A 144,179-nucleotide genomic window follows, 5' to 3' on the forward strand; every position below is an offset into this window, starting at 1 on the left:
TGGGACAAATATGTCCCTTGGTCCTGAAAGGGTTAAAGCATACAGAACCTTTTGTAAATACTAGGGGAATTCTCCATGTGCTGAGTTGGTCATGCGATTCCCCTCTTCACTAGTTAAATTTGACATCACATGTCTAAAGCTAAAGAGCATGCCAAACAAGTCAGGACCCCAGAAAATGGAAAGACTTCAGTGCTCTTGTCTAATTGTTCTGCTCATCCAGCTGCCAAAATACTAACAACCCAAACAAGCTTTTTTTTTTTTTTAATTACACTTCAATTGACACTTTAGTCACTGGCTGGTTCTTCTGGCTGCTTTTTTCTCATTTCCTAAACTGCTGCAGCTTTGTTGTGGATCTAGTAGACTGCTCATGTAGCTGCTAAAATACTGTAAACCTATTCTTTGTCCCAGCAATGCCTTGCTTTTTTCAGCCAATAGATCAAGGTATTATATGGAACATGATTATCAAAGAAGTTATAAAGAAGCCTCAGAAAATATTTCAGCACTAGTGCTTAGAGTCAAAACTCAAACTCCAAAAATACGAGTTACATAGCATAATTTATGGCCTTCTACCCTTGTCAACTCTACTATAGCTGTACCTAAATAAGAATAAGAAAAAAAACAAACTATGAGAAAGAATTTATACAAACAGCTTAACTTCAGAGGATACATCCAATTTGTATGCTCATGACAATGCTAAACAATTTATACCTGTGTAGTAAGTACTAGGCTGTTTCATAAAGCGTTTTCAACTGGGTGAAGTCAAAGATTAAAGACAAAGTAAATTAAACTACTATGTTTAAATCTATAAACAATATATTCAGTCACCACACAGCTGAAGTCTACATTTTTTGTATTAGGTTTTGAACTAGTACAATACTTTAACATTGAGGGACAGTAGAATGCAAGTACAGTACAGAGATAAAACAGCATTTCAGAGTCCAATTACAACATAATTTTGTATCATCACTAACGGAATGATATTAGGCAGATTGTTCCTTCTGTAAACTGGTAGCACAAAATCGCATTGAAATATAAAACGAATATGCTGGAAAAAGCAGAACTAATACAACAGAAAAAGACAAAACTATTCAGTTGAGCTAAAATATAAATAGTGCAGCACTAGAAGACATGTCAGAATTATTCTTGATTTTTTTTTTTTTCATTGCGATGGCTTTACAAAATCTTTTTATGGTTCCAGATTTGTCACAGGCAGAGGATGTAAAACATTACAGCTTACAAAGTATCACTAATATCCTCAGCCATGCAAAATGCTATAATGCAGCATTTAATCTATTCCGGGTTTCAAAAGAGGCTCGCGCATGGCAATGTGAAAGCTGATGCATAAAAAGCAGCCCACATCTGGCTAAGTTCTTGTAGCATCAAAATGCTTTAGCTCATTTACACCTCAGGGATTGCATGATCCATCAGATTCTTCATAATGCTGGAAGCCATCCTAAAATTTGAAGAAAAATATAGTATTCAACAAGTATCACATTCCAAAATGCTATTTAAAATCCAATATGAGCACATCACTTGAAAAGTACTTTTGAAAAATTATTGCATTATAAAAAGTTCCTTACTTGTGGAACCAGTTGCTATTTCAAAAGTATTGTTTTACCCCAAGTCATTCTTGGGTTTGCTGTAGTGTTTAGTTCTGCTTACTGAATATTAATGGAGTGGGCTGTACTGCAACTGTATACGGCTATGTTACTTTGATTATTTGCAATATTTAGGGGGAAGGGATTATCAAAGAGGGTATCATTAAGACAGGTTATTTTAACACAGATCCCGTTTTATACAATGAGATCTAGGGGTAGAGCTGCAATCATTGGGAACGAGTGGATTTTTTTTTTTTTTTTTAAGCTATTACCAGCATTATTCCTGGATATTCAATGCTAGGCCATGTAGACACCAGCACTGAATATCTGGATTTATGTGGCTCTCTCTCTTATGCGGTTAAGTGCAATATTCAAGAAAGCCTAGGAAAGGCACGTGAGATCTGTTAGAGAAAGGAAGAGATAATGGTTACTGCAGATGGGCCATTTGGCCTTTATCTGCCATCATGTTTCTATATTCAGCATTAAACTGCTTAAGTGACACCACAAAGACAGGATGACTTTATACATTCCATGCTGATATTCAGCACTTAACCACAACCATGCTAACGCTGCTCCTGGATGGCCCATAAAATAGCCACCTTTCACTTTAGCGGTCTGGAAATATTCAGTGACACTAACCAGTTAAGTCTCGTAGAAAATGAGCAAATAGATCTGTATAACCGATTTAACAAGTCAGGAGTCATTTCTGCCCTGTCAAATCGCAACCCCTTAGTTACTTATAACTCAGGCTAACAGTAAAATAACCTACGATAGCCTGTTTTGATAACTTCCTCCCTTAATTTGGTTTTCTGTGAGCATATTTAAAAAGGTCAGAGCATACAATTTTCTGTTACATTTCACTGTAAGCATAAGAGAAGGTAGGCACTATTAATGCATTTCCGTTTGTATAGTACTATACATCCTAGATGTGCATTTCCTAAAGCTAATAAAATTCCAATTAAAAAATTAGAAATAAAATACTTTTTATCCCCCAGTGGCTTAGCATCTTTCCTCTGTCTTCTCCAGAAAACGCATCACTTTCCTGGATCCCCCCCCCCACACACACACACCATCATCCACAATATTCTCTCCCTCTATCCTTCCCCTGTGCTATCCAGCATCTCCCTGGACCTCTCTTCTCCAGATTATAATCCAATGTCCCATACCTTCCCACTTTGAATTCCAATTACAATCGGGGCTTTTCAGAAACATATGTATCTCTGCAAGATATGGACTGCAATTCAGTACTGACTCAGTTTTTAAAAGCTATTCACAAACAGCAAAAAGCTTTAAAATATATTCAACTCTCTTCGCATGTGCCATTATCTTCCTTACAATTGAAGGTTGAAAAGACAAATCCATCAATTTTTATATTTAAGATACCCCAAACTCCCAAGGGGAGTTTGTCTTATAAAAATTGTATATTTCTGTAACAAAGGCAACAGGGAACATAAATCCACCAGGGGATATGGAGTTGGAAAACCCCATTTTCTACAAATTTTGGCCAAATCCACACACTAGCTTTTCCTGGGGAAACGAGGATCCATGGAATAACAATTATAAAATTTGGTGTAGTTCTTTTGGAGGAACATCTAATTCCCTTAATCTCTTCATATTACTTTGAAGTAAAATTTATCTCCTTACCTTGATAAAGCAGAGTTATTTAACGTAACAGGTGTTATCTGGGGATAGAAGATATCATCATATGTAGGTGACATCATCCACAAAGCTTGGTATGGACAATGGTAAAAAGTTGATTGCCACTAAATTTTTAGAAACTTCACAACTGCCCGCACCATGCATGTACGAGTGCCTTCCCGCCCAAAGTCAGTTTGCGGTACCTCAGTTCCTTAAGCAAGCTAAGAAGGTGGGAGAGTGGGGAGGTGGGAGAGTTACAAGAATATCTGCCTGCTGACCCCAGATAACACCTGTTACGGTAAGCAACTGTGCTTTACCCTTGGACAAGTAGGCAGCATATTCGCACATGTGGGACTCCTTAGCTTACTGAAATGGGATGGAGGGAGAGTTGACCATTAAAAAGAAAAAATTCTGTAATACCATTGGCTGAAACGACCATTTCATTTGGAATAGGATTCTAGACAGTAGTGAGATGTGAATGTATGAATTGAGAACCAAGTAGCTGCTTTGCAAATTTCATCAATGGGAGTGGACTTAAAGCTACTGATGCTGCCATAGCTTGGATCTTGTGAGCTGTAAAACATCCCTTGAGCTGCAGCATAGCCTGAGCATGGAAGAAGGAAATACAGGCTGCTAACCATGTGGAAATAGTTCTCTTGGTTACAGGCCAGCCCAATCTGTTAGGATCATAAGAACATAAGAATTGCCACTGCTGAGTCAGACCAGTGGTCCATCATGCCCAGCAGTCCGCTCACGCGGTGGCCCTCTGGTCTAAGACCAGTACCCTAACCGAGACTAGCCCTACCAGTGCACGTTCTTGTTCAACAGAAACTTGTCTAACTGTATCTTGAATCCCTGGAGGGTGTTTTCCCCTATAAGAGCCTCTGGAAGGGCGTTCCAGCTTTCTACCACTCTCTGGGTGAAGAAGAACTTCCTTACGTTTGTACGGAATCTATCCCCTTTTAACTTTAGAGAGTGCCCTCTTGTTCTCCCAACCTTGGAGAGGATGAGCAACCTGTCCTTATCTACTAAGTCTATCCCCTTTAGTACCTTGAATGTTTCGATCATATCCCCTCTCAATCTCCTCTGTTCGAGAGAGAAGAGGCCCAGTTTCTCTAATCTTTCGCTGTATGGAAGCTCCTCCAGCCCCTTAACCATCTTAGTCGCTCTTCTCTGGACCCTTTCGAGTACCGTATTTTCTCGCATATAACGCGCGCGTTATACGTGGTTTTTACGTACCGCGCATACCCTTGCAAGTTATACGCGTGAGCGTGTTATACAAATTTTTTTTTACATAGTTCCCCCCCTCCCCGATTCACCCCCCCCCCGGCAGGACCGCTCGCACCCCCACCCCGAAGGACCGCTCGCACGCACTCCCACCCGCACCCCCACCCTGAAGGACCGCTCGCACCCCCACAGCCTCCTGACCCCCCCCCCCAATCATGTAGAAGCTCCTACCGATGTCCTGCTGCTTCCTCTTGGCGGTCCCGACACCCGACACGATCGGGGCAAGAGGGAGCTCAAGCCCTCTTGCCCCCCCCGATTCCCCGACACGATTGGGGCAAAAGGGAGCCCAAGCCCTTTTGCCCCGACTCCCCGACAATATCGGGCCAGGAGGGAGCCCAAGTCCTCCTGGCCCTGGCGACCCCCCCCCCCCCCCCCGCTAGTTGTTCGGGCCAGGAGGGAGCCCAAACCCTCCTGGCCACGGCGACCCCCTACCCCCACCCCGCACTACATTACGGGCAGGAGGGATCCCAGGCCCTCCTGCCCTCGACGCAAACCCCCCCCCCCCAACATCCGCCCCCCCCCCCAAGAACCTCCGACCGCCCCCCAGCCGACCCGCGACCCCCCTGGCCGACCCCCACGACACCCCCACCCCCCTTCCCCGTACCTTTGTGTAGTTGGCCGGACAGACGGGAGTCAAACTCGCCTGTCCGGCAGGCAGCCAACAACGGAATGAGGCCGGATTGGCCAATCCGTCCCAAAGCTCCGCCTACTGGTGGGGCCTAAGGCGCCTGGGCCAATCAGAATAGGCCCGGGAGCCTTAGGTCCCACCTGGGGGCGGGGCCTGAGGCACAGGGGCCCAACCCGACTATGTGCCCAAGGTCCATGTGCCGCGACATGTGCCTGACCATGTGCCGCGACTTAGCCTATGTTTTAGATTTCAGCCCCTTATGTGATTGACACCTCCTGGTGTAGAGCTATATCTCCAGGATGAGAATGAGGCTTTGGGAAAAAAATCTAGAAGCACAATGGATTGATTCAGGTGAAATTGCTTGACTACTTTTAGAAGGAATTTAGGATGGGCCCTGAGAATCACCTTGTCATGATGAAATACTGTGAACAGTGGGTCGAAAACCAATGCCCGACATTCACTCACTCGACAAGCAGAAGTGAAAGAGATAAAGACCACCACTTTCCAAGTGAGAAACTTATGATAAGTAGATGCCAGTGGTTCAAGTGGCAGCTTCACCAGACTGGTGAGGACTACATTAAGATCCCAGACAACTGGAGGTGGCTTGTGTAGAGGTTTAGAGTTGAAAAGGCCTTTCATAAACCGGAAAACAAGCGGATGAGCAGCCAGAGATTTATTGTTGACAGGAGCATGGAAAGAACTAATAGCACTGAGGTTAACTCTGATCGAAGTAGTCGTCTTAAGTCCAGAACTTAAATGGAAAATGGAGAAGATAGTCCAATACTGAAGGAAAAGAGGAGGAGGAAGAATCTTGGTCATGGAGATTACACCACAAATTGAAGTGTGTCCACTTATGTTGATAGCATTGCTGAGTAAGTGGTTTTCTGAAAGCAGCTATAATGGCTTGTATAGAGTCCCTTTCCCTTTCCCGGAGGTCTGGCATCTTTCCTTTTAGCCCGAGATTTGGCCCTCTGTTCCTTCCATCCTGGCTTCCCGGTCTCGCATTAAAGCAGCCTGCAGAGGATTGCCGGTCAGCTGTAGAAGTCAGACCAAGAGGTACCAAGCTGTTAGGTGCAGAGATTGCAGATTGGAATATAAAAGAGATCCTTGATTCTGAGTGAGCAGAGATGGAAAGATCTGTAAAGGGATTAGATCCTTGTCACTCAGCTAAGTAGAAGGTTGTCTGGGCTACTGAGGAACTATGAGGATCATGGTGCCTATGCGGATCAGTGACTGAAATAAGGTGCCGCCACTGACAGTACTTTTTGAAACCGCTTGAAGGTTTAGACAAGGATGGAAAGATCTTGGCAGCGAGGTCAAAAGACTCGATGCTGAGAATGAAAATACTGCCAAAGTGGAAAAGATACAAAAAAAAGACAAAAATATATATTTTTAAATTTATATAAACTAAAGAACACTAAATAAGAAAGAAAAAGGCATAGGGCAAAAAATTTGGAAAAGACGTTGATGGGAAGGCAACACGCTTTGGTCAAAGTCTATAAAAATAGCACCTCTTCGCTCTTTGGAAAACGAAGAACCAAGGTATCAAGAGCCGGGCAGGCACTCGTGCTTGCAGTGTGGGCAGTCACGATTCATTTTTACCAATGTCCATACCGGGCTCCATGGATGATGTCACCCACATGTGAGAATATGCTGTCTGTCTAAGGATAATATTTTTTCCAGGAGATAGGTGTATCATTCTAGGCAAGCGGGTTATCTCCCCATGGCCGCAAGCTATCCACAGAAGGAATCCACTCCAGATTTTTTTCTATGTTCCTCCTACTTCACTGTGAGCTCTACTGTCACCTGCAGTTAGTACCCAAGCATGCTAGAGCTCCAATCGATTATGTGAAGAAGGACGAAGAGGGGACACCCCAACAATACAACTGTTCTACTTTAACGAACACTGTAACATGTAATGAACTAGCAATAGCCAACAGAAGCATCAAAACAGCTGAAGATGAAAAATATATCAGACAATATCCTTCAGGGCTTAAAGGGCTGACTGGCATCCAAGATACAACTTAGAGAAGCATATACAGAATGAAACAGTAGGCAGGCACAGGACAGGGCGGGAGTCTAGAATGGCATACCTATCTACTGGAAAATATATCATCAAGGTAAGGACAATCTTTTTCCAGTGCATTAGGTGTGTCATTCTAGGCAAACGGGACATACAAAAGCAGTCCCAGTAATCTAGGGCAAGCTGACAGCACTGGCCCTTAACATGGAGTAACCAAAGGCAGAGTATTCCTTTTGCAACAATGTTCACCGTGTAAAACTTTGCAAAAGTGTGTAGCATGGACCAAGTTGCTGCTGTAAAAATGTCATCTGGAGGGACTGCACTAGCTGCAGCCCACGATGAAGCTACACTTCTAGTCAAATGTGTCTCAACAGACACAGGGAACTGTATCCCATAGACAATGTAGACTGACGAAATGGCCTTACGGATCCAACTGGATATCGTGGCCTTGGAAGCAGGCACACCTCACTAAGATGAATGAATCAGCACAAACAGATGGTCAGAGAGCCTAAACTCGAACCATTTGCCTCACGTTCAACTTGAAAAAAATGTGGTCGTTTCTTAGAACCTGTAGGTTGGATACAGGCAAACTGAACTCCTAATTCACATGAAATGCTGACACCACCTTTGGCAGAGCGGAAGGAACAGTATGCAGGGAGACTCCAATCTCCGCAATTCTGAGGAAAGACATCTGACAAAAAAGAGCCTGGAGCTCTGAAAAGCACCGCGCTGATGACACTGCTACCAGAAAACCACCCTAAGCATCTAAGTCCAAGAGGGACGCTTATTCCAAAGGCTCAAACGGAGCCTTGGTGAGGCCTCCGAGAACCACATTGAGGTCCAACAAAGGGAAAAGTGTTTTGATAGGTTGTCAAATTCAAAAGCAACCTTCAGAAATCTTGCGATGTCTGGAACAAGAGAGTCCAGTGACTTGGACTCAAAGTGAAGCCACAGAGACACCACTGTCAAGGCCCACTTGAAGAAAGGCCAACATTACCGAAATCAGAGTAGAGAACAGCTCTGCATGTTCTTGTGTGCACCAATACTGGAAAGTCCTCCATGCCTTAGCACAGGTAGAGACTGTAATCGCCTTCTTAAACTGAATGCTTACAGCATGGCTGAATATCCTTTGCACTCTAACACTTCGCGTTCAATAGCCATGCCGTAAGAACAAACAATCCAGATCTGCCATGCATATAAATATAAAACTTTTCTGGATAGAACTTTCGCATACCAAGCAAACAAAACAACAACACTGGCTAGACAACTACATTAATAAAGCTAGACTGACCTACAATGCTTTTAGAAAACTCATAAAAACTGCCTTATTCGACAAATAAATCACCTAAACAGAATCTTCTCCAAACACTTCTTTTCTTTTCTCCTTCCCAATATACCCCCCTCCCCTCCACCCACCTCTGAAATCCTAATCTAACCCCTCCCCCCCCCTCACCTCTGAAATCCTAATCAAACCGTATTTTGCAATTCGGGACATGTCTTCTAATATGTCTCCCTGAAATCTCTTAAACTATATATTGTAATTTTCAATGTATTTTTTTGTTAATTCACAACCTTTTTCCTAACAGGTCCTCTCGAAAATGTCTTAGCGCACTGTGCACTATATACTGTATACTTTTGCATTCTTAAAGTTTGATGTACTCTGTATCTCCTCGGACTATATGCATATTGTAATTCGCTGAATGTCCAGTCACAAGATTGTTGCAGTATAGAAACATAGAAATTGACGGCAGAAAAAGGCCATAGCCCATCGAGTCTGCCCATACCAATGACCCACTCCCTGATTCTTACTCACCTGTAGATCCCACATGAATATCCCATTTTCTCTTAAAATCTGACACGCTGTTGGCCTCAATCACCTGCTGAGGCAGCTCGTTCCAATGATCGACCACCCTTTCGGTGAAGAAGTACTTCCTAGCATCACCTTGAAATTTCCCTCCCCTGATTTTCAGCGAGTGTCCTCTGGTTACCGAGGGCCCTGTAAGACTGAAGATATCATCTTTCACCTCTATATGCACCGTGATATACTTAAAGGTCTCAATCATGTCCCCCCTCTCTCTTCGCTCCTCCATTGAGTACATCCGCAGTTTTTTTAACCTTTCTTCATACGTGAGATCCCTGAGCCCCAAGACCATCCTGGTAGCCATTTGCTGAACCGACTCAATTCTCAACACATCTTTCCGGTAGTGTGGTCTCCAGAATTGAACACAATACAGAATTGAACACAATATAGAAAAATAAAGTTATTATTAGACAGTGAGCAAGCAGGTCTGGATACATCTGCAACCTGAGCCCGAGGCCTGTGCAAAGACACAGCAGATCTGCAGGCTATAGCCTGCGAGGCTAATCTGGAACCAGCGGAATGACTCTTCCTTGATGAGCCACAATTCATCGAATGACTCAGCCTATCAGGAAGGAAAGACATACAACAGGTGGTCTTGTGGCCACAGTTGGACTAGAGTATATAGACCTTCACTTTGAGCTTCAACTGAAGAAACAGTCTGCCTTCTTGTTTCTCCCAGTCACCATGAGGTTGAACTGGTGACGACAATGTACAATGGTGTACAATGGTCTGAAACACTGTTGGAGACAGCATCCATTCACCCGGATCCAAGGTCTATCTGCTGAAAAAAAAAAAAAAAAACTGCTTGAACACTGCCAGCAACATGCACCGCTGAAAGCAGCTGAAGATGACGCTCTGCCCAGCGGAGGCTTAGGCGGGCTTCCAAACCTAGAAATGCACCCTCAAAGCTTCCCTGACAAATGCCATATGCCACCACTGTGGCAATGATGGAGAAGACTCTGACCGCTTGTCCTTCTAGAGTCTTCTGCAACCACAGCAGAGCCTAACAAATGGCCTGCAGGTTCATCTGGTTGACTGACTTATTTCCTCTGTGAAGGCGTCCAAAGCCATTGAAATCTGTTAGCAGCTACAATGGGCTCCCTCAATCCTGGAAATTGGCATCTGTTACATTCACCCAAGAAGCCATCCACAGAGGCATGTTTCTGGAGAAAGGCTGAGGAAGCCATCACCTCATGCTGGCTCAGGCCTCAACCATCCAAAGTGAACCTGTCTGTAGCACATCTGTCTGTGGAGACCAGCATGAGAGCAATGTGTGTTGGAAATGTCACATGTGAGCTCTCGTCCAAAGCACATCTACTGTTAGAGCCATGGATCCCAGGTCGACGGAGCAGATCTGTGCAGGAGACAGGAAATCAGAGCACAACTTCCGCATGTATGACTCTGGAAGACAGATGGGGCCAGATTCCCAGATTCCAGGGATTAATTCAGCATCAAATCACTCTTTCTGAATTCATAATCCAACCTAGATCCTCCAGGACTCGGATCACTTGAGTCACTGTGTGTTGCCCCTTGGAGAGCTAGGGGGCTCAGATCAGCCAGTCGACCAGATAGGGATGCACTTGCAGACCCTGCCTATGCAAGCAAGCTACCACCATCACTTAAGTGACGTGCGAAGAGCTGTTGCCAGGTCAAATGGCAGAGTTGAAAATTGATCATGATTTTCCAGAACATGAATCCTGAGAAATCTCCTGTGGTCTGGAAAACAGGAATATATGCAAGTATGCCTCTGTCAGATCTAGAGGCTAGGAACTCTCCCAGGGCTCCCGCCACTATGACTGATTAAACTGCTTCCTTGCGAAAGTGCTGCATTCACTTGAGAAAAGTCCAGGATGGTTCTCTAATGGTCAGAGCCTTTCTTTGGCACGACAAAGTATATGGAGTATCTATCTGCCTGAACCCGTGTTTGGACAGCACCGGCTCAATGGCCTGAATATCAAGCAACCTTCTCATAGTGGCCAGAACTATGGCTGCCCCACTGGAGAGTCCACAAACCAATCCATCAGAGGTCAGGCAAATTCCAGCTTGTATCCGGACCAAATGATGTCCAGAACCCACTGGTCAGACGAAATCTGAATCCAGGCCTGCAGAACACAGAGTCTGCCTTGATGTATAAAAAGGGACCTTTCGGCCTGACACCATTGCAACTTCTTGGTAGAAGAGCTCAGGAAGCGGAGGACTGGATCCCGAGACCTCTGCCTATATCTCTAGTAGAATCTCTGACATGGAACTGGAATACTGGTGAGTGCCTGGAGCCATGAAAATTAGAGCACCCTGAGCTTCTAAGGCAGGGGTGTCAAAGTCCCTCCTCGAGGGCCGGAATCCAGTCGGGTTTTCAGGATTTCCCCAATGAATATGCCTGAGATCTATTTGCATGCACTGCTTTCAATACATATTCATTGGGGAAATCCTGAAAACCCGACTGGATTGTGGCCCTTGAGGACCGACTTTGACACCTGTGCTCTAAGGTTCTGGATCTACTAACAGCCAGGGTATTGGGGTGATGGTCCACCACAGAATTCATGAGATCCGCCAGGTGTTTAGCAAATAACTGCCCCTTAAAAGGTAGTCTGGAAATTGAAGCTTTAGAGGTGGAATCGCCAGCCCATTGTTTGCTCCAGAGCATTCTATGAGTAGAAATGAAATAACCTGACGCTTTAGGCTGCATGCCAAAGGCTGCTGTAGAGGCAGCTATGACTCCCAAGGCCACTGCCTTAAGTCTCCTGAGAACTACATCCCCACAGTCTTGCACATATTTGAGCACCACTCCGTCTGTGCTCGAAAGGGAGGTGTGCTTTGTGACCTGAGCAACAAAGGAATCCACTCTGGGCTGATTAATAAGTTGCCAACACTCCTCTGCCATAGAACACAGATGGGACATGGCTCTTACTACTTGAGTCCCACCGGAGAATCCCACTGCTCTGAAATCAGGATGTTAATGGCAGGATGCCAGGGAAAGGCAGCGGACCAAGGTCTCGCTTCACACATGAAAGGAGTAAGTAGAATGAGCTGGCTGAGTGCCTAAATCAAACTCATGCCGAGACTCCAAAATAAGCTCAGAACTGTGGGATGGCTCTAAAGCCCAGACAGGATTCATAGAGCTGATGTACATTCCCAGGTCCCCAGCCATAGGAAGAGCATCCCCTATAAATAAGGGATCTGCATCTCCTGGAGAGAGGTCCTCTAAGAACTGAACAGCGGCAGACTAGGAAGACCAAGTGCCCTGTGAGGCAACGCCATGAGGAGACAAGTCATAGGAGCCGGAAGACTGCAGAAGAAGCACAATTCTCATGAAAGGCTTTCTACAAACATTTTAGAAAGTCCAAGAAGATCTCTGGCCCATAGAGTTTGGAGTCACCCTCAGATGACTTTAGCTTGCGCTACACAGGCTATGGGGCATCCATGTTCTGACGTGCAGAACGGACCAATTCCAAGCCCCGAAAATAGAAAAAGCCACCCCAATAGGCTGGCCACCCTTTTAGACACCTGTCTGATCAGAGGAGAGGCTAAGCTGGTCATTCCTGCCTCTTCGGTCCGTGCCACAAAACCTCTCCAGAGGTGCCAAATTTGCGCATTACTGGCAAGGATTTGTGGTAGCAGAGCCCAAGGACTCCATCCCAACTAGTTTTGAGGAAAAAATTGCAGTTTTGGAAGTGCAGGGAAGTTCTGGAAAAAAAAAATTGCTAAAAATCCAAGATGGCCGCTGTTAAGAAATTCACGTCTAAAAATGCTAACGCACATTAACCAAAACAAAAAACAACTAAATTAGGATTTTCTAGGTGGGGGGAAGGGGGACACAAGGAAACATGCAGAAACTCCTGAAAACCTGAAATTTAGACCTCCCCTGACCTCATAGGCTGTAATAGCCTTATTCACTGTGCTGAACAAGTGCTGCAACCTGCCTCAGCTCTTTACAGTAGCTGGAAAGGAGAAGAATCACTACCTCAAGCTGAGAATGCCTCTTCAACGCTGATCTTCAGGCTGCTAGCCAGGCATGGAGCCTGACCGTAACCCCACACCCTTAGACTGATGGATGTGCGTACAGAAGAATGAAGGTGAAAAATGCAGCCGGACACCCTGTGAGACACCGCTGAGCCTTTTAAGAGTGCCCCACAGCCTGCGCTCAAACCCCTACTAAGCAGTAGGTGAGCAATAAATGTGAGGATGGCCCACAAGCTCAATACTTGTACAGGCTGGCTAACAGGTACCACCAGAGACTGGCCTGTCAGCTGCAGGCTGGAGTCTGCTTTTTCTCTATACAGGCAGAACCAAAACCAAGGTGAAAGATAAGAGCACAGAAAACTCTGAATAAAGGTCGAACACACCAAAGAAAATAAGAGAGCAGAATAGAAACACTCCTTCTGGCTCGCATATAGAAGGGAAAATTGCAGGTTGCAGTAGAGCTCACAGTGAATTAGGAGAGAGACAGAAAAAATCCCAAGTGGATTCTTTCTGAAGATGGCTTGCGGCCATGGGGAGATAACCTGCTTGTGATAAACAGATTAGAATAAATGCCCAAAAAATAGGCAAAGAAGGTTTTAATAACTGGCATTTTGATGTTACACAGCCTGAAAAACGCCTATTTTCAGTATTTAATAAATGCTCAGAGATTTGGAGCCCTTCCCTTCCTTCAGTACTCACCACCCAATCCATGTTGGGACCCTCTGAGACCTTTTGAGATAGGTTTTTGTTTGGGTTATTTTTCAAGAAAAAAAAGAATCAAACTATTCATATATTATAAGCAAGAAATTTATTAAGAAAATCATAAAAAACTATCGTACATATATGCGGTGATTGGGTGGTGAGTCGTCAAAAGGGATTTTATCCCCAGAAGGGCTCAGTCTCTGAGCATATGTTAAATACTGAAAATAGGCATTTTTCAAGCGTTTTATTTCTTGTTTGGGAATCATTTAAGTATGGTTACATTTTCTTTTGATTCCTGCTAATTACAACAGATATTCCCTGGCACCTATATTGTTTATCTTGATGTTAAAGCCAGGAATAGCCAACTACCGTGTTTCCCCGAAAATAAGACCTATCCCTAAAATAAGCCCTAGCACGATTTTCAGGCTAGGTCTTAATATAAGCCCTACCACCAAACTAAGTTCTAGTCCCGGGATTCACCGGCAGTTTCCCTTCCTGCCCATCCCTTGTGCACAGGACCATTGAGAGAGCACCCCCTCCCCCCAGCCAAATCCCCATCCTTCCCTCCCTCCCATCGGAACCAGGCCACGAGCCCTACTTACCTCCCTAAACAGCATCAGGCCGACAGCACTCTAACAGGCTGCTTTGGCCTTGTCCTCCCGTGAACTCTGCCGCATTACTGATGACATCATCAGTAACGCAGCAGGGTGAATTCACGAGCGGATGAGGCCAAAGCAGCTTGTTAAGAGTGCTGACGGTCCAATGCTGCTTAAGGAGGTAAGTGCAGCTAGGTTCCGATAGGAGGGAGGGAAAGATGGGGATTCGGCTGCGGGTGCTCGGGGGTGCTTGCTCAAGGGTCCTGCTGCACAAGGGATAGGAGGGAAGGGAAGCTGGGCAAGGGTCCTACTGCACGAAGGAGGGGAGGAAAGATGCTGCACATGTGGGGGAGAGAAAGGAAAGAGGAAGAATTGGGGTGAAGGAGAGGAAGGGAAAGATGATCATGTACATACCCCGAAAATAAGATCTAGTGCCTTTTTTGGGGCCTAAAATTAATATAAGACACTGTCTTATTTTCAGGGAAACACGGTAGTTTCAAGAGTGCTGCAAACAGACCTGGGTTTCACAGTAGCCAAAACATGTAGATTACCCTCATCTTTTGACTCATCTGCAACCTTCAAGGATTGGAGCTGGGCTTTTCTACTTTAAGAAAACAAACTGCAATAATATCTCAAATAATAGGCACTAGTTCACTATCTTGTATTGTCCCTGCTACTTCCACTACAGCATACCTTTTTATCATGTGGTCATAGATGTAGGAAGGCATAATTGTAATGGTCACCACACCTCCAGTTGTTGCCAGAATGTCAGCAATTTGAGAGTCCTGTTATGAGGAAGAAATAAATTCTCATTTTTCTTAGTCAGTTGCTTTGCATCATTAAAATAATCATTTCTCTCAGAGGCGTAAATATTTTTAAATAACTGATATTAGTCAAAAATGTTTAGGATCCAAGAAACACTAGTCACTCAATTTTCAAACTATCATTTTGTTTAAGTCTCTATGGCCCTCTTTTATCAAGCTGTGGTAGTGAGTGCCGTACGATAAATACACCGAAGCTCATTTGATCCCTATGGGCATCAGTGCATTTACCAAGTCGGCCACAATATTTGGCTTTTAGTCATCAGATGCTTTGATTTTAGGATTTTTATCCATCAATATCGTTTTAGAATTCCAAATGACTATTGTATTAAGAAAACCAGAATTTCTTTTCCTAAGACATATGCTTATATTTTAGTGATAGATTTTTGAACTGTAGTTCAACCACCACCTCTAATGCTCAATTACATTAGTACTAGAAATGGATTAGAAACTTATTTTCCCTTCAGTCTATCATCTATGGGACTAAGCTGTACAAGGTGCTAATTTTTCTAGCATTAAATCTCAGGTGCCAATTTCTGGACCATTCTTATAGCTTAGCTAGATCTTCCTCATGCTATCCATACCAGCAGGGATGTCTACCCTATTTACAGAGTTTTGTATCTTCTGCAAGAGGCAAATCTTACCTGAAAGCCCTTCTGCAAAATCACTCACAAAGAGTTTGAAAAGACCCGGGCCAAGGACCGATCCCTGGAATATACCCCGGTAACATTCTTTTCCTCTAAGTAAACTTCATTTTACCAATACCTAGTACAGTTTCAAGTTTATTAGTGCTTGATCTACCACCTATTGAAGACTAAAAAGTGTACAATAATTTTAAACAAATGGGGTAGAGAAGTAATAATAGAAGGGGACTGTAAAAAGGAAATGAAGAGGCATATACAATAAGTAGGAAAAAGGAGAAGGGAAAGGGGAAGAGCTATCATCTTAAAATCAGAAGTCAGAATCTTTGGGGTACAGTTAAGAGGCAGCCCCTGAAGGTTGCTTGAATTTGTGAGTTGGGGGGAGAAATCAATGCGAGTCTTATCTGTAACAACTACACTGTCTTCATAGATTAATATGCCAAGTCTTGTCACAGTGGTTCACAACATAACATAAATCTGGATCACTGCAATGTACTTTATATTGGTGTGCGACTACAAAGAGTTTGCACTAGCTCCAATTGATTCAGAATGCCGCAACATGCCTCATTCCTGAAAACCCTTCACAAGCTACAGGGCTAAATTTAAACCTATGCCCAATCTTCAAGGGCCTTAAAGGACATGGGCCAGAGTACTTGAAAGAAACACCTCAAAGGTCACAAAGGCCCTCCCAAGGAATATCTCTATCACATCCTCTACAAAAGAAATGATATGATGTGATATCCAGCAGTGAACTTTCTCTGGAATAACCCCAAGGGGGGCTTCTCTACTCTCTCTACTTCAAAAAGAAAGCATCAACTAGCTAGCTAGTCATACAAAAGGACTAAACAATGGCTACTATGGTGGTCAAAAAACCCCACAAAAAACAAGTTTATGGGACATGATCTCTACAAGTCTATTTGTTCTATGTCTGGCTGTGTTACAGCTGAAAATAGACTTGTTTGCCTGATGATTCATTATGCATTGTTCAATGATGACAGGTAACTAATGTCATTTTTCCACAGTACATACAAAATGTTTTGTTATGTGTGAATGCTGAACTGTAGCCTTACATTCAGTCAATATTCATCAGTGTGGCTTTGGAGCAAAATGGATAAGTTATCTGTGCTGAGCAACAAGGTGAAGGAGGAGCTATTTCTGCTCCTCATTCTTTGTGAGACTTGAATTATACTAATAATTATAAATTTCTATGGTGCTACCAGTCAATACTGCTGCATTAAGACATAACATAAGAAGAGCCATAGTTTGTCAGACCAATGGTCCATCTAGCCCAGAATCCTGTTTCCACAGTGGTCAATCCAGGTCACAAATACCTGGCAAAAATCCAACTACACTTTTCCCTCTGAATCTGCAGTTTCAGTATCCGGATTCGGTTATTTGCAATTATTTTATTTTTTTTTAAGAGCAATTTTAATTTTTTGGGCTATTTTTAAGCCCTCTGAGACTCCCCAGAACCTTACCTGGTGGTCTAGTGGGCTTTCGGAGCAGGAGCAATCTTCCTACGCTCCTGCCCCGTGCAGATCATCTATAGCAAATGGCTGCCGTGAGCTCCCGCAGTCTCTCGAGGGAGCTCAGGGCAGCCATTTCCTATGAGTGATCTACACGGGGCAGGAGTGTAGGAAGATTGCTCCTGCCCCGAAAGCCCACTAGACCACCAGGTAAGGTTCTGGGGAGTCTCAGAGGGCTATATAGTTTGTGAAAACTGGTATGACTTAAGAATACAGACTGCTAAGAATTTAAGTCATTATAGTCATGAAAGACGGAAGATATATGCATCTGTCTCCGGACAAACATGACTAAGGGCTCCTTTTACTAAGGTGCGCTAGCGTTTTTAGTGCGCGCTGCCCCCCGCGCTATGTGTAAAAACTAACGCCAGCTCAATGGTAGCGTTAGCATCTAGCGTGCGGGACAATGCAGCGCGCGCTAAAACCGCTAGCACAGCTTAGTAAAAGGAGCCCTTAGTCACGTGAAACAGCCTTTCCAGAAGCAGCTTTTTTTTTTTTTTTAATTCTTTATTCATTTATAATTTACAAGTGTACAATAAATAACAAACATGTAAGATACAGCATCACTTGAAAATCAGCAATCTTTCAACAAGAAAATTTAATCCTCCCCCCTCCCATATCACTTTTCCAACAAAATAGATATACCACATAAATATAATATCTTATCATTAGAATATATTGTTAATAAAAACCCACCCCCCATACCACAATAAAAAATTAAAACTTGGGAAAATTATTCTTTATAATCTAATATAATAAAATGCAAGGCCGCGCATGCGCACTAAAAAAATCGTGTTCCCTGATCCTGTCGCAGAAACACGAGTGCGCATGTGCGCGTTTTACGTCACCACCTACTCTCCACCTCGCGCTGATCTGTCGCGTTGTGGCACATGTGCTAGATGGCGAGGAGTGAGGAGTTGGTACTTAGGGGAAGGAGAGCAGGCCCAGGAGAGCGAAAAAAAGAGGCGATCGCGAGCTTTTCCCGCCCCTCTCCACCTTCGGGAAGGGATCGGGACTTTGGAGAACCGCATTGTCTGCTGCCCACCCCTTCCCGACGTCTTCCTATTTACCAGTGCACCTTGCAGTCAGTCTTCCCGATCGGCTCCAGAAGCCCGCTCCGCTCCTCCAACAGCACAAGGCCCCGAGCCCGAGTCGGTGACGAAACAACCAAAATTAACACTTCCGGGGTAGGCAGATAGCGCGGTAAGGGTGAGCCGCACCTGCGTCAGAGAAGGCTTCCGACGCAGGCGGCGGTCGTTAGAGGAGCCGCTGGGAGACGGACAGAATGCGCGAAGGGGATAGGGCACAAAAAGACTACGCCCCTAAGTTTTTAAAGTCATGAAATGCCGTCGGCCATAAAGTATGCAAGCGGCATACTTCACGACCAACGGCTTTTCAACCCCCCCCAGCACCGCCGCCGCTGAACATTTGAAAACCCTCCACTCCCACCAGCATTGCCGGCTGCGGTTAAGGCCTGGCTTCTTCGGGCAGCAGCAGTGTTTAAAATTCACTGCTGTTGCCGGCTTCAGCCCTTCCTCTCTGGCGGGTCCTGCCTACTTCCTGTTTTCATGAACACAGGACCCGCCAGAGAGGAAGGGCTAAAGCCATGGCTTGCAGATATGTGAAGACAATGCTGAAGTGAAAAAGATATAAAAAAAATAGTTTGTCCAAGGGTATGAGTTGAGAGATAGAGAGAGAGAGAGAGAGAGAACTAGGAGGAATTACTAATCCAAGCAAGTAGAGAGAGGGAGACAGACAATGAATGGAAGTGTGGGGGAGAGGAGGGACAGCTGCTGAATGGAAATCTGAGGGATAGGGGGAGCAGACTTGGAAGGAAATGGGGAGGAGAAAGAAAAAAAGGCACATGTGAGGGAAAAGAATAGAGTTAGAAATAAAGATAGACAGACAGGGGGCCAGGGAGAAAGACCGAAAGAATTACAGACAGCGTCCAAGGAGAGAAAGAAAAAAAAAAAAAGACAGACATTACTCTAACACCCATTAATGTAACAGGCTGACGGGGGTAACAAGAAGGGAGCCCTACTGCTGGACAGGGGAAGAGAGGAACAGGTGCTGCTGGGCAGGGGGGAGGTAAAATGAAGGGAGAAGGGCTGGACAGTCAAGGAAAGAGACACAGAAAGAAAGACAGACAGCAGGAGGAAGAGAGACAGAAAGAAAGCAGCCAAGAAGAGAAAATGAATAAAAGAAACACAAAGACACACATCTATTCTAGCACCCGTTAATGTAACAGGCCTAAAGACTAGTAACTTATAAATGGCCCCCACACATCCAATAACCAAGTTCATTTTTTATTACAAAGGGTGTTAGAAAATCATGGATTAAACTAACTAGACACAATTCATTAACTCAATTCTGATTTGGACTCATGACACGAAAATTGACCAGTCTCAACATTTTGATCCTTGACTTTAGTCATGTTTTTCCAGAGATTGACTTTTTTTAAACTCCAATTGCAAAGACCTACATTCTAGTTCCTGAAAAGTACAGTTGTGCAGTCTTACCTTTAATCCAATGACATTCTGGCCATTAATTTCACAGATGTTGTGTTCAGTGAGAAGTCCATTTCTAGCAGCAGAACTGTCTTTAACAATTGACGTTATCTTTCCATTTTTGAAAATGAAGCCAACATGTCCTGTGCTATCTTTATGGAGGGTGATGGTACGCTCAAAAGGTCTGTAGGTAACAAGTTTAAAACAGATATCCTGTACGTATATTTAATGAGAAAGGCAATTTAAGAGCAATTTTATTGCCCTTCCTCACATTTTTCTTTTTATTTATAGAATTTTAGAAATAATCAAAACATTCAACATCTTAAACAGAAATAAGTAAACAAATAAGTAAGAAAATAAGAGTAGTTAAAATGAACTCCACCAACAGAAGAAATCAAATTTCCTACTCGGGTCCACAATATAAAGAGAGACGTGACTAGATCAGAAAAGCTAGGGGACTTGTATATATGACATACAATACTACAATAGTAGAAGGTCCATATCCAAATTATAAGGATTAAGATTAACAGTCACATCTATATTATATTATCCTGTCACAAACTACATTATGACAATCCAAAAATACACAAAGTTGAATGGGATCAAAAGCACAGTTACTTACCGTAACAGGTGTTATCCAGGGACAGCAGGCAGATATTCTCACATTGGGTGACGTCATCTACGGAGCCCCAGCGCGGACAGCTTTTCAAGCAAACTTGATTGAAGTTTCAAGTTTGCTATGCTGCACCACGCATGTGCATGCCTTCTTGCCCACTAGAGGGCGCATCCCCACCTCGTGGTCCTCAGTTCCATAGCCAGCAAAGAAGCCATCCCCGGGGAGGAGGGCAGGTTGTGAGAATATCTGCCTGCTGTCCCTGGATAACACCTGTTACGGTAAGTAACTGTGCTTTATCCCAGGACAAGCAGGCAGCATATTCTCACATGTGGGTGACCTCCAAGCCAACCAAAAAAGGGCAGGTGGGAGGATGGCAATTTAGGAAAACAGATTACGCAAAACCGACTGGCCAAACCGGCCGTTGCTTCTAGACAACGTATCCAGACAGTAGTGGGAGGTGAAAGTATGAACCGAAGACCAAGTGGCAGCCTTGCAGATGTCCTCCACCGGAGTAGACCGGAGGAAAGCGACAGAAGCTGCTATCGCTCGGACTTTATGTCCCGTGACCCGACCATGCAGCGTGAGACCAGCCTGAGCGTAGCAAAAAGAAATACAAGCAGCCAACCAGTTGGACAAGGTGCGCTTGGAAACCGGACGTCCCAACCAATTAGGGTCGAAGGACAAAAATAATTGAGGAACCTTCCGATGAGACTGAGTGCGTTGAAGATAAAAAGCCAACGCCCTCTTACAGTCAAGCGTGTGAAGCGCCACCTCGCCAGGATGCGAGTGGGGCTTCGGAAAGAACACCGGAAGAACAATGGACTGTTTGAGGTGGAAATCAGACACAACCTTCGGCAAAAATTTTGGATGGGTGCGAAAAACCACTTTGTCATGATGAAACACAGTAAAAGGTGGGTCCGCAACCAAAGCCTGCAACTCACTAACCCGCTTAGCTGAGGTGAGTGCAATCAGAAAAATCACCTTCCAAGTAAGAAACTTAAGATGAGATTTGTCAATAGGCTCAAAAGGAGGCTTCATCAGCTGAGCCAAAACCACATTAAGATCCCAAACTACAGGAGGTTTCAGAGGGGGATGAACATTCACCAGACCCTGCATGAAACGAGTCACCAGAGGATGAAGAGAGAGAGACCGACCCTCAAGATGCCGATGGAAAGCAGCAACAGCACTAAGATACACTCGAATGGAAGTAGTCTTCAGCCCAGACTTGGACAAATGCAACAAATATTCCAGAACCGAAGACACCGGAGCCGAACTTGGATCCAGATGGTGCGAGGAACACCAGGATGAAAATCTGGTCCACTTCTGGGAATAACAAAGCCGAGTCGAGACCTTGCGCGAGGCTTCCAAAATCTCCCTGACAGACTGAGAAACAGAAACCGAAGTCAAGGGGAAAGGAACCAAGCCGTCAGATGTAAGGACTGAAGATTGGGATGCAACAGCGAACCCCGACTCTGAGACAGCAGAGAGGGAAAGACCGGCAGAAGCAGAGGCTCCCTGACACTGAGTTGAAGGAGCAGGGAGAACCAGTGCTGACGAGGCCAACGAGGCGCAATGAGAATCATAGTGGCTCTGGACGATTTGAGATGAACCAACGTCCTCAAGATCAGAGGGAAAGGAGGAAACGCATAAAGGAACCTCCCTCCCCAGTCGAGAAGAAAGGCATCGGCCTCGAGACGGTCCGGGGAGTACATCCAATAACAATATAGGGGCAGTTTGTGAGTCTCCGGGGAGGCAAACAGATCCACCTGAGGGGTCCCCCAGCGGTCGAAGACCTCATGCAGAACTTGGGAGTTTAACGACCACTCGTGCGGCTGTAGAAGACGACTGAGTTTGTCGGTCAGACAATTCTTCTCTCCCTGAATGTAAACTGCCCGCAGGAAGATGTTCTGGGAGACCGCCCATTCCCAAAGGCGCAGGGCTTCCCGGCACAGGAACCAAGAGCCCGTCCCCCCTTGCTTGTTCACATAGTACATTGCCACTTGGTTGTCCGTCCGCACGAGGACTACCTGATCGTGCAGCAGGTGGCAGAACGCTCGAGCTGCCAGAAAAATGGCACAAAGCTCCAACACATTGATGTGACAAAGACGGTCCTCCACTGACCATAGACCTTGAGTCCGCAAACCATCGAGATGAGCCCCCCACGCGTACTCCGAAGAGTCCGTGGTCAGGACCTTGCGATGCGGAGGGACGAGAAAGAGCAAACCCCCGGAAAGATTGGAAGAGTTGGTCCACCAACGGAGCGAGCGTCTCAAGGAAGGAGTCACTGCTACAGGAAAGGAGAGCGGGTCCCGATCCTGACGCCACTGGGAGGCCAAGGTCCACTGAGGCAGCCTCAGGTGCAAGCGGGCGAACGGTGTGACATGCACCGTCGACGCCATATGGCCGAGTAGAACCATAAGACGCTGTGCCGACATCGAAGTCTGCAGCGAAATCTGGGAACTCAGGCGCAGCAGGGTCTCCAACCGCGGAGGCGGGAGAAACGCCCGTAGGCGAACCGTGTCCAGCACGGCCCCGATAAACTGAAGGGATTGAGCCGGGCACAACTGAGACTTGGGAAAGTTCACTTCGAACCCCAGACGTTGAAGGAAGATGATAGTCTGTCGGGTCGCTGAGATATCCCCCTCCCTGGAAGAGGCCTTGATCAGCCAATCGTCCAGGTAGGGAAAGACCTGCAGACCCTGAGACCGCAGGGCCGCTGCGACAACTACCATTCACTTCGTGAAGACTCGAGGGGACGAAGCCAGCCCAAAGGGGAGGACCCAATACTGAAGGTGCAACTCTCCCACCTGGAATCGAAGAAACTTGCGGAAGGCGGGATGCACCGGAACATGGGTGTAAGCCTCCTTCAGGTCTAGGGAGCACATCCAGTCCCCTGCTTCCAACAGCGGGTACAGGACCGGAAGCGACAACATACGGAACTTCTCTCGGACCAGGAACTTGTTGGGCTTCCGGAGGTCCAAAATGGGGCACAAGTCCCCGGTCTTCTTTGGGACCAAAAAATAACGGGAGTAAACCCCCCGACCCCGTTGTGTGGGGGGTACCGGCTCCACCGCCTGAAGTCTCAACAAGGCCCTGGCTTCCGAGAGGAGGAGAGGGAGCTGGTGTCGATTGGAAGGAGCCGCATCTGGCGGGTTTTCTGGTGGCGGTGTCAAGAAGTTGAGAGAGTAGCCCTCTGAGATGACACGGAGTACCCAAGCGTCTGAAGTTATCCGAGCCCAGACTGAATGAAGGGCTCGCAATCGGCCCCCGATGGGAAGCGGGCTCGGCGTCAGTGCGGAGGGGGCCAGCCCCCATCCGCGCAGCACGTCAAAAAGACGGCGCGGGCTTAGACGCCCCTTGCGCCTGAGGCTTCTGGTTGGGCGCTCTGCTCTGCTGAGGGGGACGCCGAGGTGGAGGCCTGGAAAACGCCAGCGTTGACTTCTGTGGGTAGCGGCATGGTGGCGGTCTGAACGGTTTCGGAGTTGCTACCCGGGGTTTGGGACGGACCAAAGAGGCGATGGAGCGCTCATGTTCCGACAGGCGTTTGGTCGCCGCCTCAAGAGATTCATCAGAGCCTACACATGGCAAATTGGCCAGGCGCTCCTGCAAGTTCGGGTCCATATCAACCGTGCGGAGCCACACGAGAGGGCGCATGGCCACCGCAAATGCAGCGACCCGGGAGGACAACTCAAAGGCGTCGTAAACAGCATGGAAAAGGTACAGACGCAGTTGAGACAAGGAGTCCATAAACTTGCCAAAGTCCCGTTTATGGGAATCCGGCATGACCCCGTGATAACGGGGCATCGCCTTCACCATGTGCTGCAAATAGGATGAAAAGGTGAAGGCATAATTAAGGACCCTGGTTGCCATCATCGAGTTGTGGTAGAGGCGACGACCAAACTTGTCCAGGGTCCGTCCCTCCCGCCCAGGCGGGACCGCTGCAGACCCGAGAAGGCTGCGATTTTTTCAACGCCGACTCGACCAACAAAGATTGGTGGGACAACTGCGCCTTCTCGAACCCCTTACAGGGTATGGTATGGACCGTATGGTATTTCGACTCCATTTTGGAAGGAACCGCCGTGACGGTCAGAGGGGAGTCCAAGTTCTTCAGAAACGTCTAGTGAAGCACCTTGTTCAAAGGCAGACGCGGAGACTCTCGCGGAGGAGAAGGCAGATCCTGTTCCTCCAAAAATTCCTTAGTGTATTGAGAGCCCGACAAAAGGTCGAGATCCAATGCCCTCCCCATGTCCAAAACAAATTTCGAAAAGGATGAGGGCCTGGAAGGCGGGGAAGGAGAGCGAGAGGCCCGCTCCGCCAAAAAGGAAGGAGAAGCCTCACGGGAATACCGGTGTCTATCAGTGCCAGACTCCGAGCCCCAGGAAGCCACACCCAAGGACTTGGTTGGGGTTGGAGACCTCCGATGCCCCGAGGACCCCCTGAGGGAAGTCCCCGGGGTACGAGGCACCGAGGCAAGCTCCCTCCCCTTCGGCGAGGGGTTCCTCGATAACCCACCCTCGGAAGAACGGAAAAGCCTTGGATTATCGAGGCGGAGCTCCGAGACGCGCAGGGTCTCCGTCCGGGTCGGCGAGGAGAACCCCGAAGACGTTTGGACTTCCTCGCCCGACGCTTCGCCCGAGGCCGACCCGAGGGCGATGAGCCCCGGGAGGACCTCGACGAGGAGGAGGTGGAGGAAATCCGGCAAACCCTACGCACCTTGTCCCGAGGCCGCACACTCCGCTCAGGCTGGTCTACTACCGAGGTCGAGGGCAAGGACGGGTTCGAGGCCGGGACTACCCCGGGGGTCGAGGCCGGGGCCGAGACTGGGGCCACTGAGACCGAGGCCGTCGAGGCCGAAGCCAGCTGCAGATGCGCGAGGGTACCGGACAGCTCCGAGGCAATAAGCACCCGGAGCAAGTCCTGGAACACAGGCACGGCAAACATGGACGGTAAGTCCGGGGCCATGGGGTGCTCCCTCGAGGGTGACCTCGGTCTCGAGTATTCCCGCGGGGCACCCGCGTTCGACGCTCGGGGCAGGGCCGAATACGACCCACCCTCCCCCGTCGAAGAGCCCAAGGATGGCTTCTTGGATGATCCTGGAACAGAAGAAAGAAGTGAGGACTTACCCACCGTCGACTTCGGGGTCAAGGACGCCGGCTTCGACGAGGAAGGTTGACGCGGCGAGGTCGAGGGAGTCGAGGCCAGGGCCGAAGCCGAGGCCGACGTCGAGGCCTTCCCCGCCGCGGGGTCCACAGCAAAGAGCTCAGCCATTCGAGCGCAACAGCGGCGGAGAGCTCTCGGCTGAAAAGTAGAGCACCGAGTGCAGGAGTCAATTGGATGCTCGGGACCCAGGCAAAGCAAGCACCACCGGTGGGGATCGGTTATGGAAAGCAACCGATCACACCGGGTGCATTTTTTAAAGCCCGTCAAGGGACGGGACATGAATCAAAAAACCGGCCGGGAACGAACGAGGTCCCGCGGCCGCGGCTCCCGGGAGCCCCCTGCATCCGAACGAAAAAATATTATTTATTTATTTATTTTTTTTTTTGCACAAAACGCACACGCGAATCGAAGAAAATAAGAAATAAAGCACAGCGACCGAGAAAAAACAATCAGTCGCGGTGGCAGAAGGCCAAAATGCACGGAGCACAAAACGAACAGGGCTTCTGGCTCCGTGGAAAAAACAGAACTGAGGACCACGAGGTGGGGATGCGCCCTCTAGTGGGCAAGAAGGCATACTCATGCGTGGTGCAGCATAGCAAACTTGAAACTTCAATCAAGTCTGCTTGAAAAGCTGTCCGCGCTGGGGCTCCGTAGATGACGTCACCCACATGTGAGAATATGCTGCCTGCTTGTCCTGGGATAAGAAGGCATACCGTTTATATTGGTATCTGATCAAGCATTTAAATGGAAACTATAAAAGAAAGTGCATAGGACCAAAACCTTTTGGCACATAGCAGCAATACTTTTTCCTCCAATTCAGCCAGGATTTACAGATATAGGAAAAACTCAAAATTCTTTGTATAAAAAAAATTTAATGTCTGACGAAAAAAGTTCTCTTTGCAAGATCGCTATCAAAGGAAAATACAAAAGTCGAAAGAAGTGTCACTCCAACTCTTCACCATCTGAATTTTCCAATAGTTTGTCTAGATATACAAGGTCTGTTCAAAAGGTTTCATGACGGTTTGAATTGCATGCCAATGGGAAGTTCTTTTGAGTTGAGCTAGGCGGCATTGAGTAGAAGGAGCCCTAAGTCACGAGAAACAGCCTTTCCAGAAGCAGCTTAAAAATAATCAAGTTCATTTTTATTACAAAGGATGATAGAAAATCATGGATTAAACTAACTAGACACAATTCATTAACTCAATTCTGATTTGGACTCATGACACAAAAATTGACCAGTCTCAACATTTTGATCCTTGACTTTAGATATGTTTTTCCAGAGATGGACTTTTTTTAAACTCCAATTGCAAAGACCTACATTTTAGTTCCTGAAAAGTACAGTTGTGCAGTAGCTTGAAACCTCACAATTAACCTCCTTTTTCCCTGTTTGTTGACATCGTTTTCGTCTCTTGAGCTACAGCAGTTTTTGTGAAAGTGTGTTTTCGTAATCGGCTACAGCGTGGTTCTATTTTAAATTGGATAACACTGCTACAGAAACTTTTGAAATGTTGAAAGTGGCTTATGAGGAACATGTCATGAGTCGTGGAAGGTGTTTTGAATGGTATTCATGCTTCAAAAGTGGTCGTGAATCAGTGGAAGATGATTCTCGAATTGGAAGACCATCAACGTCAATTGATGATGATCATGTTGATCAAGTGAGGGTTCTTGTGCGCACTAATCGGTGATTAACTGTTAAGAGAATTAGCAGAGGAATGCAACATCTCCATTGGTTCATGCCACAACATTCTAACAGAGAAGTTGGGGATGTCTCGTATTGTGTCAAAGTTTGTTCCACGGTTGATGACCAACGAACAGAGGAACAACCACATCATGATCTGTCAGAATCTTCTTGAGCAGGCAAATGAAGGCGAAACATTTCTTGATAACGTGATAACTGGTAATGAGACATGGGTCTACGATTATGATATGGAAACCAAAGCTCAACTGTCTCAATGGAGAACCAAAATATCGCCAAGACCGAAAAAAGCTTGGCAAGTTCTGTCGAACATCAAAATGATGTTTTTATTTTTTTATACAGTTGTTGCATTGTTCACTATGAATTTCTGCCACAAGGACAAACTTTCAACCAAAATTACTATCTGAAAGTGTTGAAACGATTCCATGAGAAAATCAGGAGGAAGCAACCCAAACTTTGGAGGGAGTAAGTTGTGGTTCCTGAATCACAACAACATGCCCGCTCATGCTGTTGTCAAAATTCACAAATTTTGTGCAAAAAAACACAATGACAAGTTCTTCTCAAGCCACCTTACTCTTCTGTCTTGGCCCCTGCTAACTTCTTTTTGTTTCCTAAACTTAAATCCACTCTGAAAAGGAAAGCGATTCAACACCATTGAAGATAAAGCAACATTTGATGCAGCAACTTTTGGAAATTCCTGAAGATGTGTTTACGAACTGTTTCGAGAAGTGGAAACAAAGTTGGGAACAGTATATACATAGAGAAGGGGAGTACTTTGAAGGAGACCCAATGGAATAAGTTGTTTAATAAATTTTTCTTCAATGCATCCTGGAACTTTTTAAACAGACCTCGTATCTAGACTATCTAGTGTCTTCACCTGGCGCAGGAGAGCTTCCCCTGCCAGGAGACTGCCCTCCAATGGGCAAATAAAAGGTTTTACCTCATGTCCTGTGATGCGAACACCTTTAGCCATTCTTAAGGGCATGTTTACAGTACAAAAGGAAAAGTACATATCTAGTATTATTATTACATTTTCTTATTTTGTGCATACTTCTTAAGCAAAACTCAATTTTCAGAAAGCATGTTCAAAGCAAAGGTATTTACATACTTTCCAATGCAATAGGTGTTATTCTGGACCAGGAGTAGGCAATTCTGGTCCTTGAGAGCCACAGGCAGGTCAAGTTTTATATGTATAAGATGGATTTGCATACACTACCTCCTTGAGATGCAAATCTATCACATGCATATTTATTGTAGAAATCCTGAAAAACCTGACCTGCTTATGGCTCTCGAGGACCAGAATTGCCTACTCCTGGTCCTTCACCAGAAGCTCTATTGCGACCTGCAGTTTTTCCCTTCTGCACATGAGCTGGAAGGGAAGAGAGGCTAAACTTGCCGTTGCCGCCTTCCCCATCTAAGCCATGCTCTTAAAAAACTAAATTTGCATAATCCTGGTAAGAATCCACATGAGGAAAGCCCAAGGACTCCATCCCAATAAGTTGATAGCAAAATTTGCAGTTTTGGAGAAGCAGGGAGCTTTAGAAAAAAAAAAAAATACTAAAACTTCAATATGGCCACCATCAAGAAATTTGCACCAAAATTGCAATTGTTTTTACACTTAAACTAAAACTAAAATTTTACAATTTTTCAGGAGGGGGAATATGCAGAAACACTTAAAACCCCACTTTTCTATCCTCCCCGATTCACCTCACAGGCTGCGACAGCTTGTACTCACTGTGACCTGTCTGAAGATCTGTGCTGTAGCCTATTTCAGCTTTCTCACAGTAGCTGGAAGAGAGAATCACTGCCTCAATGCTGAGAATGCTTCTGCCAAGCTGATCTTTGGGATACCAGTCAGACCTTATGCCTGAATGCACCTCCATCCCTGTGGGCAAATAGATGTGCACCGGGATGGGCAGAGGCAAGAAGACAGAGCCGGCACCCTGCGAGACACCGCCGAGTCTCCTAAGGTTTTTTTTTAGTCTAACAGCCTGCGCTCGACTCCTGCTTAAGAGTAGGTGAGCCACTTTAGGGACAACCCTGAACTCCAAAGAAAATTATACAGGCTGGCTAACAGATACTGAGCGGGATCGATCTTTCAGCTACAGATCGAAGTCTGTGTGTTCTCAAAGCAGGTGAAGCTGAAAAAACACTCCATGCATCAAAAACCTTGAAAAAGGGACTAAAAATACACCAAATAAAATAAAATGGAGAGAGCAGAAGACATACTCCTGAAGGCATGCGTTCAAAAGGAAAGAACTATAGATGGAGCTAAGGATCCCAGTGAAGTAAAGAAGAGACAAAATATAAAATCTGGAATGGATTCCTTGTGTAGATGCATGCGGCTATAGGGATATTATCCATCTGTCTAGAACAGGGGTGTCAAAGTCCCTCCTCGAGGGCCGCAATCCAGTTGGGTTTTCTGGATTTCCCCAATGAATATGCATGAGATCTATTAGCATACAATGAAAGCAGTGCATGCAAATAGATCTCATGCACATTCATTGGGGAAATCCTGAAAACCCGACTGGATTGCGGCCCTCGAGGCCCCCTGGTCTAGAATGTCTCACCTATTGCACTGGAATAATGCATTATTTCAATTGCTGTTTACATTTGTGTGTTAATCATGTTAAATAGTGATCAATCAACAACATTAATGAAAACCTTAACTAATTTCTTATACTACAGGAACATTCAAGTTAATGTAATGCTTACCTATCACGAATAACCATTGAAATTCTCTCTCCTGGTGTCTGCTTGAGAACTTTGTGGGATTTATCAGAGCTCCACCCAGCACAATTTTCTTCATTAATCTGCAAAATTTGATCTCCAAACTTTAACCCCACTAATGATGCAGGAGAGTTGGCCTGAACCAGTTGCACAAATACTCCCTAAATGAAATAAACATTCATCTTAGAGGTGCCATAAACACTATTTATTAATGCAGTAGACTACAATCATTAGTGCACATGACTATGCAACAGAAGAAGGAAAAAAAAAAAAAAAATTAGGTTCTTTATCTTGCTAATATCTTTCCTAGTAGACAGGTGTCATTCTGGACAGCAGGGTATTCTCTCCATGCTCACAAGCCATGCAGAAGAAATCCATTCCAGGTTTTCAACTCTTCCTCCAGGGGGCTCTGCTGCCCCCTTCAGTTTGTATCAATCAGGCAATAGCCCTATATAGGAACACATAAGAAGGAGGGGTAAGGGAAAACTCCCCAATCTATAAATCTGTTCACTTAAAATGTTTAATTATATTTACAGAGCAATCGAAACACCAAAATAACCATATCTATCATAAACAATTATGGAACTCAAATATATCCCCAATGTGTTACAGCAACAGATTATGCTTCATACCCTTAAGGTACCCTTAATATCAAAATCTCAGTTTTGACTTGAACTTCCTGACTGAGGGCCGGATTCTCAAAACTCACAGGTAAAATCCAGCAGATCGATGTAGTGGCCATAGTGGGAGCGATTTTTCTTTTACAGGCAATTTTCAGCATAAAAGAATTCAAGTTATATGCATGATATTTGGGTGAAGACTCGCCAGTAAAAGGGGGGGAGGGGCACTGTGTCTGGCGCTTGCTCAGAAGAGTAATCGGCTAGGTACAGCCCCCCCTCCTGTCAAGGCTGCTATCCCTGACCTGATCAACTGAGCCGCAGGTCTCCCCGAGTCCTGCCAGCTCAGTTGATTGACAGGCAGGGAGAGCAGAAGAAAGAGGTATCCCCCCTCCCCCAAAGCCCACCCATGCCTGCCATTGCCTGACCCCCTCCTGTCTCAGTCACCAGTCTCCAGACCCGCCCAAACCCCCATCATACCACTGTGCTTTGGCAGGAGGAATGCCCATTCCCTCCTGCTGGCAGGCTGCTGAGGTCACCCAACAATCACCTGCATCCCTCCCTCTCCATACCGTAAAGATGAAGGACGGCAGGAGGGATGCCTCTTCAAAATAATGGGCCTTCCCTTCCCAGTGCATTTTGGGATGCACTGGGAAGGGGAAGGCCCACCGTTTTGAAGAGGCAGGCCTTTTGGTCAGAGGGAGTGGGCATCCCTCCTGCCGTCCTTCATCCTTAAGGTATGGAGGGCGGGGAGGGAGAGGTTTGTTGGGGCACCCGGTGGCCTGCCGGCAGGAGGGAGTGGGCCATCCTCCTGCTATCCATCTTTAAGATACTGTGGGGGGGAGGCTGGCTGTTGGGGAGGGACCCGGCTGCAAGAGGGGAGTGGGTATCCCTCCTGCCGGCCCTGGGATGAGGGGCAACGAATGGTCCTACAGGATAGCACAGTTACTTACCGTAACAGGTGTTATCCAGGGACAGCAGGCAGATATTCTCACATGTGGTGACGTCATCTACGGAGCCCCTGCGCGGACAGCTTTTCAAGCAAACTTGATTGAAGTTTCAAGTTTGCTACACTGCACCACGCATGTGCATGCCTTCTCGCCCACTAGGGGGCGCATCCCACCTCGTGGTCCTCAGTTCCAAAACTAGCAAAGAAGCCATCCCCGGGGAGGCGGGCGGGGTTGTGAGAATATCTGCCTGCTGTCCCTGGATAACACCTGTTACGGTAAGTAACTGTGCTTTATCCCAGGACAAGCAGGCAGCATATTCTCACATGTGGGTTACCTCCAAGCCAACCAAAAAAGGGCAGGTGGGAGGATGGCAATTTAGGAAAACAGATTACGTAACACCGACTGGCCAAAACGGCCGTCGCTTCTGGACAAAGCATCCAGACAGTAGTGGGAGGTGAACATATGAACCGAAGACCAAGTGGCAGCTTTACATATGTCCTCCACAGGAGTAGATCGGAGGAAAGCAACCGAAGCTGCCATCGCCCGGACCTTATGCCCCGTGACTCGACCCGGGAGCGTAAGACCATCCTGAGCGTAGCAAAAAGAAATACAAGCAGCCAACCAGTTGGACAAGGTGCGCTTGGAAACTAGGTGTCCTAAACGATTAGGGATCAAAGGACAAAAACAATTGAGGAACCTTCCGATGAGACTGGTACGTTGAAGATAAAATGCCAACGCCCCTCTTACAGTCAAGCGTGTGGAGCGCCGTCTCGCCAGGATGGTGAGTGGGGCTTAGGAAAGAACACAGGAAGGACAATGGACTGATTGAGGTGGAAATCAGACACAACTTTAGGTAAAAATTTAGGATGGGTGCGAGAACCACCTTGTCATGATGAAAACACAGTGAAAGAGGCGGGTCCGCAACCAAAGCTTGCAGCTCACTAATTCCGTCGAGCAGATGTGATGGCATATCAGGAAATACCCACTTCCAAGTAGAAATTTCAGGAGAGACTTGTCGATAGCTCAAAGGGAGGTTTCATCAGTATGAGCTAAGACAACATTCAAAATCCCAAACGACGGGAGGAGGCTTCAGAGGGGACAAACATTGATTAGACCTTCATGAAATGTGTCACCAGAGGATGAAGCGAAAGAGAACGCCGTCCAAGTGACGATGGAAAGCAGAAATGCACTGAGATGCACCCGAACAGATGTCATCTTCAGGCCGGAATTAGACAGATGTAACAAGTAGTCCAGCACCGAAGACACCGGGACCGAATCCGGATCCAGATGACGCGAGGAGCACCTGGAGGAAAACCGGTCCATTTCTGGAATAACAAAGCCTGGTCGAGACCTTGTGCGAGGCTTCCAAAACTTCTCTCACCCGACTGAGAAACTGGACCGAAGTCAAGGGGAAAGGAACCAAGCGGTCAGGTGTAAGGACTGAAGATTGGGATGCAACAGCGAACCCCGACTCTGAGATAGCAGAGAGGGAATACACAGGTAGAAGCAGAGGCTCCCTGACACTGAGTTGAAGAAGCAGGGAAACCAGTGTAGACGAGGCCACCGAGGCGCAATGAGAATCATAGTGGCTCTGGATGATTTGAGACGAACCAACGTCCTCATAGATCAGGGGAAAGGAGGAAACGCGTATAAAGGAACCTCCCTCCCCAGTCGAGAAGAAAGGCAATCCGCTTCCAGACGGTCCAGGGAGTACATCACGAGAACAATACAGGGGAAGTTTGCGAGTCCTCCGGGAGGCAAACAGATCCACTGCGGAGTACCCCAGCGGTGGAAGACCTCGCGCAAGACTCTGGAGTTGAGTGACCACTCGTGCGGCTGGAGAAGCCGACTGAGTTTGTCTGCCAAGCAGGTTCTGTTCTCCCTGGATATAGACCGCCTGTAGGAAGATGTTCTGGGAGATCACCCATTCCCAAAGGGCAGAGCTTCCCGGCAAAGGGACCAGAGAGCCTGTCCCACCTTGCTTGTTCACATAATACATGGCCACCTGGTTGTCCGTTCGCACGAGGACTACCTGATACGCGGAGTAGTGTGGCAGAAAGCTCGAGCCGCTAGAAAGATGGCACGAAGCTCCAACACATTGATGTGACAGCGTCGGTCCTCCGCCGACCACAGGCCCTGGGTTCGCAGGACCGTCGAGATGGGCCCCCCACGCGTACTCCGAGGAGTCCGTGGTCAGAACCTTGCGATGTGGAGGGGACGAGAAAGAGCAAACCCCCGGGAAGATTCGAAGAGTCGGTCCACCAACGGAGCGATCGTCTCAAATGAAGGAGTCACCGCTATGAGACAAGAGACAGGATCGCAATCCTGGCGCCACTGAGAGGCCAGAGTCCACTGAGTGAATTCTCAGGTGCAGTCTGGCGAACGGAGTGACGTGGACCGTAGACACCATGATGGCCCAGAAGCATCATCATGCGCTGAGCCGACACAACCGGTAGCCGAGAAATCAGACGGCTCAACCGAACTAAAGCCTCCAACCGAGGAGGAGGGAGGAACGAACGAAGGCGAACAATGTCCAGCACTGCGCCTATAAATTGAAGTGATTGGGTTGGGCACAACTGTGACTTGGGAAAGTTCACTTCGAACCCCAGTCGCTGAAGGAAGATGATAGACTGTCAGGTCGCTGAGATAACCCCCTCCCTGGTAGGGGCCTTGATCAGTCCAATCGTCCAGGTATGGGAAGACCTGAAGACCCCGAGTACCTCAGGGCTGCAGCGACTACCACCATACACTTCGTGAAGACTCGAGTGGACGAAGCCAGGCCGAAGGGGAGGACCCGGTACTGTAGGTGTAGCTCGCCCACTCTGGAACCGTAAGAATTTGCGGAAGGTGGATGCACCGAACATGGGTATACGCTTCCTTTGGGTCCAGGGAGCACATCCAGTCCCCTTCCTCCAAGAGAGGATACAAATACCGGAAGTGACAACAATCCGGAACTTCTCCCGACCAGGAACTTGTTGAGCTTTCTGAGGTCTAGAATGGGGCGCAAGTCCCCGGTCTTTTTTGGGACTAAAAAGTAACGGGAATAAAACCCCCGCCCCCGCTGATCTGGGGGTACAGGTTCCACCGCCCGAAGCCTCAACAAGGCCCTGGCCTCGGCCATGAGGATGGGGAGCTGGGTCCGATTGCATGGGCAAGCCCCCGGTGACTGTTCCGGCGGCGCAGACCAAAAGTTGAGAGAGTAACCCTCGGATACGGTCCGGAGCACCCAAGCGTCGGATGTTATCTCGGTCCAAGCCGCATAAAAGGACCGGAGTCGACCCCCTATGGGAAGGGGGTCCGGCGCGATCGCGGAGGAGGGCCGGCCCCATCCGCATAACCCGTCAAAAGGACGGCGCTGGCTTGGACGGACCCTGCGCCGGAGGTTTCGTTTGTCCCCCTCTACCCTGTTGAGGTGGACGCCGTGGCGGAGGCCTAGAAAAGGCCGGTGTCGACTTCTGAGGGTAACACCTCGGAGGAGGCCGGAAGGGTTTCTGCGGCGTGACCCGAGGTTTCGGACGGACCAACGAGGCCAACGAGCGTTCCTGCTCGGACAACCGTTTGGTCGCCGCCTCTAGGGATTCATCGAATAACTCGGACCCCACGCAAGGTAAATCCGCTAGGCGTTCTTGCAGGTTTGGATCCATATCGAGGGTGCGCAGCCACGCTAGTCGGCGCATAGCTACAGCAAATGCAGACACCCTCGACACCAGCTCAAACGCGTCGTGCACAGCGTGAAAGAGGTACAGGCGTAATTGAGACAGGTTGGACATAAACCTGGCGAATCCTTCCCTACGGGAATCTGGCAGATCTTCGTAATACTGCGGGAGGTCTTTCACCATGCCCCGTAAATAGGATAAGAATGTAAAGGCATAATTGAGTACCCTGGTTGCCATAAGGGAATTCGAATAGAGGCGATGACCAAACTTGTCCAGGGTCCGACCCTCCCTGCTGGGCGGGACCGCCGCAGAAACCCGGGAGGGTTGTGTCTTTTTGAGCGCAGACTCGACCAGTAAAGACTGGTGGGAGAGTTGAGCCTTCTCGAATCCCTTGGGTGGTATCGTCCTATACTTGGACTCCATCTTAGACGGAACCGCTGTGACTGTAAGAGGTGAAGTCAGGTTCTTAAGCAAGGTCTGATGAAGGACCTTATTCAAGGGCAGCCGAGGGGTTTCCCTTGGGGGAGTGGGAAGGTCCTGCTCCTCGAGGAACTCTTTTGTGTATTGAGATCCAGACATGAGGTCCAGACCCAAGGCACGTGCCATGTCCTGCACGAAGCTGGAGAAGGAGGACGGTCTGGCGGGCGGCGAGGGGGTTCTCGACCTCTCCGCCGAACAGAAGGGGGAAGCCTCGTGGGAATATCGTGGTTCCCTAACGGACCCTGAGTCCCAAGAGGCCAGATCCAATAGCCTCGAGGGGGTCGGGGAACGTCTCCGTCTCGAAGAACCCCTGGGAGAGGTCCCAGGCGTCCGAGGGACCGAGGCACGCCCCCTCCTCCTCGGCGAGGAGTCATGCGAACCCCCTCTCGCGGGGGAACGGAGAAGCCTCGGGTTATCGAGGCGGAGCTCCGAGACCCGCAAGGCCTCGCCCCCGAGCGGCGAGGAGTGACCACGTCGAGGAGAGCTTCGCGAGCGCTTAGGCTTCCTCGGGCGACGCCTCGCCCGAGGCCGGCCCGAGGCGAGGAGCCCCGGGAGGACCTCGAGGAAGAGGAGGAAGAGATCCGTCTCACCCTGCGCACCTTGTCCCGGGGCCTTACGCTGCTCTCAGGCGGGGCCCCCGAAGCCGAAGTCGAGGGCAAGGTCGGGGCCGAGGTCGGTGCTGCCCCGGTATCCGAGACCGAGGGAGTCGAGACCGAGGTCGGCGCCCCCGAAGCCAAAGCAGTCGAGGTCGAGGCCTGCTGCAGGTGTTCGAGGGCCCCAGACAGCTCCGAGGCAATCAATGCTCGGAGCAAGTCCTGGAACGCTGGGATCCCGACCATGGTAGGCAGGTCCGAGGCCGGGGGATGCTCCCTGGAGGGCGACCTCGGTCTCGAGTATTCCCTCGGGGCATTAGTGGCCGGAGTCCTGGGCGGGACCGAGGACGACCCACCCGCCGTTGAGGAGCCCGAAGATGGCTTCTTCGTAGACCCTGGAGTCGGGGATGGAAAAGAGGACTTACCCGAGGCAGGTTTGGTCGCAGGAGTAGGCTTCGATGTCGAGGGACGCGGCGAAGCCGAGGCTCCCGAGGCCGAGGTCAAGGCCGGGGCCAAAGCCGAGGCCGACGTCGAGGCCATCCCGGGCGCGGAGTCAACCGCGAAGAGCTCCGCCATCCTAGCATGGCGTCGACGGAGTGCTCTGGCCTGAAAGGTGGAGCACCGATCGCAGGAGTCAGTCGGATGCTCGGGTCCAAGGCAGAGCAAGCACCACCGGTGTGGGTCAGTGATGGAAAGTAACCGCTCACACCGGGTGCACTTCTTGAAACCCGTCAAGGGACGGGACATGAAAACCGAACCGAACGAACAAGGAGGCCGGGTCGCGGCTCACGGGAGCCCCCGGAGCCGAACGGAGAAAAAAAACTTTTTTTTTTTTTTTTGATTTAAAGTACAAAACAAAAGAAAAGCGAAATCGAGTACCACGACCGATTAAAATACACCGGACGTGGCGACAGAAGGCAAAATAGCAGAGCTCAAATTCCACAGGGCTTCTGGCTCCGCGGAAAAAACTGAACTGAGGACCACGAGGTGGGATGCGCCCCTAGTGGGCGAGAAGGCATGCACATGCGTGGTGCAGTGTAGCAAACTTGAAACTTCAATCAAGTTTGCTTGAAAAGCTGTCCGCGCTGGGGCTCCGTAGATGACGTCACCCACATGTGAGAATATGCTGCCTGCTTGTCCTGGGATAAGAGAGGGATCAGTGGGAGGGACCCTGATGGAAAATTCTGCCCACAAAAGTACAATGTTAAAGAATCACCCAAAAAGTTCAGAGAATCGCCAGAGTGCTCATTTTAATATTAATGACCTCATTGTACTACCATTTTAAATATTAATGACCACGTTGTACTACATTTGTATAGTACAAATCGGAGCCTGCTAGGAAGCACGGAAAAGAGCACAGTGAGCTGTTCTGAGAATAGACGAGTAAAATACTCGAATGCTAAACCGACTAGGACTGGTTTAGTGTCCATCATAAAATGCACAGTGAATTTTGAGAATCTGGCCCTGAGACAGTAGACAGGCAGAGTAAATACCAACAGGGCAGGGTTCCAGAATGGCAACCATCTACTAGAAAAGATATTAGCAAGGTAAGAACCTAACCTTTTTCTAGTGCAATAGGTACGTCATTCTTAACAGTACAGACGTACAAAAGCAGTCCCAGAAATCTAGGGCGAGATTGCACCTGCTCTTAACAAGGAGGACCCAAAGACAATGTCCTCCTGTGCTGCCACGTCTACTCTGTAGAACGTGGGAAAACAAGTATGCAGAGTAGACCAGGTTGCTATCCTACAAATCCCTCTGGGCAAAATCACTCGAGCTTCTGCCCACAAAGAAGCCATGCTGAAATCTTCTCGATCAATTTCAAAATGTGCATGGTGCCTCCTTGCAAGGAGAGATTCAGCGCATTTAACTTTTCAAAAATATCACACAAGTATGCTGGTTTCATCAAAAACTATATCTCTACCAAGTTTTTGGCATACTTGTATGTTTCTTCAAGAAAAATGTAGAGTTCTTGTCATAATTGAACTATACGGACCAACATATTGCCACAAGAAAGCTAGTGAGTGACAGTAGTATAACAAAGACATGTATCCAGCTCCCATATCGTCGCACAATTTTTTTGAAAAATCTTGCTTTTACTGGTTGAGTTTTTATAAAGTTTATCACATCTACCACGTGTTTTAGGACCAAATTCAATGTAGGACTCAAATGCTTTGATACGAGTACTTCTCTATGTATTATGAAATGGTCTACATTGCAGCCAGAGACCTCTTTTGAATAAGTGTTTGTAATCCTCCATAATGGCCTGACATCAAACAACCACCATCCATACAGACCCCAATACACTTTGTCCACTCTAAATTATTTTCAGTCATAAATATATTTAGGATCAAACAAGTTCTGAGCCTTTGCACTTGCAGTTGTTTTTTGTTTTGTTTTTACAAAAAAGTTCTTCCACAATGGCATTTCCATCTACAAAACGTATATAACAAATCAAATATGCATCCTTATTATCCGTGTTCTCATCCAACTGCAAGCCAAATTCCTTCTTTTAGTTTTTCAATCAATTGTTCATTGAGATCTTCTGACATATGTTGAATTCTCCGACTGATAGTATTATTAGATAAAGGTACATTTGAAAGTACTTTCCCTGCAGATTCGTAGATCATAATGTTCACATCTATAACAGCAGGTAGAATCCATTGTTCCCCAATGGTATGGGGTTTTTTACACATAGCAACTCTATATGCAACCTTGTATGAGGCTAGCAGAGCATTGTTTGGTATTGACAAATGCTGAAAAAAAATATACCTTGCTATTCTTTTAATTTTCTGGTAAAGAAGTCACAAGTTTAATTAATCGATTGTGAATGATTAGTTTCTAAACAACGCTTCAGTTTACTTGTAAATATACAATCTGGCAACAAAATTTTCAAACATACTACACATTGCCGTCTTTGACTTCACATCAACAAATATTAATGGAGAAGAAAGTCCAAACAGATAGACATATTTACGATATTTTCTCTTTTTTGCACACCCCGCTACTTGTTTGTGGTGCATGCTCTTCATTTTGTGCTTGTCGTATGCTTATTAGTCATAAAATAGAGAACAAACTGATTATCAAGTAAATTTAATTTACCAGACCTCAAACACCCAAGGCATTACTTGTAAAATTTTTCATGCCCTTGCTGGGGTGGTGTATTCATCATTGGTCTTGGTAAAATGACATGTGCAAAATTAAATTATTTTTAATGCATTATTTAACTGGCTCAGTATAAATATAAAGTGCTTATGGTTATATAAAGTGATTATGGTTCTATAAAGGAAGGCTTGCCCGACCGTTTCACACTTTCTTTCATCAGGGGCCTCATAACGAGCACCAAAGTCTGCCTGTGCTCGTTATGAGGTTTCATAAATATTTTTGAATTGGTGCATATCTATAAGGAGGCATAGCCCCCGATGAAACAAAGTGTAAAACGGTCAGGCAAGCTGTCGGGCATTAAAGATAAGTGCCTTCCTTTTATAGCATCATAAGCACTTTATATTTATACTGAGGCTGTTAAATAATGCATTAAAAATAATTTAATTTGCATACGTCATTTTACCAAGACCAATGATGAATGAATGCACCACCCCAGCAAGAGCATGAAAAATTTTACGAGTAATGCCTTGGGTGTTTGAGGTCTGGTAAATTAAATTTACTTGATAAATCAGTTTGTTCTGTATTTTATGATTAATTAGTTTATTTGAACAAATCTGCAATTTTCCTCATTCTAATTGATTTGTCGTATGCTTATTAAAATTCAATAAAAATTTGTCCATTTTTAGAGCTCTGAATCAACAAATTTTAAAATTATGTTGATCAGAACTTGACACACAAAAAGCACAGTTACTTACCGTTAACAGGTGTTATCCAGGGACAGCAGGTAGATATTCTCACATGTGGGCGATGTCATCCATGGAGCCCCGGTATGGAAGGTCCCATGTGCATCGCCACTTTAAAATATTTAGAAAGTTTGAGACTGACCAAACAGGCGTGAGTGCCTTCTTCCCGATGTAGGTGCGCAGCTCCTCAGTTCAGTTAGCCAGCTAAGAAGCCAACCAGGGGAGGTGGGTGGATTGTGAGAATATCTGCCTGCTGTCCCTGGATAACACCTGTTACAGTAAAGCACAGTTACTTACCGTAACAGGTGTTATCCAGGGACAGCAGGCATATATTCTCACATGTGGGTGACGTCATCTACGGAGCCCCGATGCGGAAGCATTTTCAAGCAAACTTGATTGAAGATTTAAGTTTGCTCTGCTGCTCCACGCATGCGTGCCTTCCTGCTCCACTAGGGGGTGCATCCCCTCGTGGTCTCCAGTTCACTTAACTAGCCAAAGAGCCAACCTCGGGGAGGTGGGTGGGTTGTGAGAATATATGCCTGCTGTCCCTGGATAACACCTGTTACGGTAAGTAACTGTGCTTTATCCCAGGACAAGCAGGCATGATATTCTCACATGTGGGTGACCTCCAAGCTTACTGAAGAGGGATGGAGGGAAGTTGGCAATTTAGGCAAATAGATTTCGCAATACCGATTGGCCGAACCGGCCATCGCTTCTGGACAGGGAGTCCAGACAGTAGTGGGAGGTGAAGGTATGAACCGAAGACCACGTGGCAGCCTTGCAGATTTCCTCAATAGGTGTGGACCTGAGGAAGGCTACGGAGGCTGCCATCGCTCGGACTTTGTGTCCCGTTACTCGGCCATGCAGCGCGAGACCAGTCTGAGCGTAGCAAAAGGAGATGCAATCGGCCAACCAGTTGGACAAGGTGCGTTTGGAAACTGGGTGGCCTAACCGGTTTGGGTCGAAGGACAGAAACAGTTGTGGGACTTTCCGGTGTGGCTGAGTGCGTTGGAGGTAAAAGGCCAACGCTCTTTTGCAGTCAAGAGTGTGGAGCGCCACTTCTCCGGGGTGAGAGTGGGGCTTGGGGAAAAACACGGGTAAGATGATGGACTGATTTAGATGGACATCAGACACTACTTTAGGTAGAAACTTTGGATGGGTGCGGAGTACCACCTTGTCGTGATGGAATACCGTGAAGGGTGGGTCCGCTACCAGCGCTTGCAGCTCACTAACCCGCCGTGCGGACGTGAGCGCGAGTAAGAAAATTACCTTCCAAGTGAGGAATTTTGGATGGCATTTGTCTAGTGGCTCAAATGGAGGTTTCATTAATTGAGCCAGAACCACGTTTAGGTCCCAAACCACCGGGGGAGGTTTGAGAGGGGGGTGGACGTTTAGCAGACCCTTCATGAAGCGAGTCACTAAGGGATGGAGCGAGAGGGCTTTCCCTTCCAGGGGCTGATGAAAGGCCGCAATCGCACTGAGGTGTACTCGAATGGAGTTGGTCTTTAGGCCGGAATGAGATAGTTGAAGTAGATAGTCAAGGACCAGGGGGACGGGGACCGACACCGGGTCCTGGCTGTGGGAGGAGCACCAGGTTGAGAATCTGGTCCACTTTTGGGAGTAGCAGGTTCTCGTCGAGGTTTTTCTAGAGGCCTCCAATATCTCCTTAACTGATTGAGACACGGGGAGAGCAGTCAGGGGGAGAGAAACCAAGCATTCAGATGAAGAGACTGAAGATTGGGATGTAACAATGAACCCTGACCCTGTGACAGTAGAGAGGGAAACAGAGGCAGAGGCAGTGGATCTCTGACACTGAGTTGAAGTAGCAGGGAAAACCACGGCTGGCGTGGCCAGCGAGGGGCAATCAGGATCAGGGTGGCTTGTACTGTTTTCAGGTGGACAAGCGTCCGCAGTATCAGAGGAAACGGCGGGAACGCGTACAAGAACCTTCCCTCCCAGTTGAGGAGGAAGGCGTCGGCCTCGAGCCGGTCCGGGGAGTATATCCGGGAGCAGAAGAGAGGCAGCTTGTGATTGTGAGGGGACGCGAACAGGTCTATTTGAGGCGTCCCCCACCGTTCGAACACTCCTCGTAGGGTCTGAGAGTGTAGTGACCACTCGTGTGGCTGGAGGAGGCGGCTGAGTCTGTCCGCCAGGCAGTTTTGTTCTCCTTGTATGTACACCGCCCGAAGGAAGGTGCTGTTGGAGATTGCCCATTTCCAGAGACGCAGGGCTTCCCGACAAAGGGGCCAAGACCCTGTGCCCCCTTGTTTGTTTACGTAGTACATCGCTACCTGGTTGTCGGTTCGGATGAGAACCACTCGGTCGCGAAGTAGATGTTGGAAGGCTACAGCTGCGAGGTAGATGGCCCGAAGTTCTAGCACGTTGATGTGGCAGCGACGGTCTTGTGCTGACCACATTCCCTGGGTGCGTAGGCCGTCCAGATGGGCTCCCCAGGCGTACTCCGACGAGTCCGTGGTGAGTACCTTGCTGTGGGGTGGGGTGAGGAAGAGCAAACCTTTGGAAAGATTTGAAGAGTCGGCCCACCAGCGGAGCGATCGTTGCAATGAAGGAGTCACTGTCACGGGGTGGTCGATCGGGTCCCGGTCTTGACGCCATTGAGACGCCAGGGTCCATTGAGGGATTCTCAGATGGAGGTGGGCGAAGGGTGTGACATGGACGGTGGAGGCCATGTGGCCCAGGAGGGTCATCATCTGTCGAGCTGATACCGAGGTCAGCCGAGAGATCCTTCGGCTCAGACTTACTAACGCCTCCAGGCGCGGAGGGGGGAGGAAGGAACGGAGGCGAACCGTGTCCAGCGTGGCCCCGATGAACTGTAGGGACTGCGAGGGGCGTAGTTGAGATTTTGGGAAGTTTATTTCGAACCCCAGACTTTGTAGGTAGGTAATAGTCTGTTGGGTCGCTGAGATAGCCCCTTCCTTGGACGGGGCTTTGATTAGCCAGTCGTCCAGGTAGGGGAATACCTGGAGGCCCTGGGAACGTAAGGTTGCTGCTACCATCACGAGGCACTTGGTGAAGACCCGAGGTGACGATGCTAGTCCGAAGGGGAGGACTCGGTATTGTAGGTGCCAGTCCCCTACTTGGAAACGCAAAAACTTGCGGTGAGTGGGGTGCACTGGGACATGTGTGTATGCCTCCTTGAGATCGAGGGAGCAGAGCCAGTCGCCCTCGTCGATCAGGGGGTAGAGTGTCGGTAGTGAGAGCATCCGAAACTTTTCCCGTACCAGGAATTTGTTGAGGCGTCTCAAGTCTAGTATTGGGCGTAGGTCTCCCGTTTTTTTCGGTACCAGGAAGTAACGGGAGTAGAAGCCCTTCCCCCGTTGGTCGGGGGGGACCTTCTCCACTGCTCTCAGGCGAAGCAGGTCTCGAGCTTCGGAGAGGAGTAGAGGTAGCTGAGTCCGGTTGGGAGGGCAATTCCTTGGGGGATTGTCCGGGGGAATGGCCCGAAAGTTGAGAGAGTACCCTGATGAGATCACGCCAAGGACCCATGCGTCCGATGTGAGTTGTTCCCAGTGAGGGTAAAAGGCTTTGAGTCGACCTCCGATAGGGAGGCGGCCTGGGACTATGGCGGAGGGGGCCCGCCCCCTTCCGCTTGTCCCGTCAAAAGGACGGGGATGGTTTGGTGGTCGCGGGCGGTTGAGACTTGGGCATGGCCCTGTGGTGGGCTTGCGGACGTCTGGGTGGGGGCCGTGAGAAGGCAGGGGTGGACTTTTGTGGGTAGCGGCGCGGAGGGGCCCTGTATGGCCTGGACGTTGGCGGTTTGGGCTTTTGCCGGACAAGGGAGGCAAACGAGCGTTCATGTTCGGAGAGGCGTTTTGTCGCCGCCTCGATAGTGTCATCGAACAATTCTTTCCCCACGCAGGGGAGGTTCGCCAACCGGTCCTGTAAGTTGGGGTCCATGTCGACCAGGCGCAGCCAAGCTAGTCGGCGCATGGCGATAGCGAAGGCTGCTTCTCTGGAGGAGAGCTCGAAGCCATCGTAGGCCGCGTGGAATAGATGAAGGCGCAGGTTGGAGAGGGACTCTAAGAGCAAGCCGAACGTTCCCTGCCGGGAGGCCGGTAGATCAGTCTCAAAGGCTCTCAATAGTCCAATGAGGTGTTTGAGGTATGATGTGAAGGTGAAAGTGTAGCTTTGCACCCTAGAGGCCATCATTGCGTTTTGGTATAGTCTCCTGCCGAACTTGTCCAGGGTTCGGCCTTCTCGGCCTGGGGGGACCGCTGCTGAGAACCGGGACGGGTGAGCCTTTTTCAAGGAGGATTCCACTAGCAGCGATTGGTGGGAGAGCTGTGGTTGCTCGAATCCCGGGTAAGGTACTGTGCGGTACTTGGCCTCCATTTTGGAGGGTACGGCCGTGACCATGTAGGGGGTCTCCAGGTTCCTGAAGAAGGCCTGTTGGAGTACCGGGTTAGGTGGTAAGCGAAGGGACTCTCTGGGCAGTGATGGCATATCCAGCTCCGCCAGGTACTCCTTCGAGTATCTGGAGTCGGACTGGAGGTCTAAGTCCAATGCGTGGCCCATGTCTTGGACAAAGCGAGTGAAGGATGGGCGAGATGTCCCCGGGGCCCCGTGCGGGGTCGGGGAACGAGACCTTCGTCGGGTGGAGAAGGATAAGGAGGCTTCCCTCGAGTATCGAGGTTCATGTTCTGATCCATGCTCCGAGGTTGGGGAAGCACTGCGAGAGTGTTCCGGGGTTGTCGATCTTCGGCGTCTCGAGGAGCCCCTCGGAGACGATGCCGGGGTTAGGGGTACCGATCGATGTCGGATCGGTGACCTCGATCCCGACTCCCTCGGAGAATACGTCCGAGGGGGAGTTCGGAGGATGCGCGGGTTGGAGAGTGATAACTCAGCCACCCTTAGTGGTCCTGTACGAGGTGTGGGAGAACGGCCCCGTAGAGTTGGTGAACCTCGGGCCTTCTTGGAGGTACGGCGGTTCGAGGTTTCTGTCGTTCTAGCTCGACGTTTTGCCCCTCGGCGGTCCGCGGAGGGGGAACGTCTCGGGCGTCTCGGCGAGGAGTCCGAGGAGGATGGGTTGCGGCGAGGATTGCGCACCTTTCCTCGAGGTTGTTCGGTGCGAGGCTCAGGCTGGTCTGGCACATTCGAGGTCAAGGCCGATTGAAACTGGGCCATTGCAGTGGACAGCTCCGACGTGATCATCGCTCGGAGTAAGTCCTGGAAGACGGGCACGGACAGCATCGAAGGCATGTCCACTGTCTCGGTGCCCTCCACCTGGGGCGACCTCGTATCAGAGTATTCCCTTGTGGTGGAGGCACGGCCCGAAGGCTTGGAGGGCTTAGACGGGGCTGTAAGCATGGGGCTTCCGCCATGCGTCGCCGTTGTCCCCGAGGCTGGCTTCTTCGCTGTTACAGGACCTGAAGGGGGAAGAGGGGACTTACCCGGAGCCGAGGCTTTCTGTTGTCCCGAGGACTTCGGGGTCGAGTCTCGAGGTGATGCCGAGGTATCCGGGGCCGAGGTCAAGGCCGGGGCCGACCTCGAGGCCGAGGTGGAGGGTTGGTCCGGGGTGAAGAGATCCGCCATGCGGGCTTTTCTTCGGCGGAGGGCCCGGTTTTGGAAAATAGCGCACTGGGGGCAGGAGTCGGTTGGATGAGCCGCCCCCAGACAGAGGATGCACCGGCGATGCGGATCTGTGAGAGAAAGAAGCCGCTCGCACCGGGTGCACTTTTTAAAGCCGGTCAAAGGCCGGGACATTAAATCGAAAGTAGCCGCGGCTCGACTAGCCACGCGGCCACGGGGACCCGGAAGCCTCCGGGTCGTTGAAAACGAAGCAGGAATCAAGTAAAAAGGTAAGGAATTCGCGCACAGCGACTTAATCGTGAAAAAACAAGAAAAAATCGCGGTGCTAGAAGGCAGTTGGGGCAGAGCCTGAAAAACACGGCTTCTAGGCTCGCGGAAAATTTTGAACTGGAGACCACGAGGGGATGCACCCCCTAGTGGAGCAGGAAGGCACGCATGCGTGGAGCAGCAGAGCAAACTTAAATCTTCAATCAAGTTTGCTTGAAAATGCTTCCGCATCGGGGCTCCGTAGATGACGTCACCCACATGTGAGAATATCATGCCTGCTTGTCCTGGGATAAGTAACTGCTTTATCCTAGGACAAGGAGGCAGCATATTCTCACGTGAGTGACCTCCAAGCTAACCAGAATGGAATGGTGGGAGTGTTGGCCTTTTAGGAAAATAAATTTTGTAATACACTTTGGCCGAAGCACCCATCCCGTCTGGAAAAAGATTCCAGACAGTAATGTGAGGTAAGGTATGAACCGAGGGCCAAGTAGCAGCTTTGCAGATTTCATCAATAGGAGTAGAACGAAGAAAAGCTACAGAAGCTGCCATAGCCTGAACTTTATGGGCTGTGATCCAACTCTGCAGGTGCAGCCAAGTCTGAGCATAACAGAATGATATGCAGGAAGCCAACCAGTTGGAAATTGTTCTCTTCGAAACAGGATGCCCCAACTTGTTAGGATCAAAAGAGACAAAAAGTTGTGGAGATGATCTGTGTGATTTAGTCCTTTGCAAATAGAAAGCTAATGCTCGTTTGGAGTCCAAAGTATGAAGAGCAGTTTCTCCAGGATGTGAATGAGGTTTGGGAAAAAATACTGGAAGTACAATCGATTGAGGTGAAATTCAGTTAACAAACCTTGGTAATAACTTTGGATGAGTGTGAAGCACAACTTCTGTCGTGATGGAACACTGTAAATGGTGGATCTGCTACCAATGCTTGAAGCTCACTGACTCTTCTGGCAGAAGTGAGAGAGATGAGAAAGACTACTTTCCAAGTAAGGAATTTAAGATGAGCCTTAGACATTGGTTCAAATGGAAGCTTCATCAACTTAGTAAGAACCACAATGAGATCCCATACTACTGGTGGTGGCTTAAGAGGTGGTTTGATATTGAAAAGTCCTTTCATAAATCTGGAAATGAGAGGATGAGCAGTAAGAGGTTTACCATCCACTGGCTTATGAAAGGCAGTGATAGCGCTGAGATGGACTCTAATAGATGTAGACTTGAGTCCAGAGTCAGATAAATGGAGGAGATAATCCAAAATCAGGGAAACAAAGATGGATTGCAGGTCTTCATGATGAAGACACCAAGCAGGGAAAAAAAAAAAAAAAAAAGGTGTGTCCACTTTTGTTGATAACACTGCTGAGTGGCTGGATTTCTAGAAGCTTTCAATATAAGTCTGACAGGCTGAGAGAGATAAAGATCAGCTGGACTCAGCCCGAGAGGTACCAGCTCTCAGGTGTAACAACTGAAGGTTGGGAAGCAGAAGACAACCTTGACTCTGCGTGAGAAAAGATGGAAACATTTGTAGAGCTATTGGCTCCTTTATACTGAATTGAAGTAGAAAGGAGAACCATGATTGTCTGGGCCACCAAGGAGCTATCAGAATCATGATGGCAGACTCCTGCTTGAGATTGACAAATGTTTTGAGGACAAGAGGAAAGGGTGCCACAGATTACATTGCCTTTACTTTCGGTGTTGTAGACGTCGAAGGATGCGGAGAGTGGTCTCCTTCCATTGTGGCACCGAAAAACTGTTTCTGTTGAAGAAGTCGACTTTTTAAGGTGCGTTTTTTTCAGAGAGGAGCATCGCGAACAAGAATCAATGTGGTGGTCCGGCCAAGTGGTTGCACTAGCTGGATAGTGGCAATATGTGACCAGATATCTGGAGAGAGAGGTGCGATTACCCTAGGTACACACATCACCTTTTTTTTTGTGGCAATTGTATCTGGTGATCTCAAAGTGGCCAAATAGGTAGAAAAGAAGAAGGCAAAATCCAAAGGATACTTGGGTATCTAAGGAAAGGAATGACCAGAAAATAAAAAAGGAGGCAATAGTGTCTGTATACATTTGTGGTGAGACTTCATTTAGAGTACCATGTACAGTTCTGCAAAACACACAGCAAATGACAGTTGAACTTCCAATGCACTTACATTGTCTATGGATTTAAGTCGAAGTCCAATTTTTCCAGCTTGATCCTTACATAAGATTACTTCACGGATACCTTGTTTGATTTCTGCTCTACGCAGACCAATATCATTTCCAGTTACAGGGGCCACCATGTGATACATTGCAGGTCTGAATACCATCTGCTGTTGATTTAGAAAAAAAGGATACAAAAAAATTGTGTTCACTAAGGAAACTAGCTGCATAGTTATGTCTTGATGTTAACTTGAATTGCCAGGAAATTTTAGAATGTTAAAGTAAAAAGTCCAATATTAAACAATATAAGGAGGCAAGACTAGAGGGTTGAACGGAAACATAAATTTCACCCATCCCTGCAGGAATCTTCCCCATCCCCATCTGTAAAATCCATTCCGTCCCTAAAATTAATCTTCCCCATCCCCACCTGCACTCACAGAAGTCAATGCTATTATTTACTTACTCGCAGTCCTCTATTTCTTCCCAACTCTAACAGCTCCCAGTCTAGTCAGACTGTTTGGATCACAGCAGCTTATTTAATTAAGTTTTCAACTGCATTTGATGTTTTTTAAATTTTGGAAAGAAATTGGGAAGCCTTGGTATAAAGATTATAAGAGTCTTTAGGATAATATAAAAAGGAAGTACGATATAGAGTTTGAGGCTTTATAGTTGTGCTGAGGACATTTAGCACAGTAAAGTGCAGTAACAAGGTCCACAAAAATAATTAGCTCATACAACTAAAGCATAAGCATCTTGTACACAAAAATTAGAGTGGGAGTTAAGTCTTATGATTTAGTTTAGTCACCAATACTATCATAATACTATATGTGAGGCTTCCTGCATGGTGTGTTTCAGTGAGTTTTAAGCTACACAGACTATCTCGTATTACTATTATTTTTTAAGTGATTTTAAGATTGTATGGTCAGCATTTCTTTAGGATGCGTTTTGACTACAACACTAAGGCCTGCGGTGTCTGATTAATTCATCAACTCTACACTGTAGCTCAGAAAAACATTGCTTACCCCCTGAGTAGCTGAAACTACAGTTAAGTTTTTCTGCATCTCTTCTTCATTAATACTCAAACCCATGTATTCAGTAAGCTCAGGATACAACCTGGGATAAAAGTCTGCTGGAAGCAAAACAAGAAATTCAATGCATTTGTTAAATTATTCAGAAAAAAGGACAATATTAACGCATTCAGATAACATGCTTGTTAATATTCAAAAAGCTGTGAATAAACTTTACACAAGAATTACTATTTCTCTCTATATCTATCTATCTATCTATATATAAACAGAAGAATCCTTTATTAGGAATACAGCTTAGAGAGCTGAGTGAGTCAGATGTCTGAGCCGGCCAGTTTTGAACTTTGTTATTATAAACGCTCATCCAACCCTGAGGTGCTGGCCTATCTGGCTTAGTGGAAGGTGTTTCTGCAGTTACCTCTAGTCTCCCGACATGGTAGGGGAAGGGGGGGGGGGGATTGAATAGGGAGTATGATGGGGTGTTTGGGATGCATAGTGTGGTGTGTGTGTTGCCCTCGAGGAGGGGGACCGATGGGGACAAACTGGAAAACTTGTGAGGCCGCCAAGGGGAATGGGCTGGTCCTGAGGTTGGATCGCCAGTGAGGGGGTCCTCTGACTGGCGACTCTCCCTTTTCTCCTTTGCATTGAGAATCTGCTTTGAGGAGCGAGCCCCCATTTTCTGACTGCATGGGTTCTGCTTTTAGATACATATCCGGTGGGTGCTGCTGGACTCCTCATCCTGTTTGTTTGGTTATTTGTTTCTGTTCTACTGGTACCGATTGTGCTGTTGTTGGCAAATACTGCATTTGTGTACTATTACTTTTGTTTGCACACATGCTCATTGTGTCTTGCCTGTTTCTCTTGATGCCTCTTCAATAAAAATGATATTCAAATAAAAAAGGAATACAGAGTATACATTAAGTTACACTCCAAGAAAGCAAAGATATTTAAGACAGCGAGTTTACGTATATTCTCACGTGTGGGCAATGTTATCTACAAATGCCCAAACCGAATGCAAACAGGTACCTTCCAGCCCGAAGTCAGCTCACGGGACCATCAGTTCAGGAACAAAGCTAAGAAACCAACTAGAGGTTGTGAAAATATATGCCTGGTGACCTCAGAGAACACCTGCTACAGTTAAGTATCATTGCTTTCTCTGAGGACAAGCTGTGTAAACTGAGGACCATCCCTCACTCACATATATTTAAATATTTATATTAAGAGTTTGAGGTGTTATCAGATTTTGTCCGCTGCTTCCTTAGTTTGAACAGGTTGGGGAAGATTTTTTCTAGTGAAGTTATAGTACTCTTCCCTTTTGGGTTTTCCACTGTCATTAATATCCCTTAACATACTGTACCTTCTTCCACTTGTTCATCATATCAACATGACTTTCATTCTGTGCAATATTTCCTGTGCCTTAGTCCTAAAGCAAACCATCTGGAACCTCAGAGACTTGCCCCATATGTTTCTAAATATCAGCTATGAAATATGAAATCAACAAACTAAAGGAGGAAGTGGAAGTAATTATATGGAAATACTAATCTACCTAAAACTGGTGGAAGTGGATGAATAAACAACAATGAATAGGACTACTTCACTTATTTAATGTAAGAGCACTATCCCCAGCGGAAGAAAAAGCCTCGGGTATTATCACAGCAGAGCAAGAAATGCAAGCAACGCAATAAATGTGGGGAAGTGACTTTTGACAAAGCCCTGAAGAAACGGCTACACACCGTGAAACGTTGGCTTACATGTTGTATCACTTACATCTTCACAATTCTAAAAAAAGGCAGCTAATGAACTTAGTCCTGCTAAAATAGAGAGTAGTGGTAATTGCACATTCTCTTCGGAAGATTTTTGCCAATGATGTGGGTGGAGGAGGTTTTAGCATTTCTTGCTCTGCCGTGACAATACCTGAGGCTTTTTCTTCCACTGGGGATAGTGCTCTTACATTAAATAAGTGGAGTAGTCCTATTCATTGTTAATAATTATAAGGAAGCATCCAGGACTACCCAATTACCAGACAATTTGCCACCAGCGCTGCAACAGAAAAAGCAAGAGAAACAGAATGATCACAGTAGGCTGTTTGCTTCAGATCATAACCTGTATCATAGAAGCATTCACCCTCCCAACCTTTGCTCCTATATAATTCCTTTGCTGAATTGATGATAATTAGAAAAGAAGTACTGAGGTGCAGCCAGAGGCAAGGAATGTAACTCAATCTAAAGGACCTCTCCAAACAATGGCAATTCTGTTGCAAAGACATAGGAGCCTGCACTCTAGGCGATTATCCCCTGGTCTGAGTTGCTTGAAGAAGAATGTCAATCACATCTTTCAGCTCCTCCTTCACCAGTGGAGTATAGTGCCCTCTTCAGTTTTTCCTTCAGTTGGTTGAGAAGGTATGTTCTATCTGGTCTGTTCTTTTTGGGGATTTTTTCCATACTATTTGTGAGGCTTTGGTACCCAGAGATCATCAAACAGGGGGCAACTCTGCCTGGGAAAGAATGCAGAATTCACAAGGTTGGTCTGCAGCTCGCAAGGAAACCCCTGGGTGTACCTGCTGAGCCAGCCTGCTTTGTGCATATTTGAAGCTTATGGTCCATTCCCTTGAGCTAGCTAGTCTTCCAATTTATTAGAGGCTTGAGCGTAGGATGTGGGGCCTGTCTTAATCCCTTACGGTTTCAGGAAGCTGGCTGCATTATCTCCTTCCATTGTGCCACAAGGATTCATGGGGGTTTGAGTTCATAGTCTGTGCCGGATCAACTGGCAGCTTGAAGATCTCCAGTTTTAGATGACTTCTAGAACAGTTTTAAAAGGCAGAAGGTCTGCTCCATTCAAGTCAGGCTTTAGGAAAGCTGACACAGGCAGGCACCAGCACCGCACAGCTCATTATTCTCTATGGGGAAAACTGGGGGGTGGGGGGATTGTTCTAAAAAGGTTTATATTTTTAAGGTTTCTGGAGTCAGAGATAGGGTACTCCTTCCCCCAAACCCCTTTCCCTGAATTTTTTGAACTTCGGGGGAGCTCCCAAGAGGTCATTTTTGGTGCAAATTTGGTGGTGGTGGTCTCTCTTCACAAAAGTGGAAGTAAGGAAGAAGGAGGGAATTACAGGCCAGTAAATCTGACTTCTGTGGAAAGCAAATTACTGGAAACACTTTTAAAACAGAGAATGGTCAAGTTTCTGGAATCCTATGGATTACAGGACCAGAGGCAACATGGATTCACTACAGGTAGGTCTTGTCAAACAAATCTGATCAATTTCTTTGACTGGGTGACCAGAGAACTGGATAGCGGATGTGCACTAGATGTGGTGTATTTAGATTTTAGCAAAGCTTTTGACAGTGTTCTTCACAGTATCTAATAAATAAACTGAGTGCCCTCGAGATGGGTCCCAAAGTGATGGGCTGAGTCAAGAACTGATTGAGTGGAAGGCGACGGAGGGTAGTGATCAATGGAGATTGTTCTGAGGAAAGGGATTTTACCAGTGGTGTGCCTCAAAGTTCTGTTCTTGGGCCTGTTCTTTTTAACATTTTTATAAACGATATTGCTGAAGGGCTGTCAGGTAAGATTTCTTAGTATTGCAACGAAAAGTGAAATGAAACAAAAATCTATAAGAAAAAGGAGATTACCACTGAAAAATAGCTGGAAAGCAATGACCACAAATGCTCGCAGTCTAAGTAACAAAGTTCATAATCTGCAAGCCCTGATGTTAGAGGCAGATCTAAATATTGTCGCTATCACAGAGACATGGTTCAGTGAATCACATGGATGGGATGCAAACATACCGGAATATAATCTTTTTAGGAAGGACAGAGATGGTCAAAAAGGTGGAGGAGTAGCTCTCTATATAAAGATCAATATCCAAGCGACCGAAATGCAAGGGACCTGGGGAGAGGAAGAAGCGATATGGATTGCTCTGAAAAGAGAAGATGGAACTTATTATTTACGTGGGTGTAGTCTACAGACCTCACTCAATCACAGCAAATTGATAAGGATCTGATTGTGGATATCCAAAAGTTTGGAAGGAAAGAGGAGGTTCTGCTGTTGGGAGATTTCAACCTGCCAGATGTGGACTGGAATGTTCCGTCTGCGGAATCGGATGCCTTTTAAGAGGCTCTGCTCAGAAAAATGGCGATGGAACCCACAAGGGAAAAAGCTATATTGGATCTGGTCCTCACAAATGGAAAGAGTATCTCTAATGTTCGAGTGGGTGCTCACCTGGGAAGTAGCGATCATCAAACGGTTTGGTTTGATATAATGGCTAAAGTGGAGCGCGGCCGCACGATACTTAAAGTCCTAGATTTCAAACGTACAGATTTTAATGCAATGGGAGAGTACCTGAAAAAAGAGCTGTTAGGATGAGAGGACATAAGAGAAGTGGAAAGACAGTGGCTTAAGCTGAAATGAGCGATAAAAATGGCTACGAACCTTTATGTGAAGAAAATCAATAAAACAAGAGAAAAAGGAAGCCGATATGGTTCTCCAAACTAGTGGCGGAGAAAATAAAGGCGAAAGAGTTGGCGTTCGTGAAATATAAAAAAAAACCAAGAACAGGAGTGCAAAAAGGACTACAGGGTGAAACTGAAAGAAGTCAAGAGAGAGATACGTCTGACGAAAGCACAGGCAGAAGAACAAATGGCTAAAAATGTAAAAAAGAGAGACAAAATTTTTTTCAGATATTAGTGAAAGGAGGAAGATGAAAAATGGAATTGCTAAACTAAAAGATGCTGGGAACCGATATGTGGAGAGTGATGAGGAAAAAGCAAATGTGCTAAACAAATACTTCTGTTCTGTGTTCACAGAAGAAAATCCTGGAGAAGGACCGAGATTGTCTGGCAAAGTTACACGAGAAAATGGAGTAGATTCTGCGCCGTTCATGGAGGAGAGTGTTTATGAGCAACTTGAAAAACTGAAGGTGGACAAGACAATGGGACCAGACAGGATCCATCCCAGGATACTATGGGAGCTCAGAGAGGTTCTGGCGAGTCCTATTAAAGACTTGTTCAACAAATCTCTGGAGACGGGAGTGGTTCCTGGGGATTGAAGGAGAGCGGATGTGGTCCCTATTCACAAAAGTAGTCACAGGGATGAAGCAGGAAACTACAGGCTGGTGAGCCTCACATCAGTTGTTGGAAAAATAATGTAAGTGTTGCTGAAAGAAAGGATAGTGTACTTCCTTGAATTTAATGGGTTACAGGATCCGAGGCAACATGGATTTACAAAAGGTAATTCGTGCCAAACGAACCTGATTGAATTTTTTGATTGGGTGACCAGAGAGCTGGATCAAGGACATATGCTAGATGTAATTTACTTAGATTTCAGCAAAGCCTTTGATACAGTTCCTCATAGGAGACTGTTGAACAAACTTGAAGGGCTGAAGTTAGGACCCAAAGTGGTGAACTGGCTTAGAAACTGGCTGTCGGACAGACGCCAGAGGGTGGTGGTTAATGGAAGTCGCTAGGAGGAAGGAAAGGCGAGTAGTGGAGTCCCTCAGGGTTCAGTGCTGGGGCCAATCCTGTTCAATATGTCTGTGAGTGACATTACTGAAGGGTTAGAAGGAAAAGTGTGCTTTTGCAGATGATACCAAGATTTGTAACAGAGTAGACACCGAAGAGGGAGTGGAAAATATGAAAAAGGATCTGCAAAAGTTAGAGGAATGGTCTAATGCCTGGCAACTAAAATTCAATGCAAAGAAATGCAGAGTAATGCATTTGGGGATTAATAATCGGAAGGAACCGTATATGCTGGGAGGTGAGAAGTTGATATGCACGGACGGGGAGAGGGACCTTGGGGTGACAGTGTCCGAAGATCTAAAGGCAAAAAAACAATGTGACAAGGCAGTGGCTGCTGCCAGAAGGATGCTGGGCTGTAAAAAGAGAGGCATAGCCAGTAGAAGGAAGAAGGTGTTGATGCCCCTGTACAGGTCATTGGTAAGGCCCCACTTGGAGTATTGTGTTCAGTTTTGGAGACCGTATCTGGCGAAGGACATAAGAAGACTTGAAGCGGTCCAGAGGAGGGCGACGAAAATGATAGGAGGCTTGCGCCAGAAGACGTATGAGGAGAGACTGGAAGCCCTGAATATGTATACCCTAGAGGAAAGGAGGGACAGGGGAGATATGATTCAGACGTTCAAATATTTGAAGGGTATTAACGTAGAACAAAAATTTTTCCAGAGAAAGGAAAATGGTAAAACCAGAGGACATAATTTGAGGTTGAGGGGTTGTAGATTCAAAGGCAATGTTAGGAAATTCTACTTTAAGGAGAGGGTGGTGGATGCCTGGAATGTGCTCCCGAGAGAGGTGGTGGAGAGTAAAACTGTGACTGAGTTCAAAGAAGCGTGGGATGAACACAGAGGATCTAGAATCAGAAAACAATATTAAATATTGAACTAAGGCCAGTACTGGGCAGACTTGCACGGTCTGTGTCTGTGTATGGCCGTTTGGTGGGGGATGGGCTGGGGAGGGCTTCAGTGGCTGGGAGGGTGTAGATGGGCTGGAGTAGGTTTTAACAGAGATTTCGGCAGTTGGAACCCAAGCACAGTACCGGGTAGAGCTTTGGATTCTTGCCCAGAAATAGCTAAGAAAAAAATTTAAATTGAATCAGGTTTGGCAGACTGGATGGACCATTCGGGTCTTTATCTGCTTTCATCTACTATGTTACTATGTTATGTTTGCCTCTTTGTGGATGATACCAAAATCTGCAATAGAGTAGGCACGTCGAATGGTGTGAATAACATTAAGAAAGACCTGGTGAAGCTTGAAAATGGTCTGAAATTTGGCCACTAAAATTGAATGCTAAGAAATGCAAGGTCATGCATTTGGGCTGCAAAAACTCAAGGGAACAGTACAGATTAGGGAGTGAAGAGCTTATGTGAAGAGCTTATGTGCACAACAGAAGAGCAGGACTTGGGTGTGATTGTATGTGATGATCTTAAGGTGGCCAAACAGATTGAAAAGGTGACGGCGAAAGCTAGAAGGATGCTAGGTTGCATAGGGAGAGGTATGGCTAGTAGAAAAAAGGAGGTACTGATGCCCCTGTATAAGACTTTGGTGAGACCTCATTTAGAATACTGTGTACAATTCTGGAGGCTGCACCTATAGAAAGATATAAAAAGGAGGTCCAGAGGAAGGCTACTAAAATGGTATATGGTCTTCATCATAAGGCGTATGGGGGACAGACTTAAAGATCTCAATCTGTATACTTTGGAGGAAAGGCGGGAGAGGGGAGATGATAAAGACGTTTAAGTACCTACATAATGTAAATGCGCAAGCGTCGAGTTTCTAAGTTGAAAGGAAACTGCAATGAGAGGGCATAGGATGAAGTTAAGAGGTGAAAGGCTCCAAAGTAATCTAAACAAATACTTTTTTTTTTTTTTCAAATTCTTTATTCATTTTTCCAACTAACATCAAGAACACAATATTATATCATTTAAACCTTATGAACATCTCTTGTATTTCTTTTAACATTTTCTTAAAAACACATTTATACCCTCCCCTCCACCCTTTCCACAAATATTTTAAACAAAAATTTCATATAAATATGATCAATTGATCAAACCTTAATATAACTTTATACCCTCTCCCCTCCCCCTTATGTGTAAGTGTACTTTCAATGAATAATGGTGTCTAATCATTGCAATAATTTGTCAATGGCCCCCAAATCTTTTTAAAATTATTATAACTCCCTTTTTGTAAGGCAATTACTCTTTCCATTTTGTAAATGTGGCATAATGAGTTCCACCAGAAGGTATAATTTGGTCTACTGTAATTTTTTCAATTACTGGTAATATGTTGTATGGTGACTCCTGTCATCAATAAAAGTTTATTATTGCTTGATGAAATTTGACTTTTTGTTCTCATTGACATCCCAAACATTATTGTATCATATGATAATGCTACATGGTTTTCTAATAAACAATTAATTTGAGACCAGATTGATTTCCAAAATGCCATGATGCAGGGACAATAGAATATTAAATGATCTAAAGTCCCTACTTCCAGATTACAAAGCCAGCATCTATTAGACTTAGAGCTATCCAACTTTTGTAATCCAACTGGGGTCCAAAATGCTCTATGTTAAAGAAAAAAACAAGTTTGTCTCATAGATGCAGACACTGTAGATCTCATTCTCCAAGACCAAATTTGTGGCCATTGAGACGCTGTAATTTGATGCTTAATCTCAATGTTCCAGATGTCCCTAAGTCCGTTTTTAGGTTTTTTATTTATAAATCCATTTATTAATTTATACCACTGTGCGGCCTGGTGACCCAAGAAGTCCACCTGAAAGCATAAGAATTCCAGACTAAACTGATTATTGAGATTTTTCCATTCAGGGAACCCCTTCTGAATAGCCTGCTTCAGTTGCAACCATCTAAAGCTTTGTGATTTATTAAGACCATAATTATGTTGCAACTGTGAAAAGTCAAGCAGCTTACCATTTGAAATAACATCTCCCAAAATTCGTATACCTGCAATCATCCAATGCTTCCAGATGACCTTAAATCCGCCAATTTGAATCTTGGAGTTTAACCATATTATTCGATTAGTTGATTTATAGACTGGAATAGGCAAATACTTTTTTACAGAAAGGGTGGTAGATGCATAGAACAGTCTCCCAGAAGAGATGGTGGAAACAGAGACTGTGTCTGAATTCAAAAGGGCCTGGGATAGGCATGTAGGATCTCTCAGAGAGAGAAAAAGATAATGGTTACTGCGGATGGGCAGACCTGATGGGCTATTTGGCCTTTATCTGCCATCATGTTTCTAAGTTTGTTATTTTCAAAAATCTTTATCTGTTACAAAACTTCTTCATTTGGTTTAAAATCGACTGGGATGAACTTCCTCACGCTGTTCTACTCCTAATCATGCCACTTTTGCGTTGGATGTTTAGCCGAGGAGCGTCCATGTACTGCATACTATGGGGTGCACAAGGGAGTGGTGGGAGCTTCAGGCTTAGCCTCCTCCGAGTGAATGCATAAAACACAAATGCATTGATGCTGCGGAGCCCAAGAGAAGCCAGTCCTAGGTCCTACAGTAGGTATAGGGCCACCTGTTCAGATGTTTACCCCTGATTTTGTTAATTTTCTGTAGAAATCCTCTCTCACAGGTCTGGACACACTGCACTGCCTACGGGCAGGCTGGTTTGGACCGGGGAGTGATCCCACTCCAAGAGACCTCCCTGTAGCTGAGGGACTCTGCTCCTAACCTGTATGACCAGGAGGAATAGGACTGGGAGAATTGAAGGTCAGACTGTATGCTTTTACTGTCCCAAGGAGCAGCTTCCTCCCTGAGGGATTCCAGGAGGCAATAGCTGCATTTGACCAGGGAGAAGATCCATCTGTGTGCTGGCTTTTTAAGTCTGCTTCTGTACCACGTTTTTACAGATACGCTCAGGGAGTTGGAGCTTGAACCTCAACAGTGTACATTAATGAGCAGTTGAAATGCTCAGACCACCTTTTTTACAGCGCACCCAGACATTACTTTGCTTGTCACTGAGCAATGGGAGTCTCTGGAGGGCTCCCTAAGGGTAGCCAAAGCTATGTTCAAGCTTTAACCTATGCCTCCAGAGTTTCAGCAGCTGTTCAGCCAGCCACGGTGGCTCAAGTAACAAAACATACCTCCCTCTCTCCCTAGAAAGGGAAGCATGATGTTAAAAAATGCACAAGATCACAAAAGTGGACATGGTCCTTTAGAGAATTTGAAGCGCTAGCTTTGGGGATCAAGGCTGCAGCAGCAGTCTCATTCGTGGCACACACTTGCCACACCAGATTGTGATGATAAAGGGGATGGAACTCCTCTTGTATGAGGAAAGACTAAAGAGGTTAGAGCTCTTCAGCTTGGAAAAGAGACAGCTGAGGGGAGATATGATTGAATCGAGAAGGGTTCCGGAAGACTGGAAGGTGGCGAATGTTACGCTGATATTCAAGAAAGGTTCGAGGGGTGATCCAGAAAACTACAGACCAGTGAGTCTGACCTCAGTACCGGGAAAAATGGTAGAGGCGCTGATAAAGGACCACATCATTGAGCACTTTGATGGACAAGACCTGATGAGGACCAGCCAGCATGGCTTCAGCAGAGGAAGATCTTGCTTGACAAACTTGCTGCACTTCTTCAAGGGAGTAAACAGATGGATAGATAAGGGTGATCCCGTCGATATTGTATATCTGGATTTTCAAAAAGCTTTTGACAAGGTTCCATATGAACGACTACTTTGAAAAATTGTGAGTCATGGAATCGAGGGTGAAATACTCACGTGGATTAAAAATTGGCTGGCGGATAGAAACAGAGAGTGGGAGTAAATGGACAATATTGGGACTGGAAATGCGTCACCAGTGGAGTGCTGCAAGGTTCGGTGCTTGGACCTGTGCTCTTCAACATATTTATAAACGATTTGGAAATTGGTATGACGAGTGAGGTGATTAAATTTGCGGACGATACGAAATTATTCAGAGTAGTGAAGACGCAGGAGGATTGCGAACATCTGCAACGTGATATAAACACGCTCGAGAAATGGGCTGCGACATGGCAGATGAGGTTCAACGTGGATAAGTGTAAGGTGATACATGTTGGTAACAAAAATCTCATGCACGAATACAGGATGTCTGGGGCAGTACTTGGAGAGACCCCCCAGGAAAGAGACTTGAGTGTACTGGTTGACAAGACAATGAAGCCATCCGCGCAATGTGCGGCGGCGGCAAAAAGGGCAAACAGAATGCTGGGAATGATTAAGAAGGGGATCACAAACAGGTCAGAGAGGGTTGTTATGCCGCTGTACCGGGCCATGGTGCACCCTCACCTGGAGTATTGCATCCAGCATTGGTCGCTGTACATGAAGGACACGGTACTACTTGAAAGGGTCCAGAGAAGAGCGACTAAAATGGTAAAGGGGCTGGAGGAGTTGCCTTACAGTAAGAGATTAGAGAAACAGGGCCTCTTCTCCCTTGAAAAGAGGAGACAGAGGGGACATCATAGAAACATTTAAGATACTGAAGGAATAGACTTAGTAGATAAAGACATGTTGTTCACCCTCTCCAAGGTAGAGAGAACAAGAGGGCACTCTCTAAAGTTGAAAGGGGATAGATTCCGTACAAACGTGAGGAAGTTCTTCTTCACCCAGAGAGTGGTGGAAAACTGGAACGCTCTTCTGGAGGCTGTTATAGGGGGAAAACATCCTCCAGGGATTTAAGACAAAGTTGGATGGGTTCCTATTGAACCAGTACATAAGCAGGTAGGGCTTGTCTTTGACCTGGGGTCCACTGGTCTGACCCAGCAGCAGCAAATTCTTATGTTCTTAATCCTGAGTGGTGTAGAATGGGTACAAGTTTTTACTGCATCAAGATTTACAAAGACTAGGAACACTTGATGAAGTTACAGAGTAATACTTTTAAAACCAAATCGAAGGAAATATTTTTTCACTCAGAGAATAGTTAAGCTCTGGAATGCACTGCCAGAGGATGTGGTAAAAGAGGTTAAAGTAGCTAGTTTAAAAAAGGTTTAGACAAGTTCCTAGAAGAAAGTACATAGTCTGCTGTTGAGACAGACATGGGGAAAGCCACCACTTGCTCTGGATCAGTAGCATGGAATGCTGCACTACTATTGGCCTCCATGAAGACGGGATACTGGGCTATTCTTATGTTAAGCCTGCAGTGGTAGAGGATGTATGCCCCCGGCTGGTGTTGGAGAGGGTAGATTATGTGGTGGATGCTCTATATTAACATAATTAGAGTCATGAGCAAGGTGTGTCTGTATGCTGTTCCATCCGCTGGATGCTTTGGATCAGACAATGAGCTAGCAATTCAACCTCCAAGGTCAATTTACACAGACTTCCCTTAAGGGGAAGATGCTATTTGGAAAAGGCTTAAATGACCTCATAGCCAATGCAGCAGATTGCCAGCCTAAATCTCTATCAGACAGCAGATCTTCCTGACCTGCCGAGGGAGACAGAGGTAATTTTTGTCCCTCACAATGTTCCCACCAGTACTACGTAAGCTCCTCTGCTCAAAGATATCTCATCAGGGATACAGACAGATTTGGAAACTCCAGACAACAGCACTCTTTGGCCTCATGGCAGCACAGCCTCCAAGACAACCCAAAGATGCCAGGGCAGCAACTGCACTCCCGCACGTTGGCAGGAAACCATCAATGTTCTGGGAGCAAATTTCCCTGGATCACTAGTTCTAGACCTTATCCAAGAGGGCCACAAGATCGAGGTCTATCATCCCCCACCCCATATCTGTTTATGGGCTCATCAGTCTGATGGTGGAAAACGAGGCCAGAGTCCAAGCAACGCTGCAAAGGCTATTGGAATTCAAGCAATAGAACCAGTCCTGGATGAAGAATCGGCTCAGGCAGATACGCCATATACTTCATAGTGCTCAAGGAAGGCACCAAAGACTGGAGACCAATTCTAGACCTAAAGTACATGAATATGGCTCTCAAGGTACCGAACTTCCATACGAAACAGTTCAAAGTCATTGCAGCAGTAGTGCCAGGAGAATTCCTAGCTTCCTTAGGTTTGACAGACCCCACACCTTCACCAAGGTGATGGTGGTGGTTGCTGCACACCTCCGCACGCTGGAAATACAAGTGCACCCATATTTGGACGATTGGCTGATCAGAGCGTCATCAATGCCACAAGAAGAGTGGGCAGTGTGGCAGGTGATAAATCTTCTAAAGGACCTGGGCTGGACAGTCAACCTCAAGAAGAGTCATCTAGAGCTGATCCAATGCTTGGAGTATCTGAGAGTCTGTTCAACAAGGTGAAGGACGCGTTTTTCTTCCCAAGCCACGCAAACAGAAACTCAGGAAGCAGACTACAGAACTCTTTGTAATGCCAAGCTCCACTGCCTAGCATTACATCCTAGTGCTGGGCTCAATGGCAGTCACCCTGGAGATGGTTCCCTGGGCAAGAGCGCATATGCGTCCCCTCCAGGACGCCCTCCTTTTCCAGTGGTCTCCGTAGCGGCAATCTCACCAGTAACAGCTTCCCTGACAGGGAAAGTGAAGAACAGCTTACATGGGTGGCTCCAAGAGGACTATGTCGAGGGGCATGCCTCTCTGAAATCTCCTCATGGACGATCCTAACGATTTTAGAAATTAAGTACCGCTTATTGCTGTGATCACTTGTGTGCTTGATTCATCTTTTCGTTATTTGAAAAGTGAATTTATCATGTGATTTGCATTTTCATTTTTATGTATAGAATTTAATGAGCTGGATTGCTTATTATACTGGATTGCTTATTATACAACACTGATCCACAGTGTTTGGACCAATAAGCAACTTTGCTAGTGTTCTTTACAGTTTGGGGTTCTGTAGGGGTGTTTCCTTATTTGCACCTGAAGGTTAGGCCTCTCTGACATCATCAAGCCTGAACCATTGTATGCAAGAAATCATTCCAGTCTAAATCTTGCAAGAAGAGAAAGAAGAAGGAGAAATTAGGTTCTTACCTGCTAATTTACTTTCTTTTAGCTTCTCCAGACCAGTAGAGGTTAATCTTTACGAATGGGTATATATCCAATCATGACCAGCAGGTGGAGACTGAAAACAAAACTTTGGGACAGTATATACTATCCTCCCTTCTCTATTTCCCTCAGTCTGCCGAATAGCCAAGCAGAACCAAGAACTGGAAAACAGAAAGAAAACAATACTCCGAACAGGAGTAACAAATAACATACCCAAATGCTGTTGGAAAATGCAGAGGAGAAATACCCGAAGGAAAATGTCCCCACAGCTCGTCAGCTAAGCCAGCCGAGCCACAGCCGCTGTTCTTTAATTCTCCCCGGCCCTAGAAAAATACTAGAACCCGCAGCAAAAAACAAAAACTGCCCGCGAAACAGCCCCAACAACAATAACAACAGACAGGGTGGGGACCTCTACTGGTCTGGAGAAGCTAAAAGAAAGTAAATTAGCAGGTAAGAACCTAATTTCTCCTTCTTTAGCACTCTCCAGACCAATAGAGGTTAATCTTTACGAATGGGACGTACCAAAGCAGTCCCTCTCACGGGCGGGACCCCCGAAGGGCCGATACCAGAACACGCTCACCGAACACCGCGTCCCGACGCGCCTGAACATCTACCCGATAATGCCTAACAAATGAATGCAAGGAGGACCAAACCGCAGCCTTACAAATATCCACCGGAGGCACGAGCGACGACTCAGCCCAAGAAGCCGCCTGACCCCGAGTGGAATGAGCCTTGAGAAACTCCGGAACCGGCTTCTGATTCAGAAGATAAGCGGAAGCAATCGTCTCCTTGATCCAGCGCGCAATAGTAGCCTTAGAAGCTCCAGCCCCCCGACGAGGACCCGCCAGAAGGACAAAGAGATGATCGGAGCTCCGAAAATCCAGGGTCCGCTGCACATAAGCGCGGAGGACCCGACCGACATCCAACTGCGCAGCTGCCGTTGCTCAGAAGAACCCTCCCGACTACCCAAGACCGGGAAGGACCACCGATTGATTGACATGAAAAGGAGAAACTACCTTCGGCAGAAAGGAAGGAACAGGCCGCAAAAACAACCCGCTCCCTCGAAAATCCAGGAAGGGAGCCCTACAAGAGAAAGCCTGTAGCTCAGAAACCTCCTAGCAGAAGTAATGGCCACCAAAAAGACCGACTTCAGCGTAAGGTCCTTCAAAGAACAGCCATCCAACGGCTCGAAAGGCGGGCGCACCAGACCGATGAGAACCAGATATGAGATCCCAAGAGGGAAACGAGGGCCTTATGGGAGGCCTGAGCAACTTGGCCGCCCGAAGAAAGCGATCACATCAGGAATGGCCGACAAACGCTGACCTGTCACCAGCCCCCGAAAAGCCGACAGGGCCGCAAGTTGAACCCGGAGAGAAGACCAAGCCAGGCCTCTATCCAGGCCATCCTGCAAGAACTCTAGAATGTTAGGCAGGGAAGCGCGAAAAGAGACCACTCCCCGCGCCCGGCACCATTCCTCAAAAAGACGCCAAACCCGCACATAAGCCGTAGAGGTAGACAGCCTCCGGGATCCCAAAAGTGTAGAGACCACCTTATCTGAATATCCCTTCTTACTCAGGCGGCCCTTTCAAGAGCCAAGCCGTAGACAAAAGGGAGACGGGTCGAACATGGGAATGGGACCCTGCGTCAGCAGATCGCACACGAGAGGCAGAGAACGAGGATCCGCCACCAGATGCCTCACCAGATCCGCATACCACGGACGACGAGGCCAATCCGGAGCCACCAAACCACCAGCCCTGGGGTGGCGAACAATGCGAAGCAGTACTCTGCCCACTAATGGCCAAGGAGGGAAACACATTACAACAGCCCCTCCGTTGGCCACGGTTGGACCAGAGCATCCAGACCCTCGGCCAGACCGTCCCTGCGACGACTGAAGAAGCGGGGTACTTTGGCGTTGCCACTTGTGGCCATCAGATCCATCAGGGGCTGCCCCCAAGCCCGTACTATCAACTGAAACGCCACGGCGCCGAGACACCACTCTCCCGGATCCAAGAAGTGACGACTGAGGAAGTCCGCCTGAACGTTCTCTACCTTGGCAATGTGAGAGGCCGAGAGGTCCAGAAGATGCGACTCCGCCCAAACCATGAGCCGAGCCGCCTCCTGCGCCACCTGAGTGCTCTTGGTGCCCCCCTGACGATTGACATAAGCCACCGCCGTGGCATTGTCCGACAGGACTCTGACCGACTTGCCCAACAAAAGGGAGTGGAAAGCCAACAGCGCCAGCCGGACCGCTCTGGTCTCCAACACGTTGATCGACCAGGAGGCCTCCTCCGCGGACCAGGTACCCTGAGCTGAGTGACCCAGACACTGAGCCCCCCAACCCAGGAGACTCGCATCCGTAAGGAGCACCGTCCACTGTGGAAGATCCAGACCCACCCCCTGAACTAGGTGAGGGGTCTGGAGCCACCAACGCAGACTGCAGCGCGCCAAGCCTCGCAGGGGAACCGGAACATCCATCCCGTGCCTCTGGGGAGACCACCTCAGGAGCAGAGCATACTGGAGAGGACGCATGTGGGCCCGCGCCCACCTCACCACGTCCAGGGACGCCACCATCGACCCCAAGACCTGGAGGAAATCTCGCGCCCGAGGACACCGGGACGCCAAAAGCAGGCGAATCTGAGATTGCAATTTGCTCACCCGGGCCTCTGGGAGGAAGACCTTCCCCAAGGAGGTGTCGAACAGCACCCCTAGGTACTCCAGACGCTGAGCCGGGACCAACCGGCTCTTGGAAAGGTTGACCACCCAGCCCAGCGACCGGAGAAACTCCACCACCCGAGCCGTAACCCGGGAGCTTTCCTTCAACGTCTTTGCCCGAATTAACCAGTCGTCCAGGTAGGGGTGTACCAGGATGCCCTCCGACCGCAAGGCTGCCGCGACGACCACCATCACCTTGGTGAACGTCCGGGGAGCCGTGGCCAGCCCAAAGGGAAGCGCACAGAACTGATAGTGCCGACCCAAGATCGCAAAGCGCAGGAAACGCTGATGAGAGGCCCGAATGGGAACATGCAAGTAGGCCTCCGTCAGATCGAGAGAAGTGAGAAACTCCCTCGGCTGAACCGCCAGAATGACCGACCGCAGAGTTTCCATACGGAAAGAGGGAATCTTGAGAGCCCTGTTGACCCCTTTCAAATCGAGGATGGGCCGAAAAGTCCCCTCCTTCTTGGGCACCACAAAGTAAATGGAGTACCTGCCCGTGCCCCACTCCGGAGGGGGCACTGGAACAACTGCCCTGAGATCTAGCAAGCGCTGAAGAGTCTGGCAAAAAGCCTGCGTGTTCCCAGGAGTCTGACATGGAGAAGCGAGGAAAAAGTCCGGCAGGGAGCGGGCGAACTCCAGGGCATAACCGTCCCGCACCACCTCCAGGACCCACTGATCGGACGTGATCTCGGCCCATTTGGGGAAAAAGTCGCGCAGCCGGGCCCCCACCGGAACCAAAGGGGGCGCCGGCAAGGCGTCATTGTGCAGGACGGGAAGCGGGGGAACCGGCGGAGGGATTCCTTGCCCCCCGACGGGCCCCCCGAAAGGGCTGCATGCGCTGGAGGAACCGACCCCGGGAAAACCCCGGAGACTGAAAAGAAGCAGCCCCACGCCCAGGGCGATACTTGCGAAATTCCCGCAAACGCCCCCGGGCCGCACCACCCTGAGACGCAGGGCGGGCATGGTCCTCCGGCAGACGGGGAACTTTCGAGTCCGACAGAGTCTGAATCAACTTATCCAAGTCCTCTCCAAATAAAAACGACCCCCGAAAAGGAAATTTAGTAAGCTTAGCTTTGGACGCAGCATCCGCCGCCCAAGCACGCAGCCACAACACACGCCTTGCGGCCACGCCAAAAGCCATAGACTTAGCCGAGATCCGCACCAAGTCATATAGAGCATCTGAGAGGAATGAGGCAGCCATCTCAATCTTCGCTACCTCCTGATCCACCAGAGACCAGTCATCAGACTCTCGATCCAAGATACGCTCCGCCCACCGAAACACGGGCGCGAGCGACCAGTCCCCCACAAATAGCCGCCTGGACCCCAAAGGCAGAGACCTGAAAATTTTGCTTAAGGATGTTCTCCAACTTGCGCTCCTCAGAGTCCCGCAAGGCAGAACCGCCCTCAACAGGCAAGATATGCCGCTTGGAAATTGCCGAGACCACCGCATCAATGACTGGCGAAGCTAACGTAGCCCGATCCCCTTCTGGAATGGGATACAGGTGAGCCATGCTGCGCGCCAGCCGAAACGGCGTCTCCGGCGTTTTCCACTGCTCCAGAATAATATCCCGAATATCCTGATGCATAGGAAAAGAGCGGGAAACGGAACGGATCCCCTGTAACAGAGGGTCCCCCACACGCGGAGTCTCCGGCGGCGCGTCCTCAAAACGCAAAACCGAAGAAACCTGGTGAATAAGGTCAGGCAGCTCATCTCTCTGAAAAAGGCGCACCACGGACGCCTCTTCACTGGAGAACGGGAAACCCGACAACCCGCCGCCAGCTTCCGTCCCCTCCAGAGGGTCCTGGAATTCCTCAGAAGGGTCCAGGTCCTCCTCCAGACCGACACGTTCCTCCGACCACAAATCCTCGTCCCACGACACCCGCGGACGCTTGGACAAGGGAGGCGGCAGAGGGGACGTCACGCCAGACGAGAGAGGCAAAGCCGCAGGGAGCGCGGAGGAAACCCCACCCCCCGAAACCCCCTGGGCGCAACTGGGACCCCCAGCCGCCTGAAAATAGGCTCTGCATAAAGAAAAAAAGAAATCAGGAGAAAAACCCCCCGAGGGTCCCAAGGGACTCCCTGCCACAGCAGGGGACCCAGCAGAAACCTGCCCCTGCATAGCCAAAACAGGGGGAAGGTCACCTGAGGTGGAAGACAAAATGGAGGGGCCAGACAGAGAAGATGGCGGTTTTCCCGCCAAAAAAGCTCCCTCCATAGCCTGTAGCGGCTGAGAAACCTGAACAGTCTCAGCCGCTAAAGCAGGCAAGCCGGCATCAGCTGTCAAAAAATCAGCTGAGAGGGAATCCTTTGGGGAATCCCTCCATGGGCGGTTGGAGAAGACCGGGCTTCCCCACTGCTCCAAGCCGACTCGCGAGGCACCATCGGCGGGGAGCTCTGGGCGCCTGCAGCCGCTGCCGACGGAGCTCCACCACCTCACCGACCCAAACCGCCGAGTTCAGGCCGGCCGCGAGTGCCTCGCGGCTGGACCTAATTGTGTCCCCCTCCCCCGGAAAAAGGGCACAATTGCTCCATACGCGACCTAGCTAGAAAAAAAAGTGCCGGTTAGATGAAAAAATACAGTAAAATACAGTTTTCTTAAAGGGAAACAACCCTCCAGACCAGCACTACCTCAGGATTTTTTTTTTTTTTTACAGAACAGACTCCACAGGCTCTCGAAGCAATATGCCTTGCTTGATTTAGGGGGCAAGGCTTACTGCTGAGGCTCCTCTAAAAAAATGTGGGGAGGTGGAGGAAGTGGGGGGAGGGACCCCGCTCGAGACCCGCCGGGTTTGACACCCCCGAGGTCGGACGAACCCCCAAACAGGGCCCGCCCAAGCTCCGTCCGGCTAAAAACAGGGACAACAAACCCCTTAAACAAATTCCAACAGCCCTACCAAGGGAGATGGGTACAGATCACTCAACACCTGCTGGAGACTGAAAGAAGACTGAGGGAAATAGAGAAGGGAGGATAGTATATACTGTCCCAAAGTTTTGTTTTCAGTCTCCACCTGCTGGTCATGATTGGATATATACCCATTCGTAAAGATTAACCTCTACTGGTCTGGAGAGTGCTAAAGAATATATATTTGCTGTTTCTGCCTGATGCATTCTGGGTATGTACCAGAATTGTATTCTAGTCAAGGACATCCAGCTATGCCGCCATGCTTAGCCTGTGTGAATCTTGAGGGAGGAATTGTTATTATGCTGTTCTTATCTAACGAAGGCCTCTGTTTCACAGCCTGTACGAGACTCTATACAGAAAGGCTATTCATTAAGGTTATGTTTCTGGATTGGTCCGGTTAAGTCATCTGATGAGAACCAGATAGAAGGTGCGAACTAATTAATTAGTCTATGCTGGGATGTGAGTGAACTTGCATCTTATCATAGGTTTCTCTGTGTATCTTCTATAATAATTAAGACCTGAAAAGTTACCTCTTGTGACTCTCTGCCTGAGAGAGAGAGAACCTGACTTTAAATACCTCTGGATTCCATCAAATAAAGGAAACCTTGGCTGCCAACCTAAGTTACAGCTTCTCCAGTTGCTGACGGACTGTTCCTAAACTGAAGAATTTCTGTATCTGCTAAGCTGAGGGAAGACGTCTTCCATTTCACCTGATTTTGGTGCTACGGCCTAATTGGATGGTGAGAATCCTACTTTTCCCTCTCTTGGAAACCTTCTCTGATCTAATGTTGTAACCCTTCTTCCATAACTCTTTTTGTAATCCACTTTGAACCGAAAGGTAATGGCGGAATAGAAATCTGTAATGTAATGTAATTAGCAGCAAGCTATTACAGTCTATCACCAAAGGTGCTTTACATCTCCTTATCCCAAAGACAATCAAATTCTATCTCTCTAACCCAGCTTAAAAGACATATAATTCCTTATCTGGGGTTAGGGAGGGGATGGTAAGAGGGGGGTTAAGCTTTATCATGGTATTAAGCTTTATTAAGGGATTTCTTGAAGAGTATAGTTTTTATTTCCTTTCTGAACATCTTGTAGTCTGGGGTTTTAATAATCAGGAATTATTATTATAAGGAATTATTTAGAGTGTAAGAATTAGTTTATTTCATTTATCTAACAAGTGTTGTGTGATAATTGTGTACTGAGTTTCATATATGTGGCTTATTAATTATATTTTTTATATTTCTAATAAAGTATTTCTCATAGCCTGGGTCTCTGTGTTGTGTTAGGCAAAGTTTGCTGGACCTGGATGAGATATTATGGTCTTCCCTAGAACACTAAGACAGAGACGTAACTTGTTTATGTAACTGATTAGTCTAAAATAAATCTTACTACAGTTCACTGAGACAAGATTAAGTTATATATGACTATGTACTGAGAAAGTGTTATTTGAATGCTAACAGTCATCAAGGTTATATTTCTTATAGTTATTTTGTGGGACTGCCAAATCTTTCCCAGACATTTCTAAATAATAGTGCACGTTCCCATATGACCAGGAAATAAGTTTAAATAAAACAAAAAATTAAAAATGTTTGTTTTATAAATACTACTTATTAAAATTAGCTTTAAAAGACAGTTTTCCAAAATATAGCCCATTTCAGGCCAAATATAAAAAAGGCAAAAGAAAAGAAAAATAATACATTACCTTGAGCTGCAGAGATAGGAGCTGAAGCTTCAGATAACATTTCTGGGTTCATTGGGTTTGAAGCAAAAGAAGTTTGTGCCTACAAAATGAGGGGAGGGGAAAGTTATATTCAAAATAGTCTGTATCCCAGTGTTTCTCTCTCAAATACACATTTGGGCACAGATGTACTAAAAATGGTCATTAAGACCATGTGGTTCATTGTGAGCTGATTTTTTGTCCAATTTCCAAACAGCAATGTATGCTCAAATACTTCCCATGCAAATGAGTTTGTCAGATGTCTGCAGTATTCCCACTCACCAGTTGTTGGAGAACCAACTGACATGCATAAAGCCGGTAGGGAAATCCCAAATAGCTGAGCTGCCAGGGAAACTCTGAAACAGCCTTCTGCAATTCAGCTGTTTGGGGCAGGAAGCTGCTTTTTTTATGGGCACAGATGTGCAGGTGTTAATCTACGTACACTATCTGTCCCCAATATCTGTCTTAGCCATCTGGACCCCTCCACACTCCGGATTCCTCACCCCACCCAGACCCTGAAACCGACTACCCCCCCCCCCGGCAAACATCCAGACACTCTCCCCCACCCTGTGAACATCACAGCCCCTTGACACATACCCTCCCCCTGCCAAAGATTCTTGGCAGGTGGGCTGCCCACTCCTTCCTGCCTCTGCCTGGCTCCCCCACACCCCCCCCCCAGGGATGCCCAGTCCCTCCTTACGTCAGGCCTGCCTCTCCAAAATGACGGGCCTTCTCCTTCCCGGTGCATCCTGATATGCACTGGGAAGGACCTAATTGGCTCAGGTGCCTAAGGCTCCTCTGACAATCAGGGTCTTAGGCTCCTCCCAATATATCTCACAATGCACTGCTCAACCCACACCTCCAACCCCCAGTCCAACTGACATACCCACCCTCTTAACCCCCCGGCATCGGAAGAGGTGCCCAATCTCTCCCACCCGACACCCCCCCTCAATTTCCCTCAGCAGTGAGAGGGTTGCCCATGCTCTCCTGCCACCACGCAACTCCCTTCCTGTGCCTCTGACACCCTCCCCCCATCTTATTTTCAGATGGCTAGCCAAAGGGATGATTACTCCCTCCGGTCATCTGACCCAGCTCTTCAAAATGGCGAGCCTTCCCCTCCCCGGTGCATCGGCGATGGGCCCGAGGCTCTGAATGGTCCAGGTTGTTTAAGGCCTCAACTATGGATGGGGCCTTATGAGTTTGGGCCAATCAGAGCCTTAGGATTCTCCCTGTTGCATCCTAGGATGCAGCGGAGAGGGGAAGACCTGCCATTTTGAAGAGGTAGATCAGCTGGCTGGAGGGAGTAGGCATCCCTCCGGCCAGACATCTGAAAATAAGGTATGGGGGGAGGTCAATCAGAGGCACAGGGAGGTGGCTGTGTGGCGGAAGGAGAGCGTAGGCAACTCTCCCGATTCTGAGGGGGGTTGGGGGGAATACCTGCTGCCGATAGGAGTGGGGGGGGGGTTGGTTGACAGCAGGAGACATGGGGCATCTTTCATGTTGTGTTTTAGGGTTATTTTTCATTTATTCTGTGTATGTGCCCCATCACTGTAACTAGTGATAGGCATATGCAAATTTAGCGAGTCTTCGCTACTCTCTGCCAACCTCATTTGCATGAGCATTTTTTGTTAAACGACTCGCTTTTTTACAATCACTACTATAATGGCTGCAACAGCAGCCCGTCTGTTTTTTTACATGTTTTTTTTGAAAATCTAACCCTGGATGTACTGGCCTTGCATTCATTCAATATCAAAATTAATTGATTTTAAAAGATTGCTTTAGTCCAATTTGTGGCTGCAAAGAATATTTAATTAGCCACAGGATTTCACTTTTAACCTGCTTCTAAATAAACACGCTACTTGGTAAAAATAAAATAAAAACCTTACCTGAATTACCCTGTCTACTTTCAGATCTTCAAGTGACGGATATAAGGCCATTATTAGAAAAAAATGTGCTGCAAACAAAGAAAAATGAATTATCTAATGGAACCAAATTCAAATTAAGTTATGACATTTATATCCAACTCATATACCTCAAGAGTTCAGTGTGGCTTACAAAAAGTAAGAGACTGAGCAATACCCAGGAATCATTACTAAAATATAGTAAATTGTTAAAAATGTCAAAAAGCATAATTCTAGAACAGTTATCTTAAAACAACAAACCTCAAAGTAAGTCTAACAAATGACAAAATTGGATATAACTTGTTTGAATAAATAGTATCAATAGTTAACTATGGGACCCAGTGCAGACCAGTTCAGTGTCCGTCCCCCCTCACCTAGCCCACCCTACCCACTGCTAACAAGAATTTTTAAAATTTGTTTTTAAAAGTTTTTGTGTATGCAATTTGAAATAAAAATAAACCAAGAAACACTTTTACAGAAAAACTGATTCAAATAAGCACTATGCTATCATAGGAAATCTAGTACCAAACCCCTCCCCCTGCCCAAATCAGCAATCTGGCTTCAACCCTGAATCTATATATATATATATATATAAAATCGGAGGTATGTGTGTATGTGCCGCGATCACGCAAAAACGGCTTGACCGATTTGAACGAAACTTGGTATGCAGATCCCTCACTACCTGGGGTGATATGTTCTGGGGGTCTCGCGGCCCACCTGCACACGTGGGCGGAGCTACAAACAGAAAATCACATTTCACCCATTCATGTCAATGGAAAAAATGTAAAAAGATGCCATTCTCACAGTAATTCAAAAACGGCTTGACCGATTTGAACGAAACTTGGTATGCAGATCCCTCACTACCTGGGGTGATATGTTCTGGGGGTCTCGCTGCACACGTGGGCGGAGCTACAAACAGAAAATCAGATTTCACCCATTCAAGTCAATGGAAAAAATGTAATAAGCTGTGGGACCGATTTGAACGAAACTTGGTATGCAGATCTCTCACTACCTGGGGTGATATATTCTGGGGGTCTCGCAGCCCACCTGCGCACGTGGGCGGAGCTAAACAGAAAATCAGATTTCACCCATTCAAGTCAATGGAAAAAATGTAAAAAGCTGTGGGACCGATTTGAACGAAACTTGGTATGCAGATCCCTCACTACCTGGGGTGATATGTTCTGGGGGTCTCGCGGCCCACCTGCACACGTGGGAAGGGTGGGTTCACCCAAGAATGTATATGTTCTTGCTCCTGGAGGTGAAACTAAAAATGTTGTTTATAATCAAGTTTTGTGTTAGTTGTATTGTATTCATTTTGTCATATTTCACATTATAATTTGATTATTGTACTTTTTATAAAGCTATAAAAAAATATTTTCATTCACCACTATAAAGTATCTTTATTTGAATCCATTTACAGTGTTATTGCTATAATTAAATACCCGTGCAACGCCGGGGCATCAGCTAGTAAAAAAATATCTGTGATAAACATATCCAAAAGATAATATATTCCAGTTAATAAATTCAAAATAAACCACTTTCTTCCTTTTGTTGTCTGGACATTTTGGTTTTCTATCATCTTGGTCCCAGTTTTTCTTTTCTACTTTTTTGTCTGTCTTCTGTTAATTCTCTTTCCAATGTCTGCTGTTCATTTTTCTTTTATCTGGTTTTATCTTGTTCTATTCCTTTACTATACCTGTCTCTAAAATATTGGATCTCTCTCTTTCAGCTCTTTCTTCCTTTTTTTTCTGCCTCTGTCCAACCAAATTTCACACTCTCACCCTACTCCTTTTAATTTTCCTCCCATCTCCTCAGTCCCCAGCTCTCCCATTTTGTATCTCCCATGGGTCTGTCTCTCCTCCTCTCTCCATGATCCAAGATTATTTTCTCTCTTCTGTTCTTCTCCCCCCCCCCCCCCCCCTCTTGATGCTGGAACAATGGGATGGAAAGCAGGCCAAACATTTCCCCTCTCTTCTTCCCTCCCCAGGTCTACCTCTTTGAAGTTAAACGGGCTAATCTACCCAATCAATCCTACCATCAAAATCCTTGGAGTCACCCTGGACCGATGCCTGACTTTTGAAGACCATACCAATGCTCAGGTTAAAAAATGCTTTTGCACCCTCTGGAAAGTCCGTACCATCAAACACTATTTCGACTTCCTCTCCTTTCACTTGCTGGTTCAGTCTCTAATCTTAAACACCATAGATTACTGCAATATCTTGTACCTGGGATCCTTTAAGAAAACCATCAAATGTCTGAGAATCATCCAGAATACTGCCGTCCGTCTCATTTATGGTCTCAAAAAGTCGGACCACATAAGCCCGTTCTACAGAAAACTTCACTGGTTGCCAATGGAGGCAAGGGTCATCTTCAAGTTTGCCTGCCTCTGCTTCAAAACCATAACAGGTTCTTCCCTAATCTACCTGTTGCACCATTTTGTATTTCCAAGCACCACTTGCACACGCAATGCTAATCTGTTTGCCTTCCTCACCCTGAAGGGCTGTATTTACAAGAGATTCCTTGATAGAACACCGTCATTCCAAGCAGCCAAATGGAATAAATGCCTAACCACCCTCATTTCAAATACACCCTCTTACCAATCCTTCAGGAAATCAATTAAACCCTATCTCTTTGATAAATTTCTCTGACTCCTTCCTGCCTTGTTTGTATCTCTGAAATACTTGTATCTCTAATATTCTTCTGGATATACCCAACCTCTCTCGGCTTACTAATGTAATTGAAAATATTTTCTGTAACATCACTGTCTGTGTACAGTCTCTTCCTCTGTAAACTGCTCTGAACTGCTTGTGGTATTGCGGTATACAAAAATAAAGTTATTATTATTATTATTAATAATAGCTTCTCTTTTTCTTCCAGACTTCCCTCCCCATACAGCTTCTCTCCCTCCCGCTTCCAGGACTACCTTTTCTCCCCTCCCCCACTTCTCCCTTTCTCCCCCTCTTTCCACACCACCCCATCCTTCTCTCCCTTTTTCTCTTCCTTCCCTCCATCCCATTGTCTACTATTTCTCTCCCCCTTTCCCTGTTTCCTGGATTACCATTTCTGCCCCTTCACCTTTTCACACCCCAAATCTTACATTTTCCCCCTCTTTGAACCCCCTATTCCAAGGGCCCCATGGCCTGGCATGTCATCCCCTTCTTTCAACCGCCTCCTGCTCCGCTTTCAAAAATATATTTTGCTGTGCAGGGGGTCTTGGCAATCCTAGCAGGAGTCACCAATGGCAATGACTGATACACTGCCAGCAGCCTTCCTAGCAATATCCCTCTGCCACAGTCTGCCCAGGAAAGAGGAAGTTGCAGCAGAGGGACCTAGAATAATAAAGCAGGACTAATATCCAGGAATCAAATACTGTAGCAGCAACCCTATTTATGAAAAGGCAGCACCTTGGAACACTAATATAATCTCTTCTGGAAAATCAGACTATTACAGCTTCCTATCTAGAAACTAAACACTAGCAGAATACCTCAAAGAAAATGCATGCCAACACATTACTGCACTCTGGTCATATGTACAAAACATGACAATCCCTCAGCAAATCTAAAACAAGAGACCACACATCAGTAAGATATGAAAGCAAAAAAATTGAACTGGAAACCTCAAGAAGTCAGATTCTGAACATGTAGCACTAGTAGATAAAAACTTCTGATATTTTGCATTTCAGATCTGCCAAAGCCAACACATTCCAATTACTAAATTCAGAATAAAATATATATCTTTACTTTTGTTGTCTAACCATTTTTTCTATTTGCTTTAGTTTCTAGTGTCTCTTCTGTTTTTCTCTATTTTTTCCTAATTCTCTTATAGGGTCACCTACCATTTGACAAGTCTTCTCACTCCATGTCTATCACTCATCTTCCCTCCTTATCACTTGTCTTATCCTCTGCAGGCAGAATGCACAAAGCTCTGGCAACCCGGCAAAAAATACTGGGTTGGGAGTGATTTTAGTTTGCTAGGCAACATTCAGCACAAATAGCATGCAAATTAAATGCAGCTATTTGTGCTAGGTGGTCTACTAAAGGGGGGAAGAATTATGCCTGGCACCTGCACAGAAGAGTTAAGCAGTAGGCACAGCTGTTCTGCACAGGCCCAGTACAGCTCCTGATCTCCAGAGCGTGCGAGCAGTTTATTAAAGTGTTTTGGGTTTGTTTGGGGAGGGGTTCTTTTGGGGGGGGGTTCATTTAAATACTGGATATGGATGCAGCTGTTGCATGTCCTCTGCCCAACAGCTGCATTCTGACCATAGGTGCGGGACCTACACTTACATAACAGATGAGAAAATTGCTACCAGCAGCTCCAAAAATGCTGTAAAATTTAACTCGGTAAAAGGTGCGTGTTCCTTTCTGAGCATTACAAGGAGCACTCAGTTTAATACCAATGAGCTCCTTGTAATGCATAGGATTTTCGGTGGATCATTAAAAGCCCTAAGAACCCTTTTAAGCATCAGAGGCTGAGCTGCCTTGCAAATAAGACTGGCTATAACCAATCTTACATTGCATGGCAAGTTTTTCTCTCTATCCTCCTCTCAGTACACCTATCTCCTCTCCCACCCACCAGGTCCCTCTGCACCTCTGTGTCTCTGTCCCATCTCTCCTCTCCTTCCCTCCCACCCTGGGTCTGACATATCTCCTCTCCTTCCCTCTCTCTCCCCCCCCAGTCTAGCATCTCTCCTCTCCTTCCCTCCCTCTCCCTGTCAGTTTTCATGGTGTTAAAGTAGTCTCCATTTTCTCCTTATTTAATTTTGAACCCAATATGGGAGAAATGCTCCAGCTCTTCTATCAGAAGCTGTAGATATATTCTCAAAGATCAAAAAGTGTCATCGGTATATACAGTAAAGGCATCTTGTGCTCTTTCCTGCTTTTTGAGTTAAATTTACACACTTTCCCCTATTTTCTCAGCCTGTGGCATAACTACTAGTGCAAACAAGCAAGATAGAGACCAAACTCCTTTATAAAAAGTCTAAATTCTTCCAAGATAGTCCCAGTCACCATAAATCTACTATTTGGTCTAAATATACAGATTGAACTCACTGCCTGAAATTTCCTTAAACTAGGAATGATCATTTTTCCCTGCTGAATATATGAGGGCGAATCAAAAATTAACTTAGGCAATTGTTACACGATAACCGGAAAGTTCATACATGTACAGTGCAGCGCTTGGCCTTTAGTCGTGTGCAGCCATGGAGGTCAGAAACATGGATGATTCATTGCAAAACTGCACCAAAGAACATGAAGTAGTGTATTTTCTTTGGGCAGAGGGAGTAAAACCTGTGGAAATTCAGTCAGATATTGACTCAGTTTGGACATAGCACCATGAATCAATGAAAGGCTTATGAGCGAGTAAAAAGGTTTAAAAGCGGAAAGAACAGACGTAACAGACGAAGGTTGTTTTGGTCAACCATCAACATTGTGCACATTGACAGGGCAGATGCCTTGATTAGAGAAAACGTATGGATAAGCGTGTCTTAATTGGCTGCAAGTTTGGATATCAGCTATGGATCTGCATTTGCTATAAAGCATGACGACTTAGGATACAGGAAAGTTTGTGCACGATGGGTTCCCAAACAGCTTACTGATCTGCACAAGCAACAACATATGAAGATTGTGACCCAGTTCCTGAGATGGTATGAAGAAGATCTGTGTATTCTACCAATTATGAAACCCTTACAAATTTATTTGAGCAATCTTGTGATGTCCATGAATATGCTACATGGTTATAAAAATTTAAAATTAACTATTCTTGCTTATGGCCAGAGCTAACAACAAACGTGGAGAACAACTCTGTATCTGGGCACTTACTTTTCTTTATAGAACAGTGGTCTCAAACTCGCGACCTACTATTTGAGGCCCCTCGGTATGTTTATCATAATCACAAAAGTAAAATAAATAGTTTATTTGATCATATGTCTTGTTAGCTATAAATTACAATATTATCATTAAGACTTAGCCAAAAGGAAAGATTTATAAAGTTTTACCTCATGCAAAATTGTCATTTTTTAAATAAGATATTTAATTATTTTTTTCTGAGGCCCTCCACCTACAAATCCAAAATGTGGCCCTGCAAAGTGAGACTACTGTTATAGAGTATCGGCATACCAGTCTTTACACACACCTATAAAGCGGACACAAACATTTACACCAGCCACAAAGGTGATGTAAGTGCAGGTACTCAAGTACTAGAAAACACATAACGTATATACTCGAATATAAGTCGATCCGAATACAAGTCAAGACCCCCTTCCCTCCCTGTCCTGCCAAGTCAGGCTCTGTACCCAGCACCCTCCCTGCCAAGCTCTGCACCCAATCCCCTTTCCTCCATCCCTCCCCTGTTAGGCACTGCACCCCACGCCCTCCCTGCCAAGCTCTGAAACCCAGACCCCTTCTTTCCTTTCCTCCCATGTCAGGTTCTGCACCCAGCACCCTCCCTTCCTTCCTTCCCCTGTCAGGCTCTGCACCCAGTAAGCCAGTAAAGAAGCTGCTCGTGCCGCCAAGATGAACAAAGTGGATCTGCGCAGCCGGTTAGCAGCGGGGCAGGAGTTCAGAAAGCTTGCTCCTGCCTGCTGCACTTTCACCAGAGATCGGCAGAGGATCCGCTGCACCTCCACCAGGGATCAGCAGAGATATGCAGATAGGGCAGGGAGGAGGAAGGAGGGCTGAACCTTGCAGCGGCCTTAAAAAATTCTGGGAGGTGGCATTGATCTGAATATAAACCAGGATTTTTTGGCCCCAAAATCCCAGTTTATATTCGAGTATATACGGTACATGAACTTATAACATTCTATACATTACAGGCTTATGTGTACACCACTCATCTGCAAACTACACACTATCAGGAGTAAGACACATAGGGTTCCTTTTACTAAGCGCATGCTAAACCCGTGCTATGCGGCTAGAACTAACCCCAGCTCGATGCTGGCGTTAGCGTCTATCGGGCAGCAATTTAGCACGCACTTTTCCGCGCATTTATGCCCTAACGCGGCTTAGTAAAAGGAGCCCGTAGTAAAAGTCCACTTAAGTGTTATTCTGTATTTAGTATTCTAATTACATATCAAAGCTTTGCGTGCGTATGTGATGCCTAACTTTGGGTACTATTTTACAGAATATCATTTGATCTATTTGTATCCACAGATTTTCACATATACGTAGTCAGAAAGTAGTGACACGTGAGTGCCTACCATATATACTCAAATATAAACTGAGATTTTTTTTGGCCCAAAAATGGGGATCTCAGTTTATATTTGAGCCACTACCCAACCAACGGCACAGCTGTCCTCCATTCAATTCCCGATGACCACCAGGGCTGTAATTTTCAATAGGATGATGCCCCCATGACTGAACACTGGCATGATTGTCCTCCATACATGCCCCTGCGATGAACCTCAGCGCCAATATCCTCCATGCATGCAACCCCCTGTCGCTGCCACCCTCATCCTCCTCCATGCATGCCCCCCTCCCCGACATCATGCTTGCCATTAGTACTGGAAACCTGCTGCCATTGTCAATGCTGTATTCTGATCCGGTGCAGGGCCTATAGGCCGGCCTGCTTCTGCCTTCTCTAAGAATCTTGGAAGGGGCGGCAGCTAGCAGACTGAGCATATGCAGATGCTCAAGGCCCAGCACCAGAACTTGCTGGTGAGTAGAAAGACAAAGAGAAAGTGGGGTAGCATCCATTACACTTAAAAAAATAAAGGGCTTTAAAAGATGTCCAAACTTAGAGTTCTTGTACTGTGAAATACTGAATGACTATCAAAACAATCCAATTTTCCTATTGTTTCCCAGGAAACTGCTATGATGTACAGCAAGATTTTTGATTGACTTTTTCCCAATATGTTTACATTTTATTAATTGTTTACTCTCACGAGATCATCCCTCAACATAAATCAGTATTTATAACTATAGAATTTAGGTGTTTTTTTTAATACTCTTAGTACACATGGAAAGGGGACATTAGATCTTGTTGCCTATTCTCTTAATTAACATAGGCTCAGATTCTCTGGCCAATTTTGAAACAGCAATTGATTCACTATCTTGTTTGCATGCAAATGATTTGCCTTCGGTTTATGATGATCGCTGACTTTAGTGAATCGGGGTCATATTAACATAGTAAATGATGGCAGCTAAAGACCCAAATGGTCCATCCAGTCTGCCCAACTTTACTCTCTCTTTAAAGTACTGATATAATTTAAATTTTCGTTCTTAGCACTTTCTCAGCCAGAACCCAAACCTCTGCCTGGTACTGTACTTAGGATTAATCTTCTGAAGTCTCCATCAAAGCTCACTCCAGCCCATCTAAATCATCACAGCCATTGAAGCCCTCTCCAGCCCATCCTCAACCAAATGGCCATATACGGACACAGATCGACCAAGTCTGCCCAGTACTGGCCTTAGTTCTTCAATATATACCATTATTTTCCGATTCTAGTTCCTCTGTGTTCATCCCATGCTTTTTTTTTAGACTCCGTCACTGTTTTCCTCTCCACCTCCCTCGGGAGCACATTCCAGGCATCCACCACCCACTCTTTCAGTAAAGAAGAATTTCCTTACATTACTCTGAGTCTACCACCCCTCAATCTCAAATTATGCCCTCTGGTTTTACCATTTTCCTTTCTCTGGAAAACATTTTGTTCTACATTAATACCTTTTAAGTATTTGAACATCTGAATCAAGAACATAAGAGTTGCCACACTGGGACAAACTGAAGGTCTATCAAACCCAGTATCTCAATTCCAGCAGTGGCCAATCCAAGTCACAATTATCTGGGAAGATCCCCAAAAAATAAAAACAGATTTTATGTTGCTTATCCTAGAAAAAAAAAGCAGTTGATATTCCCAAGTTTCTGTAGACTGGCTCACCAGGATCAAGCAAATTTTTAATCTGTTTATATTCGAGTCTTTTTTTTTTTTTTTTTTGGGGGGGGAGGGTTGTTCACTTCAGTTTATAATCTTATTAACCAGACTTTTAAAAATGTAGCACCTAAGTTCTAAGGTATTCTTTAAACTGAAGACAAATACATAATAATAGTTAAACCAAATATTTAGTATATAAGGTAACATGACCCATCTTTGCCTGTACAATTAGTCATATCTATACTTGTTATGTATATCTTTCATTATTGTTTTCTTCTAAAACTAATAAAAATATTGAACACAAAAAAACCCAAAACACAAATATTTAGTCGAACTTCTAAGGCGAAGACCTACAGTAGTTGGTCTATAAAACATCACATACACCCATCACTACAAGAGGATATTCCTTCAATAATGTCAAAGAACCGCTACAACTACTATGCAGCAATTCAATTAAACCACAAGCTTCTAATCTAAACAAATACAAACCTGGTACGTGTACTTGGTGCTGAATTACAAATGCTAAGCAACATTTCTGCAGTTTTCGCAAAGTGAAGCTGAAGAAGTAGTTTGGTTCCCCCCCCACCTCCCCGCCCAGAGACTCTAAAAAAAAAAAAAAAAGTGGTGCTTCTCTCTTCCACACACCCCAACCAAAGTAGCAGACCCACCTGAGAGATGGCACACAAGCCAGCAGAAACCAGGAAAAAGAAAGAGGCGATACCTTATCATGGTCAGCGCGCGTAACACCGGGACTGCCCTGACGTCAACATCAAGTTACACCGATACCGGTCAGTGCCATGCACCACCCACGGCTCAGGGGCCTCGAAACTACAGCGGGCCTACTCCATAGTACGGCCGCTCTCCAATTCTTGGTTACAACGTTTACATGACGTCACTTCAACGTTAACTAACCAACACGGCCAGAGGGACCCCCCCACCCCCCACCCCACCCGTTTCCCAATTAAACAGCTTCCAACCGAGGGGGGGGGTGATGATGATGTCCTCCGCTCCCGGGACGGCGAAAAACAAAGAAATCGCAGAGTAGCGGCGGGACAGTACAGTAACCAGAGAGCGAAAGATCTTCTAGGCCGCTTCCTCACAAAGTACGACACACAGACCGACAGGTACCCCTCTTTGCAGACCGGCGGCTAGGCTGCTCCTCCTTCCCCGTTGCATCTCTTTCGAGTTACCCGGACGTTAGGATCAGTCACTACCGCCCCGGTGCAGACCACCCCCCCCCCTCCTAATTCCAAAATCTTAAAGAGCAAAGGAATAGGCATTCTCTTTCTCCACACCCCGAGGATGGGTCTCGAACCCGGACACTTACCGCTGAGGTGCGAGACACAAAACTTCTCGTGCCGCGAAGGACAATGATGCCGCCGTTCCACTTGCCTTACTCAACAAACTCCCTTCTTTCTTACTCTCTCCGTCACCTCCTTCTTTTCGGCCGTCACGTGACACGAAGACGGCTGCTGCGTCACAAAACCCAACCCAATAGACGCCGCCTTTGCACGCTCTGGATGTGTTTTCTTTGCAGACACCCTCCAAAAGTTCCCGAAAAACCGTGGAGGAAATAATGACGCGTAAAAGAAGAGAACAAGAGCCAGCTTTGAGCGTGCTGATTAGCATCCCCAGTACTGAGCAAGCTCCTTCGATAGTTCCCAGGAGAGAAATCATTTGTACTGAAGCAGTATTTCTGCATTTTTTTTTTTTTGAATTGCTGGCAAGAGGAAGATAAAATATTTAGTAATAGTGTTTAGTATTTAGTAATAGTGTTTAGTTAAAAAAGTTTTCTTGGAGGAAGCTGCTCTACTTTCGAGAAGCGTTGTACAATTTCTACTGGTTATATGAGGAAATGCAGACATATGAGTGGCTAGGCTTGTCATTGTCAGCTGACTTTCGTGTGGTACTGAAATCAGTAGGTCACCAAACAAGATTTCGTTAACAGGTTTTTGTTTTTTTTATTAACTGCGTACGTAGAAAAACAGGAAATGTTGTGTTTTCTTTGTTATTCAACTAGTTATTAGTCTGGGCGGTTTAGGATTCTTGTACATAAGTGAAGATTTTGCTACTTATTGGTAAGAGCTTTTCCAGTATGGTATGTCAAGAGCAAACAGAGGATTAAATATTGAACTGGGTAGACTTGCACGGTCTGTCTGTATAGGGCCGTTTGGGGGAGGATGGGCAGGAGAGGGCTTCAGATTTTGGTAGTTGGAACCCAAGCACAGTACCGGGTAGAGCTTTGGATTCTTGCCCAGAAATAGCTAAGAAGAAAAAATTTAAATTGAATCAGGTTGGGCAGACTGGATGGACCATTCGGGTCTTTATCTGCCGTCATCTACTATGTTTAGCATGAGTGCTCACAATCACAACAAGCCTGATTAATTTGGAAGTCCATGTTTTGAACGTGCATCCCCATATGGTGGTATTTTTGTAGTCCATTATATTGCCCATTGGAATCAATGCCGCATGTCCCATAATACAGCAGAATAGGGTTGCATGATATCCAAAAACAATCTCTTAAAATGGGTAACTTGGCAATTCTGCAAACCTAGGAGGACATTCTCTGTGCCTTTCTTCTCTTCCCCCCCCCCCCTTCCAGGCCTTTTTGGGCTTTCAAAGTATCTGCCAAAACTACACATGGGAGAAGGGATTAGGACTTGTATACTGCCTTTTTGTTGTTATACGACCACACTCAAAGCGGTTTACAGTCAGGCTCCATCACAACATAGTGGAGGAGAAGGGGACTGGGAGGGAAGCCAATCCATTTAAATACAGGATTCAGTTCTAGTCCTGCTCTGAACATCTGTTGCATTTACTATGTTCCCCTCAAAACTTTTAGCTGGTTTTTTTTTTAATGCAGTCTCCCGCCACACTATTTACTACTTCAGGCCAAAAAGATAAAAGAAGACACCAAATGCACCTGATACAATCTCCTCTTCCAATAGCCAGAAGCTTCTAATTGTAGCTAGAACTTCTCTGGATGTGTGCTTTGAGATGTCTCATCCTGTCTAAACAGGCAGTACATTTTCCTGCAGGAAAGGCAGTATAGCAGTAGATGATATCATATCCTCAGTACTCATTCCTTGTCTATTTGAAATAATACTGGAGGGACTCTTATCACACCACATACAACAGGCAAACTCCCATCCATTGTATCAGTTCTTCCAACCTCTGTATAGCACATGTCATTATGATGCGCCATATGAGAAAAAAAACATGACCAGGTAAAGCCTGTGATACACTCATAAGAAAAGGCAGTATTAAAGAAGGAAGATGGGTCATTCCATGCCAAGTGGTGTAATGATCTCCAATATGTTTCAAATTCTGTTTAAAATTTACACATAGAATAGTCAGGGTACTAAGAGAATATTCCTTAGACCAGTGTATCACAAATTGTGCGAGACACCGGGGAGGAGGAAAGGCACCAGCACCGGCTGATTGCCTACAGTATGTGCTTCTCGCAGTGTAGGTAGTCAGCCAGTGCCAGCGCCTCTCCTCTCTGTGCCTCTTCTCTTCCAGGGCCCCATCTGGAGGGCCTTTGCGCATGCGCATATGTTGATGTGATGACATCATACATACCCTTGGCATCATCACATTGACGTCTGCACATTTCCGGATGCCCTCGAGCCATGGCTTCCTGTTAATGCAATGGCTTCGCAAAGTTTGCAAGACACTGCCTTAGACTTTAGATTCCTAACTGCAATACTCACTGAGCTAGACCTTCTTGTCTGGCTGGATGTTGGCAGCATTGTGCACAGTGATTAATAAAGTGTCATTTTTAGCTACTTGTAAAATTGAGGATAATTGGTCAAGAGTGCTAATTTTTTGTAGTCCAGTATAACTTTTTGTGCTAGTTGCAAAATAGTCACCACAAGCACTAACAGTGAGTATCAAACACCCCCAGCCCTTGCATTGCTGCTCTGCTATCTTAACCCCTATACCACAAAAGCATCTGACAAAGAAAAGTGATGGATAGTACACTGACTAAAAAGGGCCCTCCCACCATCCCTGGCTCCTCAAATGGATACCCGTTCACGCCCTGTAACTCACACATTGGATAGACCGCTCCACAGATTAGGATGGTGCCCTGTTAGACCTAAAAAGTCTAACTTGGTGCCCCTGAAATATCCACAGCATAGGGCCTCCCCAATCCATCCTACCTCTCTATCCCTCTCTTTCTCTACTCTCAGAAATCCCACCTATGTATGCACATTGTAATGAGGTCCCTAGGGAGAAGGGCAGAGGGCGGGAGGTCTTGGATCCCTTCTGGAACAACCCAGCCCAGAAAAATGCAATGTAACAAATTACCTGGAATGGACTCCTCAGACACTGGATAGGATTCTCCCTAAGACAGAATGCTGCTAATTCCCACCAGAGGGAGCAAGCCCAGTTCCTTGGATGCACAGAAAATATGGCATGCCACCCCAGAGTTTAGAGCAAGCTGAAAGAGAGGCTGAAAAGTTCCCTTCCTCCCAAAGGGAACAGATGGCTCCATACCTGCCCCTCCATTCATTTTCTTGGTCCCCCTTTAGCCCTTTTAGTGCTTCTCACTCTTTATCTTTCTATCCCTTTCTCTAACCTCCTACCCCGCTGGTGCTTTTCTCTCAACACCCCTGCTTTCTTTCTCTCTCCCCCCCCCCCCTTCTTCCTACCTCCCCTGCAGGTGGTTCTCTCTCTCTCCTTCCACCCACCCACCCCCATCCTATAGGTGCCGCTCTTCTTTCTCTCTCTCTCTCTACTTCCAACTACCTCTCCTCCCCCATGGGTGCTTCTCTCTCTCCTATCAGCCCTCTCCTCTGGGTCTTTCTTTCTCCAACCCCCTCCTCCTCTGGATTGTTTTCTCTCTCTCTCTCCTGCTAACCCCTCTCCCCACCCCCGTCCTGCGGGTGCTTCTCTCTTTCAACTACTTCCTGTCCCGCTGGTGCTTCTTTCTCTCCAACCCCCTCCTCCCTTGTGGGTTTTCTCTTTCTTTCTCTCCTTCCAACAACACCCCCCACAGATGTTTTCTCTTAACACCCATCCCCAGCACAGCCTCTCTTTCTCTTCAGTCCTCCACCCCAGAGTCGAGTATGATTTTCTGCTGTCCCCAATTTACCTCCTTCGGCGCTGTAATTTCAGCTTAAGTAACATGAACCTGCTTCCTTCAGCCTGCCCTGGAAACCTTCTCTCTGCAGTAACTTCCTGTTCGTAGGCCAAAGGCAGCAGGTTCATGTTGCTTAAGCTGCCAGCTGCCCAAAGATTGTAATTACAGCACTGGAGGAGATAAGTAGGGGACAGGGGAGAGCCATACTTGACTCCGGGATGAAGACTAGAGGATGGACTGGAGGGAGGGAGTCCAAAACCCAGACAAACTCCCTCTAGTTCAGAAAACTGTCCAGACACTCAGACAATCCTGTAAAAAGAGGACATATTTGGGTAAATGTGGACTACTTACCAAGAGATTGCAATGAACCATAACGCTGAGCTGTTTGCTGGCTGGAACTAAAAGCTCAGTCCAGGAGTTATTGTGGAAAGCTAAACAGGGCTACTTATCAAGGGATTAAATTGATAGTTTGGCAATTTATTGTAAGTTAGCTGTTGCTAGCAGGAACTGTAGGCTCAGTTTGGGAGCTACTGTGGAAAGATCAAACAAACTACCCATGGAGAGGGCCAAGGCACATCATGGAGAGATGTGTGCAGGTACCACCATCAGATCCTGCACCTATCGCTCTCAAAGATGTCCGAGCCCTTTTCTCACAAACTGAGGGTCACCCTATCCTCAGGACCTGCCAGGCCAATAATTGGCGTCCAGCCTCAGCTAAGGAAGGGCTCCGTTCCCCTCTCCAATCCTGTCAGCGCTCCCCCCAATCTGCATCTAAGGAATAGGGAAAGGGTGTGTAAGTGAACTTTGCAAAGGATAGTATCCAGTTATGTTGGTTCAGTGACCTGGACCTGAGAGGACAGAACAGGCCACTGAAACAGCATTGCGTCTAAGGATGTGGGGGTAGACCGCACACCTATATCAGCAGTGTACTCTGCAGCCATCACAGACCCACATAGGCCAGGAGTCACTCCCCATACAGGCAGCAGCAGGCAAGTGGTCTGAGGGAACAGTGAGTGACTGAATGGTATGTGACAGCAGCAGTGGCAAACACCTGGTCTGCTGCTCCACCAGTCTAACTTCTTGCTGGGGGCTGGAGCCATGGTCCCAACAGAGATGTCCCTGGACAAATAGGTGAGGTAGCATGTTGGCCTTCTGGAGCCAAATGGGAGTCCACATCTACCGTTGTGGCCCACAAATCAGTCATTGGAAGCATTTCTCTGCCTGACTCTCACTACATCAAGATAAAAAGCCTAAGTGCCCCCCCTTATACGTACCCTATAGCCCGCCCCCTTATAACACATACCATAGAAAGAGATAGTGAAGGTAAAGGTCTGTTGTCTGACACTAGAATATAAAAATACTTACTGGGTAAGACCAATGGTCCATCTAGCCCAGTGTCCTGTTTCCAGAGCAGCCAATCCAGGTCACAAGTACCTGGCAGAAACCCAAATAGTAGCAAAATGCCATACTACCAATCCCAGGCAAGCAGTGGCTTCCCCCATGTCTGTCTTAATAACAAACTATGGACCTTTCCTCCAGGAATTTAAACCTATCTACGTTAACTGCTGTTACCACATCCTCTGGAAATGAGTTCCAGAGCTTAGCTATTCTTTGAGTGAAAAAATATTTCCTTCTATTGGTTTTAAAAGTAGTTCCCTGTAACTTCACCAAGTGTCCCCTAGTCTTTGTAATTTTTGATGGAGTAAAAAAAATAGATTCACTTATACCAGTGGTCTCAAACTCAAACCCTTTGCAGAGCCACATTTTGGATTTGTAGGTACTTGAAGGGCCTCAGAAAAAATAGTTACTGTCTTATTAAAGAAATGACAATTTTGCATGAGGTAAAACTCTTTATAGTTTATAAATCTTTCCTTTTGGCTAAGTCTTAATAATAATATTGTAATTTATAGTTAAAGAGGCATATGATCAAAAAACTGTTTTATTTTACTATTGTGATTATGATACATATACCAAGGGCCTCAAAATAGTACCTGGCGGGCCCCATGTGACCCCCGGGCCGCGTGTTTGAGACCACTGACTTATACCCATTCTACACCACTCAAGCAGAGTATTCCACATGATGGGAAGTGGCATCAGCCAACAGGCTTCACCACATTCAAGCATGGAGCACACCCTTATTATATGTTTTTATAGCTGACCAAGAGCAAATGAGTCTGCCTTCCATTAGAGAACTTCACAGCTCCTTAAAATAAATAAATTATTTCTCAACAGGAGTTTGAAGGAATGAAAGGCATTGCAGGCTGAGGAGGAAACTAAACATTTTTTTTGTGCTATCAAATCACAGAATCTCTGCTTTATACAAATCTATCTGTTTTTAACCACATAAGAGCATAAGAATAGCCTTACTGGGTCAGACCAATGGTCTGTACTCACGGTGGCCAATCCAGGTCACTAGTTCCTGGCAAAGCCCCCAAAAGTAGCAACATTCCATGCTACCGACCCCAGTAGCCCATCCTCATGATGCTGACTTCTCCCTCCTTCCTCTCCTTTGAAAACATCAAAAATCATTTACTCGTTTCTGAGACAGAAAAAAACCTTCAGGGTAAACAATTGCCTTCTCTCCCTACACAGTCAATTTAATCAAAATACTGTAACATACTCATAGAGATTTTGTGACTGCGAGACTGGTTGATTTTAAAGAAGACAAGAAAAAATAAGATGCTTGTATCGGTATCTTTTTACAGAGAAGCTGAGTTTTTCACACAGTTAAGTCCTCTCCATTCCCTCCTTTCATGTCTATTTTATGTATTATGCATTAGTCAATCATGTAAAAAAGTTGAAGAGAGAACATCTTACCAATCTAAGAACAGGAAGAGTGGAAGCACCTTTAGTAGAACACTGGCATATTGTCAGATTTGTGATTTACAGTGCTGCTTAAGGTGCATTCACCCAGGAGAGGAGAAGTTGCTCAGAACATCATTTTATATTTCTTTTATAGAACAATGTGGTTTGAGAACCAATGAACAGCTGCCACATCATGAGTTTGTTGTTAAGATGCCATGTGTGTATTTAGGCTAAGCATCTTTTGTCAGTTGTTGGCAAGAGCCCTGAGCACAAGCTCTCATCAGTGAGTCACTGTAGAAGAATTTTTTTGTGTAATTTTAGATTTAGGAGACATCAATTGAATAAATTATTTAATAGCTTAAAATTTATCATGCTAGAGAGTGGCTCATACATTATATAGTCTATTTTAATTTTAAATTAGCTTGTGTTTTTGTTTTTTTTTTGCTTCTTTATGAAGAAGCCAAGATGGTGAAACAAAAGCCTGTGTAGAGGAAGTTCTGAGGAAGTTTCGTTATGGATATTATTTTGGGTGGATTCACGTGGAGTTAATTTGGAGAACACTAGAGTTAGTCTTAGGTTTCCCTTATGGCTCCAGAGAAAGGAGGATAGATTGAGACATCTGGAAGTAAAACCTGAATGTCTCGAGTCATCCTTCTTTTTCTGGAGTCATGTGGTAACAGCTGACCTGGCAACAGACTCCTGCACTCATGATTTATTATTTCTTGACTTTCACATCAACAAAATAAGTATTGATTATGTCACTTAGAGATTGTGAACTCTGTACATTATTTGAAGATTGCTGTCATTGATGTGGCGCAGTGATGAAGACAAGTTGCCTGTTCAATTTGTTGATCAGAGGCACCTGGTATTCTGAGGATAAAAACTATTTTTCTAAGATAATTCATTTATTTATTGTAATGTCTTCACACAACAGTCCCCTAAATTGATAGTTTGGCAATTTATTGTAAGTTGGGATGAGTGATTTACAGTTATTACTCCCATTGTTTGAGACAATATTTAGACCACTGGTGGCAGTCCAGTTAACTCTCATGGTTGGCGCTGACTCCAGATATCCAACGCCTGGCCATTTCCAATGACTGGCTTTGAATATTTGTTTTATTTTTTGGCCGGCATTAACTTAACCAGGTACATGTGTAACTTACACAAAACCTAGGCACTTTGGTTCCATTATAGAGTAAGGTCCTACTGTGTGGCCTTGGGCTGCCTAAATGGAGGTACCCAGTTATAGAATTGTCCCCTTAGTTTGTCTTCTGATAGATCCTTCTTCATTGCTGTCCCATTATCAACTGACCTATCTCAGAGCTCATTATTGGACCTTCTCTGTTATACTTATTCCCATTGTGCTGAGATCTCCTTCTATGGCTTTTGGTATCATCTTTATGCCGATGACTCCTTGATTTATCTTTCTGTACCAGAAATGTAATCCAGAATCCAATCCCAAATTTCGGCTTTCATGTCCAATGTTGCCCAGATTTCACACAACCACCTAAAGTTAACTTAAGTGGAGCTGACAGATCTTTTATTTTTTTATTCCATTTTCTATACCATTCTCCCAGAGGAGCTCAGAATGGTTTATATTAATTTATTCAGGTACTCAAGCATTTTCCCCTGTCAGTCCCGGCAGGCTCATAATCTATCTAATATCCTGGGGCAAAGGGGAGATTAAGTGATTTTTTCAGGATTCTGAGGCTATAGCTTTAACTGTGCTAAATGGATCTGATTGAATTTTTTGATTGGGTGACTGGAGAATTGGATCAAGGGCCTATGCTAGATGTAATTTACTTAGATTTCAGCAAAGCCTTTCATACGGTTCCTCATAAAATGCTTTTGAACAAACTTGACGGGCTGAAGTTAGGACCCAAAGTGGTGAACTGGATTAGAAACTGGTTGATGGACAGACGCCAGAGGGTGTTGGTTAATGGAATTCGCTCGGAGGAGGGAAAGGTGAGTAGTGAAGTCCCTCAGGGATTGGTGCTGGGGCTGATCCTGTTCAATATATTTGTGAGCAACATTGCCAAAGGGTTAGAAGGAAAAGTTTACCTTTTTGCAAATGATACCAAGATTTGTAACAGAGTAGACACCAAGGAGGGAGTGGAAAATATGAAAAAGGATCTGCAAAAGTTAGAGGAATGGTCTAATATCTAGCAACTAAAATTCAATGCAAAGAATGCATTTGGGGATTAGAAGTCGGAAGGAGCCATATGTGCTGGGAGGTGAGAGGCTGATATGCACGGATGGGGAGAGGGACCTTGGGGGTGATAGTGTCTGAAGATCTAAAGGCAAAGAAACAGTGTGACAAGGCAGTGGCTGTTGCCAGAAGGATGCTAGACTGTATAGAGAGAGATGTAACCAATAGAAAAAAAGAAGGTGTTGATGCCCCTATACAGGTCGATGGTGAGGCCCCACTTGGAGTATCATGTTTAATTTTGGAGACCATATCTGGCAAATGGACTTGAAGTGGTCCAGAGAAAGGCGACAAAAATGGTAGGAGGTTTGCACCAGAAGACCCAAGAGGAGAAACTGAAAGCCCTGAATATATATACCCTAGAGTAGGGGTGTCAAACTCAATCACATACGTAGGCTAAGTCGCAGGCCAAATTTTTTATTAAGATACTTAGGGGTCCTTTTATTAAGATACGCTAACCGATTTAGCATGCACTAAATGCGCACCTTAATAAAAGAACCCCTTAGTCTTAGTAGAAGTATAGGGTTACAACCTCTCCAACCCCACGCCGACTCTGTGATGTAAACAAAATAAATAAAAAAGACTTTTCCTCTCTCTTTTAGGTCCTAGTTCACTCGTATTGTATTTGATTACCCTCACAATCTCCCACACCCAAGCACTCCTGTTCACCCGCAATTTGCAATCAGAAACTTCTCCCTTGTCCAGCATGTTTCTCCCTCTACTCTCCGTCCGCAGTCCTGCACTTATCCTCCAGGAAGCTCTCAAATAATCTTGACATGGGGACGTCAATGAGTTCAAAACCGCCCCTAAGTCTCAAAGTGCAGCAAGAAGCAAAGCAGAAGACGCACTCAAAAACACGTATGCAACCTGGTAGCGGTACCTCTCTCAAGCTCAGCCCCTCCAGCTACACTACGGGATCTCTCCCTCACGCTCCAACTCGCCACCCCTGTACCACCTTAAAACTTACCTTGAAAGGTGCTCATGACCGAGTTTTCCCTCAGCCCTGCCCCACCAGAAACAGGAAGTGGCATCAGAGGGGAACGTGTTGCAGCTGAGGGAAAGATGTTGTGTTAAAGGTGACAGGATACCCGAGAAGAAAAACTGCAGGGCTTGTTACGGGTGCTCGTACCTGTCTGCTGGCGGGCCAACTTAAGTTAAATTTTGTATTTGTCTGCAGGCCAAATTTTATAATACCACGGGCAAAATTTGGCCCACGGGTCAAAGTTTGACATGTCTGCCCTAGAAGAAAGGAGGGACAGGGGAGATATGATTCAGACGTTCAAATACTTGAAAGGTACTAACATAGAACAAAATGTATTCCAGAGAAAGAAAAATGGTAAAACCAGGGGGCATAATTTGAGGTTGAGGGGTGGTAGACTCAAGAGTAATGTTAAGAAATTCTTCTTTACGGAGAGGGTGGTTGATGCGTGGAATACGCTCCCGAGGGAGGTGGTGGAGAAGAAAACGGTGACAGAGTTCAAACAAGCGTGGGATGAACACAGAGAATCTCTAATCAGAAAATAATGGATCTACATTGAAGGAACTAAGGCCAGTACTGGGCAGGCTTGCACAGCCTGTGTACCGTATATGGGCATTCAGTTGACAACGGGCTGGGTAGGGCTTTGATGGCTGGGATGGTTAAGATGAGCTGGAGTGAGCTATGATGGAGACTCCAGTAGATAGAACCTAAGCACACTACTGGGCAGGGCTCTGGGTTTCTGGCCCAGAAATTCCTAAGAAAAAGGACCATTTAAATTAATTTATGGAGCATGTATGGTTGGGCAAACTGGATGGACCATTCAGGTCTTTATTTGCCGTCATTTATTGTGTTACTATGTTACACTGTGCCACAGTCTCCCCTCTTTATCTTTCCTTCCAAACCCACTTTCTCCTTTCCTATTTTTCTATCTCTGTAGCTACCACTGTCATCCTGTTAGTCCTCTCGGTACTCATCATTTGGGTCATCTTCAATTTTTTTCACTCTCTGTTCTTTCTTGCACACATTTTAAAATATTGCTGTTCAAGCCTGCTTTTGCCTGCTCTTGACAGGAATAGTGCATAGCCCTTCATATTTTGAAGGGTCCTGAGCACAAGATGGGAGGACACAACATTTTGCCTTACCCGCACCCTGAGCACCTGAGCTGTCAGTAGAAGCCCTCCTTCATGCAAAGCCGGCAGTAGCACTTTTCCTGGACTGCCACCACCACACTGGCCAAACATCCTCCCTGCAGTGTAGATGCATGGTCCTTGGTGAAACACCATGCATGAGGGAAGCCAAGCCTCACACAGGAGGTGGGCTTCCCTAGTGCATGCTCAGTTTCAAAGAAACAAGCATGAGTGGGATGGAGATGTGTACAGGATGGGTGGGGGGAGGGGGCTGGCCAGTGCGGCAGTGGCAGCCCAGTAAAATTACCATTGACTACCTGGCTTTATAAGAAGAGGGCTTCTGCTGGTGGGGCTTAGGAATACTGCTAGCAAAAGCAGCATGCTGCAACAAATTTTGGGAGCCTAGGTCCCAAGGACCCCCTCCCCATGGCTACATAACTGGATTGATCTGATTCTACACCAGTTCTTCTCAAATGAGTGCACCTAAGTCAATCCATGCCCAAACTCAACCCTGAATCCAACCCTAATCATGCATACTTGCCAGTAGGTGCCACGCTGTAGATGCCTACCTCTAAGTGGTGGGTGCCTACCGAGTTATGTGCCTACTGGCTAATTAAATGTTTTCAGGCAAACAGAAGAATAGCACCTCGGGAGGTGAGGAGCATTTGTGCTGGGGACTCCCTGCTTACTTAAGTCTGCTTTATATCTGCTGATTACATCAGGGCAAAAGTACTCTTTCCTGCTTTTACTGGCAAGTGCTGTTCTCTGCCGTTTAAAAGGCAAAACATCTGATGTTTCCTGCAATAGAGAAGCCCTCTATTCTTTTCCTGATAGGGGGCCTTTTGGCTTCCTATAAGAAGACCATGCCTCTCCTGTTTGAATTGGAGGTGCCTTTCTGTGAGGAGCGTTTGTAGTGGGGACTCCCTGCTTACTTGTTTCAGTTTATTGTATATCTGCTGATTACATCAGGGCAAAGGTGCTGTTTCCTGCTGACTGAAAGGCAAAACAGCTGATTTCTGAGCTGCTGATTACATCAGGCAAAAGAAAAGTTCTCTATTCTTTTCCTGCATAGGGGGCCATTTGGCTCCCTATAAGAAGACTGAGGAGTGCCAAGGAGCACTGAGGAGTGCCAAGGAGCGCTGAGGTATTTTGAAGATAGAGGTGCCTTTAATACCTTCATACTTTAGATGGGGAAACATAAGGCAAAAACAAAAGTTTCAGCTCCGGTTCTGTCCAGTCCTGTGGACCGTCATATTGTTTCCTTTGCTAATCAGGGTTCTATATCAGGGGTATGGAACTCCGGTCCTTGAGAGCCGTATTCCAGTCGGGTCTTCAGGATTTCCCCAATGAATATGCATTGAAAGCAGTGCATGCAAATAGATCTCATGCATATTCATTGGGGAAATCCTGAAAACCCAACTGGAATATGGCTCTTGAGGACCGGAGTTCCCTACCCCTGTTCTATATCATCAGAGATTTCATTATCTCCTCCAACAAATATTCCTCCTCCACCACCAAAGCCTTGTGAAATGGAGGCTTTATTTCAAAGCTCCACTTCAGAATTAACAGTACAAAAGCAAAAATCAGTCATTACTACGGTAACTTTTTCTAAGTTGCCACAAGTAATTATGATATCAGAACCACAACTGTCTGTTGATAATGAAGAAAAGCAAGACATTACTTTGAAAGATTTGTGGGATATTAATCGAAGGGTGCAGGGGATGATTAGTTCTGTTATTTCTCAAAATAAGGTCTTTTCTCAAGAGGTTGTAGACAAATTTGCTAATGTGGATGCCAATATTTCCATATTGGATAGTCGTCGTCGTTCAGTGCAATCTCAGGTTTCAGCTCTTCAGGCTGTTTCAACCTCAGCTATTAAGGTTTCTTGTAATATTCACTTCAAAATAGAAGCGCTTGAAAACGCAGATAGTGCTAGAAATTTGAGAATGATTAATTTTCCTAAGATTTATCTTCTTTCCCCTGAGATCCTCTGGAGGAAATACCTCAGAGAGATTCTAGGGTTAGATAAGGAAACTACTTTAAATTTTCCTGAGTGTTATTATATTCCCTTAAAGAAAAAACTCCTAGGAGAACAAGAGGTTAATTGGCTGATAGCCACAGAAATAGAATTAACAGCATTTTTGGAAGACACACAAGATGTTATATCAACCAGATCAACCTTTTTTGGTTTCTTGTCTTTCTGAACAAGATAAATCTTTAATAATGAAAATGTACTTTAAAAAAAAGATGAGACGTTCTATGGCGCTAAGGTGATGTTTCCAGATGTGGCCAGGGCGACTCAACTTAGGCAACAGGCCTTCTTGGCCTTGAAGCCTAGAGTGATTGCCCTGAAAGCCACATTCTTTTTAAAATTTCCGTGCAAATGTGTATTGAATTTTCAGAATAATGATTTTATATTCTGGGATCCACTACAATTGGAAAGATTTCTGAAAGACCATGAGAATGTACAGTCCTGAAGTGGAATAGAACTAGTTAGTAATGCTCAAAAAATTTAGGATCGTTTGGTCCAGTTATTATTTGATTGAATGTATTTCCTATTTTAAGATTAAGAAAGACTCCTGTCTTGAAGAGTGCTACACTTCTCCCTCCCTATTCGTGGGGGGTTAGGGGCAGAGCCGGCCTGCGAATAGGGAAACATCGCAAATAACTTTTGGCCGGCTCTGACCCACCCCCGGACCTTACCTGGTGGTCTAGCGGTGACGCAGGGCAGGAGTGATCTTCCTACACCCCTGCCCCGTGCAGAGCCGTGCTGTGAGTTCCCGTGGTCTCACGAGACTACAACAGGAATTCCCCCTAGACCCGCCCCCAGGCCTGCCCAGTTCTACCAATCCCCACCCCATTATGCCCCAGCCCCGCCCCCCGTTGCCTGCATGACGTCCCGCCCCCCGCTGTTTATGCACATGACGTCATCGCATGGTATCCACGGATGTGCTCCTTCCCGACAATGATTTGTTCCAAGCTATTCAAAACCTGGACAAAGTGCCAGGTTTTGAAAAGCCCCCCCGGACATGTCCTCAAAAGGAGGACATGTCTGGGGAAATCCAGACGGCTGGTAACCCTAAGCAAGCACCTCTACAGGAAACACATTTCTACCCTGTTCCCTAACTTTGGAGAAAAAATATTGTTTTCAGTCCCACAATTTAGGACCCATTACTTTAAAAATGAACCTCTATAAATTTCTGGTTCATAGACAAAATCGTGCGAGACAACGGCGCGCCAACAACTGAGCGAAGACAACTGAGCACAAGGTTGAGGGCGCGCTGAAGAAAAGCACTATTTTAAAGGGTTCCGACGGGGGGAGTTGGTGGGGAACCCCCCTATTTTACTTAACAGATATCGCGCTGGCGTTGTGGGGGGTTGTAACCCCCCTCATTATACTTGAAACCAAACTTTTTGCCTGTTTTTTAGGGAAAAAGTTCAGTTTTAAGTATAATGTGGGGGGTTACAACCCCCCACAACGCCAGCGCAATGTCTGTTAAGTAAAGTGGGGGGGGTTCCCCCCCCACTCCCCCCGTCGGAGCCCTTTAAAATAGTGCTTTTCTTCAGCGCGCCGTCAACCTTGCGCTCAGTTGTCTGCGCGCCGTTGTCTCGCGTGATTTAGTCCCATCACCAAATTTCCAATCTGATCATTCTAAATGAAGGGACCTTTAATACAATCTTATCAGAAGATCGCTATGTCACAGCATCCTAACAGATTGATAAATCTTCAAGTTGGCAGCAATGACTGCAGAAATCATGTTATTCAGTATTTTATAAACCAAATCACGGTTGCATGTGGTGTTTCACTGCATGGCACTGATGTGACAGCAGAGGGAGCTATTTGGACATGATATTTTTATGGTTTTCTTTCTTCAATTTGCTGACCTTGCAGAGTGTTATTGTAAATCATTGGATTTTTTTTTTTTTTTGTAAGTTGCCTTGCTTTTTATTGGACCAACATAAGATGAATTAAAAGATGCTATAGGACATGAGTCTTCCACAACATAGAGGTCCACTCATCACATTTGACTAGAGAATAAATTGACAATTGTGCATTTCAGGTAATATGGAATTACATAATGATTTAAAAAGTTAATTTATATTTCAGAATGTTTGATATGCCACCAATTACACTAGTGTGTCCCTAGGCAATGTACAATAAGACAAATACACAGAGGAAGATGGAAAGGAGGAAGTGAAAATTACAGTCTTCATAGCAAAAAAGCACTAGAGGTAGGTGGAGAGGAGAGAAAAGAGTGAACGAGAGGACAAGGATGGAAAGGGAAGGGAAGGGTAAAAGCAGGGAAGGATGACAAATGGGAGGGGCAATGGAAAACCTGCTAACAGCTGATGGGAAGAGCAAATTCAACTGTAGGCCAAGCAAATTTACTAAGATTTTGGCTCCTAGAAGTGTTACTTGGTATTTACATATACTGTTACATGTGTAAATATGTACTGTGTGTAGATTACAAAGGATTGTGGTTTGGGAAGCTATAAAGTCTACACATACGTTTTTCATTTCAAAAATGGAATGCACGTTCGTCCCAATATATCAACATTGGCATTTACAGCTGCTCCCTTGCACATTTAGGTTTGTAAAAAGTGTTTGGGCTAGCCTTTTACAGGAGGTTCAAGTTTGATTAAAAGTTTGATTAAATCGCAGTTTCAAAATTTCAAAGCGATGTACAATTTAAAAATTAGGGGAGACATTTATTACTTTAAGACATGTACCAAAACATATAAGTGCAGAAGGGAAAAGTGTGGGACTACAATTTAATTAAAAGAAAAGAGAGACAGAAACGGGAAAAACAAGAGGAAGGGAGTAATTTTGTTCATTAAAATTAAGATTATGATAGCCTCATAAGAAGTTCAAGTTTTGAATGAGTTGAAGAAGCTTTGAATGCATCTTTGTAGAGCTAACACTTTAATGCTCCCTTAAATTTGTTAAGGATCCTTTCTTCCCTAATGTAACCTGGTAAAGAGTTCCATATTTGTGGAACTGTGACTGAAAAAAACAGTATCACGTCTTGTATAAATTATTCTCAAAGTCAGAATAGAAAGAAGATTTTTGTCCTCTGATTTTAAAGTTCTTATGGGAGTATAAGGTATTAGGTATCTTTCTTGGAATATTGGTGTTTTATCTGTTAATATTTTGAGGTATCGAGGGAGTTTTCCCATTTAATCTCCCATTGCTTATTTCCCCCTCCCTCTGAAATTAAAATAAAGATTGCATCCTTTGTTATTAATTAGTGGCATATATACAACTTGTGTATGCTCATAGACAATTGGTATTCACTACTTAACATACACGTGTAAATTGCCAAGGTCCTTCATTCAGTTTTCAATGTGTATCTTTGTAAAATGGCTGCTCACGCCATGTGTGCAGGCAAATACTGTACATATGCACTCTTGTACATATTTTTGTCTGCATGTGGAGTGTGATCTTCATTGGCAGATGCTTTTCTAAATTACCGGTATATCAGAATTGCAACACATTTCAGCCTGAGTGTATCAATTCTGATATTTTGTCTAGCAGTTTAATAAAACATAAAATCATGCTGAATCAAAAGAAGATTATTTAAAATACTAGTGTTTAAGCCCGTTACATTAATGGGTGCTAGAATAGATGTCTGTCTGTTTTTCTCCTGCCCCCCTGTCTCTTTCTTCCTTTCTTTCTGTCTCTCTCCCTGCCCCTTCTATCTTTTTTCTTTCTGTCTCTCTCCCTGCCCTGTCTATCTTTCTTTATTTCTTTCTATCTTTCTTTCTCCCTCCCGCTGTCTATATTTCTTTCTTTCTGTCGCTCTCCCTGCCCAGACCCTCACTGAATAGCCCGTTACATTAACGGGTGCTAGAATATATATGTGTGTCTGTCTTTATTTCTTCCTCTCTCTGTCTCCTTAGCCACTTTCTGTCTTTCTGTCTTTTTTTTGGCTGTCCACCACCACTCCTTGCATGCTCCCCCTGTCCATTCTCCCTTCCTTTTACCTCCCCTGTGTCCACCACCACCCCTTCACTGCTCCCCTTATCCAGCAGCAGCCCTTCTCCCTTTGTTTTACCTCCCCCCTGTCCATCAGCACCTTTTCCTGCTCCCCCTGTCCAGCAGTAGGCCTCCCTTCCTTCCCCCCCCAAGCAGTCTGCAATAGTTACATTTTTGAACTTCAAAAAAGCTGAGAACATTGTTATCAAGAAATAAATGCTTCTAGTCAAGCAGACTTTGAAAATCCAGCCCTGTTCCATTTCTGCTGGCATCTTTGTGTTGGGGGTGGCTCCTCCGTGTCGCTTTCAGGCCTTTCCTGGGGCGCGTTAACCATTGGTAATGTGCGTGAGCGGCTCCAGCACCGGCTTCTCCACCCGGACCCTGGGCATGCGCCACGTCGCGCTCCTCCCCTTAGCTACCCGGAAGTACCGGGCTTCACTCGCCTGCTCCCAGTAGCCCAAGAGAGAGGGCAGGAAGGGGGGAGTGGCTGCCGTGGTGATCTGGCTGACTCCCTTGCTGGAGTTATTTTTCATGTTACAGGTGCCGCCGCGGCTCCTCTAACGATCCCCTCCTGCATTAGAAGTCTTCTCGGAAGCAGGTGCGACTGGTGACAGGAGCCGCAGCGGCACCTTTAAACTGAAAAAATAACTCTGGCAAGGGAGCCGGCCAACTGGCAGTCAAGTTGGAGCTTCAGTCTGGCCTGCTCCCTGCTCGCCTTGGCTTATTGTATTTTTTTAGTTGAAAGACGCGGCGGTGGCTCCTCTCATGATCCCCACCTGCGTCGGAAGTCCGACGCAGGCGGGGTTCATGAGAGGAGCCACCGCTGCGTCTTTAAACTAAAAAATACAATACGGCAGGGAGCAGGCCAGACCAAAAAACAGAACCCTAAGCCACGCATGCGCACTCTTACCGGCGGGTCCCTACAGCTCACGGAAAACCAGCGCACGCAGAGGGAGTGTGCATGCGCGGCTTAGAGTTTTATTATATTAGATATTGCTATATGATTAGCATGCATTAGCATGCATTTTTATTGAATAGGCTTCCAATTCCAACAAGAATACTATTCAAATTCTGTTGTCTACTATTTAAAACTTTAAATGGAGATAGCCCAACCTATTTGAACAACCGCCTCATCCAAACCACTTCAACCAGACAGAGGAAAACTCACACCCCATTCACCCCCCCCAATCAAAGAAGTTAAACGGAAAAAACTATATGATGGCCTCCTAGCCACTCAAGCAGCAAAAGTAGACAACCAAATCGCCAACCTTCTGATAACGACTCCAGATTACAAAACTTTCAGAAAAGAAATAAAGACTATACTTTTCAAAAAATCCCTGAAAAAGTCCTAACCTCTCAAGCTTCCTTCTTTCATCCCTCTAACCCCCCGAACCCTCAAATCAACCTGCTCTACTCTTTTTTCCCCCTAAAAGGACTAGAAATCTTTTTTGTAAAACACTCTCTTTAACTCTTTTGTAATCCGCCTTGAACTGCAAGGTAAGGGCGGAAAAGAAATCCCTAATGTAATGTAATGTAATAGGGGGCTGTGACTGAATGATAATGCTGAGAGCAATGGTGCATGAGACCTACTATATATTCGCACATATTACTTCAGTCCTTCAAGGAGGGAACAATGTCTGCCATTAGTACTCAACAAGTACTGAAAGTGGAAAATGTTTCCACCAGCAAGCAGATGTCAATCTTTAGGCAATGATGTAGAGGAGATATGGGGACACAAATCCTTCTCATCTCCTTATCTCACTATAAAAAAAAAACTACATAAAATGTAAACCATAACATGACAATAAATGTCAGTAAGAGACTCATTCAAGATTATGAAGGGGGAAGAGCGTATTCCAATGACTTATTATTGTCCAGATCCTTCTCGATCTGTCTGCCGCCTTTGATACTGTTGATCACCACCTGCTCCTTGATACACTGTTCTTGCTGGGATTCCAGCGTTCTGCCCTCTCCTGGTTTTCTTCTGTGTATGCAATAGTGGTTCGTCCTCCACAGCCTTCCCGCTATTGATTAGTGGACCTCAAAACTTCCGCTTAGCCATCTCGCTCCCCTCCAAACCATCCAGAATTTGGCTGCACAACTCATATTCTGGGAGAGACACTTTATTCACATTACCCCTCTCCTAAAGTCACTTCATTAGCTTTCCATCCATTTCCGAATACAATTCAAACTCCTCTTACTGACCTACAAAATGCACTCACTCAGCTGCCCTTCACTTACAATCTAATTAAAACAAATAAGCAGGACAAATAGGGCCAGAATGCTGTGACAGTCTATGCTGATATTCAAAGTCATTCTCCAGTTAAGGGCCACCGAATATCAGTGCTTGCAGTCAGTGGCATTTATCCGGGTAGGAGCTTTCCTATTTGGTTAACTCGTGCTAAATATTGATCCGATAAGGTCTTCAGTGGTATAGTTAGAGGGATGACAACAAAACTAGTAAGACATGTGACAAAAGAATAAGTAGACCAGTAAGCCAAAACGATCCATTTCTGCTGTCACTTTTTATGTTTCTCTGGGGATAATTCTATTTTTTTTAATTATTATTTATTTATATACCACTTATATCCTAAGTGGTTTTTCATTCAGGTACTTTATCATATTTCCCTATCTATCCCGGTGGGCTCAAACTCTATCCAGTGTACCTGGGGCAATGGGGGGATTAAGTGAGTTGCCCAGCGTCACAGTGAGCAGCGAGGGATTTGAACCCACAACCTCAATGGCTGAGGCTGTAGCTCTAGCCACTGCGCCACACACCTAGGAGACACCTAGGACTCCATTTATGAAGCCGCGGTAGCGGCTTTAATGCACGTGACTTTTCATCACGCGCTAACCCCTGCGCTAGCTGGAAAACTACCGCCTGCTCAAGAGGAGGCGTAGTGGCTAGCGTGGCTGGCGTTTTAGTGTGTGTTAAACCGCTACCATGCCTTTGTAAAAGGAGCCCCTAGTTTTAGGTGACAGGAAGGCTTGCAAAAGGCAATATTCTAGTCAAATAGCTGCTTACATGCATACATGATCTCATAGGATAGCGCATAGTGGAAAATGACATACTATGATTTGATGGTACGTGCTTTGCTATGGGTGTGGACATGGGTGCAGCTTGGGAAGAGCACATGCATTTAAATTATAGAATGCTATCATTTGTATGTCTAAATGCTGCCATCTAGCTGTGAGCATATATATCAGCCATAGGATGTAAGTGATTGCTTTGTAATGTATGATTGTTTTCAGCCATTGCGCTTGTATTCTGTAAAGAAAAGTAGGCTCCTTCTTATTGTAACCAGACAGACTTCGTGCCTGCTCTGGTTCCAGATAGGGTTTCTACTAAGACTCCCAGTAAAACCCGGAAGAGAGTAGGTAAAAGCTGTCCTAGTGAGGATCTGGCTGATTCTCAGGCTGACCACCAGAGGGAGCCTGAGTTTCCCAATAGTTCCCTAGACCAGCAATATCCAGGGCACCACAGGAGGAGCTCTAGAGCTGCCTTGAGGACTGCTGAATCAGCCAGGCTAGAGCGTTGCCCAATCAGTATAAAACCAGCAGCTGTGTACAAGCAAGGAAGCAGGTTAGGGAGAAGGTTGGGACCTTTGCTCCCTGCGAGTCTCCTTGGGCCAGGCAAGAGCGAACCAGTTACACCCATGGAGGTGCAAGAGGCTGGAGATATCCTGGAAGAATCTGTAGCTGACCTGGAACTTCCAATGGAGACTAATAACCTGCCAGAAGAAATGAGCTTGGCTGAGGAAGCCATGGAAGTTGGTTTGTCCACCAGCTGTACCTGCTAACAATTGAAGAAACTGTGAGTGCATTTTTTTTTCAGCTTTCTTTATTGGAGGACTTTCTTTTTTTTTTTACTGTTTTGCATGTTTTGGTTGAAGCTGATAGTGCCTGAACTGAGGGAGAGGTTTGCTATTATCTGGGAGGGAAAATTTGAAGCCATTATAAGCTGAAATTAAAGCAAACCTGAGGCACTCTCCTTTTCCTGGCAGTGCAATGCTTGGCTGCCAGAGGCTTCCTTTTTGAAGCATTAACAATAGGGTACCCAGTGCCTTTTGCCCTATTGAGTTTTCAGTGTTTGTAAGGAACTGAATGCCCTGCTTAGGAGCAGGTTTAATTGATTGCTAAAGAAAGCATAAAGCCCAGTGAGGTGAAAAAAAAAAAAAAAAGTATTTTTTTTGTAATTTATGTTTGGACTGTTTAGTACTCTGCTGTGTGAACTTGGACTGACAATATTTTACTTTCCTGTTTTGGTAGGACTTCTAATAAGCCTGCCCTTATTACTCTGAGGAGAATAAAACCTGAATTTATTTTTTTCTTCTCTTTCTGAGCAAATTGTGGTTTATTTTGTTGTTTTACTCTTGGTGTCAGTCCATGCCTGCAGGGTGACTCCAGGCCGGGTCACACGCAGGTGTTCTCGTTTGTGTAGCCACTGTGTGGCGCTGTAGAGTCTTGCTCAGGCCACAGTCCCGGTTACATTATAGAATAGGCTTAAAGTATGAGCCATAACCAGTGTCTGTAGTACAAGGGTTCTTGAATCTGTCCTAGGGGTCCAGAGGGCAGTCAGGTTTTCAGGATATCCCTAATGAATATGCATAAGAGAGATTTGCATACCTGTCACCTCCATTATATGCAAATCTCTCTCATGCGTATTCATTAGGGATATTCTGAAAACCTGATTGGTTTCTGGACCTTTCTATGCTTCTATTTAAGATGCTATTAATATATATACCATAAGTCTGAGTATAATAAAGTCACAATACTCCTTTTAATGTTTTAGTTGAATAAATTTTGAAATTAGTTAACTATAGACTATCAGTACTAACTGCTAAACCTGAAATGTAAATATGATCACAATACACCCTGGAGTCCTTGAAATCATCAACTATTACAACTTTCTGATTACTTTGGAACTTCAGCTGATACTGGTAGACTTAGGTCAAGGTCATTTCTGCAACAATTTTGGTTAACCCTTCCCGGTCAGAAATAATGCATCTAATGAAAAGCCCGTCCATTGGAGAAAACATGTTAATTAATAACTGGACAGAGGCATCTGAGTTCAACCCTAGTAGATCTACTCCATAATTGTGCACATATAAAAGCAACTCAAAGCTCGTTCTTAGCACTTCTATTTTGACAACTATAGATGTGACTGTCTTTTATTTAAAGTTATCAATAATGTTAACTGTGTCTTTAATATGGGGACTAGTGGTGACATTATGCTGTTGTTTATGGCTCATTCTTGGCATAAGGAGACGGTAAGGAACATATTACTTTAGTTTATGCACACTTGTATGTTTCAGTGCTTACATATATACAGTAGTGTGGGATATTGAGTTAGTAATAGTTACTGTAGTTAATTGCTTTCTTGCAGTTAACTACTTTTTTCACTATCTCTATTACTATAATTACTTTTGAAGAGTAACTAGCACAATATGACATGACATGGAATAATTTGGTCAAACTTCCTTGAAATAAGCATCACATTGGGGTTATTCGCATTGGGGTTGTGCATAAGATGAATGTTTTACCTTTTCTTATTCCTTAAGGCTTTTACCATAAGCATTCCTGGATGTGATATCAGCAAAAGAAAAGCAATTAGTTACTCTACATATTACCTTGAAGAGTGGACTAACACAGCCACCATACAATTACTATTGTTTCTATAGCGCTGAAAGGCATACATAGTGCTGTACATTTAACATTCAATAGACAGTCCCTGCTCAAAAGAGCTTACAATCTAATTTGGACAGACAGAGATAGGACATTCCAGGTTGGGGAGTTTCTGGCAGAAGGAATAATACAATGGGTATAGAGGTATCTGACAGTGCTTGGGAGTTAAGAGTTGAAAGCAGCTTCAAAAATGTGGCCTTTCAGCTTGGATTTGACTACTGCTAGAGACAGGGCATGGCATATTGACACCTTTTTACTCTAAGCAGGTAACTGTAATAAGTAATCAATACTTTCCTATATGAATAATATAATTGCTGTAACTGATTAAGCTGAGAAATAGCTAGTAACTTTAATTACTTTTGAAGAGTAACTAGCACGATATTGCATATGAATTCTATTTAAGAACTTTCTCATCACATTTCCTATTTTTGAGATTTTTTTTCTGCACAAATTGTGTTTCATACGCTATGCACAAATAGGTAAAGATGTACACCAAGAGCAGGATGGGTAGAGTATTTTTATAAGAGTCATATAGCATCTATTGCAACAGTGTTTGGCATCAGCACAGGCTCTGCAGGACTCAGAGGTCATTTCAAAGCTTCTCCTTGTGAAAACAGCAGAATTTGCATGTGTAGATAGACCCCACGTGGAAAGGGGGATTTCAGAAAGCCGCATTTTATACACAGAGCGCCGGAACACAGAGATTTCAGAGAGGTGTGTTCTAGGTATAGTTAGGGTGGACTGAAAATTTACACATGTATTTTTCATTTTACAATGGGAATGCGTACATATTTAATATATTTTCCATGTCAGCTTTTGTGCCAGATCTTTTCAGCTAGGGCTTTAAATAAAGGTTTGAGGGAGTAATTTTCCTTATTCCCTTGTTGCTAATCTTTGCCAGAAAAGTTTTAAAGTATTTATGGTTTCCCCAGTAAATTGGCTGCATTTCTATCTGTAGGTTTCTAAAATCAGGACACTATACATACTCAGATCCAGTACCTATGAGTCAAAGTTGCAAAATCATGCTATCCACTTATAAATGCTAGCACGTATATGTGGATGTTGCCAGGTGATGGTGCTCTTTTTCTTTACATACATTTTTTATTTTTTTTAAATCAATGCCCTTGATGTATTTTTTAAAAGGGTCTATGTTTGGGCAGTGTTTTATAAACCAGCCCTGGACATTCCAAATACCCCTTGATGTGCTATGCAAAATGGGGCTTCAAGTCTGCCATTTCCTCTTTTCCAGGGATAATATCAAATTGTCTTGTAAAAGATCAAAGAAACAAACTTCCTAAGTAGAGGGAAGGAGAAACCATACACATTAATATTTGCAATTTTTGCTTCAGTTTGCTTGCCTTGCATCTTCAACCTGAGACTGCAGTTTCATTTGGACACTTCAGACAATTCTTGGAAAACCACACATTCCAGAAAAATAAATGGTGTGAATTCAGAACTGCAAGATTTTATGTAGAGGGGCAGGATGTTGATTAATAAACATTACTTTTTTGTTTTGGACTATAACTTGCAGACGTCTTGGCGAGCCTCCGGTTGAGAATGGTCTGATTCCATATCTAGGATGTGCTCTGCAGTTTGGTGCCAATCCCCTTGAGTTTCTCCGGGCAAGACAAAAGAAATATGGCCACATTTTCACCTGCAAAATCGCCGGCAAATATGTTCATTTCCTCACAGATCCCTTTTCATATCACTCTGTTATTCGCCAAGGAAAGCATTTCGACTGGAAAAAGTTTCACTTTTCCACTTCTGTAAAGGTAGCAGCTTTAAACGGTGATGTTATTTTGCACAGTTACAAAATAGAAGATGTAGTTGGTTCATTCTAGATTTGTCCATAAAGGTATGCGCTCTGTTTTCAAACAGTTTCCCAATCCTGCATCTATAACTGTTTGAAAACTAGTGCCTACTGTATGTCTGTAATCCATATACTGATTTTCCTATCTGGTTTTAAAAATATCTGTGTACCATGCAATTAATCAGACTTATGAGATGATTTTAGAAGGGTCAGGCACCATTTGCATGTGTAAAAAGCTGTTTATATATATGTGAAAACTGACGTGGACATTTAAGGGCTTCTTTTACGAAGCCGCGGTAGCGGTTTAATGCACGTAATAGCGTGTACTAAACTGCCAGCGGCGCTAGCCGCTACCGCCTCCTCTTGAGCAGGCGGTAGTTTTTCGGCTAGCGCAGGGGTTAGCGTGTGATAAAAAGTCACACGCATTAAAGCTGCTAACGCGGCTTCGTAAAAGGAGCCCTAAGTGGCACTTTTTAGAAAATCCAGCAATAGTGTCCATAGAGTTCTATTTTTTGAACTTTTTAGAAAAGGCATTACTTATATTTTTTAAGGGAATATATTCTGGATGTGGTATGGGTGGTTCTTCAAGTGTATGTGCGTCCTGTATTTTAAAACAATGATACACACATACCATGTTCTCTAAAGATTTCTGACATTGTACTTAAAACCACACATAATCCCTAGCTAACTGCTCATTTGAACTTGGGATTTATAGGGATGGTTGAGGGGGGAATAGCGCTAAACTCTCTGGAGTCTCAAACCACCTCAAAATACCAAAGGCTTGAGTTTTGGAGGTGGACTCCGTAATTGGTCCCCTTTGAATGTTCGATGACATTATATCGGTATATACTTCTATTGCACAGCTTGTGAACTGCATTGATTATTATTTTTTGGAATAAATATCGAACCTTTATCAACATCCACTGCTGCAGTTCATTACATCCATACAGACACAGCCTGTCAGCTACACCAACTCTACCATCTGACATTTTCATCAGAATATACTTGGTCCACTCAAGTTTACCAGCTCCACTTCTGTTGTTGTTTTGTGGTTTCTCCATAAGTGGACTTTTGAGGTTTCTTTTGTTTGTGGCAATGTCTGGGCACTAGCGCTGAATATCCGGGTTCATGCGGCTGTTTCTTTTGCAGTTCAGTGTGAAATTCAACACTTAACCATCTAACGACACTGCATAAAGATAGGGCTGACTTTTATGCGGTCTAATTTGACCACTAAACTTATGAGAGATTCTAAGCTCTCTGGGAACAGGAAAGTGCCTTCTATAACTGAACTATCATTGAAACTATCATTACATTACATTATATTAGAGACTTCTATTCCGCCTGTACCTTGCAGTTCTAAGCGGATTACAATTGAAGATGGCTGGACATTTCCAGGAAGTTACAAATTTTAGGGAAAGATACATAGAGAGGCTAGGATAAAGAGATGGGGTTAGATACATAGTGGAGGCTAAGAGGGTAAATTTAAGGAAGGGGGAACATTTGAGGAAACTTGTAGGGAGGGAGGAGATTAGGGTTGGTTATGTGATGGAGTATCATTGGAAAGATATACTGTAAGCTAAATACAAATAAATAAACTATCTTGATAATTATAACCCAGGATTGGGATTGAGCAATAGGGTGTACCTTACTAAGCTTGTTTTCCCTAGTCACATAGAATGGGAAAAATCTTTAGCTACTCAAACTCATAGAGTACCTTATCACAGATATATTAAATATAGGGGCAATATTGTAAATCACTTATGAGGTCAGTATTGCATGCTGACCACATATGTATGTGCTTCTCTTCAAATTTTCTGGTCTGCTAATGGATAAATTTTAGACAGACAATTCAATCTCGACCCAGAATTTATCCTTTCACAGTTTGGTGGGTGTTTTGGGTATAGGGCCATAGAAGCCAACCCTTTAAAATGATTGGGAGTGTGGTGTGTGCTAAACACAATACAAATTCCCTTCCCAGGATACAACACAAATTACTCTTCCCTTGTTTAAAGCTGGCTCCTACGGACAGAGCCTAAATTTATTTGGAGATCAGCAATATTCAGTGGATGTAAAAGCAGGCCAAAGTTATTCAGTAGTCCAACTTATATAAATCGGTTGAAATTCCACATAAACATATACAGTTTACCTGTGTTCCTGGTGGTCTAGGACAGGGGTCTGCAACCTTTAAGACATAAAGAGCCACTTGGACCCGTTTTCGAAAAAAAAAAAAAACTTGGAGCCGCAAAACCATTATAAAACAAATCTAACACTGTATATATTGTTTCTTATCTTAATGCTATATACAGGATCACTAAATTGAAAATAAAATCATTTTTCCTACCTTTGCTATTTGGTGATTTCATGAGTCTCTGGTTGCACTTTCTTCTTCTAACTGTGCATCCAATCTTTCTTCCTTTCTTTCAGCCTCCTGTATGTTTCCTCTCCTCCAGACCTCATTCTCTCCCCCAACTTTTTCTTTCTGTCTCCCTGTTCCCCCTTCTTTCTGTCTCCGTGCCGTCCCCCAAGCCACTCGGTTTGCTGCCACCGCAATCGGGGAACAGCCCCCAAGCCACCGCCGTCCCAAGCTTTCCCTGCAGAAGTGTTGCGCTGACCAGCATTCCGCTCCCTGACGTCAATTCTGACGTAGGAGAGGAAGTTCCGGGCCAACAAGGCATTTCTCCTCATTCCATCCAGCCTGAGCCCCATCTCTCCTTGATCCAGCATTTCCCTTCTGTGTCTGTCAGAATTACCATTCCACCTATTTTCCAGCATCACCCTTCTTTGTGTCCATCTCACCTATATCCCTATCTCACCACTTTTTCAGAATCTTCATTTGTCTCTGTCCTTATCTTTACGCCATGTTCACCATTTGCCCTTTCAATGTCTTTATCTCCCCCCACACACTTTTTCAGCATTACTTCTATGTCTCTATTTCACCTCCTCTTCACGTCCCCTCTGTATCTCTATCCTTATTCAGTAGGTCCTGCTTACCCTTTCTCTTCTTTGTGTCACTATCTCCATTTTCAGCTTTCCCCCCTTTTCCTTTGTTACTGCACCCTGTAGCTAGAATCTTTCCACCCTCCCTCCACTCCGGCCCAGCCCAGTATGAAATATTTCCTTTTGTTTCCCTCCCCTCTCTCTTTCTCTCTCTCTTCTCCTCCCTCACCCACGAGTCCTTCTACCTGCACCTGGCAACACCCCCCTGCTCCACGGCTCTCTTCAGCAACTTGTCAGCAGCGGTGATCAAGACAAGCTACCGACATCGAGGCCTTCCCTCTACGAGTCCCGCCTTTGTGGAAAAAGGAAGTTGAAACAAGCGGGACTCGCAGAGGGTAGGCCCCGACGTCAGAAGCTTGTGTCGATCGCTGCTGCTGAGTTGCCGAAGAGAGCCGCGGAGCAGGGGATGTGGCCGGAAGCAGGTAGAAGGGAGAGGGAGATAGGAAGGCTGTAGATCTCCGGAGCATGACACCGACCCCGGTCAGGATGATTTCTTTTTCAGGCGTGCACCTTACAAGTCCAGCGTCGCGGGGGAATTAGCCATGCTGAGCAGTGAGCTCAGCACTACACAGATGAAAGCCTTGCTTGCTGATTGGTCCGGCGGGGCGGGGCCGCCGGACCAATCAGCAAGCAAGGCTTTCATCTGTGTATGTGCTGAGCTCACTGCTCAGCATGGCTATTTCCCGCCGCGACGCCGGACTTAAGCTGCATGCCTGCGTGACACACTACCGGAGCCGCAGCAAAGGAGGAAAAGAGCCGCATGCGGCTCTGGAGCCGCAGGTTGCCGACCCCCGGTCTAGGAAGAAACAGGAGCAACGTCACTTGCTGCTGCCCAGCATGGCCTACTTATCAAAATGGCTGCTACAATCTCTAGTGGCAGCCTTAGGGTTCTCTAAGACAGTGGTTCCCAACCCTGTCCTGGAGGAACACCAGGCCAATTGGGTTTTCAGGCTAGCCCTAATGAATATGCATGAAGCAAATTTGCATGCCTATCACTTCCATCATATGCAAATCTTTCTCATGCATATTCATTAGGGCTAGCCTGAAAACCCGATTAGCCTGGTGTTCCTCCAGGACAGGGTTGGGAATCACTGCTCTAAGAACTGCTGTATCCAGGGCAGGATTAATTCTTTGAGAGTCCCTAGGCACACAAGTACACTGGGCTCACTGCCCCGCCCCCATTTATTTACTTCTTTATTTCCACTTGTATTTCTTTTTTTCTGTTATTTTAAAATTCAGAACAAACAACAAAGATGACCATACCAGTGCAAGTATACAGTTTTTCTTCTATGCAACCTCCAAACATCTCTGAAAAAATCTTACTTCTTTTCCTTTCCACCTACTTGCCCAAGACTTAAACTTTGAACCCTTTCCATACGTATATAAAAGTGTACTGCAACCTTGATTCATCATCAGGTGGGATTTCCATATGATTTCACACTTCCCACTAAACAGAGGCAAGTTAAATGCACAATACCATACAATGACAAAACAATACAATAACATTTTAAACTCCCACATCCATTTGCATAGCAGGATGTTAATTAGTTCACTTTAGTAAACTGGGATTTGTGGCAGTATTGAAGAAATAAATCTAAAACATTTATTAAACTATAATTGCAAAACCGTTGGCCTAAAAACAATATTCATAAGAAACTTTATAGTAACTTCTTCCTTTTCTCCTGGAAAACTCTTCAATGATGTTGTCAAAATCCATACAAAGTGACAGCAGACTGAAGGTGGGTTGAAACGTGGGAAGTTCAAGAGCAGCCTCTGTAAATAGCAGCTTTACTTTATTACAGCAGTCAAAACATGTCCAGTGATGATTTAGGCTTCTTTTGAACCTTCTTGTCCTGACACACACTTTCAAAATTCCCCTTATAGGAAGTAAAACCATTGTGGTAAACCAGTTCTACACAGTCCTTGCTAGGATATTAGGAACAGTAAACCCAGTTCTTGGAGCTATATTCCGATCATTGGAAGGTCTAATGAACTTCTAGAAAGCAATGAAACCTACCTCTTCCAATAATCCAATCACAGTCTTTGAACTCATATATAGACTAAGCAATGATCATATGCATAACCAAATAACGCTACAAATGAATCTTCAATCTATAAACCAAAGTCAGTAGTCATAATCTACAAACTAAGCTAACTTGTTATGCTAGACTGCTTACATGTCAAACTCATTCTGGACATCAATCAGGTCTACAACTAGAATTTTTCACATTGTTCAAATGCATTGTAAAGCAGTAATATTATCCGAAACATAAGTCTATATTAATAACCAAGTTTGCAACTCCTCTCAACTGCTTCATTCTGTGTTGTCCAACTGTAACCCACATATATGTATAAACAACCGAATCTGTAACTCCTCTAGTACATTCCACTCCATGTGTGTTAACTTGTAATGAAACAACAAGGCAAACGGTCCACCAAAGAATCCAACTTGGAACAAAAGAAGATTGACAGACAATAAGGAGATTCAAATCAGGTGTATTCAAGGTGCTCCCAAGAATCATGCCTAATGCGTTTCGCCAAACAAGGATGGTCAACGCTAACAGAAAACCATGTCTTTCATACACACATCACAGAACCACAAAAGCATGAAAGAGATTTTTAGCGCTTGCTGCCGCGCTGAATATTCTGTGCTCATAGGAACTCTGACCATCAGAGCAGCACAGAACATTCAGTATGCCGGCTGGTGCTACAAACCTCTACAAACCAAAGGAAAGGTACAATTTAGGGGGTGAAGAACTTATGTGTATGACATAAGAGCGGAACTTGGGTGTGATTGTATGTGATGATCTTAAGGTAACCAAACAGGTTGAAAAGGTGACAGCGAAAGCTAGAAGGATGCTAGGGTGCTTAGGAAGAGGTATGGCCAGTAGGGAAAAGGAAGTATTGATGCCCCTGTATAAGACTAGTGAGACCTCATTTAGAATATTGTGTGTAATTCTGGATACTTTCAAAAAGATATAAAAAGGATGGAGTCTGTCCAGAGGAAGGCTACTAAAATGATGTGTGGTCTTCATCATAAGGCATATGGGGACAGACTTAAAGATTTCAATATGTATATTTTGGAGGAAAGGGGAGATATGATAGAGACGTTTAAATACCTACATGGTGTAAATGCGCAAGAGTTGAGTCATTTGAAAGGAGAGGGCATAGGATGAAGTTGAAAGGTGATAGGCTCAGGAGTAATCTAAGGAAATACTTTTTTAGAGAAAGGGTAGTGGATGCATGAAACGATCTCCCAGAGGAGGTGATGGAGACAGAGACTGTGATTTCAAGAAAGTGTGAGATAGACACATGGGATCTCTTAGAGAGAGGAAGAGATAATGGTTACTGTGGATGGGCAGATTGGATGGGCCATTTGGCCTCTATCTGTCATCATGTTTCTATGTTTCTTCCGCTCATAGAAATATGTATACAAAAACTGAACCATAAAGAAGCCAGGCTCTGCATACAATGCAACAGCACAGAAAGAGTGGTTCATATTTCCAAATACTGTACAAAATATAAAGATAGCAGATATAAATTTGAAAAAAGAGAAATAACAAATCACTTTACAAATTAACAAATAAAAATAAAACAAAAAATGGAAATAAGATAATACTATTTTATTGGACTAATACATGCTTTAATTAGTAACCTCATTCCTCAGGTCAATAAAGTATGCTGTTATAGTATCCTGTCCTGACCTGAGGAAGGAGAATTTGGTCTCTGAAAGTTAGTCAAAAATGTATTAAAATTGGTCCAATATAAGATCACCATATTTCTATTTATAAACATTTATCAACACAGCTACAATACTACTTTATCCTAATACAAAAAAATAGAATTGTTTTCTACCTTTGTCATCTGGTTTGTGGTTTCCTCATCTTCTTGTCATTTCTTCCATCTAGTCTGCCCATTCCAGAAACTGTCTGTCTCCCTCCCATCTCTCCTCCTGCCCCCCCCCCCAAAAAAAAAAAAAAATATTAGGTCTGACATCCATCTTCTTCCCTCTGTTCCCCTCATGTTCTGGCATCTCTCTCCTTCCATCTCTCCTTCCCTACCCCTGTGGTTTTTGCATCTCTCTCTTCTCATTTCCTCCACTCAGATCTGATAGCTCTGCTCCTTTCCCCTTCCCCCCATGCTCTGGCATCTCTCTCTCTCTCCTCTCTCTTCCCTTTCCTTTTCTTCCTTGGTTTTCCTTTTCTATTTTCTGCCTCCATCTAAATTAAATTATTTCTTATTATTCAGTCCTGTTTCCCTATTTTTACTGTGTCTACCCACAGCTTGCCATCCCTCTCCTTCACCCCTTCAGTATCTCACTAACCCTGTCCTCTTCTCCCCATCCAGCATATGCCCTTTTTCTTTATCCCTGCCTACCATCCAGCATATGTTCTCTTTCTCCACTTCCATTCAGCATCTGCTTTCCCCTCTCTCCACTCCTAACTGACATCCAACATCTGCTACCTGCTCTCTCTCCCTTCACCCCACTTCCATCATCTGCCCACTTCTCTCTATCCCTCCAACCCAATTTTATCAAATATCCAGCCCCCTTCTCTCTCTCTCCCTCCACCCCAATTCCATTGAGTTATCATGCCCCCTCACCGCTGTTGCTGCTTTCCCACATGCTCCTGACAGCTCAAGATAATAAACTTGAAGCAATACGTAACCTTTTCCCCTAGTTGGCCCATCCCCCTCTCTTCCCCTCATCTTCACAGTCACCTTTCTGTTTCAAAATTGATTTTTTCTTTTTCTAAAAGGCCCCGGCAACAATGGCAACCATTTTCTTGCACCTGGCTGCTTGGCCCAAAGCTTTCCCTTTGACGCAAGCCACCCAGGTGGAAACAGGAAGTTGCATCAGAGGGGAAACTTTGGGCCGAGCTGCCGCTTGCAAGAGAATGGTTGTCGTCAATGCCAGTGCCCATCTGAAAAAGAAAACATGAATTTTGAAATGTAAAGATGACCGCGAAGGTGAGGGGAAGGGAGGGAGATGGGCCAACTAGGAGAAGAAATGCCTGGACTTTGGGGACCCCGGAGCTGTGGGGTCCAGGGCAGCTGCTCTGTTTGCCTTCCCCTAAAAATGGCCCTAAAGCACCACACCAATGGGTCCCCCTGACATTTTCGGGCCTGAGGCACTTGCCTACTAGGCCTACCCTTTAATCCAGCCCTGGCTGTACCAGAAGTACTCATAGTACTTGAAGTACTATGGGACTGCTGCTAGAAGTCACAGTAGTCATTTTGATGAGAAGCCCTTGTTAGGAACAAGTGGTCATTGCTTCTTCCCATTTTTCTTAGACCAGGAATTCACAAAGATAGGCCTGCAGGAGCCTAAAGGGCTGGAGGGCTGGGAGAGCTGGGGCCTGGGACCAGCTTAGATTTTCTTTGGGGGATATATCAAGTTCTGGGGAGGGGGGCTCAGAAAAGGGAGGGGGGGCACTGGGCCTTATTGGCCACCACATGGAGGTTAACCAGGCACCGGCCGATATTCAGAACGGTTCCTGGTTAACCTCACCACATAAAGTTAGGACAGCCTTATTTCTATCCTCTTTATGAAGTTATTAAGCTGGTTAGCAGACTGAATGTTGACACTAGGTTGATGCTTTGCCCAAACTTCACCCCCAGCCTGAACCTAATCTTGCCAGTTAGAGATTGGCCAGTTAGCAGCACTATTCAGGGGCACTATCTGGTTAACTGCTGCTGAATTTCCCACTTAACCTTCTCTCCTGGCTATTTAAATTGCTTTAAATATCTACTCAGCCAGCAGGCCTACATTAAACAGACAGCAGTGGTGGAAGACAGTAATCAATACATATATACGATTCCACTGACTTTACATATAGCAATGCTGAATATAAATGCTTTTTAAATGCCATGACTTGCATTCATATTACAATGCTTTCCAACGCTGCAGAAACTTTCCCCCTTTGAAACCATGTGTGGAAGCTGATTATATATCAAAGGGTAACTTAAAGTTACTTACATAATCCTGCAGACCAATATGAACTAAAAGTTGTAAAATGTTGGCTAGCTGTTAATATCCATTTCTCATAGAGTATGTCAGTGGTTCCTAAACCTGTCCTGGGGACTCCCTTTCAGTCATGTTTTCAGGATAGCCACAATGAATATTCATGAGACCAAGTTTGCATGCACAACTCTACTGCATGCAGATTTCTCATATGAATACTCACTATGAATATCCTCAAAACCTGACTAGCGGGGGGAGCCCCCAGGCAGTGGCATAATGAGGGTGAGCGGTGCTCGGGGCAGTGGAGCCCCTCCCCCACCCTCTTCCCCGCTCCTTCCTCATACCTTTTTAACTTTGGCGCGAGTAGCCACCAACTTACTGCCTGTGACGGTGCTCTCTGATGTCACTTCCTAGGCACAGGTCCCGGAAGTGACATCAGAGAGAGCGCCAAAGCCAATTTGGGCAACCAATTGGTGGCTGCTTGCTTCAAAGTTAAAAAGGTATGGGGGAAGGGAAGGGGCACGCGCAAAGCAACGCCCCGAGCAAGATGGTACCTGGAGTGAACCACTCCCCCACCTTACTACGTCACTGCCCCCAGGACAGGTTTGGGAACCACTGGAGTATATTGTATATTCAATGGTTTAGAATTAATCTGATATTATTTTTTTATTACTAGAGAATGAGAGTACAGTAGGATGGTTACATCTGCTATCATTTCAGCTTTTCAATGATCACTTTCTTTATTAAGATGATCTCATCTTTTATTTAAACCTTTAAAATTGTAATAATGTATGTAGAGGGCCATTTTCGATATGACATCCAAATCTGAGTTTAGATGTTTTGTGGAAGATGCACAAAAAATCTAGTACCAAACATGGCCATTTCCAAAACTGCAGAACATCTATTTTTTTTTTTTTCCCGAAAATGGCCATTTATCAAATGTGCATCAATGGTTCAAAAAGTTAGAGGCGCATCTAACCTTTTTGAACCATTTTCAAAAAAACACGTCCAAAAGAAAAATGCACAAAACAAGTCAATGGAATGCAGGAGGGGCCAGCATTTTTAGTAGACTAGCTACACAAGACAACCCAACAGAGCAGTGGGGCACCTTAGAGGGCACTGCAGTGAACATCACTTAATAGTTCTCAGGTACACATCTCACCATAACCCCCTCATATTGTGTGGTGAGCCCACCAAAACCCACTCAAAACCTACTGAACCCAACCATACACCACCAATACGTAGTCTTTATGCCTGCAGGTATCTTCTATATATAGGTACAATGTCATTTGGAAAACTCACATATTTCACAATAAGCAGTTAGAATGGGATATGGGGTTGAGTCCCCATCTCTATAGTTGACTACACTGCCTACTAAGCTACTCCAGGAACCTGCTTGCTGCTCTACTAAGACTGGCCATAACATCTGCAGCTATTATACAGGCAGGTACTGTATGTACTGTTTCATTCACATCTTGGGTGGGGGGAGGGGGGGCAGTGACCATTGGGGGAGTTTTGGGGGGTAATGTTTACATCCCTCTAGTGGTTATTGGTCAATTTGGGCATCCTTTTTGCAAACAGAGCTAGCCCCAAATGTCTAAATCGGGGGTCTCAAAGTCCCTCCTTGAGGGCCGCAATCCAGTCGGGTTTTCAGGATTTCCCCAATGAATATGCATGAGATCTATGTGCATGCACTGCTTTCAATGCATATTCATTGGGGAAATCCTGAAAACCCAACTGGATTGCGGCCCTCAAGGAGGGACTTTGAGATTCCTGGTCTAAATTGTGCCCTGGTTCAAGTCATAAGCCTGCCCTAGTTCTATCCATACCATGCCTCTAACATGCCCTCATGCGATTTAGATAAACTACTGATCAACAGCATAGAAATTCGTCTAGAAAATAGGTTTTGAAAATAGCAAATAGGAAGGGTTTGGCAAGAAAAACATCGATCTGCTCTTTTATGCCACTTGTAGGATGTTTTTCTCTTTTGAAAATGTCTGTCTGTCATATATTACACATATATATAGATGTAGATAGATATACAGTAATAGAAATTTAAAAGAATGTATCATGTATCACGAGTCATATTACAAGTCTTCAGTGTTTAACACTAAATATTTTTGATGACAGGCTTTTGGACATGGAAGCATGGATCCCAATGATGGAAATACCACAGAAAATTTGCATGAAACTTTCGTAAAAACATTGCAGGGTGATTCTTTGAGCAACCTTATTGAGGCCATGATGGAAAACCTTCAGCATGCCATGCTCCAATCAAATGCACTTAAAGTGAATTCTCAAGACTGGTTCACTGATGGGCTCTATGCTTTCTGTTACCGGGTGATGTTTGAAGCCGGCTACTTAACTCTGTTTGGGAAAGAGCTCAACTCTCCAAAAGAGAAGAACTTTGCAAGGCAAGAAGCCCAAAGAGCTCTTATCCTCAATGCCCTTGAGAACTTCAAAGAATTTGATAAGATTTTCCCAGCTCTTGTAGCAGGTCTACCAATTCATGTATTCAAGAATGCCTACAGCGCACGAGAGAATCTGGCAAAGGGCCTTCTGCATGAGAATCTTAGAAAACGGGACAACGTCTCTGACCTCATCTCTCTAAGGATGTTTTTGAACGATACTCTTTCCACCTTTGATGATATGGGCAAAGCAAAAACCCATTTAGCTTTACTATGGGCTTCACAGGCTAATACACTACCTGCTACTTTTTGGAGTTTATTTTATCTCATTAGGTAAAATTTTTAAAAAAAATTTCTATCATTGTATACTTAAAGGAGTAGTTACAAAGCTACAATAAGATAATGCATTTACTGCAGCACTATTTACTATGGGAGTCACTAAACTGATTACCACTTTTACCCCCTTTTTACTAAACCACAATAGCAGGCATTAGCACGGAGCCGTGCTGAATGCTCTGCGCTGCTCCCGACTTTCATAGAGTTCCTATGAGCATCGGGAGCAGCACAGCATTTAGTGCAGCTCCCTGCACTAATAACTGCTATCGCTGTTTAGTAGAAGGGGGGGGGGGTGGATTAGTGACTCCTACAGTAAATATAAATTTGCATTGCTCAAGCTGGGAACATCACACATTCCTGGCTGTAGTAACACAGATAGCAGGCTCAAAGTCAGGCCCACTCTCTCTTAAGTGTTATATAATCTGCTGCAATCTCACCCCCTGACATCCTCCTCTGATGTCCCAGTCATAGATTTCTTTGCAAAATAGTGGCAGATTACTATCACAATGAGAGTATCTATAAAGGGTCAAGTAGATGTCTATTCTTAACCTAGTTAAAAAGAAATATGGGTGCCTATGTTTATACAATAGTAGGGGTAAACCAGCAGAAATAATGACTACATCGATGCCATGATCATTTACGGATTTTTGTGAGCAGATATAAATTTATATTTATATAATATGCAGAGTCATGAGTATTTTATAAAGAACATCTACAATTTGTATCCCTGTCCACACTCTGCCCAAACACAACCCCAGAACATGCCTATATGTGGTTCATGTAAAAATAAACATCGTCTTGGTACTGTGGGGTAGATTCAAGAAAGGGTGCTTAACACCCCCCCCCCCCCACACACACACACACACACACACTTTTATAAAAACGCAATAGCGGTTTGTATCGCAGACCAGAACGCTGAATGTTCTGCGCTGTTCCAGACACTTATAGAGTTCCTATGAGCGTCAGGAGCAGCACAGAGCATTCAGCATGCCGGCCTGTGCTAAAAACCGCTTCTGTGGTTTTGTAAAATGGGTGGGGGGGGGGGGGTAAGTTAGGTGCTGAGATATGCGCAATTGCCATTATTTTTTTTTTAAATCTTTATTTATTGGATTATTCATTACAATACCTTAGTAACAAACATTCATGAATGAACACAAAAAATGCAAATGTAAATTCCCTACAAGGAACAACAAAATATATAAGGAAACTAATCAACCATATCCTAGTCCACATTATTGCTGATCGCCAGTATTTTAAAATAAATCATCAAATCAAGTCTTTCTATCTACTATCTAGGAACAGGCAAATGGCTTATATATATATTATACATCATCCTCCAAAAGTAAACTCAATATTAGAAATTAAACTTTCAACAAAGGGCGCAATTGCCGTTATAAAATACTTGCTTTTATGCAGATGAGGACACTTTCAAGAGTAAACCCAATGCTGTCTGTAATGGATTTTCAGATAATAGTACAGAGTCTTGTAATTTTTAAATTGGATTTTTGAAATGCACTGTTTCTGGGAATGACTAAAGCTAAAATGCATGTACAAGTTGTATAAAATACAGCTGCCAGAATGATTAGTGGGGGTCTCTCGTTTTGAACCTATTTTGCTAGTGTTGAAACAGCTGCACTGGTTGCCTGTTATGTTCCGTATAGAATATAAAATTTTGGCACTTATTGGTAGTATATGGGAAAGCTCCATGGTATTTAGTACAAGTACTGAGAAAGTATCATCTCGACCTCTGCATTCGGAGTTTACTATGAAGTTAGCACTTGAAGATGTACAGGGAGTACACTATAAAAAAACACATGGATGACAGCAATCTCTGTGGCTCTATGGAATGCACTAACCGATTCTTTGAGGTGCTGTCGAGATTTGAAAGCTTTCAAGAAACTTTTAAAAACTCAGTTGTTTGTCGGGGCATATTGGTATTCATGCTGTAATTTGCCTGCTTTTGATTTGGGTCTATAGAATGTGGTAGTTGTGATGTTATATTGTTGTATTGATAATATATTATGTATGTTATAATAACAGTTTATATACCACAGGACCGTGAAGTTCTATGCGGTTTACAATGATTAAAAATGTTACAGACTGAGTAGTACTAACAGAGTTGAAGTTTAGCAATCAGTTGTGGGGAAGGATTGTGCAGTGCAGCTGCCTATGTACTTTAGGAACAGATATGTTTTTAGGTGTTTCCTGAATTCCCCATAGGTATTCGCAAGCATGAGTAATTGTTTCAGATCTTTACCCCATAATGCTGCCTGATATGAGAAGAGATGTTGATGATATCTTTTAAATTTACATCCTCTAACCCACAGGTGTCAAAGTCGGTCTTCGAGGGCCGGAATCCAGTCGGGTTTTCAGGATTTCCCCAATGAATATGCATGAGATCTACAGTATGTGCATGCACTGCTTTCAATGCATATTCATTGGGGAAATCCTGAAAACCCGACTGGATTACGGCCCTCGAGGAGGGACTTTGACACCCCTGCAACCGGTGGGGAAACGAAATTCACGTTTGAGCTTCTCATATGCTGATTGGTTGAAAAAGAGAAAAGGCCAGATATATATCTGGGGGCTAGGCCGAAAAGTACCTTAAAGCAGAAACAACCGAACTTAAACTTCACACGAGCCTCCATTGGCAACCTGTGCAGGAGACGGTAGGAAGGAGTTACGTGATCGAACTTCTTCAGCCCAAAAATCAGCCTGACCACCGCATTTTGCACCAGTTGTAATCGCTGCAAGTTGTTCTGGGTAATTGCCAGATAGGCGATATTGCAATAGTCAAGTTGGCTTAGTATAAGGGATTGTACCATAATTCTGAATGATGAAGCATCAAAATGTGCTCTAATGGACCGAAGCTTCCAGAGAGTAAAAAACCCCTTTCTAACCAGAGTCCACCTGGTCTTTCATGGTTAGGCCCTGCTCTAGTATTACTCCCAATACCTTCATAGTAGATTGGCTAAGGTAACTAAGTTTGTTGATGTGTAGCAATGTTTTAGTATCTAGTGGGTGTGGCGAGGCGACAAAGAATTTTGTTTTTTCTGAGTTTAGCTTCAGTCTAAATTCAGACATCCATTGTCCCATCACATTGTAATCCGCTTAGGTTTTAAAGCGGAATAACATTTTTAAAAATAAAATAAATATGCATGCCTAATTTTAAGTGTGAGCACTTATGCCCTGTCAAAGGCTGGCGTAAGTTTTTGTGCCCAACTGTAGGCAGTTGGGCATATTATTGCTAGTATTTCATAACATGCATGTGAAATAGCTAGGCACATCCATGATATGCCCTTGCCCACCTCATGGCTACACCCCCCCTAGTAGGCGTGTGATAAAATTTATGTGCCCGTTATAGAATTTTGATTATTTTTTTATTCAGACTTTCTATACCAGGAGTCTCAAAGTCCCTCCTTGAGGGCCGCAATCCAGTCGGGTTTTCAAGATTTCTGCAATGAATATGCATGAGATCTATGTGCATGCACTGCTTTCAATGCATATTCATTGGGGAAATCCTGAAAACCCGACTGGATTGCGGCCCTCAAGGAGGGACTTTGAGATCCCTGTTCTATACCATTCTCCCAGGGGAGCTCAGAACGGTTTACATGAATTTATTCAGGTATTCAAGCATTTTTCCTCATCGGGCTCACATTCTAAGTTTAAGTGACTTGCCCAGGGTCCTAAGGAGCAGCGTGGGTTTGAACCCACAACTCCAGGGTGATGCAGCTGTAGCTTTAACCACTGCGCCACACTCTCCCCTAAGGTTATGCTTTTAACTGCTGATTAGTGCTAATTAGTAACATTTAAGGCCAAATGTAGCCTATTATTGTATACTAGTCTATAAGCCCGTTACATTAACGGGTGCTAGAATATATGTCTGTCTGTCTTTCTTTCTTTCTGTCTCTCTCTCTCTCCCGCTGTCTCTCTCTCTCTCTCTCTCCTTGGCTCCCTTTTTCTGTCTGTCTTTCTGTCCCTCTCCCTAATAAACTAAACAACTTCAATGGTAAGAACAACAAAGTTAAATTGGCAGGAGAGGTAAACAACATTGCCAATGCAAAATTAAACTACCCAAATATGGTATCACGTACTATTGTTATTTTGTTTACTCCCTGGAGAATTCTACAAATACTGCATTATTTGTAGTATTTTTGCACAGAAGTTTTCTATAAGGCCTGAAATTCTCTCCTTCCTTTTTCCTCCTCAGGCTCCAGCCTCCCAGTTCTCTCTACAAACCCAGCAAGAACTCTAATTCTGTCTGTCCCAAAATTTTCTCCAGCATGCAGTACTCAAACCGCTCATTCTTTCTTTCCTTGTAGATATACCCTTACCTCTAATTCTTCCTTCCCCCCCCCCAGACATACACTCCCACTTCTTATTCTTTCTCCTCCTGTTCCCAGGTATCCCATGGCACACAGTCACGCTTGATCTCCTACCCCTCCCAAAACACACCAGTAGAATACTTTCACCTTTTTCTGCCACATCTCCCATCCATATGATGCATATTATGCTTTCTCTGCTCACCTCTCATTCTTCTGGTGCACCCTCCAAAATCCCCAATGAAACACATTCAGCGTAGTTGAAGCATTTCCCCCACCCCTTCCCTTCTCTTACCGCGATCTTGCCTGCTCCGTTCGGCCCCTCCCCCGCGTTCTGGCCTGCTGCGATCTGGCTGCTCCGTTCGGCAGGAGTCCTCTTATTTGTCGGCCCCCTCTTCCCTTCCCTTCCCGCAGTCTTGAGCTTCGGTCTGGTCACTCGCCTTGCCGGGTTTTTTTTTTTTTTGGTAGTTGAAAGACGCGGCAGTGGCTCCTCTCATGATCCGCACCTGCATCGGAAGTCCGCAACTAAAAAATGCAATACGGCAGGGGGAGGAGAGAGGACTTCAGGCAAGGAGCAGGGCAGAGCAAAAACCAGCACGGACCGACAGCCGCCGCGTCCGACATCCGCCTGGGGGGAGGAGAGAGGACTTCAGGCACTGGCCGACAGCCGCACGGAAAACGGACCCATGCGATGAAAGTGCGCATGCGTGGCCTAGCGTTTTATTATATTAGATTAACATCAATTATCAGCTCATTATTAAATTAATTTACACACACAAGCGACCTTATTCTATAACTTGCACGTGCAACGTTCTGCTCTAAGTGAAAAGTTGGGTGTGTAAGTTTAATAGACTTCGGGGTGTGTGTCCTTTACAAGCATAAATCTTGGAGTAATGCTATAAAAGTATTTTTACATCCATAAAAAGTGAAAAATTGTATATAAAATTACCCCCTCTCTCCTCTCCCTGATACATATACCTATAGTCAATTAGAGGTGAATCCATGAACCCAGCACCGCTGACTATCAATTTTGCAGCACTAAATTTATGGCTATCATTTATAAATGCCCATTGACCATGGGAATTAAAAATTAGTCTGAGATATCTTCAGAACATGCCTGTTACTGAGGTAGTAAGATTGAAAATAATATTTTGTGTTAATGTAAGCAAAATGATTGTCTCTAATATTATTTTCTTGTGAATGTATGTATTTAAAATATATTAATACCTGTATTGAATGTTATTGTATTTTAGAAGTCCAGAAGCAATGAAAGCAGCCACTGAAGAGGTACACAATGTACTGGAAAAAGCTTGCCACAAAATCAGCTTAAACAGTACATTTATATCCTTGAATCGAGAACAGCTGGATAATATGCCAATACTAGGTATGCTATTACATAACAGCACCTAATAGGTCTTAAGCTTTCAGTGGCATTCAGCTAATATCAAGAAGCAGATAGGGACACCTAACCCCGAAATGAACATCACTGTCAGAATACAGTGGTACCTTGGATTACGAGCATAATCCGTTCCAGGAGCATGCTCGTAATCCAAAATGCTCGTTTATTAAAACAAAGTTCCCCATAGAAAATAGTGGCAACAGCAACGATTCGTTCTAGAACCCGGGGTCTATACCTGTCGGGTGCCGGGTGCTGCAGCGCTGTCTCCTCCATTTGCTTCCTCCGTCGGTCATCTGAAGAAGAACCTCACAGTGCCGCTTCGGGGGGGGATGCCAGCCGCCAGAGAACCCCGCAGTGCCGCTTCAGAGGGATGCCTCCTCCATCCGCTGGCCAGCCCTCCACGTTGGATGCCCATGCAGCCGAGCGCCGCCCCAGACAGAGGTCCTCCAACCTGCGGTAGGCACCCGATGTTAAATCCCTAACAGTTGGAAAGACTGAGGGGTTCTGGCTTAAGGTCAAACTTGAAGTCACTACTTAGTGATATGGTAATGTAGAGGAAAACACCTAGCCCAGCTGATTACCTATTGTCTGAGCATGTTTTTCAAAAAAATACTAACACTTTAAAGATGTTAATATGACCAGAATTTCCTGAAGAATATGTTTCTTATCTTTATCTTTATTGGAAGCTTCTATACCGCGACTAATGACTGGGGAGTCAATTCAGAGCGGTTTACAAAGACATCTGTAATGGATTTTAAAATACAGATTGATTCCACTGTCGGTTTCCTAGCTGCTTGACTTGGGTACCATGATTGCATTTGCATTATTATACGATCATATATGTGTACTATGCTTACACAAGATTACAGTTAACCATTCTAAGGGTTAGTTTCTCAAAAATTTGCAACGACCCCCACCCTCTCCCCCTTACCTTACTTAGATGGATGACTGGAGGGATGTCTACTCCCTCTGGCCATCAAGCCCGCCTCTTCAAAATGGCAGGCCTTCCCCTCCCCGGAGCATCCTGGGATGTACCGGGGTGGGGCCTGAGGCTCTGACTGGCCCCGGTTGTTTAAGGCTTCTCGCATCTGGGGAGGGGCCTAAGGGCCTCTTCTACTAAACCACGCTACTGATTTTAGTGCCGGGAGCCGTACTGAATGACCCGCGCAGCTCCCGATGCTAAGAACTCTATGAGCATCGGGAGCAGCATGGTCCATTCAGTGTGGCTCCCCACGCTAAAACTGCTAGCGCGGTTTAGTAGAAGAGGGGGTAAGGCTCTGATTGGCCCAGATGCATAAAGTCCTTCCCATAGGAGGCATTTCTCCCACTGCCGAGGGGTGTCAGGAGTGTGTCTTTGTAAGCAGGAGGGAGTGACCATCTCTCCCGCTGCCAGAGGTATGCAGGGGGGCATTGCTTGGTGGCAGGAGAGAGTGGGCATCTCTCCCACTGCAGAAGGGGTGTCGGAGAGAGGGGGGTGTTGCTTGGCGGTGGAAGTAGACATCTCTCCTGCTGCTGAGGGTGTGTGTGGGGGGGGGAGGGGGAGGTTGCTTGGTGCGTAGAGCAAATTGGGTCTAAAATGGATGTTTCTAAAGGACTTGAAGAATATATGAAAAGGCCTACCACAGGCTAACTTAAGTGTGTCTATCTTCAATATTAGCTGTTCCCATATAGAACAAAATAAGCTACTATCTTTTTCTAGTAGATGTACTAAGGGACAGGCGTATCATAATCGTGGGTGATCAGATCATAGGACCTCTTATAATTTCCATATTATTTCAGGTGCACATCCTGACTCCAAATTTTAATCACCTATGCCTGTCCCATCCTACCTGCCTCACCTATTTTGTGTAAAAAAAAACTACAGAATATATTATATAATAATGAAAAAATTAAAGAAACACTAATCACAAAAGTAGTAGATGTAAACCCTCAAATCATGTGTGAAAAGGGAAAGCAACACATCTCAAACGGTATAACCCATGAACCAGCGCTGGTTGAGAATGGGGAGGGGCATCTCTTCCGCTGCTGGGGGAGTGGGGGGGAGGCGTGCTTAGCAGCAAGAGAGAGTGGCATCTCTCCTGCCGATCTTCAATTTTTTAATTATTATTTTAATTTGCAGGGGAGGGGGGTATGAGCTGTCAAGCCTTTGTTTCCTATCATTGCATGAGCCAATCAGCGCTCAGGCACTGATCAAAAAGTAAGGCAATGATAGCTCAGACCTGTTGGTAAATTTTGGCTGCAAATGTGGCACAATGAGGTTAGAGAATCACTCGGAGTGATCAATTAAATATTAATGACCTCATTGTACTACATTTGCATGTCAGTATCGGATACTGCTAGAAAACTTGGAAAAGACCTCAGTAAGCCATTTTGATAATCCACCACTAAAATACTTGCATGCTAAATCGGCTGGAACCGGTTTAGTGAGCATGTTACAGGCAGATTTTAGTTTTGAAAATATGCCCCTAAATATGCTATATTTACACCTTTCATAGCTTAACCTACAGATGTTAATATGACCAGAATTTCCTGAATAATATGCTTCTTATATATCCTGTATGATTTTTTTTTCTACAGGTAGCATTATTAAAGAGGCTATGAGGCTGTCTAGTGCATCTCTGAATATCAGAGTAGCTAGGGAGGATTTCACCTTACATTTAGACAATAATGACGCTTATAACATCAGAAAAGATGACATCGTGGCTCTGTATCCACAATTGATGCATCTGGATCCAGAAATCTACAATGACCCTTTCGTAAGTAATTTATATGGTACTTGAAAATTCTTCACTTAGCTTACTGAAAGAGTTGCTTGATAATTAAACTATTATATCATTTCTTTAACAACAACAAAATATTTATGCAGTTGGTAGGTAAAGACTGATTTTGCATGGTTTTCTTAGGTAGGAAAAGGGACATCCAAGTCAGGACGTGTACAATTTCCCAATTTTACAAAGAGCTCAGGAAACGAGCTTTTTGTAAAACACCTACGATAAGGATGCCGGTCAGGATATCCACATATATTGTATCTTGCAGCACATGCAGTGTCAACAACCATTTTACAAAGAAATATAACCAAAAAAGAGTAGCATCACTTGGGGATTTAAAAATAAAAGTGCCAATACTTACACGTTACCACTGATATTGCAACGTATGGGGCTCATTTTGACTAAAGACAGACATACAAAAGACAATACTTGGACCTCTTACTAGTCAAAACATCCAAGTGGGCATTCTGAAAACAGACTTTCTAGAAGTCTTTCTAGTTGTTTTATCTCCAATGCATCCAAATCTTAAGGGGGTTTGTTAGAGGCATGTTTTGGGCAGGCTTAGGACTTGGATGCTCGTCAGGCATAATCAAACCTTTAACTAAAGGTCCTGGGCTTTTTTTTTTAGACTTTGGAGCTAGACCTGTTTTAAAAGTGTCTAAATGCTAAAAAGGTGCCCAAACTGACCAGATAACCACTGGAGAGATTAAGGCATGACCTCCCTTACTCCCTCGGTGGTCACTGACCCACTCCTACCACCCAAAGATGTTTACAAAAACAAGTGCATTCTAGTCTATATTACAAGGGGGTGCTGAAAAGTTCTCAGCCCAAGCAGCTTCAGATGTTAACAGACATTTGAGTCAAGAGAGCAGAGGTTTCTGCAGGAAATTTCACATTAAAAGTTCCAGGTATAGATGCACTGGCATAGTAAGGGGGACATGGGGTTGGGGGGGGAGACCACCCCGGGCTCAGTTTTTGTAAAGGGCGCAAGTATCCATCCTCCTCTCCGCCCCCTCCTACCCACCTCCCTACCACATGCATGCGCCCCTTCCCTCGTACTTCTTTAATTTTTCCTGCACGAGCAACATCACAAACTGCGTCAGTCTCTCTGATGTCACTTCTGGGCCCCGTGCCTAGGAAGTGACGTCATAGGGATAGCCAACACGACATGGACAGCATGTTTGTGCTGTTGCTCTCGCCTAGAAAATTAAAAAGATATGTGAAAGGGAAGAAGGGCATGTGCGCGGAAGGGGGAGGGTCAGGAAGGAGCAGGGGGACATCACTTACCCTCGCTATACCACTGTGCAAATGCCACCATATCTTGCTTAAATTGTATTGTGAGCCCTCAAACACCTACTGTACCTACATTAAGATGACACCTGCAGGCATAAAGGCTATTGTTATGGTGTACTGGTGGGTATAGTAAGTTTTGGGTGGGTTTTGGAGGGACAACAGTACATCAAAGTCACAATGGGAATAAAATGTCCACAGGAGAAAAAGGACAACCCAAACAAACGAAATTGTGGAAATTCAATGTTCTTAGCACTTCTTTTATTCAGTTAATACTTTAAAATACAATGTCCACGTTTCTCATTGTAAGACTGAATAAAAGAAGTATCAAGAACATTGGATTTCTACAATCTCATTTGTTTGGGTTTTGGAGGGCTCGCTATACAATATAAGCAAGATAAAGTGGCATCTGCACCTGGGACTTTTAATGTGAAATTCACTACAGTACTTCTTATAAGAGCCCCTCTGCTATGCTCAGCTGTCTGAACAGTTTGCTAAGAATGCAGGCTGCCTAGACAAAAGCTTGCTTTTACGTGTTTTTCATGTGGACATATTTATATTCGAGAATGGCCAAAAAAGATAGACATACTAAGGATCAAAACATCTACATTGGTAATTTTAAAAAAAGATAGACATCTTGCTGTTTTGAGGTGATCTATATGAATCAATTGATATAATATTGTACACTTGTTGTAAGATGTAAAATTGAATACAGAATTGGAAAAAAAAAAAGAGAACGGGCATTTTTTCTACTGGATTTCTGGATGTCTTTCCCAAAACGTCCAAACTCACTTAGATGTCCTATCGAGAATGCTCCTCTATATAGATAAGTGTATAAATGCTAAATGTTACACAACTGGCTGATAAGGGGTGCCATTGAATGCCCCATGCTAGAAAACTATAATTTTTAATTTTGGAGGTGGTTTAACCAGAGCAGTAAGCACAGTTGTCCTTAAATTACTTCTGCAAACCCTAGGCAGAAAAAAGCAGTTAGCAGACTTGCTTGCCAATATCTAGATTGCTTTTAAAGCATACATGAAGTACCATTGTGAAATCAAAGGATGCACAGATTCTTTACAGACCTATCCAATAACAGCTTATCTAGGTTAATAGAGCAGGAACGTACCTGTTTTTGGCCTAGTTTATAAAGACACATGAAGGGGAATTTTCGATAGGAAGTCTAAACCCAAGCTTGGATGCTTTGTGGAACATGCACAAAACTCCAACACCAAACTTGCCCATTTTCAAAACTGCAAGATGTCTATTCTGTCTTTTCAAAAATGGACGTGTTTGTGCTCAGTGCATCTATCTTTTTGAACCATTAAAACCCCCACCACATCCAAAAGAAAACCACATAAAACAAGCAACACAGATATCCCAGCAGGACAGGGAGGCACCTCAGGGGGCACTATAGTGAACTTCACATAAAAAGGCCCAGGTAAACCTCACCACAACCCCTTATAGTGTATGATGAGCCTTCTAAAACCCATTGGACCCAAATATACACCACACCAATAGCCCTTATGTCTGTAGGTGACACCTATATGAGGGTACAGTGGGATTAGGATGGAGTTTGGAAGGCTCACAAATTCCACCGTGCATGCAGAGGTTAGAGTGGGGTATAGGCCTGAGTCCCCGTCTCGGTGGTTGACTACACCACCCATCAGGCTACTCTAGGAACCTATTTGGCCATAACATCTGAAGTAATCATACAGGCAGCTATATACTGTTTCATTCACACCTTTGGGGGTAGAAGGGGATCATGCTCACATCCCTCCAGTGGTCAATTTGAGCATCTTTTGGTATTTTTTCATTGTTAAAATAGGTTTAGCCCTAGATGTCCACATTGTGCCCTGGACGTATTCTTAAATATTCGATTATGGCAGAAAAATATCCAAAATCCAAAATTTAAATAGGAAAATGTTCCAACGATGAGTATAGATCCAACCATAAAGAAGGGACAGAAAGATACTTCCACTTGTGAAGTAAAATGAAACAGCAGCTTTTATTCATAGAGAAACATATAAAACAACTGGGTTTTGGCCAGGTACTAGTGACTTGGATTGGCCACCGTGAGAACAGGCTACTGGGTTTGATGGACCATTGGGCTGACCCAGTAAGGCTATTCTTATGTTCTTATTGTACACACTATATGAAAATGTATATAAAAGGAGTTAAAGTTATTGCTAACAAGTTAGCCATCAAGGCGTGAGTTTAAAGAAGAGGAGATAGTAAATATGTACTATATTAAACTTATAAAAAACTTTAATGTAGAAGATAAAAATGAATAAATAGCAATGTGTGTGCAACAAAGGACAAGAAAATAACAATTATTCTTACCTAAGAAAGACGTGAGATTCTGGGAAGCTGGAGGCGGTAAGACAAATTATTTAAAGAATCAATTTCTTAGACACATCAGTTAGTCACTTTTAGACAAAAAATTCAGAAGAAATAAAGGAAGTGAAAAGTACTTATCTGACAAGCCTTCATGGTAACAGCTGATGTTGATATCCTATTCATAGGATTAAAGGAGATTTTTAATTGGACATTAAGAAAACTGTGCAGAATTGAAGCTTAATTGCATTTCCTAGAGATATTTTACAGTATCTGTTTATTAAATTCCAGTACTATTCTACTATATACTATACTAGTCTATAGTATTTCTTTATATTTCTTTTATTATATGTTTAATAATATTTTTATTTCAACGTTACATTACAACACATTATTTATAATTTTTTTATATGCAAATCACTCCTCCTGGGGAAAGGTATCAATTTAACCCTCAGGAGTTCACAACTACAAACAAATTTTATTTCAAGAGGGATACCTTTTACCTCAGTCTGAGAAGGAGGGGTTTACATAAAGTTCTTAATACATGGGCTCTATCCTGAAACATACAGAACTCTGTGGTGATGTTACAATACAGAGTTATTAATACCGGCATAATCAATCATCCTACTTATGTTACTGGCATATTGATCAGCCTACTTATATGCACATGGGGAGACCAACACGGCCAGTGTTTTTTAAGTTCAATCATCTTTATTGAAGTTTTAACAGAGATATTGGCAGTTGGAACCCAAGCACAGTACTGGGTAAAGCTTTGGATTCTTGCCCAGAAATAGCTAAGAAGAAAAATTAAAAAAATTAAAATAAAATAATTTTTTTTTTTTAAATTGAATCAGGTTGGGCAGACTGGATGGATCATTCGGGTCTTTATCTGGCGTCATCTACTATGTTACTATGTTACTATGTTTACATTTTTATAATACTGATTCAACTATTACTATTAGTGGCAATGCGTATCATTTTTGCTAATTGGAAAGATTTTAAACAGCCAGTGTTTTGATGATAAAACGCCTTCCTCAGGTGTCTAAAAACAAAAAATTACAATAAGTTACAAATAACATAAAAAATATTAAAAAATTATTCATCAAAAAAACCTCCAAAGAGACATGAAAATATTTAACTCAGAACATTAAAACATATGTAATCTATAATCAATAAAACAAAATATAATGAACATACTGTCTATGCATACATATAAGAGGACAAAAATATGATCTATACTTTAAAAAGCTGATGGATTGCTGGCCTATCACATAACACCCTCGGACCAGTGAGGAGCTGTTAATGTCAAAGTACATGCACCAATCAGCCTAAAGTTGTGCTGCGTACCTCTAGCAGTGCTATAGAAATGATAAGTAGTATTTATAGAGTGACACTTTTTACATGAGAAATAATTTTAAAAACAGCTAAAAAAATAAAAGGGAGTAGCCAAATCCAAATGCGTATATATATATATATATATATATATATATATATAAAACACAGAGGACAAGGAGAGAGAGACACACAGACACTCACAGAAGGACAGGGGGCTAAAGAGACAGATTGAAAAAATAACAAAACACAGAGGACAAGGAGAGAGAGAGACACAGGGAAAAAAATGACAAACAGACATACAGCAGCCAAGGAGACAGATAGAGAGACAGTGGGCAAGGAGACAGCAAAAAAAAAAAAAAAATACAAACAGCCAATGAGACAAACAGAAAAAAATAAAAAATACAATGCCCAAGGATAAATTCAGGAAAATAAACCATACAGACATACAGTGGCCAAGGAGTTAGACTGCAAAAAAGACATACAGCAGCCAATGAGACAGACAGACTGACAGCGACCAAGTAGACAATCAGCAAAAAAAACACAAACAAACACAGAAAGCAAAAAAAGAGAAACATACAGCGGCCAAGGAGACAGGCATGCAACAAATAGGAAAAATATAAAAACTTTTAATAAATCAACCATACGTGAAGAAGGAATAAAAAAAAAAAAGGAAGAGATACCTACAGGGAAACATAGGATCAAGAGCATACAGAGAAAACAGAAGTTTGCAGGAATCAGGAACATATAGAGAAAGGAGAGCAGAGACCCCTGCAAGAAGAGAAAAATAGCAAAGAGACTGGGGATGAGAAAGAGAGCAGAGATGCTTGCAGGGAGAAAAAGCTAAGCAGTAATGTTACAGCTCGAGAGTGGAGACTGAGGAAGAAAGCAGAGACAGCGCTACACAGGGAAATGGAGGGAGGAAAGAGACAGAAAGAAAAATACAGACATAAATTCTAGCACCCGTTAATGTAACGGGCTTAACGACTAGTATATATATATATATATATATGAATATACACACACACACACAGCATTTCCATTTGTGAAAACTTTTACCTCGAAGTCAGGTTTTATCCGTAGCGCTCTGACACTGTATGCATTACATTGCCTAGTCCCACAGTTCTGTACCAACGGTCTGTCGCATTAGTACATCTTTGTGTTTCAGTTTTTTGCCATTCTATGATTGTTTCAGCAATGGACCCTTGATGAAGGCACTTCCACACGCCAAAACACGGAACATGTAGGGTTCCACCTACTATTCGGTTTTATGCTATAGCTATATAGCATGCCAGGTTTTCATTTACTACATCTCGAGACCAACTCGGAGTACAGGCAATATTGCCTCACAGACTAGCACCAACCAAAGACTATTTGATATTATTATTTGTTGCAATTGTTTATATTGTTATATATATTTTTAAATATTTTATTATAATAAACCTGCGAGCATCCAGCTCATCTACTCCAATTTTGCCTGCATTTGAATGTGCCCTGGACGTATTCTTAAATATTTGATTATGGCAGAAAAATGTCCAAAATCCAAAATTTAAATAGGAAAATGTTCCAACGATGAGTATAGATCCAACCATAAAGAAGGGACAGAAAGATACTTCCACTTGTGAAATAAAATGAATGTGCATTTGAATGTGCAGGAGGTTTGTTTTGTTTGTTTCTCCATTTCAAGTGGAGTATTGAAGTTCTTTGTTTGTTGTTCCTGTATACAGTATATGTAAACCACTTTGAATGTGTAATCACAAAAAGGGCAGTATACAAGTCCCATTCCCTTTCCATACTGGGACAAACCAAAGGCCCATCAAGCCTAGTATCCTGCTCCCAACCGTGGCCAACCCAGGTTACAAGTACATGGCAAAATCCCAAAGAGTAAAACAAATTTTATGTTGCTTATTCTAGCAATAAGCAATGGAAGTCCATCTTAATAATGGCTTATAGACTTTTATTATAGGAAATTATCAAACATTTTTTTAAACCCTGCTAAGCTAACTGCTTTTGCCATATTCTCTGGCAATGAATTCCAGAGTTCAATTACATATTAAGTGAAGAAATATTTTCTCCAGTTTGTTTTAAATCTACTACTTAGTAGCTTCGTTGCATGACTAAACAACTCTAACAAGCTGTAAACAATGTGTTGTTTAATTTGTTTTTGCTTTGCTTGTATAGATGTTCAAGTATGACCGTTACCTGAATTCAAATGGAACAGAAAAGACAACCTTCTATTGTAATGGCCGCAAATTGAAATACTATTATATGCCATTTGGATCTGGTATAACTAAGTGTCCTGGGAGATTGTTTGCTGTACATGAAATCAAACAGTTTTTGACTTTGCTGCTTTCCTACTTTGAGATGGAACTGGTTGACAAGAATGTGAGCTGCCCTTCACTTGATCAGTCCCGAGCAGGACTAGGTATTTTACAGCCAGCAAATGACATTGAGTTCAAATACAAATTCAAATTCGTAATTTAGAAGAACTAAATGAAGATGCTAGCTATCCAGAAAGAAAATCATATTTATTTTTTTTTCCATCAGTCTTCCTTTTAGGAATACTTAGAAAGTAATTAGAAAACAAGAATATTGGCACTTAACGGCCTGATTCTATAAACAGCACCTAAATTAGTAAGCGCCTAGGGAAATGGCACCTATGCGCATCATTCAAAGTTAGGTGCCATTTATAGAATCTTGTTTAGTGGCGCCTAACTCAAGTTAGGTACTGGTAGGCATCAAAGACTTAAGCCAGTTATATTATGCCTGGATTTTCTTAGCCTAAAATACCAGTGCCTAACACAATCCATGCCTAAACTCTACTCCTAAACTTGCCTACCTTTTGGGTAAGAACAGGTAGGTGCCTCAATGTAGACACCCACAAGGCACCTACCCATATATTAATTATTTTTTTTTTTTTAATGGCGCTGTTCAATTAACAGCGCCAACTTGAACCAATTAAAAAATTAAGTTGGGCACCTAGATTGGCTAAGTGCGCCAATCTAGGCAACTAATGGCAGGTGCTTTTCATAGAATCAGGGCCTTAGTTCTCACAAGAAGAACAAATGCAAGTTTAATGCATGTGATTATCTTGATCTATTTATATATTTATATATGCACATTAAATATAAGATATATGTTATTCTAAATATGAGAAGGAACGTGCCTTCCCAATAAGATTGAATTCAAACTTTCCAAGCTAGTATTTATTTTACTCATGGAAGTGATTTACTGTTATGAAAATGACTAAAATCATTCACTTGAATTAGCCAATATGGTGTTCTTGGGAACACAGAGCTCCTCTGCAGGAGGTGAATACTATCTAAGACCTTTAAAATAGCACCATAAAAATGAAAGCTGTACATAAAACATAGAAACATAGAACATGATAGCAGAAAAAGGCCGTTGGCCCAACACGTCTGCCCACTCAAAAGAACCCTCCCCTTAAAAGAACACTCCCCTAAGCAATTCCCTGGAATGGCCTTCCTCGTCAGGTCCCATCCCATCGCTTCTTGAAGTCGAGCACATTGCTGGCCTCAACTACCTGACGTGGAAGGCTATTCCAACGATCAACCACCCTTTCGGTGAAGAAGTACTTCCTGATGTCACCATGAAATCTCCCACCTTTGAGTTTGAGCGGATGCCCTCTTGTTGCCATGGGACCCGTAAGAAAAAGGATATCTTCCTCCACCTCGATACGGCCTGTAAGATATTTGAATGTCTCTATCATGTCTCCCCTCTCTCTGCGTTCATCGAGAGAATATAGCTGCAGCCTGCTTAGACACTCTTCATATGAGAGATCCTTGAGTCCTGAGACCATCTTGGTGGCCATTCGCTGGACAGATTCCATTCTCTTCACGTCTTTTTGATAATGTGGCCTCCAAAACTGAACATAGTACTCCAGATGAGGTCTCACCATGGACCTGTACAACGGCATTATGACTGCAGGCTTTCAGCTGACAAAACTTCTTCGGATGCAACCCAGCATTCGTCTAGCCTTGACCAAAGCTTTTTCCACCTGAGTGGCCATCTTCATATCTTCGCTAATGATTACACCCAGGTCCCGTTCTTCGACAGTTCTTGTTATGGTTTCCCCATCCAGGGTGTATGTTCTGCTGGGGTTACCTCTACCAAGATGCATAACCTTACACTTTTTGGCATTAAAGCTCAGTTGCCAAGTTTTAGACCATTGTTCCAGTAAAAGTAGGTCCTGCCTTATAGTGTCGGGCACGGTTGTGCTGTCGACCACGTTGCATAGCTTAGCGTCATCAGTGAATAGTGTAATTTTACCTCGAAGTCCCTGAGGCAGCTCCTGTATAAAGATATTAAACAGTATTGGACCCAAGACTGAGCCCTGCGGCACTCCACTGGTCACATCCGATGTTTCTGAGGGGGTACCATTTACCACCACCCTCTGAAGTCATTAACCCATGCAGTCAAAGTTTCTCCTAATCCCATCGCTTTCATCTTGTTTAATAACCTACAGTGTGGGACACTATCAAAAGCCTTACTGAAGTCCAGGGATATCCAGGGATTCTCCCCTGTCCAGTTGTTTTGTTACTCAGTCAAAGAAGCTTATCAGATTGGATTGACAAGACCTTCCCTTCGTGAACTCATGCTGCTGAGGGTCCCTCAGCTTCTCATCATCCAGAATCGTATCCAATCTGTTTTTAATCAATGTTTCCATAAGTTTACACACTATTGATGTGAGACTCACCGGTCTGTAATTTTCAGCCTCTGACCTGCATCCCTTTTTGTGGAGCGGAATGATGTTAGCAGTTTTCCAGTCCAAGGGGACTTTTCCCTTGTTTAGAGAAAGATTGAAAAGCGCTGATAACTGTTCTGCCAGGACATCTCTCAGTTCCCGAAGTACTCTGGGGAGCAGTTTATCCGGCCCCATTGCTTTGTTCACTTTTAGCCTTGATAGCTCACGGTATACATTGCTTGCGGTAAATTCAAAATCCCGGAACGGATCCTCCGAGCACTCCCTTGTTTGCGGCTGCGGTCCAGATCCCGGCACCTCACAGGTAAAGACCGAGCAGAAGTATGCATTGAGTAGTTCGGCTTTGTCTGAGTCTACATAGTTACCGTCAGGTTTCCTTAGGCGCACAACCCCGTCTGTATTCCTTTTTCTGTCGCTAACATACCTGAAAAAGGATTTATCCCCTTTGTTTATATGCCTAGCTATATTCTCTTCCATCCGGAGTTTGGCATTCCTGACTGCTGTTTTAACAGTTCTAGATTTCACCAGATAGGCTTTTTTAGCTTCTTTAGCTTCCGGTCGTTTTTATAGGATGCAAATGCTCTTTTCTTCTGCTTAACTAGTTCCGAGATCTCCGCGGAGAACCATTGGGGTCTATTATTTTTCCGTCGTTTACTCACAGTCTTTATGTAGAGGTTCATTGCTTCCTGCAGGGTAGATTTCAGAGCCGACCACATTACCTCCACACTGTCCGTTGTGTCCCGGTTTTGCAGTGCCTCATAGACATAATCTCCCATGCTCTGGAAGTTAGCTCCCTTAAAGTGAAGGACCTTTGTCAATGTATTTAACCTAATGACTCCCTTCCTGAGGTGAAACCACACCATGTTGTGGTCACTGGAGGCCAAAGCCTCACCTACCGAAACCTTTTCGACACTGTCACCATTGGTGAGCAACAGGTCCAGGATCGTTAATGTGTTATATAGAATGTCTTACCTCACTGTTGAAAAGACTAAAAATGCCTTGGGCTCATCCTATGAAACTGGGAAAGGAACCTGCAATGTGCAATAGGTACAAACCCCCATAATTAAAACAAGCATAAGAAAAATAACCTGCACTGCATGGCAGGCACAACCCTCAAAAATAGAAACTGCCTTAGAGAAAGTAATATGCACTGCATGGCAGATACTGCTGTGGCCACTCTTACTGAGCAAACTGGATGGACATATTCATCTATGTTATATTACAAAGCGGTCCAGTATAGACTCAACATGGCAAATTCTAATGCTCTTATATGCTTAAAGTCACTAAGCCCGTTATCTCCTATTGTCAGTACAAGGATTCCAAAACTAGGGCTAGATTCATTCAAACAAATAACAAATGTTTTCAGACCCGGTTAAAAGTGAAATTAAAAGTTCAAGAACATCTACACTTCATTCACTACTGTTCTGGCATCTGCCACAATTTCCTCAGTAAGTCTCGGGGCTAGTGCAGTTGCATACATTGATTTCATCTGTCAGAAAGATTTGGATTCGCCAATTAGGTTGGCTCAGTCTGCATTTTCCAGCCAACAACCATTTGATAAAGCTCTTTAAAAGTGTAAATAAGGCCTCCTCTAATTTAACTCTAGGCACTATGTTTACCAAAAAGCCTAAAAGGTCTTATGAGTGATGAATCAGAGGATAGCACCAATGGTACACCAAGAAGGGGTAGGTCTTCGATACACTTTGCTTCCACAGAAAGGCAGCATATCAAATCCCATCCCCTTTCCCTCCCCCCCATTCCTTTTTGTGGCCAACTACATTTCAAGGTATACAAAAAAAGGTTCATAAAATATGTTCTTAATAAAACAGATTATGTACAGCATATTTCACCTAATTTTCTGATTCTAACAAAGGAGCATGAAAACATAAACATCAGGCCTTCACCATGAAGGTAATTTGAAGATGGGTCTTAGTCTTAGGACTTACAATAGCAGAAAATCATTGAAGATTACTAAGCCTAAGGGCTCCTTTTACGAAGGGCCTTAACGTGCGGAATAGTGCGCGCTAAAATGCCGCACGAGCTAGCCGCTACTGCCCCCTCTTGAGCAGGCGGTAGTTTTTCGGCTAGCAACACCTTCGTAAAAGGAGCCCTAAATTTCCTCTTTTGTAATATTGCGTTTCATCGACTATTTATAGTGTTTTTTAACATCTTTGGGAGATGTATAAGACCTGGTAAAGCTCTGCGATCAGTATGAAGTTAATATGTCGGTCACCTATGAATATAAAATATATGTCTACAAAAACAAAAATGTTTACGGTTGCTGGAATGTCTATGTGGAATAACTTGACTGGTCAGATCAGATTATGTGTGGAACACTCCATTTTTAAAAAACTGCTTAAGACCAAGTTGTTCGTGGATGCTTACTTATGATATGATAATTATTCCTCTGAAACTATTTTGCTTTCCCTTAATTACAAAGGGTATTTTCTTATATTATTAACCAGATGTGTGATGATTTTGAATTGCAATGCTTTAGTGTATGTGTAATTTTATGTTTTATATATGTAACTTTGGAAACTGCTGAGATTTTTGGTGGTATAGAAATTTTTAAAATAAATAAATATTTCATATATTGTAAATATTTTAATGTCATATGATGTGTTGTTGTTTTTGTCTACGTTACCTTCTTTGTAATAATACCAAATATACAATCAGTTGCCAAAAGAATCCTGCTGTGATATGGCACCTGCAGGACTGATTTCAAGGGATAGAATCAAGGACTACAAATACCATATTACATTGCAATTAAAGTTCAAAACTAGGACTGAGCATAAAGTATCCCTCCTGGAACTGGCAGCTCTGTAATGGATATTCATGTACCGGTATAACCTCTAACCAAATAGTAACCAATGTTGTTCCACACCAGATTGAAATTAGGTATGTCTTAATGAGATTAGAGAGTAATGAAAACATCATATTGCTTTGAATGCAATTTGGTTCAAAGACGTACAAGGATTGCCTGAGGCTTCTTTCTCTTTCTGGTGCCACTCCTAATCAGTTACAGTAAATTCAAGAGCAAGAACATTTTATCAAATTAAGAACATGAAAAATACAAGATATTGAGTATGTTTTTTGTGATCCCATACAATTACAACAATTTTTAGTAGCAAGAGAACAGAAATGATTTTGTTTCATCTGTAGAGAATAAGAGGAGAAATTAGAATCCCTATTAGTAAGGAATGATTCAAGGTTTGCTACGACGAACCGAAAATTTTTGTCCTTAATCTTTTCCTTTAAACTTGTTTGTTTAGAAATTGTAACATGTTTCCCCATAATGTGGGCTTAAAAAGAATTTTGTAAGAATGAATGATTATGAAATTATTTTGAGAGATGTTTTCTTTTTTTCCTTGAATTATTGGATTTTGTAAATGTATTCAAAAGCATAAATAAAAAAATAAAAAAAAGAACATGAAAAATGACAAATTGTATTCTCTTTCTAGAATAGCAACCAAGAGGCTCGAGTTTGCACACTATTTCCTGGATTCTATAAAGGGCGCGCAAATATCCGTGCTCAAATTTGGGTGTGATCCAGAGAAGTGTGCAGAACCTAGTTGATTAATGAACCAATTAACATCAATAATTGGATGCTAACAATCAATTATTAATGTTAATTGACACTAATTAGGGGTTGCCAGATTTTCTCTTTCGAAAAAGAGGACGCCTGGCCCTGCCCCAGTCCTGCTCAGTTCCACCTCCAGCTCCGTCCCATTCCACCCCTGGTCCCACCCCCACATGAACCTCTAGTCTCCTTTCTTGAGCTTGGGGCCGCGTCTGGAGGGCCTTTGCGCATTTGTGGACATTGACAATGATGATGTCACGAGCATGTGCACATTCATATGATGTCATCGCATTAATGTCCATGCATGTACCGAGGGCCTCCAGATGCGGCCCTGAGCTTGGGGACTTCCAAAGCCTGGACAAACTGCTTGGTTTTGGAAATCCCTCCAGTTTTCCCTTAGTCTGGTAACTCTAGCCAAATTCTATTGTGTACAACACAAAAGGGGGAATGGCCATGAGAAGACATTAAGAACAAAAGAATAGCCTTACTGGGTCAGACCAATTGTCCATCAAGCCAAGTAGCCCTTTCTCACGGTGGCCAATCCAGGTCACCAGTACCTGGCCAAAACCCAAGGAGTAGCAATATTCATGTTACTAATCCAGGGCAAGCAGTGGTTTCCTCCCTGTCTTTGTCAATAACAGACTATGGACTTTTGCTCCAGGAACTTGTCCAAACCTTTCTTAAAACCAGCTATGCTATCCACTCTTACCACATCCTCTGGCAACACGTTCCAGAGCTTAACTATTCTGAGTGAAAAAATTTCCTCGGTTTTAAAAATATTTCCCTTTAAGTTCATCAAGTGTCCCCTAGTCTTTGTAATTTTTGACGGAGTGAAAAATCGATCCACTTGTACCCATTCTACTCCACTCAGGATTTTCTAGACTTCAATCATATCTCCCCTCAGCCGTCTCTTTTCCAAGCTGAAGAGCCCTAACCTTTTTAGTCTTTCCTCATTCAGGGGCATTTAAAAAAGATGCACACAGTGTTATAGAATTCTGGTGATCTGCGCCCTGCTTGATCACAGTGGCATAGTAAGGGGGAGCCGGGGGGGGGGGGGAGGGGGAGGTCTACCCCAGGCAACATGCTGTTACTTTCAGTTTTACCCACTCTTTCCTACTTCTTCCAGATGTTTCCATCCAGATAACTCCTTGACATAATCCATCTGAACAAAGTTAATTTTTTTAATGTATAGAACAGGGGTGGGTAACTCCAGTCCTTGAGGGCCGGAATCCAATGGGGTTTTCAGGATTTCCCCAATGAATATGCATGAGATCTATTCGCATGCACTGCTTTCAATGCATATTCATTGGGGAAATCCTGAAAACCCCATTGGATTCCGGCCCTCGAGGACCGGAGTTGCCCATGTCTGGTCTAGAACCTATACTTTCAAATGAGTCCTTAATACGAGAAACAACACCATGTGGTGATTACTGGATGCTAGATGATTACCCACTATAACAGTGGTCTCAAACTCGTGGCCTGGGAGCCACATGCTGCCCATCAGGTACTATTTTGAGGCCCTTGGTATGTTACCATTGTTCTGGAACGTTGCCCACCTCACTGCTGTAACCTTATGCAAGCGCTTTCCTGCATCTGTATGCAATTGTGAGGTGGAGTGGAGAGGACAATCGTGTACAGATGGAGGAAAATGCTTGTGTGAGGTTACAGCAGTGAGGCGAGCAACGTTCCAGAACGTAAGGTAACCATTGGAGGAAGTGCAGCGTGTGCGTGTGTACGTAATCTCGTGAAATTCGGCACCTCTCCTGGCGGTGACTGCTTGATGTAAGATGGCGGTTGTGTCCCAGTGCTGGAGTAGGTGAGAGCTGAAGGCAGTTGCGGACACGACCACCAGACACTTAAGGCACAAGTCGGATATTGATTCTCCCCTCTACAAAAAAGCCTAGAGGACTACACCAAAATCTTCTCTCTTGCAGTTGATACTATAGAATCTAAATCACAGTTTTGCATGAGGTAAAACTCTTTATAATTTATAAATCTTTCCTTAATTGCTTCTGACAATTTCAGCTATACACAGCTGAAAGCAGTGCAATATGCAGAAAGTGAAAAACTATCTAAACGTCACTTTCTGCATGTTGCACTGCTTTCAGCTGTGAATAGCTGAAATTATCAGAAGCAATTAAGGAAAGATTTATAAATTATAAAGAGTTTTACCTCATGCAAAGTTGTCATTTCTTTAATAACACATTAACTATTTTTTTCTGCAGCCCTCCAAGTACCTACAAATCCAAAATATGGCCCTGCAAAGGGTTTGAGTTTGAGACCGCTGCACTATAACATCTTTCCCTGTTTATAAGCACTAATTTCAGTATGGTGTCCATCCTGCATGGGTTCTATTACCAATTGCTGGAACAGTTCTCCTTGAAGACAATCTAAGATCACCCTACTTCTAGAACACCCTGCAGTAGGGAGACCCCAATCAACATTTGGCATATTAAAATCGTCATTTTGTAGGGAAAGTAAGTAAAAGTGAGAGGAAAAGAAGGTCTGTTTAGTTCTCAAAAGCAGTAGCTGAGAAGGTAAGAAAAAAGAGGTTAGCTTTCCTAAACTACAGCTATATTTTGAATGTCTTCTATTAAATCTCTGACTACTTCTGTCTGTGAAGGAGGCCTGTATATCACACCAGTGTAGTAAATACATTTTCCATTCCCTCTTTCCAGATTGATCTACAGTGCCTCTTGAAGTGGTTCTTTGCCTTAAATGAGCCTGAAGGGAGGGGCAGCCTATTAATATGGACAGGTATGAGCAAAATTACATTTTCTCACCTTACCAGGATTTTACTAGTTAGAAATCACATTTATCAGATAAGGCCTAATCCTAAAGCAGGTGAGGACGTATTATGAGTGGACATGTCTATAAAACTAAAATTGGATAAACCAGAATATTAACAATCAGAGAAGCAAAGGATAAGAAATTAACATATTAATTTGAACCCCCCCCCCCCACACACACACACATGTGCTCTGTGCTTGAAGGAATGCAGCTTAGGACATTAGCGTGATTGATAAGCACCATAGAAAATTTACTCCAGATGCCATAGCTTAAGTTTCATAAGGCTTCATTGTTTAAATGTGTGTCCAGTCTGGTCTAGGGAGATCCCCAGGGAATTTATAGACAGACAGGGATTGGCCTTTGACCTGGTTGCCTTACTTTGAGAAACAGAACTATACATTCCAAGAGGCCCTGATTTTACAGCATGAAACACTAATTGGATACACATGTGTACTGTATAGATCCAGAATTAAGTTTTAGTGAATTTTAGTAAGCCATTAAAACTATAAACTAGGAATTTACTTATGCAGCTTCAGGTAATAACTGTAGATTAGAATATATATTTTACTTTTAAATTGTATTAAAGGACTAGATAGGCAAAATCGGAGTTTGTGGAACTCTGGTGGAGGGTAGCCCCTCCTTCTGTTCTGACTGGGAACAGACTTTTCAGCACATACTGCTAGAAGATGCAGACTGACTTTTCAGCACATGCTTCTAGCAGAGATGCAGGCTGACTTTAGCAGAAAGGGTTTAAAGCTGTGTGTATGGATTATCTTTTGTGAGTATATTCCAATATTTGTTTTTGTATTTTTCTTTATAAAACATATAAGCTTAGTATAAGAATGTAACTTTTTAGGTATAAGAATGTAATTTTTAGGAATGCTTTTGTGACATGCCCTATATGAAGCAAACCTTATATGGAATCAAATATTTTTGACCAGTTAGATGTTAGTGAAGGGATGGCGTCATATAAGGTATATATGAATGCACAAACTAGTATAGAGTTGAGTTCGTTGACAGAAACGTCATATTTAAGTGTCTGTAAGATGAACTCCTTCTACAAATGCCTCTTGAAAGTTGATTCTGATAATGTTAATACAAAATATCTGATTGGAAATATTTGTACAATTATCATTATTCTTGAACACCTAAGGCAGGGGTGCCCACACTTTTTGGACTTGTGAGCTACTTTTAAAATGACCAAGTCAAAATGATCTACCAACAATAAAATTTTTAAAAAATACAAAGCACACTGTACGCATAGAAAATGTTAATTATCATTCCTATTCCAGGGTTTTTCAAAGAGGTCAAAGCAGATGACTCTGTGCACTATCACCTCAGTAATAACCATACAAAAATAGACAAATATACCCCCTCCCTTTTTATTAAACCACGATAGCAGTTTTTACCGCAGGGAGCTGCGCTGAATGCCCAGCGCTGCTCTCAACGCTCATAGGCTCCCTGTGCTAAAAACCGCTATTGCGGTTTAGTAAAAGGGGTCCACAGTATAAAATATGGACAGCAGATATAAATTCAGACACATTTTGATCACTAAATTTAAAATCAAATCATTTTTCCTACCTTTGTGGT

At 44.5% G+C, this 144,179-nt stretch overlaps 2 protein-coding genes across 5 annotated transcripts; one reads left to right on the plus strand and one right to left on the minus strand.

The window, feature by feature from the left end:
- Window positions 1–833: 833 nt before the first annotated feature.
- On the minus strand, window positions 834–82,193 carry SDCBP (syndecan binding protein). Of its 4 annotated transcripts, none has more exons than XM_033933479.1 (9): window positions 82,001–82,193; window positions 71,796–71,863; window positions 69,895–69,973; window positions 49,109–49,212; window positions 48,098–48,253; window positions 29,973–30,148; window positions 19,798–19,969; window positions 14,987–15,078; window positions 834–1,453 (listed from the first exon to the last, which is right to left on the minus strand). In XM_033933479.1, the coding sequence occupies exons 2-9, from the start codon at window positions 71,844–71,846 to the stop codon at window positions 1,399–1,401; spliced, it is 885 nt and encodes a 294-aa protein (XP_033789370.1). In that variant the 5' UTR covers window positions 71,847–71,863; window positions 82,001–82,193; the 3' UTR covers window positions 834–1,398. The 4 variants fall into 4 exon arrangements, with proteins under 4 accessions (XP_033789370.1, XP_033789369.1, XP_033789367.1 ...); XM_033933478.1 differs by having other exon boundaries at window positions 49,109–49,215; XM_033933476.1 differs by having other exon boundaries at window positions 48,098–48,256; window positions 49,109–49,215; window positions 82,001–82,189.
- Window positions 82,194–102,509: 20,316 nt separating this feature from the next.
- On the plus strand, window positions 102,510–134,375 carry LOC117354824 (cytochrome P450 7A1). The gene is made up of 8 exons (XM_033932800.1): window positions 102,510–102,627; window positions 104,035–104,123; window positions 105,089–105,252; window positions 106,070–106,310; window positions 117,438–118,048; window positions 123,627–123,757; window positions 126,350–126,528; window positions 133,678–134,375. Exons 1-8 carry the CDS (start codon window positions 102,510–102,512, stop codon window positions 133,978–133,980), a joined length of 1,836 nt encoding a protein of 611 aa, XP_033788691.1. The 3' UTR covers window positions 133,981–134,375.
- The last annotated feature ends 9,804 nt before the right edge of the window (window positions 134,376–144,179 follow it).

The sequence above is a fragment of the Geotrypetes seraphini genome, chromosome 2, assembly GCF_902459505.1.
Source record: "Geotrypetes seraphini chromosome 2, aGeoSer1.1, whole genome shotgun sequence".
Lineage (NCBI taxonomy): Eukaryota > Metazoa > Chordata > Amphibia > Gymnophiona > Dermophiidae > Geotrypetes > Geotrypetes seraphini.

Bases quoted from the DNA above. Each gene is read 5' to 3' on its own strand.
- SDCBP (XM_033933476.1), bottom strand. From the start codon at position 71,846: ATGGCCTTATATCCGTCACTTGAAGATCTGAAAGTAGACAGGGTAATT. The intron at 30,149-48,097 runs GTAAGTGCATTG...TATTTCATTTAG, and splicing joins GACTTAAATCCATAGACAAT to GGAGTATTTGTGCAACTGGT. The intron at 1,454-14,986 runs GTATGCTGTAGT...TTCAAATTTTAG, and splicing joins TATGACCACATGATAAAAAG to GATGGCTTCCAGCATTATGA.
- LOC117354824 (XM_033932800.1), top strand. From the start codon at position 102,510: ATGGAGGTGCAAGAGGCTGGAGATATCCTGGAAGAATCTGTAGCTGAC. The intron at 104,124-105,088 runs GTAAGGAACATA...CTATTGCAACAG, and splicing joins ATTCTTGGCATAAGGAGACG to TGTTTGGCATCAGCACAGGC. The intron at 123,758-126,349 runs GTATGCTATTAC...TTTTTTCTACAG, and splicing joins GGATAATATGCCAATACTAG to GTAGCATTATTAAAGAGGCT.